The sequence below is a fragment of the Squalius cephalus genome (assembly GCF_949319135.1).
Source record: "Squalius cephalus genome assembly, chromosome: 7".
In the NCBI taxonomy this organism is placed as follows: domain Eukaryota; kingdom Metazoa; phylum Chordata; class Actinopteri; order Cypriniformes; family Leuciscidae; genus Squalius; species Squalius cephalus.
The window spans coordinates 38,812,977-38,956,829 of NC_137128.1; the positions used below are offsets into that span (position 1 = coordinate 38,812,977).

The 143,853-nt window shown below is 36.9% G+C and overlaps 11 protein-coding genes across 18 annotated transcripts; 5 read left to right on the top strand and 6 right to left on the bottom strand.

Annotated features, from left to right (window-relative positions):
- Positions 1 to 1,954: 1,954 nt before the first annotated feature.
- camk2n2a (calcium/calmodulin-dependent protein kinase II inhibitor 2a) lies at positions 1,955 to 4,759 on the bottom strand. The gene is made up of 2 exons (XM_079875494.1): positions 4,176 to 4,759; positions 1,955 to 3,617 (listed from the first exon to the last, which is right to left on the bottom strand). The coding sequence occupies exons 1-2, from the start codon at positions 4,342 to 4,344 to the stop codon at positions 3,547 to 3,549; spliced, it is 240 nt and encodes a 79-aa protein (XP_079731620.1). The 5' UTR covers positions 4,345 to 4,759; the 3' UTR covers positions 1,955 to 3,546.
- A 6,631-nt stretch (positions 4,760 to 11,390) lies between these two features.
- Positions 11,391 to 15,264, bottom strand: mul2 (mitochondrial E3 ubiquitin protein ligase 2). 2 transcript variants are annotated; one of them, XM_079875966.1, is made up of 5 exons: positions 15,144 to 15,264; positions 14,238 to 14,388; positions 13,939 to 14,026; positions 13,517 to 13,637; positions 11,391 to 12,910 (listed from the first exon to the last, which is right to left on the bottom strand). In XM_079875966.1, exons 2-5 carry the CDS (start codon positions 14,352 to 14,354, stop codon positions 12,199 to 12,201), a joined length of 1,038 nt encoding a protein of 345 aa, XP_079732092.1. In that variant the 5' UTR covers positions 14,355 to 14,388; positions 15,144 to 15,264; the 3' UTR covers positions 11,391 to 12,198. The 2 variants fall into 2 exon arrangements, with proteins under 2 accessions (XP_079732092.1, XP_079732093.1); XM_079875967.1 differs by having other exon boundaries at positions 14,238 to 14,385; positions 15,144 to 15,223.
- Positions 15,265 to 15,532: 268 nt separating this feature from the next.
- Positions 15,533 to 24,151, top strand: alg3 (ALG3 alpha-1,3- mannosyltransferase). The gene is made up of 9 exons (XM_079875969.1): positions 15,533 to 15,771; positions 16,180 to 16,279; positions 18,726 to 18,873; positions 19,411 to 19,571; positions 19,798 to 19,918; positions 20,020 to 20,225; positions 20,561 to 20,636; positions 20,775 to 20,920; positions 21,837 to 24,151. The coding sequence occupies exons 1-9, from the start codon at positions 15,588 to 15,590 to the stop codon at positions 22,003 to 22,005; spliced, it is 1,311 nt and encodes a 436-aa protein (XP_079732095.1). The 5' UTR covers positions 15,533 to 15,587; the 3' UTR covers positions 22,006 to 24,151.
- A 7-nt stretch (positions 24,152 to 24,158) lies between these two features.
- On the bottom strand, positions 24,159 to 48,460 carry vwa5b2 (von Willebrand factor A domain containing 5B2). The gene is made up of 22 exons (XM_079875968.1): positions 48,346 to 48,460; positions 45,352 to 45,494; positions 44,802 to 45,008; positions 43,231 to 43,456; positions 41,898 to 42,055; positions 38,790 to 38,921; positions 37,745 to 37,869; positions 37,462 to 37,638; positions 37,073 to 37,183; positions 34,228 to 34,430; positions 31,895 to 32,009; positions 30,724 to 30,909; positions 30,364 to 30,598; positions 28,956 to 29,233; positions 28,222 to 28,459; positions 27,806 to 28,126; positions 27,560 to 27,694; positions 27,281 to 27,409; positions 26,543 to 26,593; positions 26,176 to 26,251; positions 25,979 to 26,096; positions 24,159 to 25,122 (listed from the first exon to the last, which is right to left on the bottom strand). The coding sequence occupies exons 2-22, from the start codon at positions 45,488 to 45,490 to the stop codon at positions 24,553 to 24,555; spliced, it is 3,930 nt and encodes a 1,309-aa protein (XP_079732094.1). The 5' UTR covers positions 45,491 to 45,494; positions 48,346 to 48,460; the 3' UTR covers positions 24,159 to 24,552.
- A 4,646-nt stretch (positions 48,461 to 53,106) lies between these two features.
- On the top strand, positions 53,107 to 73,202 carry prss56 (serine protease 56). Of its 2 annotated transcripts, none has more exons than XM_079877452.1 (15): positions 53,107 to 53,156; positions 64,039 to 64,197; positions 64,286 to 64,540; positions 65,240 to 65,429; positions 65,929 to 66,037; positions 66,846 to 67,002; positions 67,112 to 67,254; positions 68,057 to 68,216; positions 68,359 to 68,547; positions 69,221 to 69,388; positions 69,499 to 69,650; positions 70,238 to 70,685; positions 71,352 to 71,414; positions 71,585 to 71,691; positions 72,615 to 73,026. In XM_079877452.1, the coding sequence occupies exons 1-15, from the start codon at positions 53,111 to 53,113 to the stop codon at positions 72,786 to 72,788; spliced, it is 2,520 nt and encodes an 839-aa protein (XP_079733578.1). In that variant the 5' UTR covers positions 53,107 to 53,110; the 3' UTR covers positions 72,789 to 73,026. The 2 variants fall into 2 exon arrangements, with proteins under 2 accessions (XP_079733578.1, XP_079733577.1); XM_079877451.1 differs by lacking the exon at positions 53,107 to 53,156 and adding an exon at positions 62,082 to 62,567 and having other exon boundaries at positions 72,615 to 73,202.
- Positions 73,203 to 75,470: 2,268 nt separating this feature from the next.
- chrng (cholinergic receptor, nicotinic, gamma) lies at positions 75,471 to 82,752 on the top strand (the record flags this gene model as incomplete). The annotated part of the gene is made up of 12 exons (XM_079876463.1): positions 75,471 to 75,550; positions 76,684 to 76,820; positions 76,903 to 76,947; positions 77,031 to 77,152; positions 77,498 to 77,653; positions 77,744 to 77,841; positions 79,081 to 79,281; positions 79,669 to 79,783; positions 80,572 to 80,686; positions 80,923 to 81,169; positions 82,268 to 82,401; positions 82,561 to 82,752. Exons 1-12 carry the CDS (start codon positions 75,487 to 75,489, stop codon positions 82,750 to 82,752), a joined length of 1,626 nt encoding a protein of 541 aa, XP_079732589.1. The 5' UTR covers positions 75,471 to 75,486.
- A 580-nt stretch (positions 82,753 to 83,332) lies between these two features.
- Positions 83,333 to 88,979, top strand: LOC307162231 (phospholipid scramblase family member 5). Its single transcript, XM_079877440.1, has 8 exons — positions 83,333 to 83,384; positions 84,552 to 84,819; positions 85,128 to 85,202; positions 85,831 to 86,023; positions 87,651 to 87,762; positions 87,851 to 87,950; positions 88,804 to 88,862; positions 88,940 to 88,979. The coding sequence occupies exons 1-8, from the start codon at positions 83,382 to 83,384 to the stop codon at positions 88,964 to 88,966; spliced, it is 837 nt and encodes a 278-aa protein (XP_079733566.1). The 5' UTR covers positions 83,333 to 83,381; the 3' UTR covers positions 88,967 to 88,979.
- Positions 88,980 to 93,903: 4,924 nt separating this feature from the next.
- eif4e2 (eukaryotic translation initiation factor 4E family member 2) lies at positions 93,904 to 98,601 on the bottom strand. Its single transcript, XM_079877105.1, has 8 exons — positions 98,478 to 98,601; positions 97,053 to 97,164; positions 96,850 to 96,984; positions 96,629 to 96,733; positions 96,385 to 96,537; positions 96,082 to 96,218; positions 94,561 to 94,635; positions 93,904 to 94,440 (listed from the first exon to the last, which is right to left on the bottom strand). The coding sequence occupies exons 1-7, from the start codon at positions 98,495 to 98,497 to the stop codon at positions 94,587 to 94,589; spliced, it is 711 nt and encodes a 236-aa protein (XP_079733231.1). The 5' UTR covers positions 98,498 to 98,601; the 3' UTR covers positions 93,904 to 94,440; positions 94,561 to 94,586.
- A 584-nt stretch (positions 98,602 to 99,185) lies between these two features.
- capn10 (calpain 10) lies at positions 99,186 to 108,874 on the bottom strand. 6 transcript variants are annotated; one of them, XM_079877100.1, is made up of 14 exons: positions 108,775 to 108,874; positions 108,115 to 108,268; positions 106,667 to 106,798; positions 105,225 to 105,421; positions 104,898 to 105,124; positions 103,822 to 103,963; positions 102,979 to 103,145; positions 102,617 to 102,849; positions 102,336 to 102,535; positions 101,406 to 101,652; positions 101,005 to 101,201; positions 100,663 to 100,708; positions 99,955 to 100,154; positions 99,186 to 99,308 (listed from the first exon to the last, which is right to left on the bottom strand). In XM_079877100.1, exons 1-13 carry the CDS (start codon positions 108,798 to 108,800, stop codon positions 100,128 to 100,130), a joined length of 1,995 nt encoding a protein of 664 aa, XP_079733226.1. In that variant the 5' UTR covers positions 108,801 to 108,874; the 3' UTR covers positions 99,186 to 99,308; positions 99,955 to 100,127. The 6 variants fall into 6 exon arrangements, with proteins under 6 accessions (XP_079733226.1, XP_079733225.1, XP_079733227.1 ...); XM_079877099.1 differs by having other exon boundaries at positions 99,186 to 99,317; XM_079877101.1 differs by having other exon boundaries at positions 99,186 to 99,317; positions 108,780 to 108,860.
- A 2,906-nt stretch (positions 108,875 to 111,780) lies between these two features.
- On the top strand, positions 111,781 to 114,523 carry LOC307162377 (uncharacterized protein). Its single transcript, XM_079877631.1, has 2 exons — positions 111,781 to 111,815; positions 112,435 to 114,523. The coding sequence occupies exon 2, from the start codon at positions 112,443 to 112,445 to the stop codon at positions 114,240 to 114,242; it is 1,800 nt and encodes a 599-aa protein (XP_079733757.1). The 5' UTR covers positions 111,781 to 111,815; positions 112,435 to 112,442; the 3' UTR covers positions 114,243 to 114,523.
- Positions 114,524 to 136,846: 22,323 nt separating this feature from the next.
- Positions 136,847 to 138,833, bottom strand: ccl20a.4 (chemokine (C-C motif) ligand 20a, duplicate 4). Its single transcript, XM_079877633.1, has 4 exons — positions 138,575 to 138,833; positions 137,340 to 137,448; positions 137,141 to 137,218; positions 136,847 to 136,893 (listed from the first exon to the last, which is right to left on the bottom strand). Exons 1-4 carry the CDS (start codon positions 138,648 to 138,650, stop codon positions 136,869 to 136,871), a joined length of 288 nt encoding a protein of 95 aa, XP_079733759.1. The 5' UTR covers positions 138,651 to 138,833; the 3' UTR covers positions 136,847 to 136,868.
- Between the last annotated feature and the right edge of the window lie 5,020 nt (positions 138,834 to 143,853).

A 143,853-nucleotide genomic window follows, 5' to 3' on the forward strand; every position in this document is an offset into this window, starting at 1 on the left:
TTTATTACAAAAGAAGATATTTTGAAGAATGTTTTGACGATAGCCATTGACTTCCATAGTATTTTTTTCCCTACTATGTACGCTACCGTCAACTCTTTGATTACCAACATTCTTCAAAATATCTTCTTTTGTGTTCCATAGAAGAAAGAAACTCATACAGGTTTGGAACAACATAAGGGTGAGTAAATGACAAAATTTTCATTTTTGGGTGAACTAACCTTTTAAGGTGCCAGATCTTATATTAAAGGGAAAGTCAGATTACTGTAAACAAGTATTCCTGTAGCTCATGGTATAGCATGGTACTAGCAACACCAAGGTCATGGGTTGAAGTTCCAGGGAATGCATGTACTTATAGAATGTTTACCTTGAAAGCAAAGTAAAAGCTAATTGACACTGGACTGACAGACGCCAACCAACAGCAACTGACATGTTCTGCAGGTTTTGTCGGATCAGTCATACCGGTTTGGAATGACATGAGGGTGAGTAAATGATTACTGCATTTTAATTTTGGGGTGTACTATCCCTTTAAAGATTTCAAGGAAACCGTCAGATGATTTACGTCAGTCTGCTTCATCAAGGCCTATAATCCATCTTCCAATGTCGATGTGCAGAAGGTCCTCAAGTAAATGTAGCAGCACAGCTCAAAGCTCTCATAAGGCCTTATGCCACACGAACAGTCTCCCTGTTACCATGACCGTGAGCTTAGCCTGAGATCAGTCTGAGCGTGATTACATCAACACTGGTGCCAAACTTCACTATGTCCTTTAGGAAATACAGGCCTGGAACGCACCAACGCTCTCTCCATATGGTTTCATTCTCATAGACAACGCCAACACTAAAGATGTGAGGAGACAACAGGCTGAAAGAGGATTGCAGTTCTCTGACTGAGCTCCACGGTAAGATACGACCATCCTAACATGAATTATATTGAAGCATTGAGCATTAAAGGTAGGGTAGGCAATTTTCGGAGCTGCTAGCAATAGCAAGTTAGCTTTGAAAGCATGAGATCCCACCCTTCCTTCAGAGCGTCTCCAAAGCCATGCCTTCTTCAAAACACATGAACACACACAGCAGAGTTTAAAAAAGCGTTTCGAGACCGCATTAAACTACCTCATATCTCAAAGGCATAACATTACAATAATAATGAACATAAACAACTTACAGAGCGCTGACCTGTACCACCTGACTGCTGCGGGTTCATTTTGCCGTTGATGATGTTGCCATTGAAACGCATAAATTCGAGTCACGAACCTCTCCGAGTATAACGTCACAGGTTTCCATCTCTTCCAAATAGTTATGACGTGAACGCAGAATAAGCTCGTTGTTTTGGTTCAGGAGGAACTGTAAAAGGTGGCTGCTGTTTTGGTGCGCGGTGACTGACGTCTGTCTAACTCTGCATAGCATGAAAGCGCTGAAGACGAGATGTCTGTGTGAGCAGGGTGTACGGCGATATGGAATTACATATGTTGACAGGCAGATAGGACATCGTATCATTGCATTCGGACCAAATGCAATGATTGGACAAACATTTTATGGTCCTACACCTTCCACAGACGATATAAATATATAACTACAATTAGACCACTTAGTGATTGCTATCAGAATGTGAAGAGAATTTCAGCCAGCATAACAAAAAAAAAACATTTTCTGTAACAAATCACATAGACTGCATTTAATATTTAATTAGACGACAACAGCTTGATCTGGTCATTTAAACCAGCATGTGGATCTTTTAAAGCATGAGACTACTTGTTTCATCATTTTATGGATAGTATTTGTCTTTTTATATATATATATATATATATATATGCTCAGCTGAGATGCAAACATAATCTTGTTTATTACTAGGCCTGTCTCTAAATGCAGATATAGGTTCACCAGCAGACTGTGCATGTGTTGTGGGGCCTCAAAATCAATATGCGTCAGACTTGTTTACCTCTTTGTCATGCAGTCAAATGACGACAAAAATCCATTTATGTATGTTCTTCCACCATTTATTAGTTCACCAAATACAGTGAAAATGGTATTTTAATATGCAATGATTCATTCTTAGAATGTCATGACATTTTTTGTCGCTTTTTTGCTTAATAAAACGATGTTCCATTATTGAAAAGTATTAAGGTTTCATGCACAACAAACCATAGTCAGTTTCCTTAGAATAATGGTACAAAACAAAGCAAAAAAGATAAATAAAATAAAATCAACAAAAGAAACATAATGTCCAAAAACCTGTCAAGTGACAAGTTATCTGAAGATATTCATAAACAGCGCAGTATTTCTAATATCGCCATTTTTCTAACAAATTCAACAAAGCTCAAGTCACAGTTTACGATTTCCATATAACAGTAGTTCAACACAGATGTGTAGGTGTGCAAAAAACCAGAGAAACATTCATTCATCAAATCTTTAAAAAAAAAAACATCCCAACCAAACTGAATTATCCTCTCGTCCCTGTCTAAAGATTTTTTCTCTGAAATATAAACATCCTTGTTGATGAATCTTTAAGACGACATACTAGCATATCATTTTAAATAACAAATATTTAGATATAAAAATACAAATATGACTTTTTTAAAAAGAAGCGTGCCAGGGTACGATTCATGGTGGCACCTCTGTTGGCACCGGAGTGAAAGTTCATGCAAAGAGATGGACACGACAAAAGAAACGAGCTGATGAAAAAATAAATCAATCTAAATACATAAAACATAAAAGGGCTTGGAAGAAACCAAGATGCATTCATGTTGGTTTAATTACATGAGGTGGTGATGCACAATGTTCCTCTGTGCTGTAGTGATGATGTGAATCCGTGGCGCAGGTGCGCAAATCAGCTGCAGTGAAGGGCAAAACAATAGATCAGCAAACGACGCTTCAACACCTGTGGGCATGTGTATGATAATATTCTCAATTTCTGAAAAAGAACATGATGCAAAATATACCCAAAGAAAATATTCACATTGCACCATCCGTAGCCTACATATAGTTCAGTTATCATAATGGGAGCTCAATATATTTGTGTGTGAAGTCTACATTGTCTCTAAAAGCAGCAGTCGGATTGAAGTCGACGCTCAAGGCAGATTCCTGTGTGTGTGTGTGTGTGTGTGTGTGTGTTTGTGAAGGGGAAGGTCTTTGAGCAAAGATACTGTACAGCTATTGTAACAGAGCGTAAGATGCGGTTCAGTCTTCGGTTGAACTTTGTGTTGCTTACAGCGCTTTTGGAAGATGATGGTCGTGGAACAATAATGACAAGTCCATCCATCTTTATTCACAGAGCCGCAGCGCGCGCAGCCACAACAACGTCTCCGACATCTTCCTCAAAGCTTTCATTCGGGTGTCGTTTGTATAGGAGAATTGCCAGCAAACCCCAAAGGAAATTTCCTTCTCTCCCTTCTTTAATTCTCGTTTTCCCTTTTTGTTTTTAGCCTCCTCGTGGTTCGAGCGTCGTGCCACCGTCCCTCCATCTCTTTGCAATCTTCTTCACATGCACAACCGACAAGTGCTTCGAATCGGTGATAAAAAATTGAAATGTCTGCAAGGCATCGCGCGGGTTTAAACGCCTGGTGATGATTTGTCGTTCATGCCTTTCAGCACCTCATCTATTCGGTCGTCCTCGATGACCACTGCGAAGAAGAAGATAGACAGACAGCCGATGTTAAGACCCACGATCGTCCATCTGAGTATTTGCGCGCTTTGAAACTGCGCAACTAGGAGACTCAACACATGCAGCACAAACGAATTCAAATGTTAAAATGCAAATTAGATGCGTTTTCAGATCAACAATATCACCTAAATTACGGCAATTTCTCAGTCGGGTGGCATTAATAATACTGATTAACATCTTTACATTCAAATGTTTTGGAGATCTGTCCTAACGTCACCAAATGTTCCAATCGTATAACATGCATTTAAATTAATAGTTCACTTTAGAATGACAATTCTATCGTTTGCTCGCCTTGATGTTGTTCCAAACATGTAGCCTATGACTTTTTGTGAACTGTTATGGACTGACAGTCTCGGTCACCATTGCTTTTTTTCCCCTCGTGCAATGAAAGTGAATGGTGACCGAGGCTGTCATTCTAACTAACATCTCCTTTTGTTTTACACTGAGTAGCCTAAATTACAGAAGTCTCTGTTCCTTAACTTTAGTAAGTTATCTTCCATCGGCATAACATTCTCACCTCTCTTCGCTCTGCCGATCTGTCCAAGTTTTGGAGGTCTTTTCGCTTGCGACGCTCCGAAGAACGAGTTGGTGTCCTGCAGCCCGCAGCTGAAGGACATCTGACTGACATCGTTGTCCGCTCCGTATCCGCTCATTTTCCCCTCTCCGTACGGCAGAACCTCGGACATGACTGCGGTGAAGGACGGGCTCGCGACGCAGAAGGCGCTAAAGAACTGATGTAGGTAGGCAGCTACGGTGGATATGGCAACTATCCCCGCAAAACAATTGCACTTCTTCTTCTTTTTACGTAGATATCCCCGCGCGTAAATGTCAGACTCCTCGCACCGCCAACTTCCAAGTGACTGGAGTGCTCGGTGCAGAGTGCGTCGTGTTGGGGAGAGCGAGTGAGAGAGAGAGAGAGAGAGCGCGCGAGGCTGAGTGTACGGCTACACCAGCGGTCAGGTGAAGTCTGCTGTAAGATACGGGAGATCCCGCGATCATAAAGGAAACCCGGGCGGAACAGTGAAGTCATCCATCCGGGCGTGTGTGTGTTTAGGAGAAAGAGAGAGAGAGATGGGGACTCCAAGAGGCGCAAGGGTGGCCCCATCAGGCGAAAGCTGAGAATGGCGAGAAGAAACACTGAACTGCGCTCTGCAGTGCATGTGTGCCTATACATGGTGTTCGCAGGGACCATTGGAAAGCCTGCGGTTTGGGAGCTAAAAGATCAAATCGCAATTAATAGCCGATTTATGAATCTCAATAACTTTATACAACAACTTTTATTAGCCTATATCTGCTTTTACATTTGCATTGTTGTCACTGTTTTGTTGCATAGCATATGTGTAATTTTTCAACTTTTTGTTTTAGTTTTTTTTCTTAAATGTTTTTTAATTATTATTATTTTAAATATGGTTCACATTAGTTTTGTCCATGCCTTTATAATTTATTGTTGCTACACTTCAAACGCATTTATAGGCCTACTTTGTTTTGTATACTTTGTACAGTGTTTTTTTTTATACCGTACACGACTCAGACTTTAAATCCTAAACTATGAAAACTCATCAAAATATTAATTGTAACTTTTTTTTGAAAGCAAAAAGTGGAATAAGCATGAGTCATTTCAATTGTGTGAAAATGATTTTGCCCCAGATAAAGTCTTTGCAAAAGTTAGTGTAGCCTACCAAAAGTGACAGTGAAGAACATGCTTGATGTTTGAAGAAAACAGCCAAACCATCCAAAGCAGTGCTTAGGCTACAGTTTTCTCTTCACTTTGCGAATGAACTCGAGTAGCCTGTTTATGTTGTCATCATGTTGCCAATAATGGCCTTTGGCTTATGGTTCCCGATAAATTAAAGTTAAGAAGAATCTGGAAAATGTTTTGTTACTATTGTTTTGGTTCGCTTAGCCCGATTGCATTGTTGTGTACCTGGGAAATGATCACCGTAACACGACAGTGATGCCTGCTGCTGCTGATGGCGTCATCAGCGCACGTCACACACACACGTCGCATGTCCTCGGTCTCCAGATGCCGGATGTTGTTCGTCACCGTGGCTCACCTATTGCCTTTACTTCCTTTCAAGTAAACTTATATAGTGCCGGCCCTGAGGCATATTTCAGCACCATGGATAGAGCTCACAAGGGCCAAAACAATAATGTCAATACAGGAGAAATAAACCTCTAGCCTATATTTTACTGTATCCCCTGCAGCATAACAACAACTATAGGCGTTTTTCCCCTCAACTCATGCATTTGATTGTTGGCATGGCAACAGTCCTCAGAAGACTGCAGTTCTCAAAGCTCATTTTCATATCTTCACTGTCCTCCTGGGCAAAAGGATTTTCATAATCTGTGCTGCTCCACTGCTCAAGTAAATGAATGAATGACAGTAGGCCCATCCACACAGACAGGTAATTTGAAAACCAGTGGTCTGGTCTCCGAAAATAAACCATATCTTAAGGAATCTACGGAAAACTCCAGAGCTCCAGTGTTGTGCAGCAGATGGGTGAATGTCTGTTTTATTTAGACATTTCAATGTCTTACTTAACTGCTAAACTTAAGGTACTACACTGTGTAGCCTAACTTTTTTTTGTTCAAAATTAACAACATTTAAATAATGAGTCAATACACCATCAATCCTTCTTCCAAAATCTGTTTGTGTCTTACCCTGATTCACTATTGTAAGAATATAAGATTATATTTTAGAAATGTCTATCTATCTATCTATCTATCTATCTATCTATCTATCTATCTATCTATCTATCTATCTATCTATCTATCTATCTATCGATCGCCCGTGCATCTCTACTCTTGTCATATCCGCTATAGAGAAAAGTTGCTCCAGCTACTTTGACGCCTGTGTGGTGTGGGATTGGGGTTAGTTGTCACAACGAGCAAAAAAGGTTGACATAAAGCATGTTAAACTCTGTGGAATCACCCGTTTTAAGATAACAGATCAGAGGAGAGACTGCTGGCAAAAAGAGAACGCGACAGAGCTATAGATTAAAACGAGAATCAACATTGACTTGGCTTTTTGGAGATGGCAAGAACTGAGGGGTTTGAACTGTTGTAAAAGCGACGCAGAGACGGTGGTTTTATTACTCAGCTGTGAGTGAGGTATTTTATTGAGCAGATAAACTCTCCAACAGAGTTTATTGTAAAGCATTATGTGAAGGGTCATTTTCATAAGCAGTCAAGCGAGAGCCGAAGTACAAAATTCAAAGTACGAAGTTCTTCAACAAAATGCATGCAGTTTTTTTTTTTTAGAGTTGCATATTGTGCATTTAAAAAGCTTTGAAAACAGTTTAAACTATTAAGTTTAAAGGGCCAGTTCACCCAAAAATGAAAATTCTGTCATCATTTACTCACCCTCATGTCATTCCAGACGATCTCTTTATGAACTTTTTGGAGCATCAAAGTGGTAGTTGCGTAGTGAAGGGGTTGGATCAAAAAACACTGATGTGTAAGTTAATGAAAGTTTATATGTAAATAAAAGCCTGAATTAAATCTATTCATCATATAAAGCAATCGAGTCTCTTCAAAAAATGTGGACTAAACCATTCAATTCATATGGATTAGTATTATGATCTCTTTATAAACTTTCTGAAGCGTCAAAGTGGTAGTTGCGTAGCTGTCAATGGAGGGACAGAAAGCTCTCAGATTTGATCGAAAAGATCTTCATTTGTGTTCTGAAGACGTCTTACGAAAGTCTAAATGACATGAGGGTGAGTAATTAATGACAGAATTTTCATTTTTGGGTGAACTATCCCTTTAAGTTAGTTTGAGGCTGGATCATCATTTTTCTACGGCCTATGGAAGTGTGGAGAGCTTTGTCTTCAGTTAACTCTTTGTCAACTAATTGAACTTCAACTTTGATTCCTGATCTTCATTGAGCAAATTGGTCTCTAGATATGATTTCATTAAAATATCATCATTTGCGTTCCATAGATGAACGAAAGTCTTACGGGTTTGGAATGACACGAGGGTGAGTAATTAATAACAGAATTTTCATTTTTGGATGACTAATCCTTTAATAATGTTCTTCTTCTCACACCACAGCAGTGCATATTAGTGAAATAATTAGAACAGCATAATGTTCTGAATCACTTGATCTATCATTCATTTCTTTCTTTCTTTCTTTCTTTCTTTCTTTCTTTCTTTCTTTCTTTCTTTCTTTCTTTCTTTCTTTCTTTCGTCCTTCTTCAGGTGTTGTGAGCGTTGCGTTTTGAAATCACAGAAGTGGGCTGTGTGTGTAAGTGTGCACTGAGGGAAGTGTCTGTGGTCACACTGGCTTCTGCTGACTCATGCAATGTAACTGCTGACTCACTAGCAGGGGAAAAAACCCAAAATCCTGAGTCAAATGAAAAAGTGAAAGCAAAAATTAGGTTTTAAGGGGTGGGTGATAAAATGTACAGATGCAGTGCATATGTGAGAATGGTAACAGAATATATGCACTTACTTTTCATTTGCTATAGTCAGCAAGCCACTGGTTAAGAATAATACAGTTTCCACCACAATAAATAGTTTTGCCGTGGCAAAGTTTTTCCAAAAGTTAGTGTACTGTAGTTACAAAGGCAACAGCAATGTCAGGAAAGTACATGCCTAAAATGAGACGTGAAGTGTGATCATTGAAGAAAACAAAAGATTTTATTTGAAAATGTTCAGATATTGTATTTAGCATACATAAAATGCTATCTATACAAATATGAAAATAGGCTACATGTTATATTTTAATACAATTTGTCTAATTTTTTTTAAATTGGTCTCGTTTTTAAAAATCAATAATATTTTTACGACTATTTTCATATTTTAAGATTGAATGTCTGGGAAAAGGGTAAAACACTGAAATATACACTACCGTTCAAAAGGCGTCAGTACGATTTTCTTTCTTTTTTTCCTTTTTTTGTGAAAGAAGGACAAATTAAATTGATCAAAAGTAACAGTAAACACATAAACTATTTTTATTTCAAATAATAGCTGTTCTTTTAATTTTCTATTCATCAAAGAATCCTGAAAATAAACTTACCACAGTTTCCACCAAAATATTACGCAGCACAATTTTCAACATCGATAATAATACTAAATATTTCTGAGCACCTAATTTGCATATTAGAATGATTTCTGAAGGATCATGTGACACTAAAAACTGAAGTAATTATTCTGAACATTCAGCTTTGCCATCACAGGAATAAATTACATTTTAATGAAAATAATATTTAAATAGAAAACAGTTATTTTAATTTGTAATAATATTTTACAATATTACTGTATTATTGGTGTGCACAAAACAAATATTACTAACTTTTGAATGGTATTGTATGTGAAAATAATCAGATATTTTTTTGTAAAAGGTTTCCAAGACAAAGAAAAAAAAACCTCTGACATAACAATACCTGTAGTTGAAATAACACCTGTAAACCTAAGTGAGAACAACCCTCTTCTCTGCCAGTTTCGCTCAAATGTGAGAGGGTTGGCTCTTGAAGACAGAGTAGCAATGTAATTGGCACCAGCTGATGAGTGTCTTTGAGAATTTGTTGGCCAGTTCACCGTATATCCACACACACCTACACATTCTTCCCTCTGGAGCTTTTAGTCAAAAACACTAAAGCAGGAGCATGATATACAGACAGCCTGTTTAAGCCTGTGGCACAGGAGGAGGTCACTGGAGACGAGACTGCACACACATGAGATGAGAACAGCTGGCACACAGAGACCCCTCCAGGGTTCCAGGAGTCACACTGAGAAGCATAAGGAGTTACGTGGCTGGGAAAATGCCATCATGTTTTATTTTACTCAATGTGAAATTCTCTCTGAGCTTTTGTGCGCCTGTCACATCATCTTTGAGTGTGCTGTACTTGTCTTGTCAGCTACTTTATTTGGTTTCCACATTATGACTAGATTTCATGATGTTTCATTAACAAAGTTCGGGAGGAGCATGTTCAAATAATCTATCCAATCAACTCGTCATCAGCAATTACCACATCCACGTCTATCCTATCAGCATGAGAGGAAGCATATACATTCCTTGACAGTTTTCAGCATCCCTCCACCACCCCGACTCCAGTCCTCACAGTTGGTTTGTTCCTTCCACAGCCAGGAATAAGGGGGGAGTACTCAGGGTTCGGGCCAAATGCCGAGCACGGAGTCCTCTCCTCGGATAGCATGCCAAATACGCATACTATTTATTCTTACTTATATATCTTATATATACATACTTATATATCTGACTTATATGTAAGTGTGAACTTGTGAAACTTGCTGTGTTTTTTGGACACTTTTATTTGCCATGATATCTTTGAATTAGATTTCTACAGAAATATATAGTGTTTATCATACCCCAATATGGTGTAGGCCTATAAAATACCTTGGCATTACCATCCATCATTCTACCACAGTACCACCACAAACAATTTTCAATAGTTTTAGTTAACAACATCAACACTGGAATGTACCATCCCAGACAGCAACATGTCGGCCCAGATCCGGCCCACATCTGGGCGAGTGGAATCCACATGTACCAGATGTGGGCCGGATTTGGGCCGACACTATGTTGCTGTCTGGGATAGCATGGTATATATTAGAGGCAAAAGCTACCTCATATCTCAAAGCACATAACATTACAATATAATGAACATAAAACAACTTAAAGAACACTGACCTGTAGGCTACCACCTGACTGCTGCAGATTCATTTTGGCGTTGATGATGTTGCTATTGAAACGCACTGAAGAAGTGTGATGTTTGTGTGAGAAGTGTGTGTAGAGGTATGAAAATACATATGTTGACAGGCAGGTAATACATTGTATCATTGCATTTGGACCGAATTCAATGATTGGACGAACATTGTATGATCCTACACCTTCCACAGATGATATACAGATAAATACATTTACAGATAAATAGACAACTTAACTTAATGATTGCTATCAGGATGTGAAGAGACTTTCAACCAGCAAAGAATAAATCACCTACCCTGCCTTTAAAAGTACCATGGTATTATCACCTGTTGCAATAACTATGGTGTCCTCAGGGCTGCCAGGTTTAAGTAGCAAAACAATCCCAATGACCAAATATCAAAACTCTATATGCCACTCCCATACCTGATACATCTTTTACAGTCACTGTTTTGCATACACAATTTCAGTTTGAAAATCACTAGTAGTAAACAGTCTGTTTTCTTTAGAAACTCAAAGGCCCTCCCTCCCAAAACTCATAATCTAGCACAGTTGTATAGCTGGTAAAATGAAAAATACTTCAAGACAAGCATTTCAATCAAATACAGTTTATACAATATGTTAAACCGCGGGAAAAAATCGACCCGCTGCAAAAGTTTAAAAGTAGCTCAATTCCGCGGGAAATCGTGAACTTGGCAACCCTGGTCATCAAAGCACTTCTCCCCAGTCAATTCTGCATGTTTTATTTGTGAAATTGATCAGGTTTTCAAATTCTCTATAAATGAATGAAAAGCTCTTTTAAGATAGAAATGGCAAGGCCAATCGTGCTTTTTAAATTCTTAATTTAATGCAACTTGTTTTGATTCATGCAAATAATTATTCACTTCACTTTTCCAGAGACTCTTTTGCCCACTAGTGGTTGAATGTAAAATGGCAAGCGCAGCTGGTAAATGCAGCATCATCAGAAGTTCAGCTTGACCTTGATGAAGGTTTTCTTTGTTTTTCCAAATATTCATTCTGCATCTCATTTACTTGCATTTAAGAAAGAAGACAGAGGGAGAGGGGGAGGCTGCTGTGGGTGATTTACAGGGGTTACGTGTGTAACAGGATCACAGCAGCTGTTGAAAAAGATTCCTCGCTGGCAAACACACACACCTCTCTCAGACGAGAGAAACTTTCCACGCCACAAGCACTAATAAATCAGCAATATCACTGAGTGTAGCAACAACTGAGTTATTTATGCGTTTGAATCTGTATGTGAAAACTCCAAATAATGCTGGAGCAGAAGGACAACAAGTAAACAAGTGTTTTATTGGTCAAACACAAAGTAGCCCAAAACTTTACACGTTGAGCTGAACATTTAGACTCTGAAAATTACCCAAAACTCTCATTCATAAATTAAGGCACTGAGCTAATCATATTAAATAACTTCTTATTTTAGGTTTATTAATATGAGCCATTCAATACAGTATTTATCAAGAGTAACCATTTGATGAGTGTCAAACATGGATGCACTAAATAATAAACAGCAAGTCAAAGAAATATTCCATTCACATACTTATCAGGATATTCAGTAAAGTAACAAAGCACATTTGCTCTGATATTATGCTATTTTATCTCAAACTGTGTAATGATGAGAACTTAGTGCTCTGAGAATCTTGACATCACTAAAACGGTGAAACTAAAGTGCGTATCAGGAATCTGTGCGGCTGCTTCCATCGCAGGTGTCCTGTTCACAGTATAACACTTTATTTAAGTTTAAGGCTGTTTCAACATGTAAATCCAGCACGACCGTCCATTTATATATAACATTAAACCATGTTTAGTTGTTTGAAATTTGCTCAATGCATTAGATAGCTCTCTTATCAGTCTCTCAGGCCTGGTATAAAGGCACGACTCGTTTGATGTTCTGTCTGCAGATGGGACAGTTGGGTTGCGGCAAGGCCTGATAGCAGCGGAAACAGCAGCACACGTGACCGCAGTCCAGCAGCACGCAGCTTCGTGGATTACTCAGGCATATCACGCACGCATTCTCTGGATTATCCATGCCGTTCTCCTCCTCCCCTCTTTCTCCCATCAGTTCAAAGTCCCTCCTCATGTTCTCTTGCTCCCAGCGCAGCTTCAGTTGCCGGTAGTACCTGCGTCCCGCCCACATCAGCACGGCTACACCCGCCAATGCGCAAATACACGCCAGCACCCTCCACACCTCCGCCTGCCCTTCCTGCTCCAGCAGCAGAGTCTCAAAGTCCGAAGTGCACAGGAAGTACTCGTAGCCGTTGGTGGGTGGGCGGAGTTTAGGGAGGCGGTCCGTGTCCAGGATGAGCTCGCCCACTGCGGTTAAGGATGCGCCCACTTTCAGCATCTCCTCTGTTTCAAGATGACCTTTGGGCTTCTCTCCGCTCAGGTACTGACCTATCATGTCCGTGAAGCCATAACTGGCCTGGTGGAACTTCTCGTGGATGATTTCCATATTGGGACCCGTGGCCTCCAGTGGGCAGAGCACCCGCACAAACGCCTTGTTCACACCCAGCAGGTTAAAGGGCACAGCATTCACGCGCTGGTGAATCACGCGCTCGCTGTCTGTCCTGAAGGATGAGAATTGTGTTTGAGAATTGCAATGTTAGATACACCGTCGTTCATAAGTTTGGGGTCTGGAAGATTTTTTTAGATTTTTGAAAGAAGTCTCTTATGCTCACCAAGGCTGTATTTATTTTATCAAAAAATACAGTAAGACTGTAATATTGTGAAATATTATCATAATCTGAAATAACTGTTTTCTATTTCAATATGTAATAACATGTAATTTATTCCTGTGATGCAAAGCTGAATTTTCAGCATCATTACTCCAGTCTTCGGTGTCACATGATCCTTCACAAATCATACTAATAAGCTGATTCCGTGCTCAAATTTTTTTTTGTATTTTTATTATAAATGTTGAAAACAGTTGTCATACCTAATTTTTTTAATCTTTTTTTTTTTTTTCAGGATTCTTTGATGAATAGAAAGTTCAAAAGAACAACATTTATTTTAAATCATTTGTTAACATTATAAATGTCTTTACTGTCCTTTTGATGCATGCTTCCTGAATAAAAGGATTAATTTGTTTTAATAAAAGATAAATCTAAAATCTTGCTGACCCCAAGCTTTTGACCGGTAATGTATATTTATAAGAGCAAGGGACCAGGTTTTACCAGGTGCGTGCTAAATTGTTCCACACAAGCTTGTGTTCTCGGAGGAGCAGTTTCTGGATGACACCAACACTGCCTTCCTGAAACTGACTCCTTAATGGTTCCCCTACAGGCTGAACTGTACCTAAGGAGAAAGAAAGACAGAAAGCAAATCAGTGGAATTGAAAGAGAGACCAAGTTATATACTTCACATCAGCTGAGACACTATATCAGGGTTCCTCAAACTCGGTCCTGGAGGGCCGCTGTCCTGCAGAGTTTAGCTCCAACACTGATCAAACACACCAAGTTAATCAATGTCTTCAGGATCTCTAGAAACTCACAGCTAGGTGTTTTTGATCAGGGTTGGAGCTAAACTGTGCAGGACAGTGGCCCTCCAGGACCGAGTTTGAGGAACCCTGCACTATATGGTGAAAAATATAGGTTACCCTCGATGACCACATACTGCAGACACTTCCCCGGTGAGGCATTTAAAAGATCCGTTAACTTCTCATCCAGCGGCAGAACTGGAGCTTCCTAACATCAAAAACAAACGAGTTTCTTTTTTAGAAACAATTAGGAACAAAAATGTGTTTCTCTAATTCTCATACTCTTCATGAAGCAGACACTTTTAATCCAAAGCACTAATTCCATATATCTGAGTTCAATACAAATTAAGCTTCATTAACAGTATTGTGATCCTATCCTTTATATCTATCTGTGTTATTTGAGCTATAAAGCTACTCACATTAAGCTTGCCCACAGTTTTGTGTTTCTTCCTGTAGATGTAATAAAACAGACCAGAGAGAGCCACACTTGAACCCAAACACACAATCTCCAGTGTCCGGATGGGGAAATCCTCCATCTTCCACCTCGCCCTCTTCCTCTTCTCTAGACTACTGAACACAGTGTCAAAGAATAGTGAACAGATGTAAGCACCAAGATGAATAAAACAAACTAATGGGGATTTGATTCAGCATTCATTTTCATTCTTTTGTACTACATTTTTTATTTATACATGTATTCATTTGTTGGCTTGGGAAACTCTGGTTTGAAGGAAAGGTTATACAGTTCAGAAAAAAACTCAGACCGAGTACAATATGTTGCTAGGCTATTCATACTAGTCCTGAGGAATTTCTAGGTTTTCTGGTGGTTGTTAGGCATTGACAGGGTGTTCTGGCTGTAATATAATAAAATAATAAAAGAGAGAGAGAGAGAGAGAGAGAGAGAGAGAGAGAGAGAGAGAGAGAGAGAGAGAGAGCAACTTCAAAGAGCCTGAATGTGTGCGTTTACATTTGAATTGATTGCGCCTTATAAACATTCCGACAATGTTAGTCCATGGGATTTTAGGGTGTTTTTTTTTAAATCGTCGATTTAAGGAAAACCGGCATAAAAACACTTCCAACACCTCCACAATAATATATACATAACAATAATAACAGTTCTCCAAAAATGGTGAATAATTGGTCGGCTGTCAAAATGAAATGTGTGAACAGGAGGATATGTGTGAAAAGGTCACCCATAAATGACCTTTAAAGATTTTAATTCAAATGCTTTGACCACTATTACATATGTACATGCTCATAAACAAATATTAAAGTTCTGTGTGAAACAACAGAAATGAACATCGCGTGAATAAGGAGCAGAACATCACCTTTATCACTCACACGATCCTCCTGAATTCATTCCCGGAAACGATGTTGTTTGGGTCACGTGGTACGTCAACGTGGGTAGCTGTGAAAATTGCCTGACTGAATCTGGTGACTCAACCAACTCTATGTAGCCAAACACATTTAAACATATACTTTATGTGATAATTATAAGTTGTTTTTTTGTTTATCAGTTTGTCCTCTGCAGCTTTCCTTTATTAGAAATTGCATTGGAATGTCATTGAAACATTTTAAACGAACATAATGCAAAAATAATTTTAAATAAATATATTTGTATACATATAAATACATATATTGACAATAAAAATAAAAACAACTTATGTAGGCATTTAAATAGCCTTGGTGACTTTTAATTTGCTATTCAGTGTTTCCGGTTTCGACACGCGTTTGTTGAAATCGCTGACGCTGACTTCACCAAGGCGGCCAACATGGCAGCAGGAAAGAAAAAATCATCTAACGTTACTCTACCATCAAGATTTCAGAAAACACTTTCCTCCATATGGCAGGACAAACACATGGTGTTGTTCAAAGCAGAGTACACGTTCTTGATCACGGCCGTACTTTGGCTCCTGGAAATTGTGATTAACATATGGGTGATCCAAAGAGTTGCATGTAAGTGCATTAGAAGTCAATCACTGACATGATCTTTGAATAATTATAATAGTCAACAATTCATGTATGGAACTGCAGCGTAAAGAAACAGAGCATCGTTCAATTCTGCATTATCTATTCAAATAGGATACTGTATTAGTGCATGCTGTTGATGCAATTGTTTATTAATTTATTTCTTACAGACTGAACGGTTGCATTTACGTTCCACTATAAAGTGTATTAAATTAGTGTTCTTTATCTCGGAAGGGAGCACGTGCAGAGACGCACTGCTCGTGTCACGCGCACCATAAAGCCAAAATGACAACATGACACTGAACACTGAATCGCACTCTGCAAAGTGATGCCTATTAAAAGACAAGTGCTATCCTGATTCCTCTGTCTAATGATGTAAATGTTGTGTGTGTGTAGATACAGAGATTGACTGGAAGGCGTACATGGATGAGGTGGAGGGCGTTATTAACGGCACATATGACTACACACAGCTGAAGGGCGACACGGGACCGCTGGTGTAAGTGTCAACTTAAAGGGGTCATATATAATGCCATTTTTGTACAAGCTAATATGATTCTTTAGGGTCTAAATTAAAAGTTTGTAATATACTTTAATTAAAAATTCTCATTAGTATTGTAAGAAAACATAACAGCTCTGTTTTCAGCACGCCGTTTAAGTGCATGTGTCTTTAAATGATAATGAGCTTTGCTCACCCCGCCCCCTCTGTTCTGTGCATACACCGTTTTTAATAATAACACAATAACCATAACGCGTTGTTCATTATAAACGTGGGATTATGAATTATATTGAGAACGTAGTACATAGAAAACATGCCATAATGTACCCTGAGTGTAAACCTTAGAGCATTCATCTTGAAGAGTGCAAGCGATTTGCAAAGATTAATAACACTTACTTCTTGTGGAGGTTCAGCAGGAACCCGTTGGTACCGATCCTTTTTTCAAGAACAGCTTTTAGCAAAACCAGCTTTACTGACCCTCCTTTGTAAAGCTGTCTGGTGTGTGAAATGATTCATGCAAACATGAAAGCATGGACTTGATCGTGGGGAATCCCCGCGAGGGAATCCCCGGGAATATTCCCTTCAAAAACAAAACTCAGCCACTGCATCTTCAGCAGTTCAGATTTAGGAACATCAAAATGACTGCTGTGTTCCTTATTACACCCAAGAACAGAACACCACAATCGCTTAGACGATGCCATTCTGCTCCAGCATATCAACAATGCACCTGAGCAAGGGCGGGTCTGTGTTTGAAACGCTGCTGTCAATCAACCATCATGGGAGGGGCGTCGATTTTGTGACGTCACAAAATCGAACGGCTTGATTTGAGATGGGGTAAAAGCATAGACTGTAAAAAATAGGGTAAAACATATTAGTCCAGGCGTTTTAAGCCAAAATGGGGGTCAACCGTGAACAAATTGCAACAGAATCAAACTCAACTGATTTGAAAAAAAGCCCCGAAGAATCCCATTAGGGGAAGTTCCGAAAAAGACCCAAATATACCCTATTCATACGCCTATTCATTATTTTTCTCACATGAATAGGGTAAAAAAATGTAACCTTTAGATATCACCATGAAAATTACTGAGTTGATTACTTATATCAAGACAAACAAAAAATGTATTACAAGTTTTTTTTTAATTGTTTGTTAACATGGACAAACGGTGCATAATCTAATTACAGATGTGCTAATTTGCATAAATACCACAGCAGATTTAAACATTGGGTATAGCCAGGTGAAAATGTCTTGTTGAATCTTGTTGACATATAACAGTAAAATACTTGATGTTAAGGTCTGAATGGAACCCATTTAGGCTACCCATGAGCATTAATACATAGAGGCAGGAAGAAGTACTTTAGAAACCAGCCTTTATTCATTTTTAAGAGATGGGGTTTGGGGCTGGGTCCATGGGACTGTTTGTGGTATTTATGCAAATTAGCACATCTGTAATTAGATTATAAATTAATATTTACATGCTATTTACATGCTATTTAACACATACCCCTTTTCAAACACCTGCCAAAATCTTCTGGCCCTTGTTCATTCATTACTACTTATTACTAATTTTGTTTTTTGCTACAGGTAATATGGCAAATTACATAAATTCTGCATATTCACAATTGTTCAGAATGTCAATAAAGGGATAGTTCACCCAAAAGTGATCTACTTTTTCCTGAAGTTCTTCCAAACCTGAATGAACATTGTTATTTGTTTCCTCAGTTGAACACAAAAATAAGAAATTTTGAAGAGTTGAAGAGACCAAACAGTTGATGGGCCCCATTGACTTCCATAGTATATATATTTTTTCCAATCTATTCAAGCCAATAGAGCCCATCAATTGTTTGGTTACAGACATTCTTCAAAATATCTTATTTTGTGTTCAGCAGAAGAAAGAATTGCATATAGATTTGGAACATTGTGTGGGTGAGTAAATTATGACATAATTTAAATTTTTGGGTGAACTATCCCTTTAATGAGGCTAGAATACACTACACAACTTTGAAATCTGAACAGATTTTAAAACACTTGATATTAAACTTGCCGAATTTAAATGTTTTAAGAGAAGAACTGGGCATCATACACTAAACAACTGAGAATTACACACTACAAGACTTTCAAGTAGTTCCGAACTCATTGCTCATGCGTGGCAAATGAAAACTATATGTGTTCTAAAATCAGCTCAAAATATTAAACATGTTTGTTATCTTCTGACTGTGCCCATCATAAACTAGATGATTTTCTGACTGATCAAAATCTGCAAGATTGGCTTTGACTTTCAGGAGCTAGCATTGACTCCTCCAGAATGCAAATCGGGGCAAAGATGTCGTTTATTCCAGCCTTTAGATGTCCAGTAGTCTACTTGTTCTTGTACAGCTCTGGGAATGACATATTAAATGGAAACCTGGCCACTGATCATTTGCTGGATTGTATATATTTGTGTTTCAGGTATCCAGCTGGTTTTGTGTATATATTCACAGGGCTGTATTATCTTACTGATCACGGCCAGAATATTCGTTTGGGTCAGTACGTGTTCGCTGTGTTCTACCTCATCACTCTCCTCCTTGTGTTCCGCATTTACCATCACACCAAAAAGGTAAGAAGAACTCCATATTAAACAAATCAATTTATCATTATGCGTAATTCTGTCCAGTCATACATGTACTTTTTTTTTGTCTAAGGTTGTTTTCATTATGTTATACTTATGATATTATGTTGTTAAATGTTTAATATGGATCTGCCTTGTAATAGCCGGTGATGCTGATATGGCAATGAACTCAAAAACTACTACTGTCCAGTCATCTTTTTTTTTTTTTGTACCCAAGAATAGCCAGGATATTTTCACTTTGAATTTGAAGTGTACATGCTACCATTCAAATGTTTGGGGTAACTAAGATTTCTGGTTTGAAAGAAATGAATACAACAGCATAAATAAATAACTTTTGCAAGACTTGAACCTCTGAATTCAAGCATAAGCAACTACTCACTACTTAAAATGATAAAAACCTTTCTAATATTTCAATTAATTGCTGATTTCTAGTTTATTATGGTTTTTAGATATTTACAGAAGATTGCTTTCATTGTTCTGGTTTTGCCTGTCTTATTAAGTGCTTGTCCATTTATTCTTCTCTAGGTTCCTCCATATGTGTTCTTCTTCATCTGCTGTGCTTCATATCGAATTCACTCCATCTTCATCTTGCGTCTCTTTAATGATCCGGTAGCCATGATGCTGTTATTTGGAGCCATCAATCTCTTTCTGGATGGCCACTGGACTCTAGGATGTGCCCTTTACAGGCAAGTAGAAACAACATGCAGTGTATCATCAAAGGAAAGAACAGAGCTTCTGCTTTTTAACAAAACAAAACTAAAAAAAAGCTGAGAAAATTAAGCTGCTGTATATTACAATGCTTGATCTCTTCAAAACTACATAACATGAGAATAATTATTGTTTGATATATGACTGATTTCAGCTGTGTGTGTGCATGTATTTAAAGTAAATATTTCTCTGTTCTATGGACAGTTTAGCTGTGTCTGTGAAGATGAACGTTCTGCTCTTCGCTCCTGGTCTCCTCTTCCTCCTCTTGAGTGAGTTCGGTCTTTGGAAAACTTTACCCAAGCTCACTCTCTGTGCTGTCATTCAGGTTAGACACACATAAGTAAACACATTCACTTGTTTATTAAGTGATTCAAATGTCTTTTTGCTATTTCACACCAACTTTTCTTGTACCACTCTTTCTAACAGCTGTTACTGGGACTGCCGTTCCTCTTAGTGAACCCTCTCGGGTATGTTAACCGGGCCTTTGACCTGGGCAGGCAGTTTCTGTTTAAGTGGACAGTGAACTGGCGTTTTCTTCCCGAGGATGTGTTTTTGAGTCGATACTTCCACCTAGTGCTGCTTCTGGCTCACATTACCACATTGCTTCTGTTCGCACTGAAGAGATGGAAGAGGTACAAAAATCAAGGTCACATTTTACATGAGGTGGCCCTTAAAGGCATAGTTCACCCAAAAATGAAAATTCTGTCATCATTTGCTCACCCTCAAGTTGTTCCAAACCTGTATGAATTTCTTTCTTTTGCTGAACACAAAAGAAGATATATTGAAGAATGCTGGTTACCAAACTGTTGATGGGCCCCATTGGCTTCCATAGTATTTTTTCCCATGATTTGTTGAACAAAATCATTATTAGAAGTTTACTTTTTAGTAAACGAAATATGCTACAGGTCTGGGAATATGGTTTAAATGAACTGACTGCATCGTTATAAAAAATGTGTGTTCATTACAGGTCTGGGAACAGCATTTGGTCTATCCTAAAAGATCCATCTGAGAGAAAAGAGACTGTACAGAAGCTTGATGCTGATCATATCCTTTTTATGGGTGATTAACTCAAACATATGATTGATTTGTTTAAAATAGTTTAAATATCCCAGGTATTCCTGAAACTTGCATTATTAGACCTAGTTGATAAGATGAAAACAGATTCCTTAACTCGGATAATACAGACAGTCCTGGTTTTGTTCACCTCTAACTTTATCGGCATGTGCTTCAGTAGATCTCTGCATTATCAGTTTTATGTCTGGTACTTCCATACGCTCCCCTACCTTCTGTGGAGTGGAGGAGTCAAGAAGCTTGCCCATCTTCTCAGGTACAGCACAGACATGTTCTAATGTGTTATTTTTTCCTCATATTTGTTTGTTCTTGTTGTGTTTGTATATACACGGATGAGCCAATATATGATGACCAGTGACAGTTGAAGCAAATATTGATCTCCTAACAAGGCCACATATCATAGTCTGGGTAAATCAGATGTAAGCAAACACTCAGTTCTTGTAATCAACGTGTTGGATGCTGGAGAAATGGGCAGGAATAAAGATCTGAGTGACTTTGACATTGTTTTGGCAAAGCAACTGGGTCTGAGTATCTCTTTAACGTCAAGGTTTGTGGTGATATGCTGGGAATCCCTGGGTCCAGCCATTCACGTGGACATAAATCTGACGACACGTGCCAACTAGCTAAATATTGTTGCAGACCAAGTAGACCCCTTCATGACAGTAGTGTTCCCTGGTGGAAGTGCTTTCTTTGAGCAGGATAATACACCCTGCCACACATTGTTCAGGAATGGTTTGAGGAACATGATGAAGAGTTCAAGATGTTGCCCTGGTCTCCAAATTCACCAGATCTCAATCCAATTGAGGATCTGTGGGATATACTGGACCAACAAGTTTGATCCACGGCGGCTCCACCTCACAACCTACAGGACTTGACAGATCTGCTGCTAAAGCGGTTAATATGTATTTGTAAATATAGTATTATTCAGTGTTTGCTGATAATACATCAATGAATGTTAATTTATACAACTTAAAATGTTAAAAATGCCTTAGTACATGTAGAAATTTACGTTTTTTAACAATATTTTTTATTGTTAGTTTGTAATACCTCATGCATTAATGAATGTTAACGTATGGAACCTTATTGTAAAGTGTTATCAAGCTTTGTCACACACAACTGTGCACGATTATTGTTGATTAGGAATCATTCCTGTATGTTTCACTCTCTTTTAGGGTGTTGATTCTGGGTCTGATAGAGCTGTCCTGGAACACGTATCCGTCCACCAACTACAGCTCTCTATCGCTGCATGTCTGCCATCTCATCATCCTGCTCTGTTTGTGGCTCAACCCAACCCCAGCTCTTCCGTCTCAGAGGTCAGAGAACAAGGCTAAGCGCCACTGAACCCTGGTGTGACCGGGGCACTTGCTGTACCAGAGTGGCAAACGGGTGGCCATGGACCTGTGCCCTGAGTATGATGCTCAAATCGTAACAAGGGGTTTTGCTAATGGAGGTAGTGTGATGTTAATATATGGGGGTACATATATATGAGAGTTTACAATGCTTCTCAGGATTCTTAAGGACTAATGGAATGCTCTGTCTCGGATGTCGGAGCGGGAAATGTGAATGTTGTGTGGATATTTATTGGAAGGAAATTTGTAAAAAAAAAAAAGAGAGAAAAAAAAGTGTTTGCAGCATATCAGCACTGTTGACCTTTGAGACCTCAAGGATCTCTTGTTGTCACCCTTGGACGCATTATATTCAGGTACAAGAGCCTAAAGATGTTATATATACTATATATAACAAATATATCTGCATTTCAACTGTGACATTAAATTAAATTCAATTATGAAGTTGATTATGAATCAAATATGAATTCAATTAAATTCATAATTATGAATTTATTAAAAGCTATTCATGGATTTATTTCCATGTAAAGGGCTAGTTCACCCAAATAAAAATGAAAAATGTGTTATTTACTCACCCTCATGTAGTTCCAAAAAAAAAAAAAAAAAAAAACTTTGGGCCCATTGGTTTACATTGTATGGACAAAAAAAATCTCAAAATATCTTATTTTGTGTTCTGCAGAAGAAATAAAGGGTGAGGGTGAGTAAATTATGACAGAAGTTGACAGAAGTCATTTTTGGTGAAATATCCCTTTAACTGTTTAGCAACCAGAGAGTTGTGACTAAGCTCAACAGGATCACATCCACTAGTTACATGTATAGGGCACAAAGGAACAGCATAGATCTGCTTTTCCATTTCTTTTTAGTTTAAGGCAACCATAAACCTCCAGTAGTGCCTGTGTTTGGTTACTGTCTTGAGCCTTTTCATTATTTTGTGTTCTTTATGGTTTTTCTTTTTCTAGAGTGAACAGTTAGATGGAGTGCTGAAATGCTTAACATTTTGGGTGTGATTTTAATTTTTTTGTGATGAAGAGTGAATGAGTGTTCTTATAAACGTCTGTTTGCAGTTGGGTTTTTTATTTTCTTTGCATGAAATACATTTGCTTAATCCAACGTTTTATCTCTAATCACAATGCAACTGTAGTCCATGATATTATTCCATTTCCAAGGTTAATGACAGGCTCACAGCTACAAAAGTCTGGGCAAAACCAGGTTGAAGGTACAGTGAACGAATACAGCCCTTACTGTTTGAAATTATACTTATATCTTAACCTGAAGAAGCATCATTTGGTATCATTCAGAGCATTTTATTGTATAGATTTGTAAGTGATACAAAATAAAGTCATAATTTCATAACATACATTGCATCTCTAATATACTACCATAGTTATCATCCCTTTTTTTGCACATGAAAAAATATAGCCCCATGGTTTGCACAGTTTATGTGGTGTTACCAGAAAACTCTTGCATTTATGCAAACTTTAAAGGAACAAACTAAATGCCTAAATCCAAAATATTTCAAGGAGACTAAAAGCAAGCAGTCAAAATAAACAAACAAATGATCCTAAGAAAATGGAATTGACCAATATTTTGCAAAACTGGACTGAGAGAATCAGTCATTGCAAGAAAAAGGTGGTTTGAAATTGTCCAGTTTAGTCTAAAACTTGATTTAAAAAAAACAGATTTATCAGATTCAAGCAGCTGTACACTACCGTTCAAAATTTGGGGTAGGTAAGATTTTTAAAATGTTTATGGAAAAAGTCTCTTGCGTTCACCTAGACTGCATTTATTTGATCAAAAATACAGTAATATTGTGAAATTTTATTACAAATTAAAATAACTTTTATTTTTTTAATATATTTTAAAATGTAGGCTGATTTATTCCTGTGATTAGTAAAGCTGAATTTTCAGCATGATTACATGTTGAATTGGTGCTCGAGAACCAGTTCTTATTATTATCAGTATTGAAAACAGTTGTGCTGCTTCATATTTGTTTGAAAACTGATGCATTTGTTTCAGGATTGATGGATTGAAAGCAAAAGAACAGCATTGATTTGAAATTGAAACTTTTTGTAACGTTGTAAATGTCTTTAACCGTCACTTTTGATCAATTTAATTCATCCTTGCTGAATAAAAGAAAATCTTACTTACTTCTGAATGGTAGTGTAAATTAAGGCAAGAATGTGTCATTTTGGTGAACTGTTTATGTTGGTGATTAGTTTTATTAACCATCCAATACTAGTCATTTTGCTATTGTTAGCATAAAGTGCTGTCAGACCTGCAGTTGATAACAGTGAACTACATTCTACTGCATAATTAAACTGAAGCCCTAGATTAAGGCAAAGCTTGTACAGTATTGTGGTCTGGGCATGAGAGAAACCGAAACACAACCCATAATTCAGCTTTATCTCTGTTCCTTTTTAAAGGACATCTTAGATGAATTCTATTCTGCTATAAAGTTGAATTGCGAGTCTAGCCAACAGGATTAATTTCCTGGTTTAAATTCAATTAAAGACCCAAGAACTTCATCTTTGAGGTCAGCTCCTCACATGTTATTGGGGTTGTAGCAGAGCACGTTCAGTTTAATATTTTCGTCCCAGTGACGCAACAGCAGAAAAAGCTGCCTGGCCGCTGCCCTCAACCCTACCAGGTCAACGCCCTCTGACAGCGATTGACACTTCAGCCAGAAATCCGCCTTGGCAGCCACCAATTCCCACTCCACAAAGAACCCAGCGCAGCGGTGCTCCAGCCAGGCCAGAGCTACCGCCGTGGCCCAACTGGAGCTTTCTACGTCCATCTGCTCCAGTTTCTCTCCATCTGCAGGATCCAACGGAGGACCTTCACACGTGTCAGCCTCAGAGCCACGTCCACTATCAACCTGTGGGACTCCACCCATCATTTTTGGAGAACCCTCCTCCAAAGGGTTGGACCATGACTCTTGCATGTGTCTCGCTGAAGTGGTGGCGGGTGGTGAGGTACAATGGAAAGGAGGGCTCAGACTGCTGCGGTGGCTCAGGTATGGGGACGCTCTTTTTAGGCGGTCCAGAGGGATCTGGATGCACTCGGAGTACGATTCGGACAGCAGAAACGCACCTGACGCCAACTGAAGGCGTACCTGTGGGGACACGAGAGGTAAAGTGGGTGACACTGGCTTTACGTTGTGAGTAGTTCTGTAAATCAGTATTCAGTGCTGGGTAGTAACTGATTACATGTAATCTGGATTACAAAAAAATATGAATAATATGTACTTGTAATTAGATTTACATTTTAAAATGCGCATAATCAGATTACAGTTACTTTTTTATGGATTACATGATTACATGCTCACATAATGGCAGTAAATTATTCATTTACTGACTCTGCCTAATTATTTTTTACATTTATTTTCTAAAAAATAAATCAAAAATATTTAAATCCCGGCAGACTTTGGCCATGTAATTCATCAATCTTCATCTTTATAAATGTTTGTTCATATAATGCCCATATTCCCAAACTTTTTTGTCAGCCGAACCCCTTATACCTAAAATATTTATTTGAAGTCACTTAAAGTTAATATTTTAATAAGTTAACAACACATTTGCATATTTGCATTTCACTTATGTTTGTTATTGGTCACACTAACATGCAGATAAACAAATAAAATATTTCTATTTTTACTATTCAAGTGTTTTATTTTGATTTGTTTTTACATATTTATGATTTAATTATTCAACATATGATTTATTTTTTATTTAATTTTATATGATTTAAATAATTACTATTAATCAAAACGGTATACAATAATCCCATTCAAATCTGTTATAAACGAGTTAGGTCAAAAGTAATCCGAAAGTAGTCTGATTAGATTACCTGAAATCAGTAATCTAATAGATTCCGTTACTAACTACAATTTTCATAATGTAATGTGTAATCATTAATAGATTACAATTTGTAAGTATTCTACCCAGCACACAGTATGCAATAACACCAACCAATGGCAAGTAGTCAGGCGTGTCTCTCTCTATGTGTCTGTCAGTCTCTGCAGAGAAACAGTGAGGTTTGAGAGGAGCTTGTTTTCCATTATTGCCCTTTAGTCTTCCCAGATTGAACCTGGAGAGAATATAATGAAATTCAGTGTTATAAGCATAATAAAGTATAAATCATTAAAATTTGTGATACTCATGCAGACTTGGAGCCGAAGAAGCTCTCCACAGAGCGCTGAGAGCGAGACGACACCGCTGATGGACTGACGCTCCCTCCTGTGCCTGAAAGACACACCATCATTACTCCCACAATTCACCATTCAGATGTTGGTTCATTTTTAAGGTATAAATAATACTATAGGTGCGGTCGCACTTAATTTTGTTCGGTGAAAAAGTTTCCTACTCAAATTCCACTGCATTGACCAGCAGAAAGCTGCTTGGTTTGAAAATGAATTCATGCTTAATGCATCGCTACACTATAGACATTCGATCTTTTTTTTGTCTGCGAAATTTTACCAAAATTTTGCTAATGTGACCGCACCGTAATGCATTCTTTTTTTCTCCTATACTCACTGCTATCCCAGGATGTCATGCTACAAGGGGATGCAGGTGTGTCGTCTCTGTCTGGGTCCAAGAAAACAGAATAGAAATTCAGAGTTGCACTGCACAGAATGCAAAGACATTGTTTTTTATAGTCTCATGGTTTCTTGTCTTGGTATTTCAGATTATTTTCCTTTTCAGGTATCTGAATGGGTGTTTATGGAAGTGCTTGTTGAGCCTTGGGGTCTGTTTATGGACTGTTTAATGCATATTGCGTGCAAAAATGGCAAGAGTTAGCTGAAATCTTAAGCTCCAAACTAAAAAAAAAAAAAAAAAAAAAACTAAAACTATCACATTTAAAATAATGTAATAATAATGAGTTTTAAAATGGAATTTATTCCTGTGATGCAAAGCTGAATTTCCAGCATCATTACTCTAGTCTTCAGTGTCACATGATCCTTTCGGAAATCATTCTAATATGCCGATTGACCACTCAAGAAACATTTCTTATTATCAATGTTGAAAACAGTTGTGCTGCTTCATATTTTTGTGGAAACCATAAGACATTTTTCAGGATTCTTTAATGAATTGAAAGTCCAAAAGAACAGCATTTATTTGAAATGGAAATCTTTTTCACTTTTGATCATTTTAATGTGTCCTTGCTGAATAAGTGTTATTTCTTTTAAAAAAAATACTTTACATAAACTTTGGTATGTGGTATATTACTTAAATGTACTATATGTGGGTGTACATATATAATTGATAAGATACCTGTCGAGGTGTGTGTATCTTCTGTCTCTTCACTGCCTCTGCTGGAGGGGTGGCGTCCAAATCCCACCGAGCACAACTTTTGTCTTCTGCTGCCGGAATGAGAACTGAGTCTGGTAACAAACCGCACACCTGACACACACACACACACACACACACACACACCTGGGAATTTCATTTCATTCTTCAATGAAATATGTACCTGTTAGATTAGCATATCTATTTTGTGTCACAGTCTTTATGTGAGATTGTGTGTGGTGTACATGTGCTGTATGTGTGTACCTGTGTGTCGTGCATCTGTGCCCTGAGGTTGATTTCTTGCATTGGTGTCTGTAGTGTTGAAGCTTGTGTACATGCAGACAATTCCACAGCTTTTGCTGGTCTGGATCGCTTTCATTCTGTACCGCTTGGAAGGTCCTACGTGCACACCCGTACCAGAATACACATTCAAACAAGAGAATATGTTGATGGGTCAGTTTTCAATTTAAAACCCAAACATTTTGTTTTTTACTCTTATTCCTATCAGACCTCTTTCAACTTCAATATCTGTTTCTTTCTCCGCCATGTTTTCAAAGTCTGTGATGACAGATCGTGCGGTCAGCTGGTGGATAATCTCATCCCAGGGCCCGGTGCTGGGTGGCAGGGTTGCTGAGTTCTCCGTGTCCCACAAAAGAGACAGATCCACATGGACCTCCCAGGATACCGCCCGTCCTCCCAGCTTGCCGTGGATTACTGAGCGACACTGGGCCCCTGAAGCCTGGAACTCTCCTGGAGGAGCGGCTGAAAACAGGCATTCAGGATCGGTGAAGGTGTCCCAGTCTAGTGGGGAAGCAGGGAACAGGAGGCCATCTGGTGAAAAGAAAAATATTATTTAATATGTGGACCATATTGTATATGTATCTGTGTATTTATGTTAATGCATAAAGGTATATGTTTTCCCTCACTGGAGTCAGTCAGACTGGGGTGGGATAAACCTCCTCGTGAAGTGCTTTGGGTGTCCGTGTCACTCTCCTCCAGTCGGCCCCCCAAGGCCTGTTCAAATGAGACCCTCTCTAGTGCCCTCCTCAGGCGGTGCATGTCCAGGTCACCCTGCGGAGATGAGAAACTTCGGCCAGCCAGAGCAGAGCGAGCTAGCGCCCTCTGCCTGAGACGAGACTCATCACGGTCTAAGAGCTTGCCAGCCTACAGAAACATGCATAGACTACCAGTTAGGATTATACTTTTGAATTTTTTATTTCTATTTTACCGTATGTTAAAGGTATAGTTCACTTAAAAATTAAAATTCTGTCATCATTTACTCACCCTCAAGTTGTTTCAAACCTGTATGAATTTTTTTCTTCTCCTGAACACAAAAGAAGATGTTTTGAAGAATGTCAGTAACCTGACAGTTGATGGACCCCATTGACTTCCATAGTAGGAAAAAAATACTATGGAAGTCAATGGGATACATCAACTGGGTTTGGTTTCCGACATTCTTCAAAATATCTTCTTTTGTGTTCAGCAGAAGAAAAAAATGAATGCAGGTTTGAAACAACTTGAGGGTGTGTAAATAAGTGAACTTCCTTTAAAGCTGTCTTGTCTTGTTTAGATTTCTGGTATTGCACATGTAAACTGATGCTAAACTCTCTCTACTCAATGTGAAGTGAATTCTTAAATACAAATGTCATGCTGATGTCACCTTCCCTGATGTAGAATCTGTGTCCCCTGAAGAGGTGGCATTCTGAGTCCACGGAGATTCCCAGCGGGAGAGGCCTCGACCCTGTGTTGGCTCCATTCTCTCTAAGCCGTGTGGCAGAGAACCCATGCCCAGCACAGAGCTCTCCGCTTGGGGAGAAACAGACGAGAAGGCCCTCTCGCTGCTCAGAGAACAGTGTGTCAACACGTACTGATCTTGAACATACGAAGCCTGTTGAATACGCCAGCGCACATCGCTGGTGCTGTAGTCAGTGTCACCACCTGTAGATAACACACACGTAAGGTATGATTGGAATGGCTGCTACTGCTTTTTTAAAGGGACAGTCCACCTAAAAATGATCCATCCAGCATGCAGTCATCATTTACTTACCCGCATTGTGTTCAAAACCTGTGTGACTTTTTCTTCTGTGGAACACAAAAGAAGATATTCTGAAGAAAGTTAGTAACCAAACAGTTTCGGTTCCTATTGACCTCCATTGTATGGACAAAAACTACTATGAAAGACAATGGGAACCAAAACTGTTTGGTTACTAACATTATTCAAAATATCTTTTTTTTGTGTGTTCCACAGAGGAAAAGTGCATAAATGTGTCTTTTTTGGGGGGACTATCCCTTTGAGTATGCATTATGTCAAAGACTATAGAATTACACAAGATGCGTCACTCGTATTGTTTTGAATGGGGAAAGGTGCAACGCTCAAGATGGCGGAATAAGTCCCGCCTTCTAAATAAGAGCCAATCGCCGATTGGTAAAGTCATCGCTTGATCCAACCTGAAAAATGTCGTTTTCTGTCATGATTCGAGCGTTAAGAAACAAAATTTATGAGACAGTTGTTGTCAGATTTGATTGGTTATTTTAAATATGAAATTTAATCGTAAGCTTGGCGAACAGTTCTGGAGAATTTGATGTTTCCCCATTCAAAAAGATGGGAGCTGCACTAAGCACTTGCATACCTGAGAGGCGTTTCAAAGATGGCCACCGAGTGAAATGACTTGTCTTAAAAGGACTTTGATTATGTACACTGTGCTCTATTACTACGTCAGTGGTTCTCAACCAGGGGCCTGGGGCCCTCAACAAACTTCCAAGTGGGCCTTAAGATGAGTTAAAATAAGACAAAACAAGCATTAAATTGAGCTAAAACCATTAAAAATCAAGACATTTATTATTATTTGATTATTTTTTATAATGAATATACATTTAATGCCAAGTTCTAAAATATTTTCTCAGGTAGAAATTTTAAGTGAGGGGGGCCTTCAGATATTGTTGTGGACAATGTGGGGGCCCTGAAGTCAAAAAGGTTGAGAACCAATGTAATACATACAACCAGAGCACATTATGTGCTATCCCACAATGCAAAGCACTTAAATCTTAAACAGATCCCATAGTCGTACCCGGGCTGACAGCAATATCGGTGGCATGTGCACAGGAGAATTCCGACGAGATTTCTCGAGAAATTTCCCGCAATGCTTCTTCAAAGTCTCCCTCCACCCCGCACTCTTTTACAGCATCTCTCTCGCGCTCCTCCGGGGGAACCAGAGGCTGAAGGAGCTCGGAAGTGGAGGGTGAGAGCTCGAAAACAGACCCCGATGAACCACGTGGGCGGCTTCTGTATGAACGAGGCTTCACCTGCTTAGAAGAAATTGTGCACACACTAACTAAGACTTTATACAAATCTATGCATTTATTAACATTTCTTCATTTGGCATATATTGAACAGAAGAAACTAAGTGTGGTAATGTACAGTCTCTCACCTCACTTTTCTGGGCCCTGAATCCAGATACGTCATAGAGAGTGCAGTAGCCAATCAGGCAGTTGCCAGGATAGAGCGGAGGAATTTCATTTGGTGAGAGAAGCGCCTCGACATTGTCCGGCACATACCAGTCAATCCGTACATCCGTCAACACGGGTTCCAGAGCTTTCTTTAGACATTTAATCAACTGTAGAGAATAATTGAAACGTTTCAAGGAACTACCATGTTTTTGTACATGGTAACGCAGTACTTTCATGGTATATTGAACAAGTACCATGATAGTACCATGGTATTTTTCTCCAAGTACCTTGGAGTTCAATGTAAATACCGTGGGACAAGAATTTCAGTACCATGGTACCAAAGTTTTACCAAGAAATGCCATTACTTATCATGGTGTCTGTCACCACAGTATGTTTTTGTAATTTAGATGCCCATCATTCACAACATTCTACACATCTATAATTAGTTTATTAAATATTTTGGCTAGATTTAAATTTTCAGCTACTAGTAAGATTTTTTTGTAACCAAAATGAAAGCTTTACAGTAATTAAGAAATTAAGACAGACAATAAATAATAGTATTGAAATTGTACTGTTGTTCTGTAAAATAAAATAATCATTTTTATAGCTATATATATATATATATATATATATATATATATATATATATATATAGCTATATACTAAATATGTTTTTGTTTTATAGTACAATAGTATTATTGCAAATTAATATACTGATATATTGAATATATTTATTGAATTGTTTAATTTTTATAATTTAAGTAATAAAAATATTATTTTGAATAATAATAAATATAATAATTATTATTTCTAAATAATTGTTTTTATTTGATAAAACAATAGTATTATTGCAATAGTCATATACGGATGTATTATTTAAATATTATTGTGAATAATAATAATTATTATATAATATAGTCTTATAGAATGGGGGAAAACAGGTTTCCATTTTTTTTTTGTCCTCAACTGAACACATGTCTGACAATATAAGATATTGTGCTTGTATAACAATATCAAACAATAATTTTTTTTTTTTTTTACTTCCATAAAAGCACATTTTAAATCAAATTGTCCTCAGCATGTCATAAAAGCAGAGTTGATAATAGCGGTTCTGTCTCTGCTCCCTGTAGAGGGCGCTGTGTACTCTCGCACCTTCGGCTGAAGCCTCTCTTCTTCACTGAGAAACTCCACACTGCCTCCCGTAACCTTGGCAACGCCCTGCAGTAGCCTTCGACAGGCCTGAGGACCAAGACCCAGGCCGAAACACCTGTAACACCAAAAATAAGTTATAACATAGGTAGGCATATATACATTATATCATACAAATGTAATATATATATAATGTACTCACTCTCAATCCCTCATAGCACATTGTCAATCCATGTTTTTAATTAATAATTAATAATTCAGTCACAAGCCACTTTATCAGGTACACCTGTCCAACTGCTCATTAACACAAATATCCTAATCAGCCAATCACATGGAAGCAACTTAATGCATTTAGGCATGTGCTGTGCTGCGCTGGAAGGGCTGCCGCTTTTGCATAGTTTGTGCCTGCTGTTTAATAATTAATTAAACGTAGCGAACTGGCAGGTCTAGTAGTAAAGAAAAAATATATCCTGAACTCTGCTATGGAAACTAGCATGTATGATATTACGCTGGACCAGCGCGGATTGGAAAATGGATGGATGATTGATTCAGCTGCGGCGCCATCTCCAGGCGAGACGCGGGAATCCATTCAGCGACAATCTCTGTCACAGTGCATTATGGGTATTCTATAGCCGTTGAGCGTACATCAGTTATACACTCGTTATTGCGGTGCATTGTGGGATTGAATGATTGCACTCAACGTCCACTATGGGTTCAGACACCACTACAAATGGCCGTCCCCTCAAATAGTGCCCTATTAAAGGGTATGGGGGGCGATTTCGGACACAGCCATGGTGAAGACGATCTGCTGAAATTGAAACTGAGCATCAGAATGGGGAAGAATAGTGATTTAAGTGATTTAGAACATGGCATGGTTGTTGGTGCCAGATGGCCTGGACTGAGTATTTCAGAAACTGCTGATCTGGGATAAGAATATTTGTAACAGAAATAACGATACTGTGTGTGGTTGAAAAGCCTGTTTGTGAAGCTGTTTCATATCTATACATCATGACAACTGCTCTCTCTGGCTCAGTGGCAGTGCCAACGCAGATATGAATATTCTGGTGAGATTTTGTCAAAGGTTTAATAGATACAGGCGAATTGCTGTCATTTAGGAATGAGATCATGTGGGTTTGAATAAAGATCGCAATCTTTTAACGATTGATCATGCAGCTCAAATATATATATATATATATATATATATATATATATATATATATATATATATATATATATATATATATATATGTATATGTGTGTATATATATGTATGTGATTCGATTTCTCATGACTCAAGAGTCGAGACATATGTTTGTCTCCGATGGATTGCCAGTGTGCTATGAGGGATTGAAAGTGAGAGAAAATAGAATATGTTTAGTATTCCTCTGACAATAATCTGGACCATTTCACTAATTAAATGTCTGAGTGGAAACAGAATCCAGACGACACACACACAACACAAGCTGTTTTGAATTCAGGTCTGCTCCGTCTGGGTCGAAAGCTTTTAAATGTCTTGACTGAGTATCAATAACGAGTCTGTGTTCCAGTACAGTGAAATCTATATCTGAGCGTGTGTGTCTGTGTTTTGTTCAAGAGCATTTCTCTCTAAACATTAGTCAGTGATTTATGGGAGGGGAATTTTGTGCTGTATAATGTGAACCACGGTACAGTTAAATTATTTCTCTCAGCTTCAGCTTTACAATGTCATGTGGGATATTCATTTTAAGGTGAAATCAACAGATACAAGAGTGTATAGGACATACAGAAAAGACACCAGAAAAATTGTTTAGAAATCGAGTTACAAAGTGTTTTTGATTTAGATATATTGTTGATGCATGGGGTGTTTCCATGGTAATGCCTTGGATAAAATTGATTTGAGTTTAACTGGCCTAAGTGTTTAGCTGGTGACAAAAGTGTTTGCCAGTGTGAAATGTGTTGAGCATCTTTTGCTGTAGTAAAAGGTGTTTAGCTTTTATGTTTGGATGCTGATATGATTTTTTTTTAGATAACTTTAAGGTTAGTTTTGAAAGTATTTATTTACTGATGTTAAAAGGCTATTATTAACATTTTAAAAGGTATTTTCTGCATCCCTTTTGAATAATGTACTACTGACTGACTCTATATATTGATATCAATAATAATCAATTCGATTATCTGATATGGATCATGAGTTTGATCTGGCTTTTCAGATTTTACCTGTAATATTTTTTGTTATTGTTGTTGTTTTTTGCTGAAACAAAGCGTTTCTGTTTAGATTAATTTTTGTATTATTTTATAGCATATGTGTTACCTGGCATAGTGTTTTCAATGCCAATTTAACCTAACGTTAGTTTTACCTGACGTTACATGCGTTCCTCCTGACCAGTTCTAACACACGGCCCACATTGCTAAAGGTTCCGTCGGTGATGATGAAGAGCTGTCGTGGGCAGCTGCGGTGGACGGGCTGCTGATAAACCCAGGACAGTGTCCCCCACAGGTTAGCACCACCTTGGTCAGTGCGCATCTTCTGGATGTACTCCAATGCCTGAGTCACTGTGCTCTGAGAAACGAGAGAGGGAGAGAATGGCAGAATTCCCTTTAACCTTGAAAACAGTAACGTTTTAAAGAAATATTCCAGGTTAAACATAGCTTTATCATAAATAACAGCACTTGAGGCATCTACAAAGTATTTTCAAAGTTAATCAATGTCTACCCACCCCAGTCTTAGTAAAAAAAATTATGTTAAAAAAAGTAAATATGGTTCATAGGGCTTAAGTTGACATGAAAAACTCCTCTAGAGAAGCCTTTCTTGATGTAGATGTGGAGCAGTGGTGCATAATGGAGCAAACAAGTTTGTTTTTGATCACTGCGTGCTGTAAAATGCATGACAGTGCCATATGGCTCTCGCTGTTTTAAAGCACTTTGTCCTGCCAGACCCTGGACCTGCTTGATCCTGATAATGCAGCGTCATGGAAACCAGTAGTAGCGAGTGACCTGGACAGAGATGGTTATCAATTGGCCCCAGGTCCCTCACAGGTAAACAGCAACCATCTCACACACATCCAGAACCCTATGTAGCCTCCATCTGAGATTCTCTTGAAATAAACACAATGATTTGTTTGGCTACTACAGCTAAGATGAGTCTGGAGAAACACTTACAAATCTGACTTGTGATGCAGCTTCAATTAAATGTTTATTCATTTGGCCCGCCAACTTAGCCTGGTTTCTCCCAAGGTTTGTTTTTCCACTGTTGCCTTTGGCTTGCTTAGCTGGGGTTTAGAAGACGCTTAGGGCCAGATTTACTAACAGACTTAAAAGCCTATCTTAACCCATTTTGTGCTTGACATGGCTGCTTCTGTGTTCTTTAATTTGTGCATTGTCAATAGATCACCTGCAGAAATTTCCACTCCCAATGTCCCTTTTATGGGATTGCAGTCTCATGATAATTTGCCCTGTTTAGTAAATCTGACCCCTTAATATTCAGTAAAGGCCTGTTCACACCAAGAACGATAACTATAAAGATAACTATATTAGCGTCCACACCAGAGGATGATATTATTCTTGATATTATAAAAAGTGCGTCTTTGTCTGCCGCTTTAAATGCACAAGCTCGTTACAGCAGGATGGATTCTAATTGGCCTGATTCTGATTGGATAAAATCATTCTGAAAGTGATTCCAACGATATTGTTTCTCTGTGCCGTTATCGCTATAGCTGTGGTGTGAACTCTGCTATTCTTTAATATTGAGAATGCATTTAGATCTATATCTTTATTGTTATCTTTATAGTTATCGTCCTTGGTGTGAACGGGCCTTAATACTGCATTATCGATTTAACTACATTGGCACTATTAGATGAGAACAATGAATTGAGCTGGATGATGACACTACACTCTTCTGTAGAGCTGCTTTATAGCTGAAGCAAACATTTTATAATTAATTAATTTTAATTTTTAATTAATAATAATTTTAATTAATTTTAATTAAATTAATAATTATTTTTGCAACATCAACGCTGTTATTGAACTGAACTGAATCAACACTGAACTGACTCAAAGTGAATAGTGAGGGACACTATTGTCTTCTGTAGAGCTGCTTATAGCTGAATTGAACTCGTTTCGATTAACTTTAGGTTGCTTTCACATTAGCACGTTCTCACTCACTTTCCTGACATGAAATGGATTCCTGCTTTAGAAAATTTGCAGCAGATAGATGCAAGTGCCATTATGTGCTGGCAATTTGGAAACAAAACCAAAGGTTCAAAAGTCAATATATAAAAGGCGAGCAACGCTATGTGTCGTCGTTACCAAGTAACATGGGTAAGCAGCTGCAAACGCAAGGCAGTACAGAATCAAAACTGTGAACTGTGAACACAATCCAGTGGGGGCAGGGGGTGGAAGCAATTGAACTCTCATCTGTTAAGATAGTCACTGTGTCAGATTATGCGATTTTGACTCCTAAATTCTTGTAGTTTTCGGGACAAGAAACATCTCAGGCACATGTTGCTTCCCAACCAATCATTGCTTGCCATCTTTAACGACGTGTGTGATGTCATCGAGAAGGCGGAACTAGCGACTGACTTCTCGAAACAAGAGCGTAAACAAACAATGGCTACCGAAGCGGCGGGTTTTGTACTGTCTTGTTGTCAGAAAAGCCCCAAAAAAGAAAGAGGCACTTACCATTATCAATATCATTGTCTCTTTTGTTTCGCCATGAATGAAAGCTGTGTATGAAAGAGCTTCTGTGCTCATATTGGTCAACATCACAGATGTAATGAAACTCGTCATGGAGGAGCGGGATTTTTTTAACATGCTAGTCTTTCTGTCGGTTGTCGTCCACTATGACACTATATGAGATATAACTCTTTATCAATTCTTGCGTCCCGTTGGCCATTGTTGTTTACAAAATCACAACAACACCATACGTCAAACGGATCTTGCCAAAATCGAGGTGATATCGTGTAGTCTGAACCCGCCATTACAGTTATTGAACTGGACTGAACCAACTCTGAAATGACATGAGTTGAATAATGACACTATTGTATTTGTAAAGCTGCTTTACAGCAGAATTAGAATTTGTCCTATATTTGGTGAAGTTTGCATAATTGATTGTTGTTTTCCTGTTTATTACTGTGAAGCTGATTTGAAACAATCTGTAGTGTGTAAAGCGCTATAAATGTAAAGGTGACTTGACTTTAGACTCACATCTGTGCAGGGCTTGCTGGAGCTGAAAAGAGGCCTGACAGGAGAGCAGATGCCAGCGATGTTCAGCATGGTGCGGCTCGGCAGACTCTTGATGGCCACTAACATCCCCTCCTGTCAAAAATATGAAAGCACAAGGAACATTTATGGTTATTTTCAACTTGCATAATACTGCATATTCAGAGTGGAATCCTTTCAGGGCCATATTTAATTTGCTTAATTTGCTTTTTCGGGCTACTAACTTCTGGTGGTAACACATATTTTAAGAACCAATGATCTATGCTTTATAACAATGACAACATTTTGAGAAAAAAAAGTATGTACTGAAGCAATTAAGACAGAAAAAACTGCACTGTTCACACACAGCTGCTCATACAGAAGGTCGCAAGAACCTTGATCTTGTTGATGTTGTGCTGTGTCATTGTGCTGCTGTTTTCAATGAGGAAGATGAGTTCCCTGCTGGCCTGCTGCAGTTCTGTTGGTTCTGACAGCAGATCTGGGGAGAAGTTAAGCATCAGGACCGGGTTCAAGAGCAGATCCTTATGATAGCGTCTCCGCACGAACTCCAGCTGGGGGAGGCACATGCACACATGTAGTAACAAATATATAATACTGTTCTTAAAAGACAATCACGATGAAGTCAGCAATGCAAGTGTTTAACACCAGTAATCTTACCCTCTTCTCAGACTCTGCCTCCTTTCGGGCACAGCGAATGAAATCACGACGAGCACGGATCTGCTGCTCATATTCACTAAATGTGAGCAGGCCTCTCTCTAGGATGACCAATGGGCTGTGAGGCTCTGCAGGCAACAGTGGCAGTGACTTGCAGGTGATTACATTGATGGAATTGTGCCAAATTCTAACCCCCATCCAAGAAGTAACAGTTTATAAAACCTGATGCCTTATGGTCATATTTTGTTCTAGCTGATCAAAAAGCTTTTCTTGTCAGCCTTCTGCTATATTGCATAGAGTATGATGGGTTAGCAGTCTAACTGACGATTCAAAGTTTAGATTGACCATTTATATTTTAAAAGACCCAGCATCACAGGAATAAATTACATTTTTAGGTATATATTAAGTTGAATTGTATTAATATTTTACTGTATTTTTGATCAAATAAATGCAGCCTTAGTGAACTTCTTTCAAAACCTGACCCCAAACTTTTAAATGGTATAGAATTAAAAGCAATATTGTATGATTTCCCATCAGGCACTGAATAGTCTACTCAAAAAAGTCAGTCATGCTTTGGGGTCCAAGAAGGGTAGGATTTGGCTCAACACTGAAGTTTATGATTTACAGTATTTAGCTGACCATTTTTCACTCATAGAAAAAACGGAAGGGAGAAATTGCAATGCTCAATTTGGTAACTGTAGAAAAGGAAGTCCCACCTTTTGGTTTAAAGTCTATTGTCTTACTAGTAAAGGCATCAGCTGTATTTTTTGCTATAAAGTGTACATTTTCATTAGCTGTATAAAAACATTTTGTAGCATAATTTGAGCTGGAGAAGCTAAATTTATGATGAAATCAGAATTTGTTGCTGCTTTGAAATATCAATGTTACTGAAATGCAATCTAAACACAGTTTTGGAGATTTTGGTCTTTCTGCATTCAAGCAGAAAATGGCTATATGACATGCATAACTAGAAAATAGCTGAGGAGGTGTTACCAGAATGACCAACAAGTTTGTGATTTTAACATTTTAGGCCTACTGTAGCTCTCACCGCTAAGGTGTAGTATTATTTCCAGATGTCGGTCACATGGATGCTCCTCGGCCAGTGTGATGTAGGTTGCAGACGCAGACTGTGCACTGGGGTCAGCATCCGCACGCAGGGCATGGGTGGGGCTTTCCAGACCTGCAAATGCAGAGACGGCATAAAAAGAGGTTACAGAGCCTGTTAACATGACATTTCAGCACTGATTTGATTAGTTGCTGTTAAAGAATATTATTGGTGGGAATCTTTGACATCTAAGCCTCAGGGAACTAAAGCTATAATAAAATTGATCCTGAATCTCTTGAATTACATTTCAGTCAGCCATTTGATATAAACCTTGATATGCATATAAAACATCAATTAAACTAACAAAAACGGTTAGAGATGTTGGCTTTATAATCAGTTCAACCATGTAATCAAAATTATTCAACCCCCATTGCAAATCTTGAAAAAGTGGTTTATTGGCAACATTTACAGACATTCAGCTGTTTGCAATGAACAAATCAAACAAAAGTAATTGAAATTGCTCAACACAATAAATGTCAAGTGGTTTCCACAAATTCGACTGAAAATGCAACTTTTAATGACTTCTGCAGTCTCAAAATTATTCAATCCCCTGAACAGAATCCCTCACAACAACACAAATCTGCAAAAAAGGTGTTGCCTCAAGCACACCTGATGCAACTAATCAAGGGCTTCATTAGTTGCACCAGGTGTGCTTGAGCTAGAACACATGAAATATCTGAACTGGCTAGGTTTGTTGAGTGTCACGTTTGACTGCATTTTAGAAACACGGCTAAGTAAAAAAATGGTCCAAAAAGTTAAGAGAAGATATTGCCCTTAACAAACAAGGAACAAGATACAACAAAATAGTGAAGGAACAAAATGTTCTCAGAAACACTGTTGGAAGCATAGTTCGCAAGTTCAAAATTAAAAGAACAGTGGTTACACTACCTGGACAGGGCAGAAAAAGGAAGCTATCAGCGGCTGCAACCAGATTTCTGAGAAGGCAGGTTCAGAAAAACCCTCGAATGACTGCAAAAGACCTGCAGCAAGTCTTGGTGGCAACATGCCAAAACTCTAAGACGTACACTACTACTGACCCAAAAGCATAAAAAAGTCGGCTCCAGTTTGCTCAAAATCATATAAATAAGCCACAGAAATTTTGGGATTCTGTTCTGTGGAGCGATGAAAACAAAACTGGAACTTTTTGTCCCTATGGATCAGCGTTATGTCTGGAGGAAGAAGAATGAAGCATATGCTGAAAAGAACACTGCCTACAGTTAAGCATGATGGGACTCGGTGATGCTCTGCGGCTGCTTTACATCCTCTGGCACTGGAAACCTGCCGTGTATGGAAGGCAAGATGGATTTATTGAAGTATCAGGAAATCCTAGGAGAAAACGTCATGCCGTCAGTGAGGAAGCTGAAGCTTGGGCGTCATTGGAACTTCCAACAGGACAATGATCCCAAGCATACCTCAAATTCCACCAAGGCTTGGTTGCAGAAGAAGCCCTGGAAGATTCTACAGTAGCCATCAGTCACTTGACTTGAACTCCATAGAAAATCACGATGGGATTTGAAGAAGGAGGTTGCAGCGCGCAAACCCAAGAATAATACTGAACTGGAGGCCATTGCTCATGAAGAATGGGCTAAGATTCCTCAGAAACACTGCCAGAAGCTGATGTCTGGCTATACATTTCGTTTGCATAACAGCAAAAGGGTGTTCTACTAAGTACTAAAGATGCTTGGCATGAAGGGGTTGAATAATTTTGAGTCAGCAGAAGTCATTAAAATGTTCATTTTCAGTTGAATTTGGGGATACCACTTTTTTGATTTGTTCATTGCAAACAGCTGAATGTCAATTTTGCTAATAAACCTGATTTGCAATGGGGGTTGAATAATTTTTATTACAACGATATGTTTTAACTTTAGAATTAGCTTTTTAAAATGGATATTATTTTGGTTTCTTTCTTTAAAAATCTTTAAATATACTATAGCCATTCAAAAGTTTAGGGACAGTAAGAAAGTTTAAAAAAAGAAAAGAATACTTTAGCAAAGTAATGTTACAAAAGATTTCAAATAAATTCTGTTATTTTGAACTTTCTATTCATCAGAGTATCCTGAAATAAATCATGGTTTCCACAAAAATATTAAACAGCACAGCTGTTTTCAGCATTGATAAAATAATACTAATAATACTAATAAATGTTTCTTAAGCACCAAATCATCATATTTGAATGAAATGCATGAAAATATATAAAAATAGGAAAGGGTTATTTTAAATTGTAATAATATTTCACAATATTGCTGTTTTACTATTTTATTGATCAAATAATAGCAGCCTTGGTGAGCATTAGAGACTTCTTTCAGAAACATAAAAAAATCTTACCGACCACAAACTTTTGAACTGAACGAGTACCATATTCATATACTACAGTATACAGTATATACAGTATACTTCATGATATTACCAAGGTAAATGTAAAATTAAAACTATATTACCAAGGTACAAAATTATAATAATCTGATACATGTACAAACAAATATTGTATTAACATGGTAAATTTATATTGTTGGTATTATATATATTATATTTATATAATATAAAAATGTATATTACCATGGTTCAGTTTTCAAAAAATTATTTCTTTGGAGTGTCCAGCTCAATGTCCATTAAAGTCAAGACGGCTGAAACAGAGTGGCCACTTTCCTCTGGAGCGGAACAGTGTCACCACTGTGATTTAGGACTCTATATCACCCTGCCTCAATCTCTTTCCTCTGTTCTAGTGGCCTGGAGCCTGAGCCAAACACTCACACACACACGCTTTGGCTCCTTCTGGCAGGCTCACTGATGTCTATCATAATCACTGATGTCCATGCCAAGTTTTACGCTAACTGGATTATTTCAGAACACAAACTGGACCTGCATGAATGTACAGTGCTCTTAAAAGGGGGCTCTTGTCCTTCTGTGACGGACAAAGACAGGTAAGAGACAAGCCCGCTTTTTGTCTCCTCCTCCAGATATCACAGTTCTAGAACTTTCCTGCTTTTACATTTAAGCTCTTGCTGTAGTGACTTATGTTTTATAGATTGGACAGACAGATATAAATGTTACCGGCCAGCAGACAGGCTCCTCGAACCAGCAGCTGGAAGCTGAGCTGATAAGGCGAGAGGTTGGTGGCAGAGCTGGTGAGCAGAGCATGTGTGCACTGCTGCCTGACTCCTAGCATCCTCTCCTGCTTTCCAGACACATTGCCAAAGCACGTAGTCGGGCTGAAGGAGAGACGTTAAATATGATTCTTGGGAGGGCAAACTCACAATCTGTTATTCAGGTGGTGTAAATTATAAAGCAAAACGTAAGGGTGTTTTATCAAAAAAATACCCTTTACAATGCATTGATAATAATATAATAATAAGAAATGTTTTTTGAGCACCAGATCAGCATATTTGAATGATTTCTGGAGGATCGTTTGACACTGAAGGCTGGAGTAATGATGCTGAAAATTCAGCTTTGCCAACACAGGAATAAAACACATTTTTAAAATACATAAAAATAGAAAATTGTTATTTTAGATTGTAATAATATTTTCACAATATTTCTGCTTGTGTTGTATTTTAATCAAATAAATGCAGCTTCTTTCAAAATAATTTTTACTGACCCCAAACTTTTGAAGGGTAGGGTATATTTTACATATGTTTTATGAATTTGAATTTACAGTGGCCTTAAAATGTAATGGAAATAGACTATATATAAGCTATATGGACGTTACCGGACACTAGTGATTACAGTTTATAAAGTTATAATTATGGATATTTTTCTTACAAAAACGCATTGCTTCGCTTCAGAAGGTCTTTATTGGAGCTGTATGGATTACTTTTATGATGGATGAATGTGCTTTTTTGGGCTTCAAAAAAGAAGGTACCATTCACTCCCATTAAAGCTTGGAAGAGCCAGGATATTTTTTAATATAACTCTGTGTTTGGCTGAAAGAAGAAAGTCGTATACACCTAGGATGGCTTAAGGGCGAGTAAATTATGGGATCATTTTAATTTTTGGCTGAACTAACCCTTTAACTCACCCTCATGTTATTCCAAACCTGTAAGACTTTCATGTGACTAAAAGCCTAAATTAAATATTTTCATAATTGAACTGCTCAATTCATATGGGTTAATTTTACGTTTCTTTGTGAACTTTTTGATGTTAAAGTGGTAGTTGTGTAGACTGTCAATGGAGGGACAAAAATCTCTTAGATTTCATTAAAAAAGATCTTCATTTGTTTCGAAGATGATTGAAAGTCTTACGGGTTTGGAAAGACATGAGGGTGAGTAATTTAATGACATAATTTTTATTTTTGGGTGAACTAACCCTTTAAGTGTGGCTATACTTTTTAGGACCACTGCAATTATTAATAGTAGTAGCAATGAAGAATTAAAGAGGTTAGCTTTACCTGTTCTCCTCTGATTTCCCCCCATTTTCACTTTTTCCTGGTTGGATTCGTGTTCTGACAATAGGTGTGAGCACCGAGGGATAGACCAGGCGGATTGCACCATTTTCAAGTGTAGGAAGTTCAAGGGTGGTACTGATGACAACAGACACAATATCTAGCGGTCCAATCTGTCCTGTGCTCACAATAAAAGTGCTCCTCTCCAGGTCCTCATCCAGGAACAGATGACCTGAAATGAAAAAAAAGTACAACAATCTCTCAAAGACCTGAAAAATAAAACTGTTGTTGGAATGTCAGGATTTAATCTAAAATGTTTCAAAAGACAAAATAATAATGTTCAATTTTCCGAATTTTTACAGAAAGACCCAAATTGGAATATTTGTATATTGATAAAAGGACCATTCAAGTGCAGGCACAGAGCCAACAGAGCTCTAAGCAATAATGAATGTTGCCCTCACACTTCAGACTGTACAAGTACAAAGCACTATAAAGAGAGAACGCAAGATTTATGAGAACACCAATACACTTCTTTAGTGTGTGCTTGTGAATTTAGAAAGAACTGCTTTTTCTTTATCTGGAATCAGTGTTTCAAGAGAACAGCAATAAAGATCAGTGGCGATGGCATGTCTTGTCATGCTTATCTTAGCTTTTTAGCTTATATAACCTTTCAATAACTTCCATTATGAGGCAGTTTTCATAATGAAATGGACCAATATGTTAATGTTGTTAATGTAATATCATGTAAGTGTGTGTGGTTCTGGTAAACCTTACATTGTGGGGACAAAATGTCCCCATAAGAATGGCAATACCAGAAATCTTTGACCTTGTGGGGACATTTTTTGGTCCCAATGTGTAAAACAGCTTCTAAATCATTCAGAATTATGTTTTTTGATAATGTAAAAATGCAGAAGGTTTTCTGTGAGGGTTATGTTTAGGTTTAGGGTAAGGGGATAGATTATACAGTTTGTACAGTATAAAAAAATAATTTTGTCTATAGAAAGTCCCCATAAAACATGGAAACCCAACGTGTGTGTGTGTTCGTGTAAGCTTGCAGATTCCTTGCTGGAAAGTAGTAGTGGTTGTGTGTCAGCTGAAGTGCACATGCAAGTCTACATTTCTTCCTCAACTGAAAATCCTAGAGAGATGATTATTATTACAATTATTTTATTGTAAACAATGGTCCAATATTGAAGTTGGAATCCTAATGACATACAGTTTGTCAAGATTAGAATTTCATGTTAACAGCTTGCAGTGAATGTAAACAACAATGTGTGGGTTAAAGACTTTCTTACACCGTACTAAAGTTTTAATTATTGTTATAATTCTACAATAACTCTTTTTCAGAGAGTTTTTCAGAATCAGAATGATTTTCTCCAGATGATGAAGGATAAAAACATTGACAGCCAATCAGAATCTACCGGGCGTTAAAAAGCTCAAGCATTTAAAGCGGCAGAAGACATAAGCGTGCTTACAATACACAACGTTATCATCAGTTGGTGTGGACGCTCATGTAGTTGTTGTTATAGTTATATTTAGTTATCGTACTTGGTGTGAACTGGCTTTAAAAGGCTCACCGTTGGAGCACTGCATCTCCAGACCTGTTCCTCCACAGCATCCCCACTCCTTGCTGTGACCACACTGTGTGTGCAGCGCTGATCCTGGGCAGCAGTCCAAACAGCAGTCCGCTCGGCTCTGGAGCTCCACACTGACCAGCCTGCCAGACACCACTGCCTCAAAACCCACCACCACCTCCTTCTCCCCCAGAGGATACACAAACACACCTGAGCAGGTGACGAGGACATTGTTTTATTTAAGTCTTTGTTTTCTTACCTTTTACATATTCAGTGTATCTGAACTGTTCTGTAGTACACTGTCAAGGCCAACTACAATTGTACCTTTAGGGATACAACAAAATTTCACTGGGGCAGTACCTTTAAAAGGGCAACTTTGTACCTTATAAACCCCTAAAAGGTGCCGTAATGTTCCCTTGAGGTGCTGTTAGGAACTTGTATGGGTAAATAACGTACAAAGATGTCTCTTTAATGGTCCTGCCCCAGTGACATGCTGTTGTACCCCTAAAGGTACAAGTTTTGTACAAGAGTGTATGTGTGCATGATCTCTTACCCTCCACAGGTTCAGGGTCAGTATTCACATATGTCAGATGAGCGGTAATGCCCAGAGAGCAGCCGTTGGCACAGGAAGTGATGTGGGATGTCTTCAGCAAAAGTGGTGCCCATGTGGTTCGGTTTTTCAATCCTGGCATTTTCCTCAAGAGAACATTATCAGCTTAAGTTAATTATGCTTGTTAAGTGGATGTCAGCAACAAGATCCCTTAAGAATATTAAACATGATAATTAATACACTTCATTTAATTAAAATGTTGACTTTGGTAATCATGACAGAGTAGCACTTTATTTTACAGTCCTGTTCCCCATGTACATACTATGTACTTATTACAGTAATTACAATAACTGGGTAATAACTAGGTACTAACCCTGAACCTACACCTTAACGTAACCTTAACCCCTGTATTTACATGCAAGTACTGTAAAATAAAATGTAACCCATAACAGTATTACAGTGAAGCCACTCATTACTACCTGCCATAGAAAAGAAAGGTCTATAAAAATAGGACCCAATGTACTTTATGTAAAAGTACATGGAATTATGGATATGGAATTTTCCATTGGTGTTTACCCCTATTTTGTTGTGTTTTAAACTTAACAGATACTGTCCTGGCAGAAAATGACCAATACCTTTTACATTTTCATTACCTGAAATACAATAAATATTAACTGAAATAAAATTATAAAAAATAAAAAAGTATAAAGACATAAAATTATTTTCTTTCAGCTACAGCTACAACATTTCTCACTTTTGTTTAATAAAGGTTAAAGTACTAAAATTAATAAAACTAAATTAAAATTTATAGGCATATTTTAAAAAACTATAAGATAATAAAAATGACAAAAACAATTAAATTACTAAAACTTCAAATGAAAACAAAAAATGTAAAAACATCTAATCATTTAATAAAATTATCATTTAATCTAATTCGATCAAAAGTCTAATTATTTATTTAAAAAATAACACAAACTATAAAAGTATTCAGTATAAATGATTGTTAATTCACATAACTCTGTTTACAGCAAAACCACCAGTGTTAGACTATTTCAAACACAGTGGATGTAATGGGTGGTAAATAGAGATAAACTTTAAAACCAAATCTACACAACATATCAGAGGCAGTAGCAGCGAATTTCCATTGGATTATTTGCTTCAGCAACCATGAAACATTTTAAGAGCAGACACAAGCTCTCCTTCACATTACTGGCTGTGTCCATCCCACATGATGCCTGGCAACCGGACGCCTCTCATCCTGTCACAGTGGGAATGTACGTGTCAAACATTAACAGACTGGTCAATAGTGCTCCTGCACATGCATACAAACGTAATGCTCGAGTCAACAGCCTGCTGTCTCTGCACAGGTACAGATGCTAATGTTTAGATGGTGTTTGGTGAATAAGGAGACAGAGGATCTGAAATCTTTCAAAACCATTCCCCCGATGACACCTAAACCCTGACAGATGTCTAATTCAGTCTAATTACTATTATCATGTTCTGCCCAATGATCAATCTAAAGGGGGAGATAAATATTGAGGATGTAGAATCCACATAGTGGTGTTTGTTCAGTGTCTCACAGGTGCTCCTTGAAAACACCTGCCATCTGGACACTGGTCCACTTACTGGGATTTACTGTGCCATGATTAAATGTCAAGCGCAGACGAATACAATCATCACAATAGTGAGTGTTTGTGCGTAAATTGCTCTTATTAACATTGAAGATTCACTTTTGACTTGCTGACTTTAATGTCTTGCAACTAAATACGTTGTATTTTTGACAACATTGTTGCACACAACAATATTTCTAAAAGCATTTAGATAAATTATTTGTATAGTTCTTTTTTTTTTAAAAAAGGAAAACTTTTAAACTGTGATTTACAGTGTCTTATATAGGTATCAAGCACATGGAACAATGCCACCACAATGACAATTATGGAGAGAACCTTAATATGCAAGATGGATTGCTGAGTAAACCATAGGTAGATGCAAAGTGAAAGGCAACAGAGCAAATGAAGGTGGGAAGATTTGATTTTAATGAATTGGGAAGTTTTATAGTGATCATCTTACTAACTGCACAATGCTGTACTATTTTATAGTTACATGGACCTGATGGAGTCAGAGTTTTTTTTTTTTCTAATTACACAAAGTTGACAGTTTAAATCAGAGCAGTTCAGCTCTCTGTAGATATTGCATTTATAAGATGACAGAGAAAATATCATCAGAAAACTAGATAGAATAGGTGTGGTTCACATATAATATCTGAACCACACTGAACTGTACATACATAGCCTACATAAACAGTCTGTTGATGCAACAAAAGTAAACCTGGACAACTATTGTTCAAATTTGCAATTTACAAATAGAATAAAACAAGGAAAGATGCATAAAAATCACATTAGATTGTGAGTAAATTGCTCTTATTAGAATTCAAGATACTCTTTTGTCTTGCTAACTTTGAGTTGTAGCTAAACATATCTTGCAACTAAATGGTATTTTAGAAAACAGAGTTGCACATTCTAGTATTTTTTAATGAGATTAAGTGAAATTTGTACAGAGAAAAAAAAATGTGATTCAAGCTTTAGAGCTTTACCAATACAGTAATAAGGAAAGGGACGTACAATTAAATGATATAAAATAAAAAAATAAATAAAAATAAAAGATTAGCGAAAGTTGATCAAATGAATTTGCAAGTTTGTATCATCTGAGGGAATAGACCACTGAATCATTCAGAATATGTTCAGCCAATATCAAATTGCTGAGAATCATATCGGTAACAAAACATTTCAAATTTTGACGACAAAAGTAAAGTTTACACAAATGTATTTAAAAAAACTATTATAGACATGCACTTATCATTTGAGCGAGTTAATTTCAGAACACCAGAGTCCGTATGACTAATAACAAATAATACAAATTACAGCGACCGAACTGTTTTGGTATGTTTTGAAAAGGATCAAATTATGCACTTTGGGTACACGTCGAGTTTTGACTTACTTGATGAGCTGCTCCCAGATTTTTTCCCGGTTTGCTGTGATTCGGACGGTGACGTGTTACAGGTCTCTCTCCATCTCTCCATCACGCTCTGGGCGGAGGGACTCGAGCGCGAGCACACTTCACTACAGCTCGCGCTCACGCACGCGCAGGGAAACGAGGACTAATGCATCTTAACAGGTCTCTATGATTTACATCTGTCATTTTATAGCGAGCTTTGCGTCGTGTGAAATGAACAGTTCTGCTTCTGCTACATTATGGGCCTCTGACACTCCAAACTTTTTATCTTATCAGTGTATCGGCTGAAAATTAGATCACAACTCACAACGACTAGCCTAATGTATTTTTTTTTACTAGGACAATACCACAGTAAACTAAGGTTTCAGCCAAAAGTCCAAATTCACAAGTATACGTCCAAACAGCCTGCACTTCAAACTGCTCACAACACATACAATATTAGAAATTATGTAGGCTACTCTAAAGCCTATATTCGGATTCATTGTTAAATGGTCACATAATTATCAAGCTCGGAGTGTCCCTTTACACTAAGTGCAAATAGCCCGTCTTGTTTTTATTTTAATTTTTCTTTATCTGTATTTGCAGCTTGAATAGGCATATTTCACTGCATCAGCAAATACTGCTGCATGCTGAATTGTTGTGCATTTAAATAATAAACTTTGATTTGACATATTTATTGATCAGGCTCTATAAAGTGAAATTGCGTGGCTTATTTTGGTTTGAACTTAAAAGATCCACCAGAGGGAGACATGAGAGCTCGTAAAAAAGGAAAAATAAGAGAAAAAGAAATAACAAAAGAAAAGAAAAACTTAAATCTGTTAATAGTAATGTTAAAACATTGCCATCAGAATGACTGGTCTTGACTCACATTAAGACCAGGCACGAGGCATCCAAAACCAGAATATTATATTTAATCATTTAAAATAACCTAACGTTAGTTCGAATGTTCAGCACCATGGACAGTTCTATTATATTTTGTGACACATTTTGCCGTGCGAGTTTTGAGAATTACTATTATAATTATTAATGCTTCAGCAATATAAAACTTATTTTTTACCATGCACATAAAGTACATTTTTGTTATTTCAATAAAATAAAACATCTATTGTGGATGACAGGTCAGACATGATGACTAACAGACAGGATAACGAAAAAAAATCTGTTATATATGTGTATATATATATATATATATAGTGTGTGTGTGTGGTAACACTTTAGAATACTGTTCCTTCATTAATGAATAATTACACAGGAACAAATGAGTAACGAATTATTAACATTCTAGTAACTACTATTAACTAACAAGAAACTCTGATTAACGAATTAGTAAGTAATAGCGCTCAGATGAATGTAGTAGTTCACTATTAGCTAATCAAGAACTAATATTTTTTTCATACCTCCCAGAGAACTACTATCTACAGGTTCATAATTAACATAAATAATAATTAATTCATAATAAAAGGTAATGGTAACCCACTAGTAATGACTCAAGTATTACTACATCATTCTAAAGGAACTACTAATTATTTGGATCAGTATTCTAAAGTGAAAAACATGATAACAACCTAATATTGACTGAAGTCACTGTAAGCTTTTGAGATTTTTGTAAGATTTTGAATAGCAATTCCTTCCAATGGATTTGGTAACACTTTAGTCATTACTAGTGTGTTCCCATGATCTTCACTTTAGAATACTGATCCAAATAATTAGTAGTTCCTTTAGAAAGATGTAGTAACACTTGATTCATTACTATCCAAAACCTTACAAAAGCCTTAAAAGCTTACAGTGACTTCAGTCAATATTAGGTTGTTATCATGTTTTTCACTTTAGAATACTGATCCAAATAATTAGTAGTTCCTTTAGAATGATGTAGTAACACTTGATTCATTACTAATGGGTTACCATTACCTTATATTAAACATTGTGCATTATAAATATTTATTAACCTGTATACAGTAGTTCTTATAGTCTTCAGTGAGGTATGAAAAATAGTAGTTATTGATTAGCTAATAGTGAACTACCACATCCGACTGAGCGCTATTACTTACTAATTCGTTAATCAGAGTTTCTTGTTAGTTAATAGTAGTTACTAGAGTGTTACTAATGCATTACTCATTTGTTCCTGTGTAGTTATTCATTAATGAAGGAACAGTATTCTAAAGTGTTACCGTGTGTGTGAATGCATTTAATAGGTTCGAAATATCAACTATGCAATGTATTAATCCAGATAAGCAATTTAATTTAGGCCACAATACAAACAGCACAAAATTGTCTTCAGGGCCCCCTGGAGTCAAACTTTAAGCCACTTTCTCATACTCTGAACTGAAAGAGAGACTGAGCTCCATAAGATTAGTAGTCCTGTAAGTTGCAATAGCAATAAACAACTTTGTCATCAAGCTTGTTGAATGCTGACAATTTTATTGGACAGTTTTACTGGAGTTTTTATTACACAGAAGAATTTGTGTTTGTGTCTAGAGGAGGCTGTGGTTTGATAGAAGGCAGAGGTTTGTATCTGTTAAGCGTGTGAGGGGCTTCATGAAGAGGAGCTAGAGACTCTGTAATCTCTGATGAAGAAGGTGGAAAATAAGTTTGCTCCTTTTCAGTCATAAAGGTGGCCTGACCTGTCAGGCTGCTGGGTGAACTTTGAATATAGTTTACATCTTGTCTTGGGGTGTCCCTTAGATTTTTTAGGTCTGGCTGGTTTGTTTCTACTGGACTTCTGGGAAGTTTTCTCACTGACACTTCTAAACTGCTGCACGATTGTTCAGAATTTTGCAGGCTTTTAAACAAATGTTTTCTGTGACCTCTTGATGATTTGACCCTCATTGCCTGAGTCCTAATCATTTGATCAACTTGAGCAGACACTCTATTCAAGGTCTCTTGACGATATTCCAAAGATATTTTAGTCTTTGGTGAGAAGGCTGTTTCATTCTTGTTCAGTGTTCTGTGCCAGTCTGTGATACTCTTCTGGTTTGAGTCTTGTGGTAATGCCCGTCGTCTTCCTTTTGCAGATATTGGGCGTGCCAGGGCTGCTCGCTCTGCCCATTCCTCCTGAACACAGGTGGCACTGTAGTCTTGCACACGCTCTAAAAAACTGTCTCCCATTAGCCTGTGTATATAAAATGTAAGATTGATTCTTATAACTCATATGTGGTAAATGGATTAAGGAAATATTTCAGATCAATGAATTTTGCTTTTAACAGCATTTCATTTAAATGAAAATAAACTTTTACAAATAAGAATGATACACACAGGATATTCAAAGACACAAAATAAGGCTGATACAACAATGATTTCAAGAGTGTAGTTTTTCCATATAGCATAAATGCCCTGTGGAGATACGTCTTAAATCAATCTTAAATCATTTAACGTTACTTGAGAAGCAAAATTACACAAGAAGTCTTGTATTTTGTCTACATATCACAATTGAGTGACAAAAAAACAAGAAAAAAAAAATCTGCTAATGGGTAAGAAAAATAAACTTGTTTTCCCATTAAATGAAGTTTATTATTCTAACCAACTGGCAGATATTTTTTTCTTATTTTAAGCATTAAGTCACTTAATTTTGATCGATTTTTCAGAAAACAAGACTTAATAGCTTAAGTAATTTTGAAGAAACTCATATTTACATAAGCCTAACAGCTGACCAATATATTATAGTGTAGCCTACAACAACAAGAAGAAGAAGAAAACACTTATGGTAGGCTATAATACAAATTCATAAGAGAAAACAAAATATATCTGAATGAATCACGAGAATGTTCTCACCTCTAATGTGTAACGTTATCCTTACCCAAATATCTTCAGTTGGAAAGATGATTAACGTTACTTTACACTGTTGAATCACAAAATGTAGTCTACCCTGGAGATAGCTAACGTTAACGTTAGGCCTAACGTTACTCTGTTGTAGATATTTGTGTATATTTGTATGTAATTTGGCGTGTTTTTACAGTTTATGGTCCGAACTGATAAGCATGAACTGAACTTTCTGGATTGCCTAGCAACATAAACTGCTCCGACCTATTTTTCTTTTGACGTCTTTCTGACGTTTCTCTCATAACAGCTAATGGTAGCCTAACTATTTATAACTTATCTTATAAGGGCTGTGTAACATCAGTGAGTAATAAATAATATTAAACAATTTACCTTTCTGAAAATCTTTCACACGAATATTAAACAATAATATAACACCACTTTCATTTAAATCATGGTTTGGCTAAATAAATCGCGAGCTCTCGTCTCTGTGGAAACTGATATTACAACGCGCGTGCGCTTATAGATGATCTTGTGAAGTCACGAAATTAAGCCTTTTATTCCCTCAAACATGGTCTAAAATATTGAATTCGATCAGGACTAACATTGTAGTAGCATTTACTTTAAAGAGTATCCTATGTTTTTACAGTTTCACTTTCCACTGCCATTTTGGTGCTGTTCAAAGGGAATGTGTAGATGGCCTGATTTATTGATTCGAGAAAGTGAAATCAGGTGTAAACCTAAATTAATTGGTTGATTTTATTTTATTTTTATTTTTTATTTATTTTATTTTTTTAGAAATAGGAGGTTCCTGGAGTTTACATGTTACTCTGCTAGAAGGTAAAATCACTTAAAAACAGATTATACGAAATCAAATCAAACTTATGGTTTGGCAATATATCGTCATAGTCCGGTAGAGGGCGCTGTTGACATATCCTAACCTCTGAGCCCAAGGAACTCTCCCCTTCAAAGTTGGCGATGGCGGATGGTCCCACATATGGATTGTCAGCGTATTGCCTATGCCACCTATCATGATTATAAAGGTAATACTCTGCTTTCTCATAGGTTGTGTGATGTTTACTCTTTTTTTCTCCTTTGCATATCATACCAATTTGTTTGTGCTGTCACTGTCAGCACTTCACATATTCTCTGTCAAGCTCAGAAAAACAGATCAATGGCAATTTGAAATTACAAAAATAAGTTACAGGAGTTGGACAATGAAACTGGAACACTTGGTTTAGGACCACAATAATTTTGGTAATAAATGTAGGTAGGGCCTACCTTTGCGGGCAATACAGCAACAATTGGTCTTGACTTTTGGGAATGACAGATACAAGTCCTTCACAGTGGCCAGAGGGATTTTGAGCCATTCCTCTTCGAGAACAGTGGACAGGTCACTATGTGATGCTGGTGGATGATAAGTTTTCTGACTTGCTCCTTCAGTGGTTTTAAAATATTTAGATCTGGTGAATGTGCAGGCCATGGGAGGTGTTCAACTTCACTTTCATGTTCATCGAATCATTCTGTCACAAGTCTTGCTGTGTGTATTGGTGCATTATCATTCTGATACACAGCACCCCCTTCAGGGTGCAATTTTTGAACCATTAGGTGCACATGATCCTCCAAAATGGTTCGGTAGTCCTTTGCCCATAGTCCTGTGCTCATCAAGCAGTAAGGGATGCCATGATATTGCAGCACTGATCCACCCCGTGCTTCACTCTGGGCAGTAACAGTCTGGCTGATAAGCCTCTTTGGGGCTTCTCCACACCGTAACTCCCACAGATGAGGGAAAGACCGTGAAGGTGGACTCATCAGAGCACAATAAATGTATCACAGCCCCAGATTTGCACTGTTGGCACCAATGAAACTGACATTTGGCATTGGCACGAGTGATGATAGGTTTGGCTATAGAAGCCCGACCATGACTATTGACTTCGTGGAGCTCCCGACGAACAGTTTTGGTGGAAACAGGAGAGTCGAGGTGCGCATTTAATTCTGCAGTGAGTTGGGCAGCTGTGGTTTTATGTTTTTTGGATAGAATCCGGGTTAGCACCTGGACATATCCTTTCAGACATCTTCCTCTTGCATCAACAGTTACTCTTGTTTGATGTGATTCGTCCTGTGCGGTAGCATAAGGCCACTCTGTACCATTTTTAGGAAACACTTTCTTAAATTGTTGTAACATCATCGCTTCAGCCTGACCATACAACTTTGGCATTTTAGCACAAATGTATCAAATTTACATTATTATTTACTGATAAATGGATCAAGTTCAAGTTCAAGTCTTTTATTGTCAGATGCACAGAACAACACAAGGTTAAACTGGCACTGAAATTCTTATGACAAGACACCGCATAGTAACCTGACATTACATAATATATAATATACTAGGTGCAAACAGTTAACTAAAGTGACAGTGTATAAATGACTAAAGAAAAAGTGGAGAGAGATGGTCATTGTCTATTTAGGAGCCTGATGGCCCTTGGGAAAAAGCTGTTATCCAGTCTTTGTGTGTGGGCCCGGATTCTTCGGTATCGCCTACCTGAAGGCAGCAGGGTAAAAAGACTGAAAGATGGATGGTAACAGTCTCTTAGAATCCTGCCCGCTTTCTTGAGGCATCGTGTGTGGTAGATGTCCTGCAGGGCTGGGAGCTTCCTGCCGATGATGAACTCTGCAGACCTAACCACACTGAGTAGGATTTTTCGGTCCCTGTCAATGCAGCTCCCATACCACACTGTGATACAGCCAGTCAGTGTGTTCTCAATTGTACATCTATAGAAGTTAGTGAGGATGACTGGGTCCATGCCAAACTTCTTCAGTCTCCTCAAGAAGAATAGGCGTTTCCAGGCCGCTTTGACCATCTTCAATGCAAACCCAACATATTAGATATAATAGACCTACCACCAAACTGTCTTGAATTAAGTCTCAAAGGCACAAAAAGGTTTAAGAGACTTAAGGTGTGTTCACACTTTGCAGGTTTGGTTTGATTAAAACAAACCCTGGTCCGAGTCCGAGCATGAATGTTCCCGGTGCCCCCCGTTGGTGCGGTTTCACACTCAACTTGATTTTATCGAACCCTGGGTAGGGTTTCACCAGCCGTTCGTAACTCCTTTCTTAAATTGGAACGTAAAGTCCACACTATAGAGGCTTAGTAACTACTAGCTAGTTTGTAACTAAATCTGTAATTTATTCCGTTGCACCATTTGTTCTTAAGGCCGAACGTAGCTAGTAGGTCGTAAGCACTCCGTAAAATAATTCACAGTCGCACAATGTGACGTTTACCCTCAATGATCCAATAGCAGTCTTCAAATATGTGAGCAGAAGTTGTTGAAATGCCGTCAATTTCAGTTTATCCTTCATTCTAACTTATTTTGCCTCATGTAACTAATGGTAATGGTGTTTTTATATGTAAATAACATTCAGAAACTGTGTTTGAAACTAAATTAATGAGGTTAAATAAAAGCAGATTTCCATAAATGCGATTTGAAAAGGATAATAAACGTATTTGTAAAAATCGAATTTCATGTGACTTTTTTTTTTTGCTGTTCACACTAGCTAAATCTGATCGGATTTCAAGCGGATATGCACAAATATCGGATTTGGACTGACAGTCTGAATGTAGCCTTAGACCACCTCCTCCAGGTAGTCTTGGGTTCGGTTCCTCGGTCCACATGACAGCTTTCACATTAACAATTTTTCATGCAAACCGTGCCCCGTTTCGAACTAAACTTCCAGTGTGAAAACACCCTCAGTGCGGTTCATTTGAGTGTGAATGCTGCCATCTGAACCCTGGTGTGGTTAGAATGAAACATGAACGCAACACGGACCAAAGACTTGTAACAAACCAAAAACAGGAAATGATGTCACAAGACGTGACCCTTAAAAGGACAGAATGCTCTAGCATACCTGTTGTTTCTTGTCATAGTTGCGATGTTGCCCATTACAGTTCTGTACAGGCATCAGAACCTCCTTGTAGCAGATCTTCTTTTGTTGGTGACAGAGGGATTCCTGCCGCTGTTTTGACTCCTTTACATATTTTATGAGCTCTTCACGAGTTCTCAGCTCCATCATATACCATCATATGTACGCATATGCAGCGAGCGCATTTAGCCCAGCACACAGCATTGTTTTCCGTCGCCAAATATATGTCATAAAATGAGGGTTTCTTTGTTTTGTATCTTTAGGTTCGGTGTTAAAAATCACAGTGTGAATGCTAAGCAAATCTAAGCAACTAAATTCTGCATTTTCTTTTTTGGTCCAGACCAAAAGAACCAAGAAAACTGAACCACAAGTGTGAGCACCCTTAAAGATTATTGTGAAAATTATTATTATTATTATTATTATTTGCACAAAACAACTTGACTAACATTATAACCTTAGTGGGAAAATCAACTAATACAGACAGATGTCTTCCTCACTGAGGTTGTGTTCTGAAAGAGCTTGGTAAGTGAGCTAATGGGGTCGTGCATGTCACGCAGAAAACGCTCTCTGGGAAAAAAATGCTCAAACTGAAATGTTAGGAGCTGATTTTTTTTCAGCCCACTGACCCACTTTTCAATTGTTCTCTGCACCAGACAATAGAGACAAATGGTTTCATAAGTAGTACACAATACCTGTGTGTTATTCAACATTACGGTTGTTCAGGACTGTGAAGGGATTGTTTGGGTGTATTTTATGTGTGTGTGTGTGTGCGTGCGCCATGTCTTTATGTAACCTCCCTGTATTGCCTCCTGTACTATTGAAAAGGCCGACAACTTCTCACACACACACACACACAAACTCAAGTTGCCCTCTCATTGGCTCCAATTGTGCGTCAGACCCCAAGGCTGTGACGACATGAGTGGTTTCACTGATCCATGGCTCAACCAACGACACACGCGAAGCTCATCCTTACAGCAGAATGAGAGAATGAGTACCAGTCTGTGAAAGATTCAACTCACACCCCAACTAGAGCTTAATTGCATAAGGACAGTGTTGTGACAACAGCAGAAGATTGTCCCACAGATGATTTCTTTCAAAGAAATGTTCTGGGTTAAATGCAAGTAAATCTTTTACATGCTGTCAGTTACCACAGAAAACAACTTCAATTTGTCCCTCAGTCTGTTAAGACAATGAAAATCTGTTTACACTCATGTTCTTGCAATATACCACTCAAAAGTCGTCTGAAGTTTTTAATGCTCACCAAGGCTGCATTCATTTGATCTAAAATGCAACCTGAACAGTAACATTGTGAGATATTAGTTTATTATTGTTATCCATTTTAATATATTTTAAAATGTAATTTATTTCTGTGGTAGCACAATTACATTTTCAGAAGCCATTACTCCTGGCTTGATCCTTAAGAAATCATTCTTAATATTTAAATTCAAATTTTAGTTTGTTTTCAGGATTATTTGGTGAATAAAAGGTTCAAAAGAACAGCATTTACAGTTTTTTTTTAACAATCATCACGACACATTTCTTAATACTTCGGTCACTTTTTCAAAACTCTTCAGCTTGACACAGACGTTGATTTTACATTCAAAATGCATGTCTCAAATCAAGTCAATTTCAATCTCAAATTAACTGCTGTGCCAGACTGTAAGTTGGTAAAGAGAAACTGTTTAAATTAATTTTTCCTTGCTGAATAAATGTATATATTTGGGGTAAATCACTGTACCAGAGTGTTAAAATTCACTTTATTCTGCATCTTAAAGGTTATACCTTTTAAGACTACACTATTGCGATAAAATGTCTCAATAACTTTGTGCTTTTTTAATCCGATATTTTGACTCCTACCATGTAAAGCCAGTAAACATCTGCACTGAATCAGGCAAGGAAACCAGAACAGGACATAACAATCCATAAAAGGCTGTTTACAACTAGCAAATTTCACCCAGAATCTGCTTTTCACATACTATAACCGATAAAATAATGTGTTTAGAGACCTTTACAATTCAAATACACATTTTCTGTTAGAAATAATATTACTGTGTTAACAAAATTTGAGCTTCACATTTGTGTTTGTAAACCTAATGCGTTGACCTCCACTATATATAAGTGCATTACTTTAGACATGACTTTTGTGTTTTTCACACACTAAGGGAAAATTCTAAACTATTTTCAGTGGTAATCAATGGCATGCCATGTATCTTGAAAAGCTTAACCCAGAACTTTGCTTTGAAATCTTTAGTCTTTGTAATCACACTGTTTCTTTCTAACCGAACACTGTATGGATCCTCACATGCTCTCTCCCGAACTTTTCCTTGAATCCCTCTTTTGCCTTTAGCGCTGTGATCAGCATCTTGTTCGTGGAGGAGATTGGCGGAGCACCACAAAGTGGACAACAGAAACTGGAGGGAGCGGAGGGCAGATTAATCAGGGAACATCAAAGAGAGCGACAGGGCGAAGGGAGGGAATGGGGCAAAAGATGAATGGAGACCAGCCGCCTGTTTGTTTTTTTTTCTTCCATGCCATCCCTCAGTGCTTCAGTTGGCAGTAGGATGACAAAACCATTGTGCTGGGGCCACATAGAACGCCTGGAACACACTGTCGGCTCCTGTTTTTATTCTGCGTGCCAAAAGAGGAGGAGAACGTGAGATGGGGAGACTCTTGCTCTGGAAGTCCATCTTTGCTTTTGATATTTTAATCTCTGTTCTTTTATCTGTTTACTTTTTGTCTTTTTTTATTTTAAAACATTGTTCAACAGCACAACTCTTAAATATTGCTCACCCTCTGATGCCCGTTTTCTTCTTGTCTTGTTCTTCTGACCAACATCCATACATTCTCTTTCTCTCTTGGTCACTCTCTTTCACACACACACACACATACATACTGTGTAGGCCTTGTGTGAAGCACTTTGAAAGTGGCCTGCCGCTCCGCCTGCCCTCTCTGTGTTCAGTTGCTAAGTTGGCTCAAAGATGACTCCAATTTGGGTCTCTCATCCTGACTGCAGACTCAGCACACGTACGTTACACAGTGTTCCTGTCTTGTCCTTTAGTTGGACTCACTAATCTCTCCACACTTATTTACAAAGCCTGTCAAGAGTCCACATCAAAGAGATGTTACCAACCTGATACCATGTGACAGCTTAAAAGTGATCATTCATTAGTGCTGATGAATTGAAGTGGATATCTGTCTGTGCATTCGCTCCTTTATGTTTAGCTTTGTTCTGATTGTCATGTCCTGCCTTATTTGAGGGGAGAACAGTCATTCAATTGTCATGTGCCATTACTTCATGAATCAGGCCACTAATCATCACTTGCCTCATCTCACACTTAACACACTTAAATGTGTTGTAATGTCATTGCATTCATTTTAAAATTATTATTAAAAATGGCTCAAATACAAATTGAAAAAAACACATGAATTGGCACCTCTTCAGCCCTTAAATTCATTGAAAGTCTTTGGAATGTGCTGGAGTAGAATTTACCTCTTGATAGAAATATCATCACAACAATTTTTTCCATTAAGATGTGCATCAATTTTTGGTCAAGATCTTGTATTGACGATGACGATTGACGACTTGTATTGAAAGTAGAGCACTCTGTAAAGTCTCCTCCAGCACATCCCAAAGACTTTCAATGAACAATCAGAGGTGCCAATTCATGTGTGAAAATTATTGCTTACATGCTTATATTATATATTAGATTCGAATAAAAAAAGATATACTGTTGAAATTTCAACTTGGTGTAGCAGTAGTGTGCATTATTAGGGTTAATATGATTATCTATACTTGTGGTTACTCTGCTAGAACAATAGGGGAACTGACATTATACATCCACTATAAGCACCTTGGAAAGTGGTATTAAACAGAGTACAGCAATTAACAGAGTCAATCCCTCATATTTTCAAAGCAATAATGCAGAAAATTTCAGATGAACATTCTTTGAAGAGCTAGGATTCTCACTTTCTTGAAAAATCTGGATAAACCCTCACCGGCCACTTTATTACCTTGCAAGTACCGGGTTGGACCCCCTTTTGCCTTCAGTACTGTACTAATTCTTCATGGCATAGTTTCAACAAGGTGCTGGAAACATTCCTCAGAGATTTTGCTCCATATTAATTTTTCAGCTGTACATCCATGATGCGAATCTCCCGTTCCACCACATCCCAAAGGTGCTGTATTGGATTGAGATCTGGTGACTGTGGAGGACATTTGAGTACTCATTGTCATGTCCAAGAAACCAGTTTGAGATGATTTGAGCTTTGTGACATGGCGTGTTATCATGCTGGACCAAGTTCCAGTGGCCTTTTACAATGTTAAAAGGAAAAAGTGATATAAAGTCATGGGATAGCTTTAATGTTGTTTTTTTGTGACTGGGTAAGTTCATGCATAAGTCATAATAAAAAAATTATCATAAATTCAATATCTCTGTTGCTTACTGAGTGGAGAAGAGAAGATGAGTATCCTTAACTGAACAGAGTTGGTCACACTTACATGTTCAGTTAAACTAAAAAGAAAACGATGCATGATTGGTAGGAATCCAGTTACTATTTGAAAGTTAAAGTTTATAGACGTTTTAAGAAAGTAAGAAAGAAAAAATGTACCTGTAGAGACTAGAGAGTGTGTTGACAGTCTGTAGTTGTATAGCTGAGCTACGGAAAATCAGTAATAAGGTGGTTTTGACAGTTCGGCGAGAATAAAGATCTCCAAACTCAAGTTCAGCCTATAAATGGTTCTTCAGGACGATACAGTTCTAAATAGAAAGGTAAAGAACCATCTTTGCTTATTAGAGTGAATCTGAATGTCAAAGCAAAAACCGAGACTCATCAGAATGTTTTTCAAATGTTCTATTGTCCAATTTTGGTGACTCATGGCTGACTAGAGTGGCACCTGGTGTGGTGTTCTGCTGCTGTAGCACATCGGATTCAAAGTTCGACATTTTGTGCGTTCAGAGATGCTCTTCTGCATACCTCGGTGGTAGAGGAGAATGGTCAGACTGGTTCTAGCTGATAGAAAGGCAACCAGGTTATTTGAGTTACTGTTGCCTTTTTACCAGCTTAAACCAGTCTGGCCATTCGCCCAAAGAATTGGAGTAAATCATGTAATACTGGTAAAGTAATGGGGCCTTCGAATATTGCTTTGGATTGGTGGGCCTTGGAGTCAAAAAGGTTGAGAACCACTGCTAAGAACTATTGTTGATTGTTTACATTTATAACGTAAAAATAATTTGTAATGATTCATCTATTAGTTATTATAAAGGAGCAGTTTATTGTACCATTAACACGTAGTATGATTATTTTATTTGCATTTATTTTATTTAGATGCAGCCCAACCAAACGTATTCGGTTTCTTCCAAATATGATTTATTTTATTTATTATTATTTCTATTATTTTATTAACTAAAGTTATGAAGCAAATCCCGTGAAACAAAAATAGCAGTTAGACATTCCGATAAATTATTTATTCATAGCGTTATATATGCAGAGCTCAAATTTGATTTTTTTTTGTCTATTAACTATTTTAAAAAAAAGACAAATATGGCCTTAACATTGAACTTTATTTTGGTTTTTGAAATGTCACTGAAATTGTTTTCGGAAAAGTTTTGGAAAGCAGCTTCTGAGACTGCCCAACAAATTGGGAAGCAAAACACAAACTTTTCTACGAATCTTCAATCAGTAATGAGTAAACAAATGATGAGCTGTTGTTTTTTAATGTTGTATGTATTTATGCAATGAGGCTATGCTGAGCTGAGAAAGATGCAATAATCTGAACTGACAATATTTTAATGGAGCACATAAAAGCGTGAAAGTGATCAAGGAGGTCGGCGTGCCTGTGATCGCCACATTCGCTGGCTTTGAACTCTCAGGGAGGAGCACAATGCTCTCATTCAGAGATTGGCTGAATGACAGATGCTCCCTCTCTCTGTCTCTCTCCCTCACTCTCTCACCCCCTCCTCTCTGTCTCTCTCTAATGTTAATGAATTCAAACAACCCGCCCCCCTACCCATCCAGCTCTCTTTCTCTTTCGCTCTTTTTCTCTCACCACAGAACTAAGCCATTTCCAGCCTTGGCAAGTTCCTCGTGATTTGCTCTCATCGTCTTAATGAATTCAACTGGGAGTGCATTGGCCCTGATGCCCACCCCCTTAGAGAGTGGTCCAGTGATCTTGCATATATCTGCAGGGCTGCTCCATGCTCTTCCATTGTTCCATCAGCTTCTGTCACTAACAGATACTCCGACAGGGAGTGTGGGAGAAAGCTAAGCCAGTCAGGACGTGGGAGACGCTCGTACTGCACAGACACTCCTCACCCTTGATGCGAAAGGAGTTGAGTCCATGCGCCTGTGCTTTTGAAAAGTGGAACTTCTTAAGCCTGTTAGAAAGTACGCTTTTCTCTTGGAAGACTCACCTGTGGACAGGTGAAGTGAAGTCATGGGTGTGATGTCACTGCTGCTGTTGACGGTGATTGGCTGGTGTGGTGGAGCGCCACCGGTGAGAGAGGTGTACAGAATGCCACAGAGCGCGCTCAAAGGTAGGCTAGATATCCGGACATTTTTGTTGTTTCTCACTGTGGCATCTAACCAATCTAACGGTTAAGCGTAGTCGTTGCAATTTCTCTAAAAAAATAAGTACTCTTAACCAAAAGATGAACAGCCTAACTGTTAATGTAATATTGTTAGCAGAGGTGCCGGAGCTCCAGCTTGCTTTGACTTTTGACATTGAGTTTCTCTAAGTATAAACTTTTTGACATGCGTAATATTCAAAAGACATTTACACTCATGCATCTGACAGATTCTTCCATCTAAATGAGAGTCATGCCTACTTCTCTGTACTAGCTTGTACTTTCTGGCCAACTAGAAAATGTATCACTGTCTATTGAGGATGAATCGCGTGTTTTGTCTTTTGTATTCTTTACCTATGTTTCTTTGAATAAAATCATCTGCTAAATATGATTTGCATGTCAAAATGATTATCTTTTGATATTGCTTTAAATGTTATATCCTTTCTTTGAGATATAAGATCCCAGATCTGTATCTACAAATCTCATACTCTGAGATTGTCATATTGATTGAACACTACTACTCTTAATGAAGACATGGAGTACATATATTTTGTTCACGGTGTAAAAGTCAACATAGTCTCCATATGCTGTTCAATAAAACATTATTTTTGTTGGTAAGGATCTTGTGTGTTGTCACAGTGAGACTGTGTTCAGGAGTTTAGCGTAGTCACTATAGAGGCCAGAGTTCAGGCCGTTAATTAAGGTCTCAATCAGCTTTGAAGTCTCTCTCTCTCTCTGGGATATAGAGAAGAGGGGACGGCTGAATGATGTTCGGTGTGTTTGAACTTTGTGTTTGGTGTCTTCGGCACTGCTTTGAGCATGAGTTTGCGTACTTGTCCTGATGGCAAAACCATGACTGATAAAATACAGCACACATCACAGCCAGTAATGTGTTGAGAGATTCCCAATGGATTTATTTTTACTGAAGAAATCAATTTCACTTATTGTTTTTTGTGCAAATGTTTCATGTTCTCTCTGCCTTTTAATTTTGTAAGAGTTTTTTTTTTTTGAACCAAATATGATTCACTCTTAAAAAGCAATTTTCCAAAAGGGGGATTTTGCAGCAATGCCACAGAACAACCATTTTTGATTCCCCAAAGATCTTTTCAGTGAACAGGTCATAAAATAACATTTTTTTTCCATGTAAAGAACATTTAAAAAATCTAAACAACCTTTTTCCACTATGAAGACCTTCTGTGGAATGGAAAGGTTCCGTGGAAGATAAAGGTTCTCCATGGAACCATCAATGCCAATAAAGAAACTTTTAGTGTGTGTCTTCTCTGACTCATAAAGTCTCACTGAACTCACTGAAGATAAATGTCTCATATTTCTTGTTTTGAACCTGCTTTTAAATGTTTTTAATAGTGCATACTCTACTGATGTGCTTTATTTGTTGGTTGTTTTGAGGCATAAACTCACCTTTGCCTACATATCTTTCTAGCGCTGTCTGACAGAGGAACAGTAGTGATGGAGGCCGCTCTGTCCCGCGCTCTGTCCGCCGTAGATGCTGCAGTGTCGGACCGTGGCAAGGCCGAGGCAGGCTGCAGAGGGTGTGTGCCCTGTCTGTTTCAGGACTGTGGACAGCGAAAAGGCGCCTGTGGTAAGCTTGAATACAAGCATGCTTCATCACAAGGACTCTTTGACTGTAAGTGCTGCTGATGATAATGATGGTGCTGGTAATTCCGTAGCATCTCCAGAGGACATGCAGTCGGAGCCGAGGTGCGAGGTCATCTCTCGCGCTCAGCAGGAAGCGGATGAAGGCGAGAGGGGCTGGCTGCTGAGTCAGGCCTGTGGCTTCTACAGACGGCGGTGCACAACTGCACAGGTGAACAAAGACATGTGCGTCAGAGTCATGGGAGAGAGCTGCAGTGCTCGTGTCCTGCAGTGCAGTCTGCTCAACACCATGCAGAATCTGGAGCCGGCCACACAGACCACGACACAGGGTAAAGACAAATGTCTTTTGAAATACAAAAAAGTTTCATTGTATTATGTAAGCATACTGCGAACATTCAAAATATTATTCCTAAAAACAGACGTTTATTGTGTAGATTATGTAAAACTACACTACCAGACAAATTTTGCTGCTTAATATTTTTATGGAAACCGTGATAGCCTAACTGAATACTTTCATTCAGGAAGGATGCATTAACTTGGTCTAAAATGACAGTAAAGACTTCTATTTCTATTTCAAATAAATGATTCATAAATGAATAAATAATTCATCAAAGAATCTTGATTTTTTTTATAATTTATTCAACAAAAACATTAAGCAGTGATAGCTGTTTTCAACATTAATAATAATAAATGTTTCTTGAGTAATATTTATTTTGATAATAATGTTTCTGAATTTTCAGCTTAACTATCACAGGAATAAATTACACTATATTAAGTATATTAAAATAGAAAATATAATAATATTTCATAGTTTTACTGTTTTACTGTATTTTGATTGGATAAATGCAACCTTGGTGTGCAAAAGAGACTTCTTTCAAAAACATTAAAAAAATCTTAATGATTCTTTGGACTGGTAGTGTATATTTTTAATAAATGAATATAATTATTTTAAAAAAACTGAACTGACACTATATAACCAATTAATGTTATGTTATATTCTAATCATCTTTGATGTGTCTTTGATGTAGCTGTGTGTGGCCAACGTTTCTCCGTCACACAAAACCTGACACAGCCTCGTCCTCGTATCATTGGGGGATCTCCTGCCCCTCTGGGCAGCTGGCCGTGGCTGGTGAACCTGCGGCTGGATGGGGCTCTGATGTGTGGAGGCGTGCTGGTAGACAGCTCTTGGGTCCTCACTGCCGCCCACTGCTTTGCTGGGTAAGAGCACAAATTACATATCTCATGTGAGGTGAGATAGTGTGTTGCCTTTCCACTTCAAAATCTTGGCAATCATTAAAGGAATAGTTCACCCAAAAATTTTAATTCTATCATCATTTACTCTCCGTCACGTTGTTCCAAACCCGTAAGAATTTCTTTCATCTGCTGAACACAAAAGAAGATATTTTGTAGAATATGGGTAACCAAACTATGGGAAAAAAATACTATGAAAGTCGGTGGGGCCCATCAACTGAACTATTCCTTTAATGTCTTTTTTGATTGTAGAATTGATATCAGTTTTTTGTAATGTAGATAATTTTTTTTTTTTTAATTCTTCTGAGAACATGAAATTGTTTTGCACTTTTATAAAAACAGATGGATGAGCAACATTTGAAGCTGTTGTAAAATATCAGAAATACACACACTTGTAACAGTAATCGAATGCGCCATATCATTAAAAACAATGAACCAAATAATAATGTATCTCTCCCCCGAATAGGAGCCGCAGTGAGAGTTACTGGACAGCTGTAGTGGGAGAGTTTGATCTCACAAAATCTGACCCTGATGAGCAGATTATGAAAGTCAATCGCATCATCACTCATCCGAAGGTAAATGCATCAAAAAATGCAACCAGTCAAATATTTGACTTATTAATTTATCCTTGCTGTATATGCAGTATATGATGAGCCAAAACATTGTGACTAGTCAAAGGTGAAGGGAATATCATTGATCATCTCCTAACAAGGCCACATATCATGGTCTGGGTAAATAAGATGGTAAGCAAACACTCAGTTCTCGTTTGTTCGTTGGCCAGAGGAGAACTGGCCCCCGACTGAACCTGGTTTCTCCCAAGGTTTTTTTCTCCATCCTGCCACCTGATGGAGTTTTGGTTCCTTGCCACTGTTGCCTTTTTCACTTTTTTTTCCACATTTGTTGCCATTGGCTTTTGGCTTGCTTAGTTGGAGACATTAAATTTAACATTTAATTTAACATTCAACAATTAATATTGATCTGCCTGTATTGACACCACTATATGAGAACTGAACTGAGCTGGACGATGACATCACGGTTTTCTCCAGAGCGGCTATATATAAAAATGAACTAAAAAATTAATAACTTTTTTACACCAAAAATTAAACATCACTGAACTTACTTAAGCTGGACTGTGACGCCAATTTCTTCTGGAAACAAACTTTGTTGCATTATTTTCCTGTTATCTTTGAAACAATCTATATTGTAAAAAGCGCTATATAAATAAATGTGACTTGACTTGACTATTAGGCAGGTGGTCATAATGTTTTGGCTCATCTGTCTATATATGCATTGTTTTTTACTTTTTTTAAATAAATAAATTCATAAAGACTTTTATTATTTTTAAATGTCTATTCTGTGTCCAATTCTTATCTCCTGTTGTAGTTTAACCCAAAGACTTTCAATAACGACATTGCTCTGGTGGAGCTGAGTTCTCCAGTAATTCTGTCTGAACGGGTCACACCTGTCTGCTTGCCCTCTGACCTCGACCCACCGGCTGGCACACCCTGTCTGGTCGCCGGCTGGGGCTCTCTGTATGAGGGTAAGAGAATATGATGCTGAACTCATGAACTCATGTATTAGCAAAAGAGCACACAATGTTGGCTTCTATTTTCTATTTATGTTTGTCTTGATTCTCTGTACGTGTGTAGACGGCCCCTCTGCGGATGTGGTGATGGAGGCGAAGGTTCCCCTCCTCTCTCAGACCGTCTGTCGCAGTGCTCTGGGGAAGGAGCTGCTCACTAACACCATGTTCTGCGCTGGGTACTTGTCTGGGGGCATTGACTCATGCCAGGTTTGTCCACATTATTATACAAGCCTGAATTATGAACACCACGCCTGATAAAGAAACATAATATCGTCACTGTCGGGTGGAAAACTTGTTTGTCCAAAACCTCTAATTTTCAGGAAATAGAAAAAACACTGTAATTTTAAAATAAACACTGTTTTGTCATAGTTGATATTGTGGATTTATATATGGTTGGATACTTGCATGTGTCATTATATTATTAACATTTACCAAAATCATGTTACGTTTTCATCAACTTACAGGCTATAAAGTTTATTGTAGATGTGTGGGCCAAACATTGGCCAAAATCTCATGTTAGAAAAGATGAAGTGTTACACACAAGCTATTTAAGACAGCATTGGCTATGACTCAATGGCAAATGCTAGACTAAGACACTCTTCTCTGCTCCTCAAATACATAAAACATTAGCCTTATATAGTGTTTCTTGATTAAAGAAAATGCTGTACTTGTTCAAACAACCAGTTCTTTCTTTACCTTTGAAATGCAAACAAGCAGAGACTCCAAAATGTGTTGAGCACTTCATTCACGATGGAAGCTTATGGAGTTTGCATAAGCGTAAGTCCCTTATGGTTTGAGGAAGCTCTTAATACATTTTATTGGCTACATATTTTCAGAACCCACAGATAGATGTAAAGGGTGATCTCTATTAATGATTTATGAAAAAAAAAAATGGACAAAATATAATAAGATACAAGGTTTCTGCCCGACAGCAGTGATATCCCCTTTATAAACACTGCATCTGCTTTACCAAAATCTGACTTGAATTTGTCTCTTTGCATGTGTACAGGGTGATTCTGGAGGACCGTTGATCTTCCAGGACCGTTTATCAGGGCGGTTTCAGCTGTTTGGCATCACCTCTTGGGGTGATGGCTGTGGAGAGAGGGGAAAGCCCGGCGTTTACACACGGGTCACCGCCTTCTCTGATTGGGTCATGACAGAGATACAGAGTGAGTTGCTCAACATGTTGCACACACTACTGAAACAAAGAATATCTCCACCACCAAGGGTTTAAACCCACCCACACTTTCTGCTCAGTGAAAAGCCACGAAGCCTGCAAAAGCCATTTACATTTCATTCTTCAAATTCCAGAGTCCTTCGGGAGTCGAGAGCCCACATGTCCTGAGCTGCTCAAGACAAGTGATCTGTCTGAGGAACAGCAGATGTCAGAGTTCAACACTCTCTGCCACTACTACACACTATCCTGCTCTTCGACCCTCGACCCCTCTGCTTGCCAGCGTCTCGCTCAGGACAAATGCCAAAGCCGATTTAAGAAGTGCCGTAAGTTATCCAGACATCTTAATTTAAAAAATGTACATATTTTAACAACATTTGCCGTAAATGAAGTGCTAGTTTGGATGTGCATACTCATTTTTTATTATTACTATTTTCCGTGTTTTTGATCACATAAAATGCAGCCTTGGTGAGCGTAAGAGACTTCATTCAAAGTTAAGCCTTTGAATCAAATTAAAGGACATTTTAAGATCATAAATTAAGTCATGTCCAAACTTTGACTTGCAGTGTATTTTACCATTCAGAAGTTTGGGGTTGGTAAGATTTTTTTAGATGTTTTTTTAAAGTATCTTTGGCTCACCAAGGCTACTTTTTGTTTTGTGATTAAAAATTAAAAATTATGGTTGTTTATTTTATTCTATTTTAAAATGAAATTTCACCAGGCATTACTTTTAGACTTTTACAGTTTTCAGTGTCACATGATCCTTCAGAAATTATTTTAATATGCTGATTTGGTGCTCAAGAAACATTTCTTATAATCAGTGTTGAAAACTGTTTTGCTGCTTAATATTTTTGTGGATTTTCAGGATTTTTTAATGGATAGAAAGTTCAAAAGAACAGCATCTATTTGAAATGTGATTTTTCAGTAACAATTTAAAAGCCTTTGATCAATTTAATGCATCCCTTCTGAATAAAAGTATGAATGTCTTTCTCTCTACAGAGTTGCATTCCTTTCTGCAGACTCTGCTGGACTTGCTTCAGAGGGCAGATGACTACATCAGAGATAAAGTCGATCTGACCTTCTTCACTCAGACTCTTCCTCAGTTGGTGGAGAATGTGTACAGTTCTGCTCATATGCCACGAAGACGCAGAAATGCACTTGTAACAGGTAGAGCCATTAAAACTTTCTAACTTTCTAAACTTTCTAACTTCTCCATATTGTTATTCATATACATCTGTCTCCATATTGTTATTCTAACCAACATATTATTCTCAAAGAGCAGGAAGGCCCGCCAGCACTATTCCAGCAAGTGGGCCCCCTGGTGGACGACTGGGAAAGCTATCTCAGAGGCATTGCTGAAGATCTGGATCAACACAAAGAACTAAAGAACTCAAATAACCTGTCTCAGGAGCAACAACTCTTCACACCGGTAATCTTGTCTAATTTCAGATTAAATCTGTGATACAGCAACATGTTTACCAGATTTATTTTGTTTTGTTTACATTAGTTAACAATAAACTAAGATTACACTACAAGTCAAAAATGTTGGTCAGTAAAATTGGGGTGCATTAAATTTACTAAAAAGGACAGTAAAGACCTTTATAATTTTACAAAAGTAAAAAACAACAACTTTCTATTCATCCAAGAATCCTGATAATAAGAAATGTTACAATCAGCATATTAGAATGATTTCTGAAGGATCATATGACACTGAAGACTGGAGTAATGATGCTGAAAATTCAGCTTTGCCATCACAGGAATAAAATATGTTTTTAAAATATATTCAAATAGAAAACATTTATTTTACATTGTATTAATATTTCACAATATTTCTGTTTTTACTGTATATTTAGTCAAATAAATACAGTCTTGGTGAGCATAAGAGACTTCTAAGCAAAATAGTAAAGAACATTACTGGCCCCAAACTTTTGAACGGTAGTGTAAGTCTGGCTTAATTATTTTTATATTACAGATGAAGAACAATCATTTTACTAAATTAGTTTTTTTTAATGAAAGTTTCAGGATGAGGACAGTGAAAAAGCACCTCTTCAGCAGCTCGATGGAGCGCTGCGCTCGTCCATCACTGCCCTGCGTTCCAAACTAGAATCACTGCGCATTCCTGTCATACCAGAATTGGACCACCAACTGTTTCAGAGGGATTTCACCATTCCCACCACTGGAAAACAACAACAGGATAATAGTGCCCATTCAAGGGAGCCTATATTGTCAGCTGACATTTGGACTTCTCTGATATATAAAGCTCTCAGAGGAAGTGTCACGGGAAGTGTCACAGTACATCCGGTGATGACAGAATCCCCTCGGGATGATATGGATACGACATCCAGATCCACAGAACCTTCGGCACAACCAATGAAGCTCAAGACCCTGGAACCTTCTGACTCACTCCTCGAAAAAAGCTCTGTGCCTACCCAGATGCCCCAGCTTCAACAGCCACTCTTCAAAAGTAAGAGGAAAACAGGAAAGATAAACAGGAAACCTTGAAAAAGATTTTCAAGAAAAGATTTTTCTGAAATAACTACAATTTTATTCACCTACATCAGTCACCCTACCACAACAACGACTTTTTAGACCGATGTACAACTCAAATAAAACATATTTTAAACAAAGAATTTATGCAAGTGATTTGACAAAAATACAAGCCTCAGACTGAGTTTAACCTCAAATGGCCCCGTTTATTGTACTCTTTTTTAAAAAAACAGATGACAATTCTTTTCTGTGGTAATTTACATTATATGGGATATGATTTTTCTGTATTTATACAGAATTTGTTTTTCAAATACATTAAAAAACTTTAATTTCATGCTTGTAGACTGTAGCTCAGCAATGCACAATCTAGCTTTAAGGTTTCTTTGCGGTTTTAGAACAAAATAAAAGCTTTAATGTTTGAAAGTTTACTGTAATGTAAAAAAAAATAGTATTGTGATGATTATTATTACTATTCAAAATTTTTTTTTTTTTACAGTGCAGTAGTAAAGTTGAAATAATAAAATACATTTTTTTTTTAATAATAACAGCAAAATATCAACAAAGTAGTAGTATTGCAGAATGATGTTAAACCATGAATGTCCGTTCTAATAAAAACCCAAATCCGCTTGTGTTGTTGTTTCAGAGCTCCTGCAGAGGAGAAAGAGAGATCTGCTCAAGCGACTGATACGAGGAGCCAATGACAAAGGTACGGTTTCTCGTTTAACTAACGTTTAGCAGTTTTTTAGATTCTCAAAGTTCTATCTGGCTTATTGTGTTATGGAACACTTCAGCTGCGATTTAAAAAGGAATATTTGGTTAATATTCATATTAAGGAATATGAGTTTTAAAACTGTGTTTGTTCTTTGTGTTTTGTAGTTTGCTCAGGAGTAACTGAATCAGCTCAGCTGGTCAGCACCACCAAAGAGATGTACAACTGGATCCTGGCTGTTCCATCTAACAACATAAACATGATCTTCCAGGAGGTGTGTGTGTGTGTGTGGTTCAGGTATACCCTATGTTATGGGGACAAAATATCCCAACAAAGATGGCAATATCCAAAATCTTTGACCTTGAGGGGACATTTTTTGGTCCCCATGAGGAAAACAGCTTATAAATCATGCTAAGTGAAGTTTTTTTGAAAATCTATATATGCAGAAAGTTTTTGTGATAGAATATACAGTTTGTACAGTATATCACTACAGAATGTTCCCATAAAACATGAAAACCTAACATGTGTGTAATTGTAATGTATGTGTGTATATCGTAGAAGTTGCTTGACTTCATTTACAAAAAAAAAAAGTTTTTCCTACAAACAGAAGACATATTTTCGTACAGCTTTACAAGAGTAGTATTAGATTATAGATTGTACAAAAGTTTGGGGTTGGTAAGATTTTGTAATGTTGAAAGAAGTCTCTTCTGCTCACTAAGGCTGCATTTATTTTATAAAGAATACAGGAAAATAATATGAAATATTATGAAAGTTTAAAATAACTATTTTCTATTTTAATATAGTTTAATGTAATTTATTCTTGTGATGGCAAAGCTGAATTTTCAGCATCATTGCTCCAGTCTTCAGTGTCACATGATCCTTCAGAAATCATTCTCATATGCTGATTTGGTGCTTAAGAAAAAAATTCTTATTATAATCAATGTTGAAAACAGTTGTGCTGCTTAATATTTTTGTGGAAACCATGATACATTTTTTCAGGATTCTTTGGAAATAGAACTTCAAAATAACAGCATTTATTAGATATAAATCTTTTGTCACTTTTGATCAATTTAATGAATCCTTGCAAAAAAACAAAAAAACAATTTCTTTCTGTTTGTGTGATCTATCCATGTTGTTTATGTTTAGTGTTGTGTTTTAATTCTTTATGTATATCTCTGTGTGTGTTCTTCATCTCAGGTGCTGGTCGACCTGAATACTAAGAATGAACGTGGTTTGTACCAGTCACGGATCAAGGCCACTGTTGGTGGACGACCTTTGACCTTTTACAGCTTGGTGGGTTTGGAGAATGAGGCGTTTTACCGCAGCATGCCACGCATCATTGCCATTGCCATTGATGCTCTCAAAACATAAAACACACTCATAAATGACACTTGAAATGACACTTGAGCTGAATCCCCGATGCGGAGCATTGTTACATCCTGAACTCTAATGTGACATCATGTGCTGCTATGGAAATGACTGCATGGGACCTCCACTGTAGAGTCCTCCCAGGACAGCTGACACTTTCCTGAAGAATGAAGAGTCTCAGTTGGTCACTCTCTTCACTCTGAGACTGGACTGGCGCTAACAGTCTATTAACTTATTTCGCAGGGACAGAGGTTGATCCTCCTGTCTGACCTGCAAACTGTACAGATATTATATTTGATGTTTGTTATATATTTATTTGTGTTACTTTGTATTTTTTTATATTAAAACAAATCATTAAAAATGAACTGGAGCTAAAGATTTAACTATATTTAAATAAATGTTGTCTTTTTATTATTTATGTGCTTGTCAGGCATGCATTTCACACCTTTCCAGCCTGCACCAAATACTTTGTTGTATTTGTTATCCCTTTTTTTATTTACTATTGTAATATTTCTCCTTGCACCAACTTTCACATAACATTTATATTTCAGATTAGCTGGGGAAGGGAAGTAATTGCTGTGAGAAATCGCCCTGTTTAGAGGCTTGTTTACTTCCACTGAACTGGCAAACAGTTCATGATCATGACAGCTGAACATCGCTGTCAACTGTGCTAATCGTGCTGCTCTGCGACAGGTGTCTGAATTACTGACATGAAAGTCATGCCGATTCTTTATTTGGAGCCGATGACAATCCTGTGGGCCTTTAGAATGAGCACTAAAGACTCAGTCTAAAGGATCTTAAAGGAACACTGAAAAATGGCACAGTTGCAACTCCTTGTCTGTTCCATAAAGTCGTAATCGCACCTAGAAGGATGCTTAAGAAGTTTATTCAGAGCGATGTAAATTTACTTTCAGTGCAAATGAACTGCAGTTTCATGAGTTTGCATGTTTAATAATCCTTGAGTGTATAATCTGAGCACTAAAAGCCCCCCTGGATTTATGAATGAATAGAAATAATGCATTAGATGAGATAATGGAGGGATGCCAGAAGAACTGTCACAATGGAAACAGCTGTTTATTTATTCTTGTGTGATGATTGACAAATTAGATGAACTTGCTCCTCCCACACTTTTTCCCATTTTAATCCATATCTTGGCAATCTCAGTCAACAGTAGTATCAGATGGTACAAATGACTCACTCTACTCTACTCTACTCTACTCTACTCTACTCTTACCTGCTTTACTCCTCTCTCATCCTCAAACAACCAGTCTAGAATCCATCATTCCAGAATTCCAAAGTGTTAAAAATAAACCTCAACACTTAACGGTGAAGGATTGTAGTGCAGGGTGGCAACACATGATATTCCTGAGCTCGCTCTCTATTTATGAGCAGATATGATGGTCCCTTGTTACATTTACTCATCCGTCCGTCCGTCTGTCATCTATCTATCTATCTATCTATCTATCTATCTATCTATCTATCTATCTATCTATCTATCTATCTATCTATCTATCTGTCTGTCTGTCTATCTGTCTGTATGTCTGTCTGTCTGTCTGTCTGTCTGTCTGTCTGTCTGTCTGTCTGTCTGTCTGTATCTAATCTATCTATCATCTAATCTACTTTATCTATCTGTTGCTTATGAGGCAATTACGACCATTCTGATTTTCACACCAGCAGCTCATAATATTGCCAGTTACTTTTACTTTTGTGCTCTGACAACTAAAATAGTAAAAAAAAAAAAAAATTCCGAAGAAGTTTCTTTCCTGAATGAATCAGTGTTTTTTAACAAATCAGTTGAGTGAAAGATTGAATGAATCGCTCATGTATATTTTTAATTTCTGAATGAATCTTTTTTTAACAAAGTTGAGTGAATAATTAAAAGACTCAAAAAAGATTGTATCCCTCTAAAAAAGACAGCGACCGCATCTTTAACCTTTTTTTGTTGTCAGAACTCATTGGAAAAAATGGACAGGAATCCCATCTTAAACCATACATTAGACTAAGTGCAGCTGTCATACATTTATGTCATTAGAGATGCGATGCCATTAGGTTTAAAATAATACACTAGAGGACGTGATCCCCATTAGCACCCCATAACCCACAGTACAACTCCTGCTCACACACTCAAACATTCCAGAAAACAGAAGATTGTTAGTTTTCTAACATGAATAATATCTTCACTAAAACATCTAAAGATCGTGATTGGAAATAAAACCAACTTCCAACTGTAAATTGATGAATTTATGGTGTTGTGACCCGGTTTGTCTCCGGTCATTAGACAATAATGAACACAGGGCAGCTGATGACGTGTGTCACTTCACAAATCATGCCCGAGATACCAACTGTGCACTGACCTACGGGAAATACTGTAACCCTACCTTATCTTTCTGCTATTCATCAGAGACAGACAGACGGAGAGAATACAACCAGTTCATGTGACCTCGCTTTGAGGTCTTTGGTGTGTGTATGTGTGTGTGTGTGTGTGTGCGTGTGGATGTGTGTACAGAGACAGCTGAGAATGTGAGGAACTATATGGGCACAGACTCTGGGCATTCTGAAAATAACAATGAGCTTTGGAAGTTTGGAACCACACCTATTTTTCCCGTAACCCTGTTCCTGTTCCTAAACAACTGTTTCCCTCACACACTGACCAGGTGCTTGAGAACCATCCTTTACTAACGCTTCTCTGAGGATATCAGACATGGATCAGATCTCTCCATCCACAACCGTCTGGTTATGGACCCTGCTATCTCTCTTCATCTCAGGTAAGACTATGTGTTTGAGTTAATGGGTTTGTTCTAAAGCTTTGTTTTGAAATCCAGCTAATGAGTGAAATCCAGTTCAGCACATGCAGATTGTCACAAAAAAATATGTTGTAGAAAGTAAGTCTTTTATGGCACCACTGGTCTCTATGATAATTTTTCTGCTATAATGTGTTAAGTGTTAAAGTTACTGAGTGTCAGCTTGACAAACAGGCTGTTAAATAGGGTGTCAAATCCTTGTTGATTTACACAAGTATTACATGTCTCTAAGTGTGTATCTACTTTGGGATTGTTTTAATTGTGAAGGTGTAAAGCGTACATACACAGATCAACCAAGACTAAAGTTCAATAAGAATACTTTTCTGAAAATAGAATAAATCGAAAAACTGAAAATTTGGAACCCATAGGATTAAATACAGCCATTAAATACATGACCCATTAATGGTGTTTGGACTCAATTCACTCTTAATACATATACGTATGAATGTCATTGCATTACATACTTAAATATCAAAGTAAGTTGCATCAGCATATACTGTAAGTGCAAGAACTCAGGAACTAACTTAAGTTTTCTGATACATTTTTTATTTTAAAGTGCTCTCAAGATTTTTTGCGGATGCATGATCTCATTTGCAGGTGTAGATTTTCATAGTTTAATCCAAATAATTATGCATGAATTTTTTTTGATAATTTACAATCTTGAAATTGTGCTTGAGCTATCCTGAATGCAAAGGCATTCCGGGATTATTAAGTGTGCTTTAAGTGTAAATAATAGTTGGCACTGTAAAGTTCAAAAGGCATGTTTTGCTTTATGAAATTATTAGCAATTTTACATTAAAAATCATGTTTTAAAAAACATTAACATTAGACCATTTCGCTGTACTTCAGCTTTACAGAATGAAAACACTCAAAGTTGTAGTTGTTTAATGTAAGTATCGGACACAGGAACCTACATTTATTTAGTTTATTCAACAAAACATATTTTTTTGCAAATGTCCTTAACCAATTATGTGGAAAAGTTTTCCTTAATTTAATCAAACTAACATAACTTTTTTTTAAACAAAGGTAGCCTACAATCACTTTTTTGACAAATAATAAAATGATGGATTAGATTGACAGTCGTTTGTCTGTTTTAGATGTGGTTTGTAACCTGGAAGGATCTCTGCACAGAGATCTAATGGTGGGATACAACAAGAACATACGACATATGGATCACCACGGTGACATCACCGATGTAAAGATCAAGATGACCCTCACCAACCTCATTTCTCTGGTAAAACTCTGCATGTGTTTACACAAGGTAAATATATGTGCAATTTGTGACTCTATGGTTTATCATCTTTTTTTATGTTCAGAATGAGAAAGGGGAGACTCTCACCACTTGCGTTTGGATTGAAATGGTAAGACAAATCGCATCTGTGTATATGCCCAGTCTGAAACAGTGGTTTCAGAGCAAAATATCTTTCTTTCTCTCTCTGTCTAGAAATGGCGTGATTATCGCCTCCGCTGGGCTAACAGGACAGGGTTTGAGGTCTATGAGAACATCACCCGTATGCGTCTTCCTTCTAAAACCATCTGGCTGCCCGATGTCGGCCTGGAGAACAAGTGAGTGATTGAAGATTTTCCCAAGACATATTTTGTTGATCCTGGAACAACATTTCTGTCTGAAAATTTGGTCCTAATCCTACCCCTAAACCTAACCCTACCCATTATCCCTAAAATCAGAGGGAAATGATGGTGAATAACACTGATGTAGAAGCACCTAACCCTGGTTGTAAGTCTAAACTTGACATAAACTGTAAACTTGTCCCTCAAATCTGATTGGTTGATTGAAATGTTGTTCCAGGATCAACAAAGACACAAAAACAAACCTTTTCACAAATCTGAGTATTTTAGCCCATCAAATATGACACATACCTTTTTGTGTGTGTGTGTGTACTATGTGTAAAGTGTGGATGGGCGTTTTGAGGTGGCGCTCTACGTTAACGCTCTGATAGATCCTGACGGTAGTGTGGTCTGGTTGCCCCCTGCCATCTACCGAAGCTCCTGTGCCATCAAAGTCAACTACTTCCCCTTCGACTGGCAGAACTGCAGCATGGTGTTCAGGTACGGCTGATCCGTCTGTCCCACAGTGAGGACTGCTGGAAATACATGAAAACAGGATGATGCTGGGTTTCACTCTGATTGCTTTGGCAGGTCTCAGACGTACAATTCCAATGAAATTCGACTGATGCTGTCAGACGAGGACAATATCACTATGGAATGGATTGAGATCGATCCAGAAGCTTTCACTGGTACTAAACATTCTGTTGGGCATTATTTTTCATCATAAAGACTTTGCTCTTTCTGTAAAATTCAGTTGGTCTTTGTTATTTGACTTGTAAAACCATGGTTAACTGCTGTGAGTTAAAGTCAGTAATTTCAAAGTCCTTTTCAGGGAAAGTCTGTTCACTCAGCGGCCATATAATGGGACTGCGCATTAGCTTGGTCTAGCCTGAAAAAATACAGTTCTTTATCATGATTTGAGCGTTTCGAAACAAAATTGTTACAGTTGTTCAGGTTTCTTTGGTGATTTCAAGTATGAAATTTAATCGTAGGCTTGGCCAACAATTTTAGAGAATTTCCCCATTCAAAGAGATGGGAGCTGTTGCATGCCTGAGAGGCGTTTCAAAGATGGCCGCTGAGTGAAATTACTTGCCTTTAAGGGACTTTGTTCTAACAGCAGCTGCAACATTTTTTTTTTTCACAATTAAAAAGGTCCATTGTCAATAGTGCAGCTATGAGTGAAGCACAGCTCAAACACAAGTCACTTTCAAATCAAGCAACTTTCTGATAATAAACGCAGCAATTTCGAGTGCAATTCTGCATTAGGAAATCTTTCACCCTCACGCGATATCCTAGATCGCGTGGATTCCTATTAAAATGGATTTTTGCCGTGAAAATTCGCAGAACATTGGTAAATGGGACCAGACTTCAGTTGTTTTTTAGCATATTGCTATGACGTTTTTGTTTGACAATTTTTGCGTAAATACAATTAGGCTTTTTAGAAAAGTAATATCAAACTCTAACCCAGAAAAAACTTGTTGACATCTGATTGTCTAACCAAGCCTCACAACAACAAAAGATACAGAACAATTTACACACCAAAGTTTAATGGTGAGATAGGGGTTTTAGATCTCTGTCTCTCAATTAAAATTTTCAATTCACATTTATTTATATACCGCTTTTCACGATACGCATCCTTTCAAAGCAGCTTTACAGAAGATGCATGTTTTTACGGTACAATTAATCTGTTATCAGAGGGGTGACTGTGTCCAAGTAATGTCCATATGTCTAGAATTGTACAGTCATTAAAGCAAGGATTACTGCTGTGATCATAATGATTACAATATATGGAAAATCTGGCAGTTTTGTATGTTGATTCAGAGTTGATTATAAGTTTGAGGAATAGTAGCGTTTGCCTCAGCAAACTACACTAAAACTTATAATTTTGCTCATTAACATGTATTTTGTCCTGTGCCCTGATTGGCCAGAGAATGGGGAATGGATTATTAAGCACCGCCCTGCTAAGAACATTGTGAATAAGCGATACAGCCCAGATGAGTTGGAGCGCCAGGAGATCATCTTCTTCCTCATCATCCAGAGGAAACCACTGTTCTACGTCATCAATATCATCGTGCCCTGTGTCCTCTTCTCGTCTCTTGGGCTACTCGTCTACTTCCTGCCGGCCAAAGGTCAGACAGGCTCCATAACGAATGCTAACAGATGTTACAGTGGTCGCTATCCAACAGTTCTTAGGGATACAGAGGATTCTCTGGAGGAAAAACAAACTAAACACGAAGTGGGTCTGGTAATGTCAATCAGGGCCATTGACCAGGGGGGATAACAGGAGAAACTTGTGAATAAATGTTTTTTATCCATTTGATGATAAACATTATGATAATAAAAAAAAGTGAATTAGTAACTTTTTCAATAAGAGATCTATTTAATCTAACAAATCAGGAGACAATGTCATTCAGTGAAATAGATCCCTCTTTCTCCATGACTGTTGATAGTGGCAGCTGACTGACTGGGTTATGATCAGTGTGATTATTGATGATTTAATTGTTTGTTTTTATTAGCTGGAGGACAGAAATGCACTATGACCATTGCTATACTGCTCGGTCAGACTGTCTTCCTGTTTCTTATCGCCAAGAAAGTGCCAGAAACCTCCCAGGCTGTTCCTCTCATTGGAAAGTGAGTCTCATCACACCTTTTCAGCCGTTTCAGATAAACTTGTATTAATTGTGTTTAATAGAAGATAAAACATACACTATCGTTCAAAAGTTTGGGGTCAGTAAGGTTTCTTGTCTTTAAAGAAATGAATACATTTATTTAGCCAGAGCCATAGACTGTAAAAAAATAGCGCATTAAATTGACATTAAGTTGCGCATAAGTGACATTTACATTGTGAAATAAATAAATGCTGTTCTTTTGAAATTGATAGTTTTCAAAGAATCCTGAAAAATAGTATTTTAAGCAGCACAACTGTTTTCAACATTAACGATAATAAGAAATGTTTTTTAAACACCAAATCAGCATGTAAGAATGATTTCTGAAGGATCATGTGACACTGAAGACTGGAATACTTTGCCATCACAGGAATAAATTATATTTTAAAATATATATTAACAATGAGCCAGTTATTTTCAATTTTAATCAAATAAATGGAGCCTTGGTGAGCATAAGAGATTTTTTTCAAATACATTAAAAAATCTTACCAACCCCAAACTTTTGAACGGTGGTGTACATTGGAAAAGTACTGTAGTGTCTGTAGATAGTTTGCACATATTTCAAACCAGCCAATCAGATTAAAGCTTGGCAGCTTGAGAAAGTTGCCATTTTTAATGAGCAATATATGTCAGATAGTGAACAGATTGTGGGAGATCTGTGTCTTTGTGGTCTAATGTTAGCATAAGAGCTAATTCAGGTAGTGAAATGGTGCTGTTCTAGCCCCCCTTGAGAAATGTGTGTTTTTCTGGCAGGTATCTGATGTTTGTGATGTCCGTGACCACAATAACTGTGATGAACTGTGTGGTGGTGTTGAACGTCTCTCTGCGAACTCCAAACACCCACCCCATGAGCAACACCATCAGAAAGGTAGCCTACAACAGAACTGTCTAACCACCTTTTGTCCAATCCATAATTAAAGAATGAGTATGTTATTATTATATATGATGCTAGCAATGTGAAGGACTCGGATTTTATTCTCAGAAAACGTACTATGTATATCTTGAATGCAATGGTAGTCACTTTGTGCCAAAAGCATTTGCCAAAAGCATTTATGTAGTGCTAAGGTCTATAATGTCTTTCCCCTCCATTTTGGGGTGACCCAGGTCTTGCTGAACATCCTCCCTCGTCTGCTGAGGATGACGATGCGGCTCTGGACACCTGAGCAGGAGGAAGGGGATTTTAAAATGTTTGCCCTGGGTAACGGCACCCCGCTTCGCCGCAGGAGACGCAGCTCTTTGGGATTAATAGCAAAGGCTGATGAATATATGTTCAGAACTGCTCGCTCTGAGCTGATGTTCAGTCGACTGAAGGAGAGGAAGGGGCTGCTGAAGAACACTTTGGAGAAAATACGTGAGTCAACAGTTATGAACAAACTATACATTACCATTAAAAAGTTTTGCGTAGGTAAGATTTGCACATTTGAAAGAAATTAATACTTTTATTCTGAGTAAATGCGTTAAAATTGATTAAAAGCGACAGTAAAGACATTTGTAAAGTTACGGTTCTTTTGACCTTTATATTTATCATAGAATCTTGAATTTATCATTTATCCACAAAAATATTAAGCAGCATAACTGATAATTTCATCTTGATAATAATAAGGAATGTTTCTTGAGCAGCAAATCAGCACATTAGAATGATTTCTGAAGGATCATGTGACACTGAAGATTGGACGATGCTGAAAATTCAGCTTTGCTATCACAGGAATAAATTACATTTTATAATGTATTAAAATTGAAAACAGTTATTTTAAATTGTAGTATTGTTGTATTGTTATAGTTTTGATCAAATAAATGCAGCCTTAGTGAGCATAAGATACTTTTTTCCAAAAAAATTTTATTTAATATTAATATAATTTTAAATAATTACTGTATTCAACAGGGTTATTATCGTTAACAAACTAAAACCATTAAAACATTTCTGCTAACTGAAATAAAGCTGAAATAAAATAAAACATAATTATTAGTTAAAAAACTTTAAATGAAAATTAGAAATGTTGCCTTTGCAATATACTGAAAAAAGTTGAAGCACTAAAATTATTAACTGGAAATAAATAAAAACTAAAACTAACTAAACAAACTGAAACAAAAATCAGTTAAACCTAAATAGCATAAAAAAAGCAGACAACGCATATTAAAAACATGAAATGAAAAATAACATGAAAACTAAAAATGTAAAAAAAAAAAGAATAATCTAAATAATAATTAACTGTAATAAAGCTAAAATAAAAACTAAAACAACACTGGCATTTAATAGTGTATAAATAATTATAATAAATCTTATATAATATAAATACTAAATAATGTTGCTGGTTATATGTTATCAGTTATTTTACTGGTATTAATTAAAATGTTTCCTATTCAATACAACTAAATAATATTTTCTGCTATGTTTACGCTAAATGGTTGCTGGGCTGGCATTAATTTGCTGTTTGTGGTTTGACCTCAGAAAATGGTCAAGGAGGAAACACGGCACAGGATCTGGAATCCAGTCTGGCTTCGGCTTCAGCAGAAGTGCAGCAGTGTGTGTCTTCCTGTAAACACATCGCAGAAAGTGTCAAGCATCAAAATGACTTTCAAAGCGTGAGTCACTGTTCCAGAATTCTCCAATCATGAGGCTGAATGTGTCTTTCATTTACAAAATAAACACATTAGCAGCAAATGTTTGTGTTAGGGTTTAACTTTCCAAGAAAAAACACTTGTGTTGACGTCTGGATTCTGTTGCCTTTTCTCGTTCTGCAGGAAAATGAAGAATGGTTTCTGGTTGCCAGGGTGATTGACAGGATGTGCTTTATCGTCATGGCGCTGCTGTTTATACTGGGCACCATCGGAATCTTCCTCATGGGACATTTTAACCAGGCGCCATCTCAGCCCTTCCCAGGAGACCCCAAAAAATACCTGCCTGAAATCTCACCTGGAGACATCACCGGATGAACACGAGTTCAAAACAAAACGATAGACTCAGAGAAACTGCAGCAGAAGACTGGAGGACTTTGTTGAAGATACTCTGGAGATAAAGACCAACAGTTTTGCTGTACTGTGGGAAGGGAACTCTCAGCGCTCCAGTTTAGTTGTGCTGTAACTGAAAGTGATTCAAGGTCTCCAGAGAAGAGAGCTGGTTGGATCTGAAGCCATATGAGACATAAAATGGCTTTGATCAGTTGTTCATAATCATGAATGTCATATTATTTGCTTGTCAATCAGCTTTAATGTTGTCTAGTGATTCAGTTGATGCTTTTCTGAAAATAAAAAAAAACTGTAACCTTTTCTACTTAGAGGACAAAGATGATGTTCTGCATGCAATCGTGTGAATTGTTTCAGTTTAGGTAATATCACTCCACTACCCCCCACTAGCTTGAGGAGGATCTTCATTACATGGCTGACTGGTACTTTTCTGCCTGACAAAGAGCAGATCCGGGAAGGAGAGAGCAGGGCAGAGAGGGGGGTGTTTGGTGTAGTAGCATCACAACTGCTAACACACAGTTTCTGAAGCTGTTTCTCAGTAAAGGAAAGCCTCATTCCATCACTACTGCACCTGACCAACTAAAACCTCAGGGTCTGAAATGGTAAGAATTCATTTTGATGTGTCCATTTAGCAGCTGAATTCATATTGGTTAATGTCTTAAGGTGTCTTAAAGGGATAGTTCACCCAAAAATGAAATATCTGTCATTATTTACTCACCCTCAAGTTGTTTCAAACCTGTATGAATGGATTACAGGGTAACTGTTTTGTTACCGACAAAACTGTGTTCAGCAAAAGAAAGATATTCATACAGGTTTAGAACAACTTGAGGGTGAGTAAATGATGACTGAATTAAAATTTTTGGGTGAAATATTCCTTTAATAAGCAATGTCTCAGCGTAGTTACACAACAAACGCTTTATTATGGCTTAATCACAAACTTTTATATCAAAAGGAAAATCCATTGTCTGATTGAATATTACCCGTTATTATTTCATTTTCCCTCTTTTCTTAAATTTGTTGCTATTTTTATGGTTTCCTAAAAAAAGCTGTTTGCAAAGAGAATTTAAAAAAATCTAAAAATAACTTTGACCTTATTTATTTTCTGGTCTTTTACTGTGAAATCAGTCTTAATTTTAATATTAATTTGATCATTAAGCAATGTTATTAAACAATATAAATAATGTTGGATATATTTTAAGTAATACTAATAAAAATATGTTATTAAATAAAATGTTTCCTCTCAAAATACATTTAAATAAAGTTTTTATTATTATGTTTAGTTATTTTTATATTTAGTAGTTAATTTACCCTCTTTTCTTAAATTTGTTGCAATTTTTTTAAATAGTTTCCTAAAAAACTGGTCGCAAGTATTATGAAATGAATATGGTTATGAAATGCATAAACAATTTGTCAATACTATTTGATAATGTTCATAGTATACAATGCCAGATTTATTAGAAAGCTAGATTGGGAAACAAGCTGCATCAGGGGTGAAATGCAGAAAAGAAGAGAAAGACTTAAAAAAAATTATATATATATATATATATATATATATATATATAGTTATTAACACACTGTTTTAGTGAACACCTTTGTCTGGTGGCATTCTGATGTCCTGTTTCACACGGAAATGCATTGTATTATAAAAATAAAAGTGGTTGCAAATGGCAATTCTCACTGATTTTCATTGCCATTTGACAAATATTTGCTTTGAATTTCAATTGCAGTGTCTCTCTCTCTCTCTCTCTCTCTCTCTCTCTCTCTCTCAGGCCTTCTCATCTGTGACCGCTCAGCCTCTTCCCTTTGGTCTGGAAAGGGAGAGACACATTGACATGCTCTTCAGAGCTTTCCACAGGCAGATTAGACCTGTTGCAGACAGCCAGGACCTCACCGCTGAGCTCGGGTCTACAGACAGGAGAGGAGAGGACGAGGGAACCGGGGGGAAAGAGACGGACAGTCAGGGGAAAACACTGGGAAAACTGTCTGTTCTGAGAACAGTCACTAGACTCCACATTAATGCCAGACCTGAACTACAAGGTGTTCATTTTTGAATGCATAGTAAAATAAAACTTGTAGCTGTAGTTTGCTTTTTTGCCAAATAATTTTGTAAGATAAATACCTCAACCATGAAGTTTCGTGTTTTGTTTTTCCTTTCATTTGAAAAAATGAAATATTTCCCTTGAATTTTGATAAACAAATATGTACATCACTTTTGGCCACTACTAGAGTTTTTTTTCCTGAAATGTGGAAAAGCTTGGACATGGTTTGAAATACTCACAGAATAACAATTTCCTGTGTAAATATAAAAAGGTTTAATGGAGGTTTATCTTTGTGTAATGTCTCAGGTCCACAGTGTGTCTCCCGAAGAACATACAGCATCTCCACAGAAACCAGTGACCAGCTCTTTGTGGCTGTGGAAGGTAAATATGATACACAGGATATGTGCAGTTCTCTAATTCTCATATTGAGTGTCATTCTGTAAAGTGCTCATACAGTATTATGCTATTTTAATAGTTTTTCATTTTGTTTTGATCGACGGGTTTACATGCATTCAGGGTAAAAAAACACTTTAATTTTCATCATGTTCACTGCAGCATCACCTCTTTTCTCACAGTGTCTAAAACTGTAAAGGATTCGGTCTCTCTAATTCCCTTCTTTCCGAGAGCCTGCTCTGCTCTGATTGGTCAGATGGCCCAGTCAATGTTTGAGGGTCAAAGTAGACCATGTTCACGGGCAAATAGACTGGTATTATGCAAATGTGTGACAAACCTACACAGGTTTGTGCAGGAACTAAGGATGTTGTTTCAGGCAGTTCAGAAATGGTTCTTTCTTTTGGGAACAATTTGATTTTTTAAAACTTTGCAGACCATTTAAACAGCTATATTACACATTACATGAAAGGTAATATCCAAAAAAGAATAATTCGGGCACTTTACGATGATTTTACTCTTATTTACAGTGTTGAAGCCACCAAAACAGCCACGTCTAAACTTTGAACACAACTAATTTACACCATGAAACCTCTTTTTGTGTTCCCATCTCTGTTAGAGAGCTCATGCGTTTGTATGCAATGCTGTGGTCCAGCTCGATCCTGTTCACTACAAGGCTTTGATAAGAACGCAGATTGCGTCTTCCGGTTCGAAAGGCCCCTGAGAGCGGAGATGTGCTGGCTCGGCTGCTGCCTGATGGAAATAAGGGCCTATACACCAGAGAGAGAGTTTATTGGGACAGTTCACCAAAGGTAGTCATCAACAGAAAACCAGATCTTTGTCTCATGTATAGTTAGACAAAAAAAGCAAAAAAATTATTTAAAATCATAAAAATGTCAAATTAAAAGAAATCATTAGGACTGCACATTTCATCGAAATAATATTTGGCTTAATAGTGCAAATATCAAATCACAAAAGGCAGTGGTTTGATCTGATGCGCTGCTTGTTTCAGATTGAAGCATGACACTGTTACTTATGTGTCAGTTTCTGTGTCTCAGAGCAGCTCAGTTCACATGTAAATACTGCTCCATATCTTATAACGTGTGTCTTGAAACACAACGTTTGCAAGGATTACTTTATTTTCCCATTCGTATAACATCCAACATTTTTGTGGACATAGTTTTTCCACATTTTACTAGATTTGTAACAAGCGTCAACTGAACAAAAACATAAAGGTCTCCTTTTATTTGTTACACAAAAATAAAAGCTCAAGGGTTTAACACGGTTATTTTGCTCAACTACATCCATAAAAAAACATGTTTGTTAATTGTTAACTCAAAATGAAACCTAAAAACCTAAAACATGTATTGTTTTCATTTAGTTTAACTTATTTTAGTTTTACTTTAAAAATAACTAACACTAACACTGAAGTAAAAACTATACACATATTTAAAAAAAACCAATAACTATTAAAATTAGAAAAACAAACAATAAAATTAATAAAACTAACTAAAATAAAAAAATAACTAAAAAAAGTCTCAATCATACTAAAATAACACTGATTTAATGTTTGAAAGTGAAGAATAGTCATTTAACTAGTGTAAAATTAAATAATTATTATAATTATTAAAAATGAATTTTTAATTTAAAAGTGCTATAGCATTATTACAATAGTAGTATATTTTAATCTTCGTTCTTATACACTAATTAGAGTAAAAAATAATAATATACATTATATTATTATTATTATTATTAATTTAACATGCAAATGTGCTGTTATTGAAAATTATTGAAACATTAACTTAAAATTTAAGGGGGTACTTCAAGAAAAGATTTTATGTCAAAGGGGTTCAGTTAAAAAAATATATTTTTTTAACAAAAACCAGAATCTACACTGCATGAATCGGCTACTTAGACAGAAAAAAGTCACCCGATCGACATGTAAAACAGCTAACTGCAGTTTTTCTGTGATGTTCAGGGGTGGATTACCATGAGAGCAAAGTTGAATATTCAGATATGAACGTCCCAGTGTTTGTTAACACTCTTGGAATTCCGCTTGTTCAGTTAACTTAGTCGACCGTATCTAACTGTTGTGTAATGGATGAGGAAAACTCCTGTACTGTAAATCTATTATGCAGACAAAGCCATCCACATCATGTTTCATCATGATGCCAGCTATCCTGCAGGGTTAGATAAGGTCACCATTGTGAATCAACTAATTGTGTCAGAGTAAAAACCCTCAGTAACCTCTCTCGGATTGAATAGGGAGAGATGTGCTGAACTTTGTGGTACGAAACCAACAATATGACCTCATCCCCAGGACAGCCATGAACAAAGACCATCAGGTCATATCAGGCTATAATATCACACAACTGAACATTCACAGTCCAGAGAATCCCCTGCATTAAGAGTGTGTGTAATCCCTGAGGTGTTTGTCAGGTGGAGTATGTTCACGCCGTATTTCGAGGTGTGTGACTCTGAGGGCATCTCGGCCGTGAGGATCCAGGGCTCCTGCTGTAACACACGATGTCTTTCTGAGCAAGAGCTTCAGGTCAGAAACCCTCCAGCAGCTCATTTGCATCGCCCACCTTTTACATACTGTGCCCATTATACTCTTTTCTCATTTATTGGGGCATCAGGTGGTCTCCACTATTGGTGAGAGTGTCGGGCGCATATGGAAGAGGTGGCCTGGATATAATGAAGGATGTAACATGGATCATGAGTATTTTGGACTGGATGGTAAGATGGTAATATCCACAATCATATCATGTGGTGTACTTGTGAAAATTCTTCTCTTTTTTTACATTTAAAAATTATTTCATCACACATTATGTTATCAGCATGACAATTAGTGACCTAAAATAGTGCAGAATCTTAAACATTTCTTTATTTTATATCATCATGTTTCTATATTCACTACTGTTAAAAAGTTTGGCGTTGGTAAGAATTTCAATGTTTTTGAGTCTCTTATGCTCGCCAATGCTGCATTTATCTGATCAAATAATACAGTAAAAACAGTAATATTGTGAAATATTATCAATGTTGAAAACAGTTGTGCTGTTTGATATATTATTTAATATTACCATGCTACTTTTTTCAGGATTAGTTGATGAATAGAAAAGTTAAAAAAAATAAGAATTTATTATTTTGATAGTCAACTTTAGACATTCTTATAACTAACTTTGCAACTAATTGTCATCAAGCAGTCATCTATCTATCTATCTATCTATCTATCTATCTATCTATCTATCTATCTATCTATCTATCTATCTATCTATCTATCGATCTATCGATCTATCTATCTATCTATCTATCTATCTATCTATCTATCCATATATCCATCCGTCTATCTGTACATAGCTATCTAGCAAGCCAGCTATCTGTATAGTTTTACTAATATAGACCAGCATTCTCACTCAGAGAAGCATACAGTACAGGTTATAGGCCTGCCACCCAGATACATAGCTAATAGACTAGACTAATGACGGTTTATTTTACAACTAAAATTTATTTTTGATAATAGTGTGACTATTTTGAACTCAGCAGCTACAGCTTCAGGAGTGACTATTAAGAACATCTCTTTCTCCCTCAGTGCCTCAAGGAATGAATTTGAACACCAAAGTGCTGTTACTAGCTGCTACCTTCCTGCTGGTGAGCTGCCAAACACACAGATGCTGGTATATCATTAATATGTAACAGCTTTATTGTTTATCTTTTTCTGTTTGCAGAATCATATGTTTTTTGAGATGAGCTAAGTGGAAATGGCAACATGACAAATCTTCTGGGACATAAAAGATCTGCTTCACCTCTGAAGTGGAGTGTAAACCCAAACTATGGTAGAACTATGGTAAAACTATGGTGACACTTAACAAGATGGAGCAGTTTTCTGAGCTAATCGCATCTGAACTGGACAGTGTAGTGCACATCAAGAATCCCTGTACAGAGCCTCTCTACACCTCTATAAACTAAACACACTGAAATAGGATTTAAATGTTGAGTATTAAATTGCACAGAACATAATATTAACCCTATAGTTTCATATTTAAAGGGGTAGTATAATGCCCTTTTCACAAGATGTAAAATAAGTCTCTGATGTCCCCAGAGTGAGTATGTGAAGTTTTAGCTCAAAATACCCCACAGATATTTGTATATAGCATGTTAAATTTGTCACTTTTTGAGGGTGAGCAAAAACGCACCGTTTTTGTGTCTGTCCCTTTAAATGCAAATGAGCTGCTGCTCCCAGCACAGGGGGCGGAGCTACAACAGCTTGTGTCCTTTTACCACACACAGACATGCACTGAAAATTGTTTAAACCGAAGTCAGAAAGATGGAGAGACTCAAGAAGAAGTGAAAACATGTAGGCATCATTTCTGAATGGTTAGTTGGTGAATTTATGTAGCTTTTGTGTAGTTATCTTCTCAAGGTTCAAGGTTCAAGGTAGTTTATTTGTCATTACAATAACAGGTTATGTAATGAAATGCTTAGATCCCACCCCCACCCAACGTTTGCCATACAAATAATACAATTAAAAACCTATCTAGAATAAAAACATCCTATCACATCCACATGAATAAATAAATATACTAACAGTAAGATAAATATAATAATAGAATAAACAAAAAAACAAGTAGCCAACTATGTACAGTGTTAATAAGTGCCAGTGACCATACAAATAACATGCTAGGTCCAGTTAGCTAAGTAGCAATTGTAAAGTGAAATGACAGTATAAAAGACAGTCTATAAAGATTAGCATAGTCTAGTCATTGATTAGCATATTCTGTCTAGATAATCTATAAATCGTGTTCCAGGGGCAGGGTTTATGTAAATTTTAGGATCAGTGATGTCACTAACCTGGGAGGAATGTTGTGTAGTCCCTACCAGCCGTTTGTTGTAGTCCTTAAAAAGCAATTTCTTTAAAAGAAAATATCTCCCTTTGCTTTGAACTTTGAGTGTCATAACTTTGCAGATGTTGTTTATGCTCAAACAGCAATATTACATACCAGCTAAAGTTAGAAAAGTGAAATTATATTCAACCACCCCTTTAATACACACATTTCTACAGCCTCTAAATTATCAACATGATCAAAACTTTGCTGAAAAACCTGTTGTACTGTACGTGATCTACTACATGCCTTCAGTCGTCTGATAGTTCATACTCTTCTAGCAACTTTTTCTAAAATAAAAATTATGTTAAATGTGAGTATCAAATATGATGCATTTGGCTTTTGAGGAATGTTTATTTGTATATCTTTCAATTACCATTGTATTGCATTGCATTGCATTACAGTATATGTTTTGCCCCCACAATAAAAACTACAGATCTTTGATCATAAAACTAAGCATTTAAATAATGCTAAATATTTGACTAAGATATATTGTTGAGAGATATAGTGTGACTGACATCTATACTGTAAGTAGTCTGTTATATTGTTATAAAGATTTCATTAATTTACCTAAAGCTATCAGAATTGTATCTTACTTTTTGGCCATATAAATAATAACTGTAACAAATTGCATATGTTGGCTCAGTTTGGGCCTCTGAATAAATTTGAGGTGTTTTTTCCATCTTAAGTATGAGCTCCATATTTAACTGTGATACTCACAAATTGTTTTACATATTGGGCCCTATTTTAACGATCTGAAACGCAAGTGTCGCAAGTGTCAAGCGCAAAGCGCAAGTACTTTGTGGGTGGGTCTTGGGCGCTGTTGCTATTTTCCCGGCGGGATAAATGACTCTTGCGCCCGGCGCAAATCTAAAAGGGGTTGGTCTGAAGTAGCTTCATTATTCATAGGTGTAGTTTGGGGCGTAACGTGAAATAAACCAATCAGAGAGTCATCTCACATTCCCTTTAAGAGCAGACGCGCTTTTTCCATGGCGGATTGCTATTATAACGGCGGATTTGCCAGGCGCGAGCCAGGAGCGGTTCACAGCCAAGGAGAGCAACGCTCTCGTCACGGCCGTAAAAGAGAGAAGTTACATTGAAATGGAGAAACCCACCCAAATTAACATTGGTTAAACAGGCGTATGATAATTTGGTAAATGTGTAAGCTATAGATGTATGCTTTTATAATAAATTGTCTGTCTGTCTATCTATCTATCTATCTATCTATCTATCTATCTATCTATCTATCTATCTATCTATCGTAATAATGTATGATTTGCAAAAATGAAAACTGCTGCTTCTGTGTAGATGAGAGAATCAAAGTGTATGCGCGTTGTGCACACGCTACATTGATTATGGCCAAGCATATGTGCCCTTAAAATAGCATATGAATAACATGCGCAACGCGCCACTGACTTTAAAGGACAAGTTCGGTATTTTACACTTAAAGCCCTGTTTACAGATCATTTCTGATGAAATAGAACGGTTAAGATTAAATTTTGGACAAATGCTGCTGTCCCGAGAATTTTAGGTTTCTTTCGCTTCTCCCCCCTACCAGTAGACTGGGTTTATAGGTGCACTCAAACACTTCTTCCTAAAACACATTAAACTTCCGTTTACAAAGACGTGAAACTCACCGAGTGGTCAGGGGTGTTCACTGATATGCTCACACAAAAATCGCTGCAAAAGATGCTTTCCAACAGGTTTTATCGTAGTTTTTGTCCAACTCCATTGACTTGCATTGGATGTGCTGTGAGGTACGGTATTACCAGAGACAATTTAATATATGCAAGTGGAAGTGTTTTGTTGTTTAAACACCTTTATAACGATCGCGTTAGTTGAGCTGGATGCGCGATGGGCGCCGCCATCTTAGTTTGTGCCGCAGACGCAGTTCAGAGAATCGGATCTGTTGGATTGTTTACATTTACATTTACATTTATTCATTTAGCTGACGCTTTTATCCAAAGCGACTTACAATTGCTATATATGTCAGAGGTCGCACGCCTCTGGAGCAACTAGGGGTTAAGTGTCTTGCTCAGGGACACATTGGTGTCTCACAGTGGATTCGAACCCGGGTCTCTCACACCAAAGGCATGTGTCTTATCCATTGCGCCACACCACCATCCATTTACAACACGTGAATTCATCCACGACTCCCGAAATACATAAAAGTAAGTGGCTGGTGAACTGGGAGAAGAATAGAGTAAACTTTAAAGTTACTTACACAATGTGTATCTGATATGAATAAAAATTATAATGGAAAGGATTATTATTGCCTCTTCCTTTGACATCAGTGTGTATTTTACAAACTCTAAATGTATTGTTTTTTTAGTACTTATATGTCTGAAACCTAAAATAAACATTATGTGGTTGAAAACACTGAAAAGTTGTGATATATGACAGCTCTGAGTGCGTCTGTCTCTGGCTCAGCGCCAGCCAACGCGCGAACGCACATTTGAATTTAGCAGTTGATCACGTGATGCGCTGACCGTTCTAATCACACCGGTGTGATCGTACGCTCCAGGGACCAGCCTAGACTGATCACACCGGTGTGATCGTACGTGCGAATTTTTTCCTGGTCAGTGGCGCAATTGTTTTCTAAACCTGCAAGATAGCATGAAGGAACGTTTGCGCCGGAACACGCCTCCTCTTTGCGCTGAACCGCCCTGGGGAGCGCAAGTGTATTTCTTAGTTAACCGACGTGCATCTGTGGAGGGAAAAGTCCGCTTTGCGCGGGTGCAAAATAGGAATGATACATGCGTCGGTGTACAAAGTCAATTGCGCTGGGTGCAAGATAGGGCCCATTATCTAAATTTTCACTAAACCCATTTAAAAATAAAAAGAATCAGGCTTTATAGGGTTAAATGTTCAATGCACTATTTTGTAAGATATATTTGTTTGTTTATAATTTAACACCATGCCATCTTCCATGGCTATTTTCATGATGGGAAATAGGTTAAAATATGAACAGAAAAAAAAAAACTTTATTTTTCTTCAAAAGGTTTGTAAAAGTTGATCTTTGATAATAAAAAACAATCTACTACTAAACCAGGCCTCAATTAAAACCTTTTCAAATGAATCAACAAAATAGTAGAGTCCTAGAGAAATGAAAAGCATGAAATGATGCCAAAATATTGGACCTTCACCCTTTAACAGACTTTTTAGTTTGGAGTGGCCTATTGGTAAGAAAATATTTTGGATGGTTAAGGACCTGGGCTAAAAAAAAAAGTCCAAAATTCAATCCCCAGTAAGTGGAAACTTTCTGAAATCAAAGTCCATGTAGCATCAGTAGGGCTGTACATCTAACTAATGTTCTTTGAATTATATTAGATGCAAAAACTAACAGAGTCACACCACAGCTGAAAATTAGCAGCAGATGCATAATCAACATTTATTGCTATGATCAATCATACTTAAAAACAACCTTTCCTTTCCACTTTTTTTTTTAATGTACCTCAAATACAACTGTCCAGCACCAGCACTGAATTTCAGGCAGTATAAAGCAGGTGTTGATACACAGCCCCCGTTATCCCCCACATCAGTGCTTGTTAGTTAGCATGCCTGAATGATTTCTAAAACAGGGCTTGAAGTCCTATGAATAGAGTCGTTTCTCCAGTGTCGACTCCTCCAGCGATGTTGAGCGATCTTGGAAATCAGTGTTTTGCAGGAGGCGAAGGCCAGGCACAGTGAATCAGGCAGCATGGCACCCATCCCTGGTAGGGCACTGTCCTTTGGGTTTACACTCACAAACTCAAGAGAAATAAAACGTTTGCCATTATAGATCTCTCCAAATACGCTTAGAAATATAATTCTTTTTTTTTTGTACAACAGTTCTATGTTAAAACAACTCAACACTGTAGCTAAAATACTGCACTATAGTAAAATATCCCCAACATTGGTAAATAATGTGACCTAAATGATTCTGTCTTCCTGCTCGGGCCATCTTCACGAGACTTTATTATTAAGATGATGATTCAGGTAAACGTGACTGTACTACACAAAGGCGTGCTGTTTTTCTTTTTGGAGAACGGTGGCAGTTTCCAGCCATTAGTTCACGTCACAGTGGCTGAACTATTCGGTCCCGCTCTGATAGCTCAGCCTAATGGCCGACTGGAAAACATTCGTTCGTATGTTGATGATTTGGCTCCGTCTTCTTCTGTGAGAGTTTTCAGGTGATGTGGTGTTTGGATGATTATAAAAACACAAGCCAGAAGTCTTCAATAGTAAAAATGTCTCATGCTGACTCTTTTCATGACGTCCCTTTCGTTTTTCCTTTTAAAAACAGATCAATTTCAGGTTATCCTCCTTGGAAATGTCCTCTTCCGTGGGAAAATGAACTTGATGATCTAGATGAGGAGAAAAAAGTAACACTTTTACACAGTGATGAACATGATGGGAGTGAATGTAAAACCTCCTAATGAGAACTGAGCAGTTCCAGTGAGTGATTATGTGTCGTGAGATTATACCCGTCACACACTCTCCAGATGAAAAACTAGCGGCCTCCACTTGCGTTCACTAGACCATGGAAATCCTCCCAAGCTCTAAAAGATCACACACACAACATATAAATTAATAATATCAAGTATCGATACTACAAATAAAAACAATTAAAAAAAACAAGAATTTTTTTTTTTAACTAATGCATAATTTGATTTTTACACTCATATTTTCTGCCATGTAGTAAATTTATGCATCTCAAAGATATATGGTATGATGGTCACATGACAAGCTTTATGCACAGTTTACTTCAGTTGCACCACCTCTACTGCCTTGACTACGATACAGCCATTTATTTTTTCAAGTTGCGCGTGACGGTCGTTTATATCAAGTCATTAAAAAAAAGTTGTGCGAACAAATGATCCTGCAGTGGCTGTTGCTGACTATTTAAATCTAGTGGTTTTGGTGTCTCGTGTCGCAAATCCAATGACGCTGGTAGTGACGATTCTCTCTGACCAATCAGTGACCTGCACTGTTTACACGTCACATTTCAGTATCGGTACGGCTTGCTTGGAACCTCAACCGAGGTGGTACTAAAAAAAGTACCAGGTATTACCCTATACAACTCTATATTTATTGTAATTGATAATAAGACTTATAACAGTTTTTACTATATACTTTATGCACATACACTACCAATACACTACCATTCAAAAGTCTGTGGTTGGTATTACTTGGTAAGATTTTTTTTTTAATGCTTTTGAAAAAAGTCTTATGCTCACCCAGGCTGTATTATATATATATATATATATATATATATATATATATATATATATATATATATATATATATATATATATAAAACAGTAATATTGTGAAATATTATTACAATTTAAAATAACTGTTTTCTATTTTAATATATTTTAAATGTAAAATGTATTAAATGTAATTTATTCCTGTGATGCAAAGCTGAATTTTCAGCATCATTACTCCAGTCTTCAGTGTCACATGATCCTTCAGAAATCATTCTAATATGCTGATTTAATGCTCAAGAAGCATTTCTTATTATTATCAATGTTGAAAACAGTCGTGCTGCTTCATATTTTTATGGAAGCCATGATATAAAAATGTTTTTCTGGATTCTTTGATGAATTTAATTTTTAAAAGAACAGCATTTATTTAAAATAGAAATCTTTGGTAACATTATACATTTCGGTAACACTTTATTTTATAGTGTCATTGATACATATGTTACATGTACTTACCATAGTAATAACAGTAATTTATGCATAATTACATGCAACTAACCCTCAACCAAACCCTAACCCTATAGTAAGTACATGTAGTTAATTAATATTACTCAGAACTTAAATATATAATTACACTATAACAATGACACCTTAAAATAAATTGTAATCTACATTTCTTTACTATCGCTTTTAACCAATTTATCCTTGCTGAATAAAAGCATTACATTTTTTCAAAAAAAAAAAAAACACTTACTGAGCCCACATTGTTAAACTGTAGTGTATAATGTGTGTGTGACTCACTTGATGCTGTCCGTGTGTGTTTTGTACTCCATAATGGTGTTAGGAGGCAGGTTGAGGACTCTGCGTAAAGTGTCTCTAATGCGAGCAGTGGTGGCCTGATCACTGGCTGTCTTATTCCAGATAGAAATGATATCCTCCTTCAAACAAACACAAATATTTATTCAATACAGAACATTGTTATTATGATGTGTTTACTGGCGCGAGGGCGGGACAACCTGTCACTCATGTGAGATCACAGCAATAGCAAACCACAATGATCCAAGCATACAATCAATTCCCTTCCTACAAAGTAAACCGCAGTACCTGGAAGCGAACAGACACCACGGCCCCACAGATCTCCTCGCCCACCATGAACTGCTCACCCAGCATGGCCAAAATCAGATTCTCCCAGCAGCGTGACGCCAGGCCTTTACGAAGCCGAATGATCCATTTACCTCCACTCTTATTGGCATCATCCTATACAATACAATACAATACAATACAATAGAAATTCTTTTATCTGTCATTAGAAAAGCTGCGTGCGTGCATGTAATCGGACAAAACTCACCTCCCACATGGGTTTGATTCCTTCCTTAAAAAGGTGGAAATCGCTGTGACCAGTCATATCACTCGGTCGGATCATGTGACTATAAAAACGCCAGAACTGCTCCACCTACAAACACAAAACAGCTGTTGAACTGTCAGTCATGTGACCTACAGTAAAGCAGTCTAACTGTGCCTGTGTCTGAATGTTCAGTACATGTTCATGTGAGTTTGCATGCATGTTACCGAAGCAAAGCTGCCGATCTGTTTAATGTTCTGTTCGTAGCTCTGTGTGCTGGCCGGCCGTCCCGGTGTGCGGCGAGAATACCAGAACGAGTAGTTGTACTGAAGGGGGTGTTCGCCGGCCCCTGGGACCACCGCCTGCAGAAGCAGAGCACAGTTATCTACTGTTAATTCCTGCTCTGTCTGTCTGCCATCCATATACATACCTTTCTCTTGGTAGTGTTTGAGTCTTTCTCCTCTTCGTCATTTTTTTCCTTCTCCCCGTCTTTCGGTGAGCAGTTGTCCTGGTCGTGATCTCCACTGTCATCATCTTTCAGGCTTAAATGGAGACAAAACTCTCAATTTCACTCAAACACAATGTGTTATTTATTACTGTGGCTTCAATCAGAACAATAATACATAATTCAATCAGGAACTAAAGCACATGCAGTGGCTTCCAACTGAAAAAACGACAACTCAAAACTATATATATATATAAATAAATAAATAAATATACATACATATATATTTACTAACTAATTTAGTACATTTATGTTCTAGTGCCATTTATATAAAGCTAGTAAATAAAGTGACATCTATCAGAAAAAGTGTTATAAAGGATATAAGATAAATATGTATACAAGCTTACATTTTCATATATATATATATATATATATATATATATATATATATATATATATATATATAGATAGATAGATAGATAGATAGATAGATATATGAGTATATACAATTCTTTTTTCTTTATTTACATGTACAGTAGTCAATATTTGAAGTTAATCAAAAAAAGTTCATCAAAGTTGTCCTAAGACAAGAACGGGTATTGTTCAAAATGCATGTATAACTTTGATGAAAGGTTTTGATCCACTTTAAATGTTGACTACTGTATAATAATCACATTTACATTTCATGTTAATATACATGCATTTCAGTGCCATGGTACTGCCACTGTACATTTTGTAACATCCTATAATATCCACTGTACTTTCCTGAGGATGTTATAATCTTTATCTTTATTACACAGAGGACAGGGGCGATTGGCTGAGTTTTCAGAAACAGACTAAACTATATCTTATTTGAACCTGCGCTTATAATGCTCAGTGGTTGAGCATGGAAAGTTTGCATACATAATAAAGTACGCTGGTTTTGTAACATGATTATCTACTGTAGTTTTTTGTTCACGTGTCATGTATAGCGTGTTTCGCGTATGCACAACGCCTCGCATGTTTATAAGCAGCCTAAAGCCCCACACATGTCATTCCAGCAGGCTGAAGAGTTTGAGCCCGGGTCGCAGAGCACCTGCCCCCGCTGCTCACACACACACGCCTAACCCGGTGATCCGTCCTCGGCCTGGAGGCCCTGACTGTGCGCGCAGAACTGCCTCGTTAAGAGGAGATTTGCATGCAGCATTCACCGCGTGCATTAAAACACAATCCATCTGGACACAAAAGCGTAGGAGTCCAATCATGCAACTAAACATAGTGACCTCCCAGCCCATGCCAAAGCTTCTAGACACACCTCTTTTTCCCCTCTCCCTTTTCTCTCTCTACGTTAAAGAGACTCTCGAAACGCATGCGTTTGCATTCACGCACAACTAACCCCCGCAAACGTGCTGCGTTGTTTTTATTACTCACGCGTCAAATTTGTTGTTCATTATTTTCTAGGTGAGTGTCTATATCCGCTCTCGCGACGGCAGCCCCGTCAATTCCGCAGCAACGGCGGCGCGCACTAGTGGTGGTGGCGGGCGCGCGCATAGTACCGTGGTGGGTGACGCGCACGCTGTTCACTTGGTGGATATCTGTATTTTGTTGCAGAGTGGGACTGTGAATCTGTAAACTTATAAACTATTAAACTAATAGTGGATATGTTGGTGGATAAACATGTTGGTGGATAGTTAATGTAAAAACAAAAAAAGTTGCCTAAAGTTTATCCATGAATTATTAAATGAAGCATTTTCACCACAATGACAGTTAGGCCTATATATTAAAAAAAGTAAAACCTTTTTTTTGCTTATATTATACATTGTTATATATATATATATATATATATATATATATATATATATATTTATTAAGAATTTAATAATGGTCAAGTAATGCCGTGTACTGTAATGTTGAGCATGCGGAGTCATTGGGGGATACTAAATTTTCTTTTGACATAAAATATGAATAAAAATTAGTTGTTTATTCAAGAAAGTTGTATAGACGTCTCATTTATGTGTAAGTAAAATAATTCTATTTGTTTTAAGAATGATTTGCAAAGCATTCAAATAAAGTAGGATTCAAGTATTTAGATTCAAAATAATTTAATGAATATTTCTATACATATAATAGACACGCACAGGAGGAGGAAAGGGTCACAACAGTATTTGAGTCACATAGCGAGTCATTGTGCAGCGTGTTCCAAGGGCTGGATCAGGGCGGCAGTGACGCCGCAAGTTCATCACTAGTGCGGCACTAACAGGCCTGCGGACCCTCTCACACACACACACACAATTAGCGCTCACAAAGGCCGACGGGGCAGCGCCTGTGTGAGGGGCTCCAACTCTGCGGCACACTTCAGAGAGAGCTGGAGCTTCAGTAGAGCCGCACACCCTTTATCCAATCAATGTCTACCCTTCTTTTGCCAATAATACCCCCATATTTATTCATCCTCTGCATCCTTGTTTTTCTAACGATCCCTGGTTCTTTTTGCTTTTCTCTCTTTCTGATGTATCTATCACAGTAACCTTAAATATCAAGTAATACAAATTTTAGCTGTAAATCCAACAGTGTTTATACTGAATAACCACATGGTAATGGCTGTTTTTAGATAATCTAGTAAACGAAACACTCAAAAATAAAAGGTACTTCTAATTTGATTATTTTCACCTTTGCTTTGGACAAAAACCAAAAGATAAGATCATTAATCATAAATCTGTGATCATTCACAATAAATAAATACATTACATTACAGTTTTACTATAAAAAAGATATTACAATAATTTTATAAAATGTATCGTTCCAACACAAAATTCTGGCCACATTCGAAGCCGTCACACATCAGCGAATGCTATATTAATAGGCCAAGAATCCTTGCGAACATTGTGACAAATCCCTACATGTTATATACCATGATTTATCCACTGCCGATGGCTTTTGGTAGTTGTTTGAGGGGAGTGATGTGCACCAGTGGCTCCCATTAGAGATCAGCCCAGTGGACGAGGCTATGCTCGGGCTTCATGCCACACACCCTCTCGTGAGATTTCATCTCATCATGGGCATCTGATCCGCTTCCCCAGACTGTCATCTCATCACAGAGATACAGGAGACCTGTGAGAAGAGGGATATTACAAAACTAATGGTACATTAGCTTTCATGAAACTACTTGTGGACAGCAGTGTAAAACAAAATACAGAACTGTCATTACAGAAACGGTACAAACAATTAAGCAAATAAGTAGTTATTTAGCAGACTGGGGGGGGGGGGGTATAAATACATGTTAATATTATTCATATTAAATAATACATTACAAGTAAACATATGAAAAAAAATGTATCTATATCTCAAGTGAATTTTTAACTAAAGTGGGTTTTATTTATTTTTCAAATTGAGGAACCATTGTTTCAAAGTAAATTCTAAATGTTTTATGCAAGACATAAAAGTGTAAATCTAGTTTAAAATAATTGTCATTCATTAATGTTATTTATGATGATCTTCTGAAAAATCATTGCTAATGCATTATATATTGATTTATATTTTGCACTATTCCTAGTAGCTAAAATCTCATGGCTTGAACGTCATCTGAACATGAGTGTTAAATGAGCTGAAAGATTGTTACCTCCTGCACAGCTTGGCCCAGAAGCTCTTCACTCTGCACTGCTTTCCTGAGGAGGTCGACAACATTAGTATTTCACCAAATCAGAGCCAAAGATTTACATCTCAATGTCAACCAGCAACACTTTCTTAAAATAAAGAATATAAACAGTGTTTCTCAGAAATCGCTTACTGCACCTTTAAGGGACATGGTTCTTGAAAAAATATGAGATGGGAAGAAAAAATAAATGTCAATGCTTTTGCATTCTTGATGTGTTCAAGAAAAAGCATTGATTTTTCCACCAATCTCATTTTTTTTTTCATTGCCATGTCTCTCTGTACTATAGAGTGTAGGCAGAGCGCTTACCGGTGTATCCTGCGTAGAAGAGTAAGTGTGAAGTGAGCACTGAGATCCGGCTGGTAGGTGGAGGGAATTACGACATACTCGCCCGGGTGAAGATGGCAAAACACACTGACCTCCTGGGAGTGGGCATGAGGTACACAACTAACCACAGGACACATGGAACCAGGGGTTAACAGGGAGCCAGAACCACCGGCAGGGACCTGGACACCAAAGGCATACCAAAAAAGGAATTACTATTAAATGTTAGACACCTACACCTTACTAATACTAAATTACTATATCATTACTAAAACAATTATGATTAGAACTGAACACTTTTAGCACAATAAACACACTTTAGCTTTTAAGCAGTTTAGTCATATCATAAATGCCTTAAAACTTATTAGAAAAGAATAATTTCTGACCTTATAAATATGAAAGCCGATGGCATGGAGAGCATTCTCTGGCCTGTTTTGGTGAAGAGTGACCCTTACGTTGTTACCTCCAGGGTCATAGGTCACAGTAAGGGGTATACGGGGGTTGTGTCCATGTGTGGCGAAGTTGCGACTTCCTCCAGCAGTAAAACCAACAGACCAAGAGCCAGGAGAGCTGATGGTTTCCCACTCGCCCTCTGAACAGTGCTGAAGAGGAGGAGGAGCTGATTTCATCACACTGGAGAGAAAAACACAGACATTTTAAACCAATAAGATGGCTTTACTGCATCATATATGTAGATGCAGTGTGAATATGACCACTAATAATTGGTGTTATTTTTATACAGTATATTTACACAATACTGTTCAAAAGCTTTGGGGTCAGTAAGATTTTTTTTAAAGAAATTAAAAAATGTATTCATCAAGGATGCATTAAATTGATCAATAGAGACAGTAAAGACATTTATATTGTTACAAAAGACTTCTATTTCAAATAAATGCTGTTCTTTTGAATATTATATTCAAAGAATCCTGAAAAAAAAAACCCACTGTTTCCACTAAACACTACACAGCACGACTGTTTTCAACACTGATAATAAGAAGAAATGTTTCTTAAACACCAAATCAGAATATTAGAATGATTTCTGAAGGATCATGTGACACTGAAGACTAGAGTAGTGATGATGAAAATTCAGCTTTGCATCGCAGGAATAAATCACATTCTATAATCTATTAAAATAGAAAACACAAAACAGTGATTTAGAATTGTAATAATACTTCATATCTTTTTACAGCTTTTCTGATGAAAAAATGCAAGCTCGGTGACCATAAGAAACTTCTTTTAAAACAAAAAAAATCTTACAGACGCCAAACTTTTGAACTATACAAGGAGTTCAATCCAGTGTGTCTTTGAGCAGTGACCTGAGAGAGGTAGAGCAGGAAGAGTGAACTCTCAAGAGGAAGCGGCCCTCGGCTCCCTGCAGGAAGGTACTGGGCACCAGCAGGTAAAAACCAGGATTAAGGTGAGTGTCTACAACCACTTCCCGATCATACGCATGTGTGTGTGACACAAGCGGAGGCTTGTTCAGTGTCCGCACCAGGTTAAAGTGTTTCTTCTCCACCTAAAACATATTATATATCACATATGACATAGTGTAATATGTTCAAGCACTCAAAAAAAGATTGTTTTGTGAATCTCTAACCTTCCACACATGCATTGCAATGGCCTGGAGGTGTGGATGCTGCTGAGTGCCGCCCTCTGCTGGCGGTTCAGGACGTCCGTACTGAAGCAAAGACAGCAACACTTCTCCTCTCTCACACACTTTCAACCAGAACTTAGGGTTGCTGATGAAAGTGCTGTTGTTACGGCAACCGCCTGCAGAGTGACCTTTGACCCAGCGACCTCCAATCTGGTGGCTGTGGATTAGAAAGTTTCCTACATGAAGGGAAATGGCACATTATTATAAATATTAAATAAATATCTACCTATTCAGTAGATAAATAATTCATAAGACAGCAAAGGTCTGGTGACGTAAATGCTCTCAAGAACGTATATAGCCCATACCTGTGTAGATGCTTTGGAGGTGTCCAGCAACACTGATGGGATAGCCCACCGTGACCTCATCAAATTCCTGCTGGAATTCGGTCACGTCCATCCAGAATTCCCCCTCTGCTGTGCGGCGCAGTAAAGCCTGAGCGCAGGAGGCCTCCAGAGAAGCCCATCCTGATCCGCTGTCGAGAGAGACCGACAGAACCCGTCAGACAGAAGCAGCCTTTCCAATATCGCCAACATATGAGTATGATTGTTCCAAACAAATGACCACCAATATGTTTAAAAAAAAAAAAAAAAAAAAACCATAGTAGGTTTTGTACAGACAATCTAAGTAAATACTTTTTAATAAATTAACAACTCTAAAATAATTATTTCAGACCCGATTATTCATTAACCACTAATTTTAAAGAAATAGTGTTTAAAAAAAATTAAATTTTAGTGGAAAAATATTGTTAATTCTCACTTTGTTCTTCAATAATATCATAGTTTTGATTAGGTCCGGTTGCATTCAGTCTAATCACAAAAGTTTAAATAGTTCAATGCATCCGAAGCTCAAATAGGCACAACATATGATCGTTATTGCTCTCCATTGGAAATCAATGACTTTCAGCCTGTCCGTCAATGACCCACACAGCACTGCAGTTACTAATGAAAGTAAAATAAATGCACATTTCTATGAAGAACTTTATCATCTTGTTAGTTAAGTATGTTAAATCAATCCACACAGATATGAGATATTTACAATTATAATAACAAATCTATTTATTACACATATGGAATATAAGGTATTTAGCACACAAAATCAACGTAAAAATGGACTAGTATGTGATCATTCAGATTTTTTTCCCTCCACACCTCTTCCTCCACACCCCGGCCCAGCTCCTCCTCCCCCAGGGGTTTCTTATCCTGATCAGCTCCACTTGTTCTCCTGTAGTCGTTGTCACATTTGTCCACTCCACCACACTCATGGCGTGGAACTGGCCAAGCTCTGGGACTCCTGCAGAGAGACAGAGAACAGACCCATTACTAGAGCTAATACTGTACATCATACTGAACTGGGCAAATTGAGACTCATGTACATTATACCTCCTTATAATACATCTTATAATGTACCTGGCTCGCAGATCATTTTTTCCATTGTTATTGCATAAACGAATACTGCAATATTTCTCACCTCTTTTCTCATTGAAAAACAGCGAGGAATGCTATAGTATCAACAATACTTCTATGTGAAACTTCTATAAGGAAGAAACACCTTCCTCTAAATATTTCCCGTGGTATTTTGTGAAAGATTTTCTGCCTATTGTAAAATTGCCAGCAAAAAATTCAAGGTATGAATTAGGAACACTGTAAAGTCTGTAACTATTAACTATTGCTGCTATAGTCTACAATCACTCAGTTCGGTAACTAAAACTATTAAAAAACTTGTTTTGTTAATTGAAATAAAATAAACATTAACTGAAATTAAAATAAACTATTAAAAAAAAAGAATAAAATTAGAAATGTTGCCTTGGCAACTAACTGAAATAAAATAAGCTCAAGTTTAATTATTAAAATTGAAGATTTTTTTTAATGAATAAAAATGGCAAAAACACACAACAAAATTACTAAAACTTAAACCAACATTAAAATGAAAACTGAAAATATAAAAATAAAAACTAATTCAAAATATTTATAATACTATATTTACATATTACAGTAATAATACTAAAACAACACTGCCTGACTGTATATATATATATATAAAATAATCATTTATTAAATGAATTAAATTTAAGCTGCAAAGAATCTCTACAGAAGGCAATTGCATCATTATTCAGCTCATTTTAGTTCAATGTTGTTTCAGGTTGGTTCAATAACTGTCAGTTGCAAGTTAGTGTCAACATCCAGCTCAATTAAATTCAGATTCAGTGGTTACTTTTCTGTCTCACCTGTGGAGGCGCTGTGAACACAGCAGCTGATGGCACATCGCTCCTTCAGCTCCAGTGAGAGTTGAGATAGACTTGTCCCGTTAGCGGTGTGTTGAATCTGGGTGTCGTTGGACTGTTGTGATGACTCTGCCCCTTTTAGACTCCATCGTACCACAATGGTTCCGCTCAGGTCCACCATTGCCTCACATACTTGGCCTGCCCACAAACGCTCATATGAACCATGTAGCCTAGTATGAACAACAGTTGCCAACACTTATTATGATTTGGTCAAACATCAAAACAAAATGATATTTTATACTTCACAGACATCTTTTTACCAGCACATACTTGGCATATGCTTTCTCCAAAAGTGCTACCCAGAATGCCCTAGGGCTCTGGCATCGTGAGAAGCACAGGGTGTCATTGATACAGGGCAGCCGGTCATCCACTCGTACCTCTATCCAGTGCCCGTTCCTCCAGAACCGAAACCGGAACTCACCGTGATAAGCACAGTCACCCCACAAAGGCTGTTCTGGTGGAAATACCTGATAACAAACACAAACACACATAAAAATACACCTAGAGCACATTCAGTTGAAGTTTGTGGATGAAACTGTGAAAGAAACAACCCTCAGCAGTGTTGTTATAATGTTTTAGAATAAGTTTAATGTGTGAAATATGATGGAAGTTACATGCGATGTAACACTCTGGCTTGGAATATTTAACCTTTGATTATTTGTTTGTGTGCTGTGGAGAAGACGTGGATGAGCTGGTGTATATAAAATAACTGAATAATAGAGTGCAACAGTGCCCATCCACTTCTTTTAGCAGCCATGGTTCCATAAGTATATTTTCCATTTATTTTTCCAATAATGATTTAAATAAAAGTCTCAGTTAAAGAGTTAAAAGCCATGAACCAAACCAGCCAGCTAAGAGGTGAATCACAACATGACAAACTTAGATTTGAAGCAAAAAAGTATTTGAAAATTGGACAAAAAAGACATGAGACATTTAATGAAATGACATTTAATGGGGGGAGATCCCATGAAGCAAATGACATAATTGCATAAAAAATTATGGATAAATATAAAACTGTCGAAGAAGTTGATAATATAAAAAAAGCAATATATTTTGTTTAATGCACAATATCCATATATATATATAAATATATAAATAAATATATATTATATATATATATATATATATATATATATATATATATATATATACACATACAAAAATATTTAAGTAGTTTCAGAGGGAGACTCAGTTACATTATTCACAGTGCTTCATGGGAGTGGGTGGATCTTTTGGTGTGATTTGCTTGTTGTGATTCTCTGATTGGAGAATCATGGCTTCACCGTGTCTACACGGAACGTGACAAAGCGATCGTGCAAATACATTTGTTCCTCATGCCAGAAATAGCACGAGCACTTGAAGTACGTCAGAAATAGAACAGGGCATCAGACTACTGTCAGGAATTTGCTGACCCCTATTTGATTTTGTCACATCACTTGCGATTTATGTAGATGCGGTGTAATATAGTTTTTCTTCAGGAATTCCACTGTTAAACACAATTATTAAAAAAATAAGTTGAAATAATGCTGGCTGATTGCTTCAACAAAAGCATATACCATAATTTAACAACCTCATAGGTTGTTTAACATTTATAAGTTATCATTAAATATCAATTCCTCTATGGAGAAATCAGAGAAAATTAATGAGAATTCTCCGACTCTTGCACTCTCTTATGGTAAAACGTCTCACACATTAAACCTGACAGTGTTCACCTTGTTCAGAAGATGATGGTTCTTGAGTAACATGGAGCAGGCACAGAGCAACCAGCAGTCTCCCAGAATGCCTTGCTTTGGGTGGGCCAGCACAGGGTCATCGGGGAAGAGTTGAGGCTGCTTGCAGATGTCCTGGGAAATATGCAAAGAAAGCCAGTTTCTGACAGTTTGTATTGTTATAGACCCAGTGAATTCACTTAACGAGTGCAGCATTTTTTCCATATGCAGTATTTCCTGCATATTTTCCAATAAAATGTTTGGGACTTATCGAAGGGCTCATCTCCCTTCTTTATTCTTTATTAAATGCATGCAATATGCTACAGTATATGCTAAATTTAATTGTGTCAATATTTAGGAGTACTAATAGCACAGTACCCTTATGAAAAAGAAGTTTATTCAAGTGTGCTATTAGTTTACTTCTTTTAAACTAAAAATAAGAAATAATACTTTCAGTCTACTTTTTATGTACTTCTCAGAAATATACTTAAAATTGTACTTAAGTATATTTGACGTACTGACAGAAAGGTTTAAGTATATTTGGCCTTTACTTGTACTCAATCTTTTGATTGAGATATACTTAAAAGTATAATTAAGTATTCTAAGTATACTTAGTATAAAAATGCTATTTTCTCAGCTTTATGTTTAAAATGTTTTTGTTTTTTTTAATCAAACGTACCCACATTCAAGTGTTGATAAAAAAAAGAATGCATGAAGCTGGAATAAAAGTTTTTTAAATGGAAAGCGTTAAAGTACAGTTAAAGGATTTCAGGTATAAAAAATTGATACCTAAATGGGAACATCGTGGTATACTTAAAAATATAAAATATATATAAAAATATAATTTATATAATTAGGAAACTATAAGTATGATGCTATGTTCACTTAAAGAAAACTTAAGAATACTTGCAGTATAAAACTACTAAACTACAGTTTAGCTACATGTATTTGACTAGTAAACTATCAGTAAGCTATACATATAAGTTCACTAGTAGTATAGTTGCAGTACAAAAGCAAAACTTAGTTGTAAACTAGTTGTGTACGCAAAGTTTACTAATGTTACACTTCATAAAGTATACTTTCATATACAAAAAACAAACAAACAATTTAGTCCCAAGTAGTATTGAAACAGTACACTAACAAGAATACTTCTAGTACATTGATCTTAGTATACTATCTACATAAAGAATACTTAAAAATATACTTAAACTTTACTTAAGTATACTAAATAAAATAAACTTGAAGTATACCTATTGTTTCTAAGTCTTAAAGCTAACCCACTAAAAGCCAAAAAACTTTCATTCTGATGTCAAGGAGTATTTAAAATAGTGATAGACAACAAACTAAATGAAAATCATTTATTATATGTGTTCCTTCATGTGTGCTCATTTGAAATATGTCTGTTTGCTATATAATATCAAGGGTGTGAAAGAGTGACTATAGAATGTTACCTGTGGGCGGAGCCATGTGACATCACCCAACAATTTGGAGAGAGGTGTGGTGTAGTCACAGAAGACTGAGGAATCATCAGCTGGAAAGTCCGGGTCCACAAACATTGCATGGTGCTCAGTCTCCGTCTCCATGGCAACCAGAGCAGCTTCACTTCTGATAGACGAAAGGCCAGAAGTAACAATCACACACCTGTGATAATCTGAACATGATTTGAGTTTTAAGACTAAACGTCTTCTAAAAGACATAATCATAGCTTCATTGCCTTTGCTCGTTCCTGCACATATGTGTTAGTCAAAGCAATATATCAAAACAAGGCATTAACCTGAAAACTAATTTGTCCTGGTGAATGTTTTCCAGTTTAAAGTTTAAGCTATATACAGTGGCGTTAAATGCGGCTTTTAATGGGAATTTTGGCTCTTCAACACCGTTTTAGTGACAAACATGTTCAGATATCAAGCATCAGAGTCAGCATTAATCATCCAGAAGTACCGTCATGTCAGCTGAGGTGATAACCCGTTAGACATGCTGCTGGCGGCTTTGAATGACACGATAGAGGCAAAGAAAAGCATATAAAATTAAATTAAATCAACCTTGAAATCGCATGCCATCACACTGAGGTAGTTGAAACACACTCAATAGGTTCAAAGAAACAAAAACACTGCACCTGAACACCAAGGCGATTCATCCCATAACCGGAAGGACGCGCGCGCCGTGGACAGCGCTGTCATGATCCGGGGCGGAGGCGGGAGCTGGAGCAGGCGCGCCCCCAGCGGAGCTCCTCAGAACAGCTTTTACACATAGACTGTAAAAAAATAGGCTTTGCCTTTTTTTACAGTTAAATCGCACTGGTGCTACAAATGACTTTGCTTTGATTTAGCTTTTTTTTTTTTTTCCATTTCTTTGTATTTTAGCATTCTTATACGACTTATATTTCGTGGTAAAAAAAACAACAAAAAAAACATATTGACAGCCTATTAGGCTAATATGAGATAATAAACAAAACAGTAAAAGAAAACAATTAGTTTTGATAATATATGATGAATCAAAGTAAGTATATGTACAATGTATATAATGTACAGGAATTATCAATAGCGGAGTTTTCTCTTTTAAAGAAATACCCCTCAGCAAATGTGCAGTTGACAATGTAATTGTTTTTTATTTTATATTTTTGAATGTCATGTCATGTGTGTCAGTCCACTAGGTGGCAGTAGTGGTCGTTTTTCTGTCTCCAGGCCTTGCACTCAGAAATTAAATGACCTGGCTTGAGACAGTAAAAGCATACAGCTTGTCTCCCTTTGGTTTAGCAAAAGGCTTACAACCACTAGCAACCGGCATGTCATTCTTGTTAACATGAGACAAAGTTTTAGACATGTCTCTTTCCCTAGTCTCTTATCCAAAAGACCTAGTTTTTCCTAGTCTGACGTGGTGAAGAAAACACATTTTTGTGTGTCAACACAAATTCATCAGAGATAACTGCCTGATCCAGCCGAAAAGTTCATACTGTATGTTCGGAGTACTGTAGATTTAACAATGTCATAGTCTAAAGACTGCTCAATGGGCAAAGCTGCGGAAACTTCCTGAGCCTTCCCTACTAAACTGCATTGCAGTCAGTGGCAGATTAACTGTTTTAGTGTCTTTGGTGCCCCTGGGCACTGACACCTATGAAATGAAATTGAAATTGAATTGAAATTAAATACGCATACTCACGCGGTGTGAATCTGGTGGTAGATCGCACATCCACAAAAAAATTGCCCAATAGCCCATATAGGTTAATCTGCCTATGATTGCAGTAACAAGCCATATAACTGTGGCCACTTCAGTTTAGCAGCCACTCGTTCAAATGTAGTGAAATAGGAGTCAACTTCACTCTCACAGAATTTTGCCACTAACACAATGTGTTTACTCACATCAAAGCATAAGTGTGAATCTGACATTGAATGAGCAGGACTTTTAAGAGCTCTACATCACAGCAATGGAACAGGCTTAACCTGCATTTGCTGAGCCTGCAAATCAATAACATCACGATCAGCTTACTTCTATAGCCTGAAGCCGGATTCTTTGAGCCTCACTCTTATTGCCTGATTAATAGCTCTAATTCATTTATAGTAGTTTAAGTGCCATCATAGGATCATCACAAGATTCAACACTTATGGAGTCAGGAAGAAGCTCCTGATTTACAGTTTTCCCAGCAACCTCTGGTTCTTCTTCAATCTCCTCCTTAGACTCATCTCATCTCAAATTCAAGGCACTGATGTTTGCCTACAAAAAAAACACTGGCTCTGCAACCCTATATTACTAACTCATTACTTCAGACCTGCGTGCCATTCAGAAGCTTGCATTCTGCAAGTAAACAACGCCTTGTGGTACCATCCCAAAGAGGCACAAAATCACTTTCACACACCTTTACCTTGACTCTTCCAAGCTGGTGGAATGACCTCTAACTCAACCCAAGTCTTTACCCATTTTCAAGAATCTACCAAAGACTCTTAATAATAACAAAGACTCAAAGATAATTACTTTAAATCATTCTTCATGTAAAAGCAGCAGTACTTCTAATGCATATACTTTACTGGCAACAAAGAACTTGTTTTCACTATTTGCCTTTGCTTCCGTAGATCTCTGCATGGTCTACTGCGAGATGGGAGAGTTGTTCGACTTGACAGCTTTTTCACTTGTCCCCTTGACTGCAAGTAGCCTATGTAGAGCATGCTAGCTACTCTCGTCTACATTTAAGGAGAGGTGTTTGGCATCTTAAACCAGACTGCTACATAGTATTTACAGTCGTTCATGGCAACGTTGGACCGCTCATCCAGGTGGAACTTACATGTCATTCAGTGTAGAAGATTTTTACATGCTCAATGAAAAAGGAACTTCTTCTTTCATAAAAATGAGGAATTATTTTAGATTTTTTTTTATTTTTAAATGCTGACCACAGCTGCTACAGAAACTTTGCTTGCAGATTCACCAGTGAAAAATAATAATATTGTAATAAAACAGAGGAAATAAAATAAGAGGTTAAAATATCAGCAAGTGGCTTTGAGGAAACCACATGGGAACATTCCCGCTATACTAAAAGAATATGACTATATAGTCCTCATGGCTGTTTGCAAAAAAACAATGACTTCAGCCTTTTCAGAGGCCACTAATGTCAACAGTGAAATATAGTACAAGTCACTCTGAAGTCAATAAAGCATGCTCAGTCCACACCAGATCTTCAGAAGACTAATCTATAACTCAGATTTTACAGATTGTCCACATTAAGGTGACTTTCTTGTGTTCCTGAAAGAGAAAAAAACTCTTATCAATAGAGACTCTTCCTCCAGGTTTCACAGACAAGTCTTAGTAGCCCCAGAATAAAATGCACGTTAGAGCTGTTTTAACTGAAACCAACTTGCACTAGCAAATCTTAAAACATGTCAGTGTCAGTGCTTCGTCTCAAAATGCTCACCAGTAATGTTTTTTTTTTTCTTTTCTATTCTAAACAACGTCATGCGAATGTTCATTAAACATTAAACTGATCACAGAGTGTGGGGTATGAAGTGTGGGCACCCACTGGCAGAAATATAAATCGGCGCCTATGGTGACAATGAGTACAACTGAGGGACACACCTCGTCTGTAAAGTACAGCCTCCTCTGTATAAATAAACACCCGAGATGTGTACGATGCAGAGGCTCTTCCACTGAGGACCTTCACTCTGAGGTAGGATGAGTTTAAATTGAAGTCTGTTGAATATAAATGTCTTCAAGTATAATATAAATTGCATTTACAGAATTGACTAAATATTAATTTTACGTTTTATACAAAATATTACATTTAATATTTACATTTATTAGACTTTATATTGCCAATGATAGGATCAGGATCATGTGCTCTTAACATTTACAATGAACAAAGTTAAATGTTATGCGTGCAATTTTTTTGACAATAAAATATTTTCTCCTTTCGCATCTTAATGTGGATATAACTGAGCAGATTTCCACAAAAAGTGTACACTAAGTAGCTCTGTGGCACTGTCAAAACATTACTGTATTTTTTGATGATTCTCCCAACTGTCGCTCCACAGAAACTCTATCCCTCTAAGAACCTTCATAAAAACATAATACTGTAATAAAGTTCTATATTGTTAATATTGTTTAGTAAGCATTAAAATAGCAGAAAATCTTCCTGTTCAGTTTTTTTAAAACGTTAATATTAAAATCTTTAATTCTATATAAAAATTGACATTTTTATATAGAAAATTATTAAGTTGCCTGCTTATGTCACAATTGTATTTACAGCTTATATATGTTTGATTTACAATGTTTTGTTTTTGATTAAGATTTTGCCATGGGTGCCATGAGACTCTGCTTCCTGCTCTTCTGCCTCTTCTTGGTGAGCGTCTCTTCTGTGAAAAAACTTAGCAATATCGATGACTTGAAAAGCATTGACTATGGCAAGTCTGCTCCACGTCATGGACTCCAAATATTGTTCTGGTTTGCTCAAAAAGTCCTGAATGTTGATCAGAACAACATTCTCATCCTTGAACCCAATTTTGATCCTCATAGAGGCGACTTTGGATTCCATCGGTATTTAAATAAAGAGGGCGTTCTCCCCTCATTGGGCTCTTTGCAGAATTACTATATGGTTGGCAATTTAAAACCTCCTGGAGCCAAAGCATTGCCAGCCTATGTGGGGAAATATTACAGAAACACCAACGTGCCACAAAGAAACATGGACAGGCTCATTGTCTCTATGGAACAAAACAGGCCACAAAGGATACTCAGAGTGTTTATTACATCACATAACCTTCACAAGAATGACTTTAATCCTTCTGACACTTATGAGATCGATCCTGCACTGATCTTGCAGGTCGGAGACCCTCATAACTGCACTCTGGATCAGAACAATAATTATGGTATTTACACAATGCCACGTACTTCACAAGACAAAATATATGACAGACTCAATACGTTTTTGACAGAGACAGGATATAGCAGCACTGACTGTACACACAGTCATTCCAGCCGCAGAAAGAAACGCTCACCCTATTTGCAATGTAAGACATATGAGGGGATTAAACTAGAGATGAAGGCAACTACACAAGGTTTCTCAAAACTCATTTGGGAGATCCCTGCTGAAATGATAGATAATTCCAAATATGTACACATTGAAATTTGCCAAAACACTTATTCCAGTGATACTAATGACGTTGATACACAGGTCAGGAAACAGTTGACTATTTATGAATCATCTGGGGATTTAGAAACTGATGTCTATTTGAAAGCTGGTCTCCAACCACGACTGCGACTGTACCCATCACTTTTTGATTTTCATTTTACTAATCCATACATTTGGTATGGACCAGAGTTTGATGGAGCTAATGGAATGATCCCCACTAGAATAAAGGGATTTGATGCTAGTATACAGCTCTACGCTGAAGACGGCAAAGCCTGTGCTCGACTCTACATCAAAAAAACCTTCAGTAAATGGAAGGATGTTCTCGCCAACTCATGGGTGGGGTTCTACAAAAGCTCACAAGATAAAAATGATGACTATTACACATATCAGTATGCCTATAAGTTTGCAAAAACCGAAAACTATATCACACACAATTATGACATTTACCAGTATGATTCCAGTTTGGCTATTGCTCCTGGAGTTCAAATCCGTTTTCTGCAGGATAAAAAATATAACAAGGTTTTAGCACAAACTGCACCCTGGGAGGGTGTTGAAGAAGTGACAATATTACCATCAGATTGTGGTAAACAGGATCTTCAGTCTGAACCCTCATCAAATGGTCCAGAATTCTTTTATGGACCAGAGCTTGACCAGGCTGGTCTGCAGATCTTCACTATGGATGGTAAAGCTTGTGCTCGGTTTTACATCAAGAAGACCTTCACAGACTGGAAAGAAACTTTCTACTACTCATGGGTGGGGTTTTACACTAGTTCGAAAAATAAGAATGATGACTATTACACATATCACTATGTTGTGAAATTTGAAAAGATTGAGGATGATAATGAGAACTATGATATTTATCAGTACAAATCCAAATTGGACATTGCGCCTGGAGTACAGATCCGTTTCATGATAGACAAAAGTGCTGATAAAGCATCAGTGCAAACTGAGCCCTGGAAGAGTGATTAATGAATTATGAAAAGCTTTAAAGTATATGATAATTTCACATTAACAGTAAAACAATCATTTTTACTTTGACTTTAGTGAGACTGTATGTATTACATTTGTAATCTACTATAACTTCTGTACTACATGTCCTGATAAGAATGACAATTAACACATTGTTCTAACATAACGCACTGTTAATCACAGATCTCGCTTATCTTAATTTGTTGTTAACACATCTTGGAAAAAAAAAAACAGTTTTATGCAGTTGTTTTTTACAGCTTCTATTAAAATGCTTTATATGGAAATGAGTCTGTGTCCTTTTTTGATATTTCACTGGACAGAACAAGCAAACCAAAAGTGAAAAACCATATGCTATTTTCTCAGCAGTGGTTTGAAAAAATAAAGTTCAAATTTATATCTATTTATTTATTGTGAATTCTGTTTTTCAACATTTTGGGAAATGTTGTCACATGCGTTTTATAACAGTGATAACATTTTAGGCAAATTCCAAATGGAAGGAGCATCCCTATGCCATATACTCCCTTCTAAGGGCAGAGCACTTGAAGTGGAGTGAGCAGGGCACTTGGTTGCCATTATGTAGCCGTTTGGAATGCACTTGGTGAAGGGAGCAATGAAAGACCGGCCTAATTTCCTTATTATCTTCACCTGGGATGTTCCCATGACAACGCAGCACGTCCATCATAGTGATCACCTGATAGCTGTTCTTACGACAACAATTTCTTATTATTACTGTTAACATATAACTTTTGCAAAATAAAAAGTTTTTTAAATATGGGTTACATGTGTGTGTGTGTGTGTGTGTATGTGTGCCCTTGTTTATATTACATTGTGGGGACCAAATGTCCCCATAAGAATAGTAAAACCTGAGATCACCTACATTGTGGGGACCAGCCAGCGGTCCCCACTTTTCAAAAGGCTTATAAATCACACAGGATGAGTTGTTTTGAGAAAGTAAAAATGCAGAATGTTTCCTGTGATGGGTAGGTTTAGGGGCAGGGGCAGTGTAAGGGGATAGAATGTACAGTTTGTACGGTATAAAAAACATTACGTCTATGGAGAGTCCCCACAAAGATAGAGAACCAGACATATGTGTGTGTGTGTGTGTGTGTGTGTGTGTGTGTGTGTGTGTGTGTGTGTGTGTGTGTGAGTGTATTTCTCTGCTCTCAACTTTAAAACTTGCCATCTCGTCTTTTGGACACCGCATTACCTAACACATCTCTTACCTTATTTAAACAACATGACAAAAATGTGTGAAATATCATGAACAAAACAAAACTGTAATTGCTCTGTTTGTAAGTGAACTCGAACTCTCCCGCCTTCTAGCTTTAAAATTAATCACGAGTATTCGCTGGGTCACATTATGACCATTAAGGATAAAATGACTTCCTTGAAGTGACCATTGCAAGTACCCTTCGCCAATGGCCTTGTGGAAGAGTCCTTCGTGAAGGGATCCAGTTGTTCACTTTTGTTTGGAACACAAATGGCGTCCCTTTCCCGAAGTGCCCTTCAACGGCGCAAAAATGCCGTTTGGAATTTGCTCATTATTAATTACCAAATTTGTTGGCCAAAACAATTACTTGATTTATTTATTTTTATTCATTACTGTCATTACCCTATCCTGCTGTGCTGGTTATAAATATTGTAAGAAATATTGCCATTGCACATTTGGTTAAGCATTTGAAAAGTAGAATGACCTTGACAGATGTTCATTAATTTACTAAACATATGAGAATAGTCTTACATGTCAAGAGAAAACCTGAGACAGGTAGTTGCAAACAATGTAAGTAAGTCATCTAATTTTTTTCTTTAAGAATGGTCATAACTTCTTTTTAAGTCAGTTACATAAAAACGTAGATCGGTCTGATTTGAATCCAAAAAGACTGATTAAAAAGACTTCATTAACTGCTAGCTGAGGAAAACAAGCTCCCAAACTCAGGACATTAACTATAGCCTACTCATTTATTGTTCCTTATCGTAGCCTGTCACATGGCAAAAGTACGAAGAACTCTTTTAATTTGCTATTAATTATTTTATTAATAACAAATTAACAGTGCTTATTTGGACACAAACAGTGTTAAACTTGTTAATAATCGGATTTATGGGGAATTTTTAAACACTCTTCTAGAGCTCTGTTTGCACTAATGTAGGCCTATTATCATAAACTTTGTCTAGGAAACAGATGTGGTGCAAAGGCCAAAATGGACTTGTGCTGATATTAAGATTTTGGTTCCCATCCTCCATCTTTTTTACAGCATATGTAATTATGTGTTATTTTTGACCTTTTTTAGAGAGTTTAAAAAACGCTTTTAGTTGGAACATCTCACAGATATTTATTTAATTCTTAATAGTTTCAACTAAACATAACCTGCATAACCTCAGTGCTGACTGGACATATCGCTTATCATTCGGTGCAGAGTTTTTTGACATGCTCATCCATGTAAGTTCCTCTTTCATAAAACAAGGATGTTGGATATTTTTTATGAAAATGCTGACAACAGTTCTCCAGTTTGGACCTGTTACCCTGCAGGTCATATAGGTCATGACAGACCTGTATTCTCTTTTAAGGCCATTGCCCTTTTTGACATTAAAAACACTGACATGGGCTACTGTTGTAGAATCTTTAATTCACTGTTTCCCAATCCCCAACGAACAATAATAATATAAAAAAAAAAATTAAAAAAAAAAAACTGAGGAAATGAAATGAAAGGTTATGGCTGTTTGCAAACATGATGACTTTGGCAGTTCTCAATGCCCCAAGTTCAGGGAAAAGAGTTAATCGTCAGTCAGTCCCAACTTAGATAGCATTGAGATACTTTAGAGGCCAATAAAACCAGCAGTGGAATACAAGCCTGTAGCTCTGAAGTTTGTGCTCAGCTTTACATTAAGACAGGCATTCAGTAATTGGAACAGGCTTTCTAGGGTGGGTTTTTACAGTTCACAAGATGTCAACAGTAAGCTATTTCAAATCTGTTAGTCAGATTTAGTAACAGCTTGCACAAGCACAAACCCTCTTTTGGCATTAAAAAAACTATTTCAGGATTTACTAAGACACGCAGTGAGAAAACACTGGCGATGCACAGGTGTGGACACCTTATTGCATATACATTTGTAGGAGTTTCCCTTTTAGACACAAATGAATGGGAGGAGAGTCAAATGAATCATGCAATTCACTCGTCAATTTACTGTTTGCCAAGCCACGTTATTTTTTATTAGTGCTGCTCTTGGTAGACTGCGTTGGGCATTAAGGAAATTTGCATTATGGAAATTATCTTAAAAACCCAAGCACATCACAATCAAATTATGATGACATGTTGAATCTTGGTTCTAATCACATTTGACTGGGGGGAAGTCGTGCCCTAATAGTTAGAGAGTCAGACTGGTAACCCATGAAAATGGCTGCCACAGCTCCGTGTGTGTGTCCATGGTTTGCAGTGTGTGTGTGTATGTGTTCACTACTTACTGCTCCTAATGTGTGTGCACTAACTTAGATGGGTTAAATGCAGAGGACAAATTCCGAGTATGGGTTACCATACTTGGCCTTCACATGTCCCTTTCACATTTCACATAATCATTTAATGGACTAGAGCCAAAAAAATTATTCTAACCAGAATACAGAGGTTTGATGCAAGTCTGGAGATTTAAACTATAGACAGGAAAGTAAAAAAAAAAAAACAGTATCTACTAGTTGCTATACTTTTCATTGTAATAATTTGAATAATATACAATTTTAATGGCAACTGCATACTGTGATTTCAGAGTGAACATGATCAGGAAAAGACTGTTAGATAGTGTTGTGGCAAATTCTAAGTCCTCAACTCAGGTCTCGAAGAAATCTCTCAAGAGTCGAAGTTCCAGGTTTCAGAAGAAGTAACTTTATTGACAAGCAACAAAGTGAGATGCAGCTGTTCATCTGATTTGCAATGGTTGGAACCTCAGGTCTTATACCTTTTCTTATTACTAGGTAGCCAATCAGCTATCTTTCTCTTCTTGCTCCACCTCAAGATTTCGCTACCATTAGCATCATCTCTCCCGGAGACATTATTCTATTGGTGGAAAAATCTTTGGCCATACCTATTTTTAAAGAATATCTTTGGTCACATGATTCTCTGCACCTGCAGTGTTCTAATGCCATCCATCATTTTTAATTAAACTTTTTAGTACCATCTTATCAACTACCTATACACATCTTCTGTCTGAGCTTGTTAGGTACTTTTCCATCCTCACAGACCCCTTGACCTGATTATACCTGATTTATCCTGATTTAACCTGGGTTCTGATTGAGACACAGCAGTACAGACTTTTACATGAGGCAAAGGAAAATCTCCAACAATAGCAGCATTTTACTGTAGAATCTCAATGATTGTCTGTTTACATTAATCACTTATATCTGCACATATTAACTGTAAAAGTATAATAATGCCCACATTTCGATTCAATACCAAATTATCACCCCCTTGTTGAAGTCTCCTTGATTGCCTAATCCTAACCCCACACCTAATCCTTAACATAACCATGCAGGGGAATCAGGAATAATCTGGCAGGCAGTCATTTTTCGGCACTACACCGGCCCTGTGCCCACTGTGGCCTGAATAAATAATATGGTTGCTATGTGATGTAATTCTGTTGTAAGCTCATGACAAGAGAATTGCAAAACTCCCCCCTACTTAATGTAAAAGGAGGATGCATTGGATTAATTACTGCTAAAGTTAAAGACTTTATTGTCTTTATACTGCTATGCAAAACAACATTCTGTCCTCAATTAGTACAGTAAAAAGTAGGGATGCAAGATATTTCTGCCACCATATCGGTATCGGCCGATATATGATCATTTTAATGTTATCGTTATCGGACTGATAAGAGCATTTGGCATAGTTTAAAGCAGGGGTGTCCAAACTCAGTCCTGGAGGGCCACTGTCCTGCAGAGTTTAGCTCTAGCCTGCCTCAACACACCTACCTGGAAGTTTCTAGAATGCCTATAGTAAGACCTTGATTATCTGGTTCAGGTGTGTTTAATTGGGGTTGGAGCTAAACTCTGCTGGACAGTGGCCCTCCAGGAACAGGATTGGACATCCCTGGTTTAAAGCCTTTAGCTGAGACACTTCAGATGCGCACTGTTTGCCATGATGGTTTTGAATTGCTTGAAATATGATTGAGATCACTTCAAAAAAGGAAAATATAGTTAAGTGCAACATGTGCAGCGCAAGTCTGTTATATAGACTACATAATTGTGTGCTTGGGACATGTCTTTTAATAGTGAGACTTATGTTTTTGCAATCAGGCTCTCAAAATGTATATAAAAACTTATTTTTACTTAAATTTAGATTTGTCGGCCAATATATCGTTATCAGCTTTCAAATTTTCATATCAGTGCATCCCTAAAAAGCAACAGACTGTTTAAAGTGTAATTTGCAGTGCAATTACAAATATAATTTATAGATGGGAAACCACTCAGGAAGTGTTCAATAGTTGCATAAAAAGGTATTTTTCAGTCTTGTACTACGAGAGTAATTGTCCTGTATCTCCTACCAGAAGGAGGGAGATTAACGAGGTAGTGTGCAGGGTGAGTGGGATGTTGATCTCAAATCAATTTGGAGGTTCTGCTCTGACATGAGTTACATTGGTAACTGTGTGCCAATGATATTTTGTGGCATTTTGATAACTTGTTGCACAGCCCTCTGTTCCTCTCTTGTACAACTACCGTACCAGGATGTGATGTCAGTTCACTCTCCACAGCACATCGATAAAAGTTCTGAGGCAATCTTACTTTCTTTAATCTTCTCAGAAAATAAAGACGTTGTTGTGCTTTTCCAATGACAGTTGAGGTGTGTATGTATAAGAAAAAATCCTCTGTAATGTTCAACCCCAATCTAAAACGGGGAACTCTCTCCACAGCAACTCCATTTATTTCTCTCTCTCTTTTTTCTTGGTATTCAGAATGAGATTATTGTTGGAGCACCAGGCTGTCAGATTTTGTAGTTCGTGCCTATGCATACTCATCATTGTTCATGATAAAGCCAATATCATCTACAAATTTTGTTTGTTACATGGGCAGGTAGACCGTCATGAGTGAAGAGTGCATATAGCAGGGGACTCAACACACATCCACCAGTATTCAGGGTAAGACCTGAAGAAGTGAATTTTCCTAGTCTGACATTCTGGGAACGGTTGGTTAAAAAGTCCAAAGTAATTACTACTAAGCTGGACATTGATGCTTTTGCTAGCACCAAACTTCAATGATTCATTTTAGGCTGCTGGCAAGTGGACACATACTGCCACCTACTGTCTACCTTGTGTCCTCCACTTAAACAACCCCCCCCCCCCCCCCCACACACACACACTTTTGCCATAAAGTTTAAACATATTTCTATCTTGCCCAGGTTTACTGCTGTAAAGATTTATTTAGAGTGTTGAAATCCCAGAGCAACCTTGTGAGCATATTGTGAAAATACTTCAAACTAAGTCAACCTTATTAGAAATATTGCAGATGAAACAAAAAGACACATTGTTGCTGTCAAAACAACTTATTTATTAATTATTTATAAAAATAAATTGTAATCAATGTGTTTCATGTTGCTGATGATTTGTTCAATTTAAGGCAACTTTAGACTGATTTGATGGTGTCCACGCTATGTTGACATCCTTTTTTTCTCCCTGTGAGAAACAAAATAAAACAGTTAAGAGAGGCTTCTCAAGTTTTAACTTCAGCTCATTTACCAGTACATCAAAAAATACATCAAAAAATTACATTTGCACATTACAAAACCTTGACCTGGTTCAGGACTACGTTTGCCAGTTTAGTCATATTCACAGCTAAGGTTACATTTTGTGCTCAATACCATTCAATATATACACTGTTTTTAAGAAACATAAATGTAAGTGTGTGTAATGCTGAACTCACTGGATATGTGCGATGCCTTTCTGAACCCATAGATCATCAGGGTTAGCACAGATCAGTCTGTCCTTTACCGTAGTAAAACTGCAGGAAAGAGAATGTTCAAGATTAAGTAGATATCACAGATTATTCTTTCACATTGTTATGTAAGAACATTAATATCAGAGACATGTAATTTTAAGACAGAACCAGCGTTGTGACTCACATGACAGCCTCTATGTTGCAGGTCGTGGTAACGTCCTGTCGAGTGAAGTCTTGCAGCCGGTGAACAGGTAAAGGATGCGGTGAATACTTGGTACAGCACCTCATCGGACCTTAACACAAGACACACTCTCAGTTCATGTGGTATCATGATACCTCACCAACTAACCTGTCCCACAGGTTTATTCAAAGATTCATTAATCCACATTAATCCACTTTCCTGGTAAACTTGGCATTGTATATTATGAATATTGTTGGCTCTGTGACAAATTGCTTGTGCTACCCTATTCAAAGTCACTTTGGGTAAAAACATCTGTTTAGACAAAGTGAATAGGATAAAAAAAAAACTAATATATATCACCATGCAGGGAAACCAGACGCTTATCGGTGAAAAATTAAATAAAAAGTGATCAAAAGTATTTGAAAGTGTTAGTTAGTGGATAGTAGCAGCAATGTTGAGGATGGTGATGATGAAGGGCACCCCCAAAATCAACATTATATAGCTGTTCATCAGGGGAATTTGAAGACCACATCATAGGGGGTGGAAGACAGGGGAAAATTACGGTGTTAAATATTAGTAGGTCGGCTAAATTCATATGCCATAAAGTGGGATGTTCCATCCCTCTAAATATATCAATTTGTGACATAATCACTGTCTTTTTTTTCTTTCTGTCTTTTTTTAAAGTTATCATTGTGTCATCAACGAAATTGCCAATTTAGACACTAATCATGATTAGAGCTGGTATATAATGAATTGAATGCAAAAAGTATTATCATAGTCACTGACTGCTACAAATATTACAAAAGGCAGTTGCCTCATTTTAATATTGAACATTTGAAATACTATTTTAAGAATAGACTTTCTTTATTATAATTCTTTAAATAACTGGAAATTTAAAAAGTTAGATTAGTTAAAAAAAACTGTACCTAGGTAAACATGTAGACGGACCGTTTCCCTCAGCATGTAGATTTTAGGTAAAATTTTTAAATGCTTAAAAAAATTAAACATCAAAAAGATCAAAGACCAATGATAAAACGTAATTATACAGTACAAAAATTGAACAAATGTACAGCTCATGATGTATATTAATGTTTATTTAGTGCAAAAAAAGTAACCAAATTAAAATTGTGCAAAAAACTAAATACATACGTTCAGTGGAAATTAGAGCAATATTTTTAAAATTCAATTCTGATTATTTTAAATAATTTATACTTGGCCTGCAGAAAGACAGCACTTTAAAAATATATATGATGTACTGTTTTTATTTGTAATGATATATATTTTTATATATACTAATAAAATAAACAAATATGGTAACACTTTATTTAAAGTGTCCTTGTTATACATGTTACATTTTTTTACCATTAGTAATAACTATAAATTAGGCATGATTACATGCAACTTACCCTAAACCAACCCTTATTCCTAACTCGAACCCTATAGCAAGTACATAAGGTAACACTTTATTTTACAGTGTCCTTGAAATACCCCTCAGTAAATGTGCAGTTGCTCCCCTGGTTGTGTTACGTCCTACTACGATGTAATTATCTTTTTATTTTATATTTTTGAATGTGATGTCATGTGTGTCAGTCCACTAGGTGGCAGTAGTGATCGTTTTTCTGTCTCCAGGCCTTGCACTCAGAAATTAAATGACCTGGCTCGAGACAGTAAAAGCATACATTTGTCTCCCTTTGGTTTAGCAAAAGGCTTACAACCACTAGCAACCGGCATGTCATTCTTGTTAACATCATACAATGTATTGGAATCATACAAGCGTTTGCTTCGTCCACCTTCTTTTCAAACCATGCATTTGTATAAGTTGTTTGTTATGTTGCCTGTTATGTTGATTGTAAGAAAATTAGAATGCAGGTTTGAAATAAACATCATCATAAACATGAGACAAAGTCAAATGTCTCTTTCCCTAGTCTCTTATCCAAAAGACCTAGTTTTTCCTAGTCTGACGTGGTGAAGAAAACACATTTTTGTGTGTCAACACAAATTCATCAGAGATAACTGCCTGATCCAGCAGAAAAGTTCATACTGTATGTTCGGAGTACTGTAGATTTAACAATGTCATAGTCTAAAGACTGCTCAATGGGCAAAGCTGCGGAAACTTCCTGAGCCTTTCCTACTAAACTGCATTGCAGTCAGTGGCAGATTAACTGTTTTAGTGTCTTTGGTGCCCCTGGGCACTGACACCTAGAATGAAATTAAATTGAAATTGAATTGAAATTAAATGCGCATGCTCACGCAGTGTGAATCTGGTGATTCAAGGTATTCAAGGCACTGATGTTTGCCTACAAAACAACCACTGGCTCTGCAACCCTATATAACTCATTTCTTCAGGCCTGCGTGCCATTCAGAAGCTTGCGTTCTACAAGTAAACAATGCCTTGTGGTACCATCCCAAAGAGGCACAAAATCACTTTCACACACCTTTACCTGGACTCTTCCAAGCTGGTGGAAGACCTCTAACTCAACCCAAGTCTTTACCCATTTTCAAGAATCTACCAAAGACTCTTTCGCCAAACTTTGACTCAATAATACTAACACTTATAGACATATATATTTACTTTAAATCATTCTTCATGTAAAAACAGCAGTACTTCTAATGCATGAGGAATTAAATTTTGTATGTGTATAAGAGGTATTGGGTCTATGGGTGTTTTTGTGCAATTGTGTCCCTGTGAACTAAATTCTTTTAAAAGACAAAATTACCTGTGATAAACAACTTGAGAATTGACACACTAAATATATTCTGTTCACAAGTGATTTAGATTTTTCTGTTTTCTCCACACATCACGTCTCATATTTTAAGCATATTCTTCATTGACATGTAAAGTACAGTTTTTTTTTAGCAGAATTTATAGTGAAAATGGCTCTACAACTGAGGGACAGTATTACAGGCTCCAGGTCCGTTGCAGACACATCCTACTGTAAAGTACAGCCTCCTCCATACTGTATAATAAACACCCAAGAGATGTGAAGGATGCAGAGGCTCTTCTTCAATCTGAGGTAGGATGAGTTTAAATTGAAGTTTGCTGAATATTGCAAATATCTTTAAACCCATTCAGATTAAAAAATAAGATTATGATACTGAAATATTACAGAATTTATTGAAATATTAAATTTATATTTTAAAATATTAAATGGACGTAAAAAAAAACTTAAACTATTGACTTTATCCTGTCAATGATAGGATACCAGTGTTAATGTGTTTACAACATTTTGAAAATAAAGTGTATGTGTGTAGTTGTAAGTTGATTGTCTTAAATTGCTCTCCACAGAAATGCCACATACACCTTTGCACCATCATAAAAATGTACTGTAAAAGTTATATTGTTAATATTGTTTAGCATTAGAATTTTTTTAATGTTAATATAAAAATCTTAAATTAAATATAAAAATACATCATTGAATTGTCACTTTATGATCCAATTATATTAAAGCTTATATGTCTGATTTACAATGTTTTGTTTCTGATTAAGATTTTGCCATGGGTGCCACGAGACTCTGCTTCCTGCTCTTCTGTGTCTTTCTGGCGAGCGTCTCTTCTGTGGAAAAACTTAACAATATTGATGACTTGAGAAAAACTGGCTATGGAAAGCCTCATCCACGTCATGGACTCCAGTTATTGTTCTGGTTTGCCCAAAACGCGTTTGTTGATCAAAACAACAATCGTATCCAATTGAATTTTAATCCTAGAAGAGACTATGGATCCCATCGGTTTAGAAACAGAGAGGGCTTTCTTCCCATCGGGCTAAGTTACTATTCTGTTGGTAATCTAAATGATCCTCGTGCTCGTGCTCGTGCTTTGCCGGAGTATGTACGGAGGTTTTACAGAAACAGCAATCTACCAGAAAGAAACATGGACAGGCTTATCATCTCTTTGGACAGAAACAGACCAGACACAAACAGAATATCCAATGTGTTTATTACAGCACATTACCTTAACAGCAATGACTTTAATCCTTCTGAGACTTATGAGATTGATCCTGCACTAATCTCGAGCATCAGACAAACTAATTGCCAAGATGTTATTTCCAGTACATCACAACATGATAATGAAGATGATGACAGATGCAATCAGTTTCTGGAACAGACAGGATATAATGGCAAATACTGGCCTAAAGACAACCGAAAGAAACGCTCACCCCCTTCCCAGTGGAACACATTTGACGGAATTAAACTAGAGATTAAAACAACTACACAAGGTTACTCAAAACTTATATGGGAGATACCTGCTGACATAATGAAAAACTATATGTATGTGTACATTGATATTTGCCAAAACACTACTTCCTGTGATCCTAATAAAGATCCTACGCAGGTCAGCAAACATATTTTTAACATTGATACAGCATCTGGGTCTTTAGATACTTCTGTCTCCCTGAATGCTGGTCTCCAACCCCAACTGCACATGTCAAATATATGGTATGGACCAGAGTTTGATGGAGCTAACAGAGTGATCCCCATCAGAATAAAGGGGATTGATGCTAGTCTGCAGCTCTACGCTGAAGACGGCAAAGCCTGTGCTCGACTCTACATCAAGAAAACCTTCAGTGACTGGATGGACGTTCTCAACAACTCATGGGTGGGCTTCTACAAAAGTTCACAAGATAAAAATAATGACTATTCCACATATCAGTATGCTAAGAAGTTTGCAAAAATTGAAGACGATAGCACAAAGGATTATGATATATACAAATACAAGTCAGGTTTGGTTATTGCCCCTGGAGTTCAAATCCGCTTCTTTCTGGACAAAAAATATAACAATGTTTTAGCACGAACTACACCCTGGGAGAGTGATGAAAAAGTGACATCAACATGGGACAAAGGGAATCCTAAACTCTCTTCATCCTGGTCTTATCCAGAATTCTTTTACGAACCAGAGTTCTATGATGCTAACAATGTCCTCCCTACTAAAATACAGACGTATGATGCTGGTCTGCAGCTCTTCACCAAAGACGGTAAAGCTTGTGCTCGGCTTTATATCAAGAAGACTTTCACAGACTGGAAAAATACCTTTGAAAACTCATGGGTGGGGTTTTACATTAGTTCACAAAAAACAAACAAACAGTATGACACATATCAATATGCTGTGAAATTTGAAAAGATGGAGGATGAAACCAAAAATTTTGATGTTTATCAGTACAAATCTGAAATAGCTATTGCACCCGGAGTACAGATCCGTTTCATGAAGGACAAGGGCTATGATAATAAATTAGTGGAAACGGAGGCCTGGAAGAGTGGTTAAAATTCACTATAAATGAATAAGATTATGAAAAATAAATAAAAGCTTTAAAGCAAGATATCATTCTAACAGTCTGAGCTCATACAATATATGATTTGTAAGAATCTGCTGTCTGTGTCCGGATAAGTATACTGTTAATCACAGATCTCTCTAATATACTGTATCTTCATTTGATATTAACAAAATAATTATTCTAAATGATATAAAATAATGTTAACAATAATCTTGGCATTTCTATCATAAATATTATAAAATACAACATTTTATTGCAATGTATTAATGTGAAATAACCTTACTCTGCTTGTTTTGCACAACTGATCTATAGAATGCATATATCTAATGAAAATGAGTTGAGTCTGTGTCCTTGTTTTGATATTCCAAAAAAAAAAAAAAAAAAAAAAAAATTCAGAAGAGAAGAGAATAATTGTATTTTTCGCTTGCAGTGGTTATGTTGTTTTCAAAAACAGTTTTAAGTGTTTTTTAAATTAATTAATTACTTAATTTTTTATTCCATCATTCTAAAAATTGGGAAATTCTGTCACATAACTAGACACACAATAAAGGGGATACATTTACTGTAATTGCAATATTTATTCATCAAACAAATGACTTTGAAATGATATTTTTGTACTTACCATCATTATTTTTCTGATAATCCTGTGTTCATTTTGTTAATCACTTGCAGTTGCTTGTAATATTCTGACACTTTTAGTTTTAAGTATTTTATGTTTACTTAATTCTATAATGTTCCTAATTAAAGAGATCACTAGTTTTTCGAATCACTAGGTTTTTTTATTATTATTTCTCCAGTAGTCTTTGGTGACAAAACAACTTTTTAGCAGCTTTCTGTTTTGGTAAGAATGAATATTCTTTGTTGCAGCGATTCAGTTTCATTTTGATGCTGTTGATTCTAAGAAAATAAACTTGAGCTTTACACACATCTTCACACAAATGTTCAAAGCAAATTAGAATGATCTTGACAAATATATATTAATTGAATTCATTTTGAACAAAACAACAACAAGCTGCACGCCAGCCCATGTGAACACTGACCCTTCACTCCTCAGGTTGTTTAGTTTAACCCATTAAAAACTAAATGAATATCTTGACAAAAACAATGATCACGTGTTAGCACAACCTGCCAATGACAGTTATTACACAGCAATATGCTGTGCATTTTAAAATGATGGAGGATGGTGACAAGAATTTTGATATTGTAACAAGTCCAATTTGCTACCCAGAGTAAAGATCTGTGCACTGATAGACAAATATGATAATACATTAGAGCAAACAAAGCCCTAAAATTATGTCATTTGTTCTTTAAAAACGTAACAGCCACATGGGCTATGGTAAAGAAAATTACATTTACATTTACATTTATTCATTTAGCAGACGCTTTTGTCCAAAGCGACTTACAAATTGGGACTAAATTAAGCGAGTCATCGTGAAGAGGCAAAAACAACGCAAGAAGTGCTCAAAATACTTTTTACAAATACAAAATATTTTTTATGAGGTTAAGTGCTCACGGAAGAGATGAGTTTTCATTCTGCATTCCGGATGCGGGTGGGGAGATAATTCCACCAGCATGGAACTGTGAATGAGAATGTTCTGGAAAGCGATTTTTTGGCTCTTTGTGATGGAACCACGAGATGTCGCTCGTTGGCCGATCGTAGGCTTCTGGTAGGGGTGTAGGCTCGTAGGAGCGAGTGAAAGTAGGAGGGAGCTGAGCCTAATTAATTGACTTCCAGAGTCCGAGAGGTCACTTACTTTGATTCATTATATAATCTATGTTTAAATTTCTGTTGAGATAGGCATCTTTAGGCTATAAAACCAAACTATTATTAAAATAACAAATCAATGCTGTTCATCTCGGGAGGTGAATTTGTTTCTATATGTTGTACATATGTGGCTGTCACTTCAAGAAAGAGCGAATGATTCGGATAAGAAAAAAAAGAAACGCATAGGTTTGTGATCGACCCATCTCAATTCACATGTTTAGGCATTTTTGTATGCGCTCCGAATTATTGGTTTGATTCTAAACAAAACATTTGCATATTACCCAGGGGGCAAAGGGAGTTTAGCAGATATGGGCTGCTGTAAAAGGTTGTCATATAAAAATGAAATCTATGATGTCTGAGGATCACAACCTGGGTGGACAACCCGGTCAACAAGCTGCTGGAAACTTGTAATTAGGGTCAAAACAATTCTACCTCAAATTCTGCTTTAACTCCCCGAATTACCCAAACATGTTAAAAAGGTTTAATTATATGCATGAATGAGCCATATCTCCCTGATACTTTATGCTAGAAACAAACTGAGCACACCTTTCAAAAGAGTGGAAGATTGTACATGTAATTAGAATGTAAGAGTTAACAATGCCTCTTAATTAGGCAAAAAAAAAAAAAAAAAAAAAAAAAAAAATTAACATTCCATTTGTAATCGGTAGCATTCTTTTCCCTTTGTTGTTGTTAAAATAAACAAATTACCATGTGAAGTTACTAGATGAAATCATATTTTGATCATATTCACTAACCAGACAGTCCTCATCCATAACACATTTAGAGGGGATTCAATTTCAAGCCTATAATAGCCTGTCAATTCAAACAAGATCCAAGAAAGAAGTTTACCATTAACTGGTGTTAATTGTATACTGCTATGTACAGTATATCATTTGCATATTTATGCAATATCTATTATTTGTATTGCAATGTCTAGTTGCCTATTTCTAATATTCTTTCACAAATGGGATAGCTTTATTTATTCTATCAAAAAAAAAAAAAAAAAAAAAAGGATTTGAGGATTTTGGGTTAGTTACTGTTCAATCCTGGTGTTTGGAGTGTGAGACAAAGGTACTGACAACTAAATGTTGAAAGACTAAAACACACAGGGGCCGGTTTCACAAAGATAGACTTTGACTATGGCTTAGTAGGTAGTCAGACTTCAGATAGACATCTAAATCAGACCGTTGCACAAAGCACTTAAGACTCTGACTATCTTAAGTAGGACTACACTGCAATGCATTCTGGGTAAAATAAGACACTTTTCAAAACAAAAAACATGGCGGATCGAGTAAGCCCATTCAACCGCTCAGTGCAGTTTACCACAGCGGAAAATGTGTTTGTTGGAGGAGTATAAATGACACAGTATGTTTTTATGTTTCTGTTCGATCGCGCCCGTGCCTCTCTCTCTCTCTCTGACACACACACATTCCAGCATTGCAATCTTGACATCGCAGCCTGTTATTATGCAGCGTTCACACCAAACGCGTCTATCGCGTCTAATTCGACGCTTGAACATTTAAAATCCATTCGCGTGTCCAAGTTGAATAGGACGCGCGTATAAAGCGAGCGTTTGAAGCGAAATAGACGGGCATTCAGAGCTATGACTCCACTACCCCCTGTTTGAGCAGTCACGGTGTATTGCATTTCACGCATCGCCCGTTAAAGCCTTGTTTATACTCGACGTAGCCGCAAGATCGCGAGGCGCGCGCGGCAAAAATGACGTCATTGCGGAGTGGGCGGTCTCGCGCGTTGGGTTCGCAAGACCCAATTTCGCCTGGCGGTGTGCACGGCACTTTTTGTAACATCGCGCGCGGCGCCGCATCCGAAGATGAACGATGTCGAGGCGAATCTGGCCGAGCTTGAATTTCTCACCACACCGGCACCCAGTTTGCACGTCTAAATGAGTTGCTTACATTTAAAAAATGAGCATACAATAGCATAAAAAGTATTTTTAATGAACATAAAGGTCCATGTTTAATAAAAATGTTCACGAAACTTAAATGTTTAGTGAAATTAGAAAATATGTAAGAGATTGTTAATTTATTTATGTATACACATTCTCATATCCATATATTTTGTTTTATTGTCACTAGTAATAATCTCAGGGTTTAGCCTACTGGGGTTTACACTATTCTTTTTGTAGTGTGGTATTGGTGGCGGTGTACTAAAATAAACATTGTCACGTGTGTATAGCTTCTTCTTCTAACCGCTGATTCCTGATGGTTTAGAGGATAATTACTTGAGTCGCCCCCTATCGTTTCAAAGAATAGTACACCGGCGAGCGCGTCTCGCGTTGACTATGTAACGGCCCTAACAGTTACAAGGACATTTTACTTGGGAATGTAGTAACAAGAAGAAATGTTTAAATTATGAGCCATTTTCCCTTTTCTTTTGGCAGTTTGTAATGTAACTGATTGTTACTGCTGGTTGCCAAGGTAACATAGAGTCTTAAGCCGGCCGCACACCGGACGCGCAGCTCAGCGCCGCGCTGCGCCACGTCTAGGACAACTGTCACCTGAAAATCCGATAACATCAGCAATTTTCTGATTTCTGTAAATAAATATAAAACTAAATGTATATTGCAGCACGGGGTTAAGTCCGTATATATATTAACTACGATTTGAGACACATAAATGTACATTTAATATAAAACTATGTAAATGGCGCTCTGTGGCGCGGCAGGTTTTTGAACACGGTCCTGAGCCGTTGCGGACAGACGCCGAAAGGCGCCGCCGGTGTGTGTACTCTCATAGAGAATAATGTGTTCGAATTTAAAAGACGTGGCGCTGCGCGGCGCGGCGCTGAGCTGCGCGTCCGGTGTGCGACCCCCTTTAGACCTAAGTTAGCCTGGGGGTAAGGTGTCTAATTTTTTTGGTCTAAATTAAGTCAGTCTTTATTTTTGTGAAACAGTCTAACTTGCATTAGACTAGTCTATGAGCACATTTTAGACTTGTCTAACACTATAGACCGGTCTAAAATAGCTTTGTGAAACCGGCCCCAGGAGTCAATTGTGGAGTAGGTTTAAAAGTATTTACTGATTAAAACTGTTACATTAAGTAGCAATTTGTACCCCCCCAAAAAAAAAAAAAACGATTAATGAAACAGACAAACAGATTACAATTCAGGGTGATAACTAATTTCTGTAGTAATGTTTATACAATTTGTTTAGCTGTTTTCGGAGTCACTGCTGCTGTCGCTGCTCTCTAGTGTTTCAGCATGCTGTATCCTACTACATTTGGTTGCCAACCCCTGGCAACGGCTCCTATGTAGCATGGAATTCCCCTTGTTGCACAGGAGCAGTTCTTCTGACAACCTTTAACCAGAGATGGGCACAAATACATCAAAAAGTATTTAATTACAAATAACAAATACTTACTCATCAAATGTATTTAAATAAAATACAAAATACTGCTGTGAAAAAAGTATTTAATTAAAATACAAGTAATTTGTCATTTGAAAATAAAAAAATAAAAAATTACAGTCTTCTGTAGTGTAAGTGTGGCGTTAGATACATGTAAGAGTCTAGAATATTGCAATATCATTGTTTAGTGCAGAAGATGTGCTTTTAACGTACATGTTGCCACATACTGTCATAATAAAAGATAATTACGCATATAACACTATTTGTATTATATTACACAAAAAGTAGTTAACGCTGCTGTGAGGGTGTTTCTAATAGCTCGGCTGTGACAAAGTTGACAGCTTTCTCTCTTCCGACTGCCATTATCTATTTTTTTACTCTTTTTGAAAGTTGTGAAAACGCTGTTGTGGCGTTTTTCTTTTGCTATGTGAGCAAATTGGAGTCAGCAATCAGAGTTATAATAAAAAGTGTCCTGGCTCTTCCAAGCTTTATAATGAAAGTCAATGGGTATATTTTTCATCAAAGTGCATCTATCCATCATAAAAGTGCATTTATCCATCATAAAAGTGCATCTATCCATCATTAAAGTGCGTCTATCCATCATAAAAGTGCGTCTATCCACCATAAAAGTGCATCTATCATCATAAAAGTGTGTCTATCCATCATAAAGTGCATCTATCCATCATAAAGTGCATCTATCCATCATAAAAGTGCATCTATCCATCATAAAAGTGCATTTATCCATCATAAAAGTGCATCTATCATCATTAAAGTGCGTCTATCCATCATAAAAGTGCATCTATCCATCATAAAAGTGTGTCTATCCATCATAAAAGTGCACCTATCCATCATAAAAGTGTGTCTATCCATCATAAAAGTGCATCTATCATCATTAAAGTGCGTCTATCCATCATAAAAGTGCATTTATCCATCATAAAAGTGCATCTATCATCATTAAAGTGTGTCTATCCATCATAAAAGTGCATCTATCCATCATAAAAGTGTGTCTATCCATCATAAAAGTGTGTCTATCCATCATAAAGTGCATCTATCCATCATAAAGTGCATCTATCCATCATAAAAGTGCATCTATCCATCATAAAAGTGCGTCTATCCATCATAAAAGTGCATCTATCCATCATAAAAGTGCGTCTATCCATCATAAAAGTGCGTCTATCCATCATAAAAGTGCATCTATCCATCATAAAAGTGCATCAAGAATGGTCATAACTTATTTTTCTTTAAGTCAGTTAGGCTTACATAAAAACGTAGATCTGTCTGATTCCAAAAAGACTGATTAAAAAGACTTCACTAACTGCTAGCTGAGGAAAACAAGCTCCCAAACTCAGGACATTAACTAGCCTACTCATTTATGGTTCCTTATCGTAGCCTGTCACATGGCAAAAGTACGCAGAACTCTTTTTAAATTTGCTATTAATTATTTTATTAATAACAAATTAACAGTGCTTATCTGGACACAAACAGTGTTAAACTTGTTAATAATTTGTATAATCGGATTTATGGGGAATTTTTAAACACTCTTCTAGACTAGAGCTCTGTTTGCACTAATGTAGGCCTATTATCATAAACTTTGTCTATCAGGAAACAGATGTGGTGCAATGGCCAAAATGGATTTTGGTTCCCACATCCTCCATCTTTTTCACAGCATATATGTAATTATGTGTTATTTTTGTCCTTTTTTAAAGAGTTTAAAAAACGCTTTTAGTTGGAACACCTCACAGATATTTATTTAATTCTTAATAGTTTAAACTAAACTGCTGACTGGACATATCTCTTACAAATCATTCGGTGCAGAGTTTTTTGACATGCTCATCCATGTAAGTTCCTCTTTCATAAAACAAGGATGTTGGATATTTTTTATGAAAATGCTGACAACAGTTCTCCAGTTTGGACCTGTTACCCTGCAGGTCATGTTCAGCCCCACTGTGGGAAGAGTAAGACCCGTATCTGTTTTAAGGCCATTGCCCTTTTTGACATTAAAAACACTGACATGGGCTACTCTTTAATTCACTGTTTCCCAGTCACCAACGAACAATAATGAGGTAAAAAAAATACCTCAATACTGAGGAAATGAAATGAAAGGTTATGACTGTTTGCAAACATGATGACTTTGGCAGTTCTCAATGCCCCAAGTTCAGGGAAAAGAGTTAATCGTCAGTCCGTCCCAACTTAGATAGCGGGTGGGTTTTTACAGTTCACAAGATGTCAACAGTAAGCTATTTTAAATCTATTTGTCAGCTTGCGCAAGCACAAACCCTCTTTTGGCATTAAAAAAACTATTTCATGATTTACTAAGAAACGCAGTGAGAAAAAACTGGTGATGCACAGGTGTGGCTGACCTTATTGCATATACATTTGTAGGAGTTTCCCTTTTAGACACAAATGAATGGGAGGAGAGTCAAATGAATCATGCAATTCACTCGTCAATTTACTGTTTGCCAAGCCACGTTATTTTTTATTAGTGCTGCTCTTGGTAGACTGCGTTGGGCATTAAGGAAATTTGCATTATGGAAATTAGCTTAAAAACCCAAGCACATCACAATCAAATTATGATGACATGTTGAATCTTGGTTCTAATCACATTTGACTGGGGGGAAGTCGTGCCCTAATGGTTAGAGAGTCAGACTGGTAACCCATGAAAATGGCTGCCACAGCTCCGTGTGTGTGTACATGGTTTGCAGTGTGTGTGCATGTGTGTGTTCAATACTTACTGCTCCTAATGTGTGCGCACTAACTTAGATGCAGGGTTAAATGCAGAGGGCAAATTCCGAGTATTACCATACTTGGCCTTCACATGTCCCTTTCACATAATCATTTAATGGACTAGAGCCAAAAAAATTATTCTAACCAGAATACAGAGGTTTGATGCAAGTCTGGAGATTTAAACTATAGACAGGAAAGTAAAAAAAACAAAACAGTATCTACTAGTTGCTATACTTTTCATTGTAATAATTTGAATAATATACAATTTTAATGGCAACTGCATACTGTGATTTCAGAGTGAACATGATCAGGAAAAGACTGTTAGATAGCAGCATTTTACTGTAGAATCTCAATGATTCTCTGTTTACATTAATCACTTATATTTGCACAGATTAACTGTAAAAGTATAATAATGCCCACATTTCGATTCAATACCAAATTATCACCCCCTTGTTGAAGTCTCCTTGATTGCCTAATCCTAACCCCACACCTAATCCTTAACATAAGGGGAACCATGTCATTTTTCGGCACTACACCGGCCCTGTGCCCACTGTGGCCTAAATAAATAATATGGTTGCTATGTGATGTAATTCTGTTGTAAGCTCATGACAAGAGAATTGCAAAACTCCCCCCTACTTAATGTAAAAGGAGGATGCATTGGATTAATTACTGCTAAAGTTAAAGACTTCATTGTCATTATACTGCTGTGCAAAACAACATTCTGTCCTCAATTAGTACAGTAAAAAGTAGGGATGCAAGATATTTCTGCCACCATATCGGTATCGGCCGATATATGATCATTTTAATGTTATCGTTATCGGACCGATAAGAAAATTTGCCATATAGTTTAAAGCCTTTAGCTGCGACACTTCAGATGCGCACTGTTTGCCATGATGGTTTTGAATTGCTTGAAATATGACTGAAATCACTTCAAAAAAGGAAAATAGTTTAGTGCAACATGTGCAGTGCAAGTCTGTTATAGACTACATAAAATGACACTGAGAATATTAAAATTGTGTGCTTGGGACATGGCTTTTAATAGTGAGACTTATGTTTTTGCAATCATGCTCTCAAAATGTATATAAAAACGTATTTTTACTTAAATTTAGAGCTTTCAAATATGAAGAATTATCGTATCGGCCAAATTTTCATATCAGTGCATCCCTAGTAAAAAGCAACAGGCTGTTTAAAGTGTAATTTGCAGTGCAATTACAAATATAATTTATAGATGGGAAACCAGTCAGAAAGTTCAATAGTTGCTATTTTCAAGCAAAAAAAGCTATTTTTCAGTCTTGTACTACGAGAGTAATTGTCCTGTATCTCCTAGAAGGAGGGAGATTAACGAGGTAGTGTGCAGGGTGAGTGGGATGATGATCTCAAATCAATTTGGAGGTTCTGCTCTGACATGAGTTGTAACTGTGTGCCAATGATATTTTGTGGCATTTTGGTAACTCGTTGCACAGCCCTCTGTTCCTCTCTTGTACAACTACCGTACCAGGATGTGATGTCAGTTCACTCTCCACTGCACATCGATAAAAGTTCTGAGGCAATCTTACTTTCTTTAATCTTCTCAGAAAATAAAGATGTTGTTGTGCTTTTCCAATGACAGTTGAGGTGTGTATGTATAGGAAAAAATCCTCTGTAATGTTCAACCCCAATCATTTAAAACGGGGAACTCTCTCCACAGCAACTCCATTTATTTCTCTCTCTCTTTTTTCTTGGTATTCAGAATGAGATTATTGTTGGAGCACCAGGCTGTCAGATTTTGTAGTTCGTGCCTATGCATACTCATCATTGTTCATGATAAAGCCAATATCATCTACAAATTTTGTTTGTTACATGGGCAGGTAGACCGTCATGAGTGAAGAGTGCATATAGCAGGGGACTCAACACACATCCACCAGTATTCAGGGTAAGACCTGACGAAGTGAATTTTCCTAGTCTGACATTCTGGGAACGGTTGGTTAAAAAGTCCAAAGTAATTACTACTAAGCTGGACATTGATGCTTTTGCTAGCACCAAACTTCAATGATTCATTTTAGGCTGCTGGCAAGTGGACACATACTGCCACCTACTGTCTACTTTGTGTCCTTCCAAACATTCACGTGTAACCCATAAAGTTTAAACATATTTCTATCTTGCCCAGCCCAGGTGTACTGCTGTAAAGATTTATTGAATGTTGAAATCCCAGAGCAACCTTGTGAGCATATTGTGAAAATACTTCAAACTAAGTCAACCTTATCAGAAATATTGCAGATGAAACAATAGCAGACAAAACAAAAAGACACATTGTTGCTGTCAAAACAACTTTTTTATTAATTAATTATAAAAATAAATTGTAATCAATGTGTTTCATGTTACTGTTGATTTGTTCAATTTAAGGTAACTTTAGACCGATTTGATGGAGTCCACGTTATGCTGAGTTCCTTTTTTTCTCCCTGCGAGAAACAAAATAAAACCGTTAAGAGAGGCTTCTCAAGATTTAACTTCAGCTAATTTACCAGTACATCAAAAAATACATCAAAAAATTACATTTGCACATTACAAAACCTTGACCTGGGTCAGGACTACGTTTGCCAGTTTAGTCATATTCACAGCTAAGGTTACATTTTGTGCTCAATACCATTCAATATATACACTGTTTTTAAGAAACATAAATGTAAGTGTGTGTAATGCTGAACTCACTGGATATGTGCGATGCCTTTCTGAACCCATAGATCATCAGGGTTAGCACAGATCAGTCTGTCCTTTACCGTAGTAAAACTGCAGGAAAGAGAATGTTCAAGATTAAGTAGATATCACAGATTATTCTTTCACATTGTTATGTAAGAACATTAATATCAGAGACATGTAATTTTAAGACAGAACCAGCGTTGGGACTCACATGACAGCCTCTATGTTGCAGGTCGTGGTAACGTCCTGTCGAGTGAAGTCTTGCAGCCGGTGAACAGGTAAAGGATGCGGTGAATACTTGGTACAGCACCTCATCGGACCTTAACACAAGACACACTCTCAGTTCATGTGGTATCATGATACCTCACCAACTAACCTGTCCCACAGGTTTATTCAAAGATTCATTAATCCACATTAATCCACTTTCCTGGTAAACTTGGCATTGTATATTGTGAATATTGTTGGCTCTGTGACATATTGCTTATGTTACCCTATTCAAAGTCACTTTGGGTAAAAACATCTGTTTAGGCAAGGTGAATAAGTAAAAAAAAAAAAAAACTAATAGATATCACCATACTTCACCAGTTGATTGATTAGTTTTTTTTTAATTTTATGTTTAAATATGCTAATGAGGTGTTATCTAATTAAATATGCACTAATTTGCATACATTTCTAGAACAAAAATCTGAACGTTGGATTAAGTCAGGTTCAAAATTCTTGTTTAATTTTTTTAAGAGTCAAGAGTCAAAGGTTTTTACAGAGGGGATTTTGGATATCTCTATTTATCACTCCACAAATAAAAAAATGCCAACAGCCAAAAAATAAATACATTTTCACCATTTCTTTAGGAATAAAATGTTGTATAAAATCAGGAAAATTATATATGAACAAACCCCTCAGTAAAAAAAAACCTTTAGAATATAGATAAGAATAAAACGGCCTTTAAAGATATATACTGTAATTGAAATCTACAGACGCAAAAAGATAAAGTGCTCTAAAAGATACAATTAAAAGTGTATTTTGGATATTTTCTTTCCACAAGTCTGAAAAAAAAAAAACTTTATGAAAAGCCAAAAAAGCCAAAATCTCAAAATTGATGCATGTGTCTCGTCTTAAACCCATACATGTAAATTTTAAATTAACTATAAAATAATGCATTTGAATCTGTATATGCACAGTAACATATTTGTGAAACCCATTTAACAATGCTAGAACCCATGGCATCTTGGAGTCATATGAAAAAGTATTCTTATTAAGTATTCTTTACTATTTCTAATTTTTTGTTCCACAGGCAGTGTCTCAGCTGTGGTAAACGTGTTCATCCTAAATGTGTAAAATATCTAAAAATGCAGATGGCTACATTTCAAGAACAGCCTTGTGAATTCAAAGCCCTGAAAAAACACTTGAAATGGAAGAGAATGTCTGATAGAAGTCAGTTTTACTCACTGCTTTGACTCAAAGTGACCCAGAAACACAGCAGCAGCAGCAGCGTCGATGACGTCAGGACCAGTCTGCTCATCATGCAGGGAAACAAGACGCTTATCGGTGAAAAATTAAATAAAAAGTGATCAAAAGTATTTGAAAGTGTTAGTTAGTGGATAGCAGCAGCAATGTTGAGGATGGTGATGATGAAGGGCACCCCCAAAATCAACATTATATAGCTGTTCATCAGGGGAATTTGAAGACCACATCATAGGGGGTGGAAGACAGGGGAAAATTACGGTGTTAAATATTAGTAGGTCGGCTAAATTCATATGCCATAAAGTGGGATGTTCCATCCCTCTAAATATATCAATTTGTGACATAATCACTGTCCTTTTTTTCTTTCTTTCTTTTTTAAAGTTATCATCAACGAAATTGCCAATTTAGACACTAATCATGATTAGAGCTGGTATATAATAAATTGAATGCAAAAAGTATGATCATAGTCACTGACTGCTACAAATATTAAAAAAGGCAGTTGCCTCATTTTAATATTGAACATTTGAAATACTATTTTAAGAATAGACTTTCTTTATTATAATTCTTTAAATAACTTGAAATTTAAAAAGTTAGATTAGGAAAAAAAAAAACGGTACCTAGGTAAACATGTAGATGGACTTTTTCCCTCAACATAAATGCTTAGAAAAAAAATTAAACATCAAAAAGATCAGAGACCAATGATAAAATGTAATTATACAGTACAAAAATGTAACAAATGTACAGCTCATGATGTATATAAATGTTTATTTAGCACAAAAAAAACCCTAAAATAAATTGTGCAAAAAACTAAATATGTTCAATGGAAATTAGAGCAATGTGGGGAAAAAAGGGGTAATTTTTAAATTCAATTCTGATTATTTTAAATATTTTATACTTGGCCTGCAGAAAGACAGCACTTTAAAAATATGTGATGTACTGTTTTTATTTGTAATGATATATATTTTTATATATACTAATAAAATAAACAAATATGGTAACACTTTATTTAACGTGTCCTTCATGTTACATTTATTTACTATCTATAGTAATAACTATAAATTAGGCATAATTACATGCAACTTACCCTAAACCAACCCTTATTCCTAACTCGAACCCTATAGCAAGTAAGGTAACACTTTATTTTACAGTGTCCTTGTTACATATGTTACATGTTACCATAAATTATGCATAATTACATGCAACTGACCCTCAAACAAATCCTAATCCTACCATAACCATTCATTTTAAGGTGTAATTATACAGTGTTACAGTGTAATTATACATTTAAGTACTAATTTTAAGCAACTACATGTACTTATATCTCAGAAAAAAAGGTACAAAAGCTGTCTCTGGGACAGTACCCTTCAAAAGGGTTCTAATATGTACCATTTAGGTACTAATATGTACACTTTTGGTACCAATATGTACCTTTGAGGGACTAATATGCACTCTTTAGGTACAAAGGTGTACCTTTTGAAAAGGTACCGCCACAGTGACAGCTTTTGTACCTTTTTTCTGAGAGTGTATAGTAAGTACATGTAGTTGCTTAAAATTAATCAGTACTTAAATGTATAATTACACTGTAACAATTACACCTTAAAATTAAGTGTAACCGTATATAATTACTATTACTCAGTATTTAAATGTCTAATTACACTGTAATGGGGACACATTAATTTCCTTCCCAATATATTCTAAACAAAGTCATGCAAATGTTCATTAAACATTAAACGGGGAACACACCAAAGAATCATTAGCTCAGTTTTTCATGAATTATTCTCTATTTCAATTGAAACTTTCTGAGGAAGGAAACAGTCATTCTTTGAAGGCAGCTGAGTTAATCGAGTTAAAATTTCCAAAATCAAATGAGACTTTCAAGATCAAATGAGGTCATGCTTTATATTAGGTGTCTTTAACTACTAAAAATACGTACTTGCATAAAAAAGAAATCTTGAGGTGAGATAAGGGTAAGGTTAGGGCCAGGTTTCATGGTGTGGTTTAAGGGTGGGTTAAGGGGTTGGTGTATTGCAGGGTTATTATCTTTAACCAAAACTAAACCCACCTGATTAAACCAGAAATAAAATAAATATAAATATTAGTTAAATTGAACTAAATTTAGAAAATTTGAAATGTTGCCTTAGCAATAAACTGAAAGAAATTTAAGTTGAAGCACTAAAATTAATAAAAAAAAATAAAAAATAAAAATAAAACTTACTTTTTGAAATAAAAATTAAACCTAAATAGCAATATTTAAAAATCAAAAACAATAAAAAATTACAAAAGCAATTAACAAAAGTACTCAAATTTAAACTAAAATTAACATGAGAGCTAAAAATATAAAAATAAAAGCCATTTCAAAATATTAATAAAACTATAATAAAACTCAAATAAAAACTCAAATAACACTGGTGTAGGGTCAACAATGCAATTATTTATGTATAAAAAAAAATGACAGATGTAATTAATTATAATTGCTTATAAAAATATAAGCACAATGTGAAAACATGTACCTACACAATAAGTGCGTTGGATCAATTGATTAATTTAAATCTTACATAGCATCTAAAGACACTTAATATAATGTGTGAGCCAAAACAATATAAATAACACATATAATTTAAACATTTAGACTAACATTGAGTGGTAACATTGAGTCCAGGAAATCTAACACTCATCACATTCTCTTATCGCAGCTTTAGATCAGTTCACAGCAATTGATGAGAAGAAACAGTAGGATCTAATGATCTAACTAATTTTTCTCCCCTGTTTTATAACATCATAAGTGTCTTTCATAGAATTTAAAGTCAAAATGTCAAGCAGCATGACACTTCTCTAAACCTGGAGGTGTAAATAAAAGAATCTAAGAATGTTTTAGTAAAATCGCTATGGAGAGCTTTTAAGTGACATTAAAATTGTTGTTTAAAGTCGTGCAACAGGACGGCTGTGGGTTTGAAGGGAAGTGATTCATTGCTAAAGGAGCCACTGTAAGGCTTTGTTCTCACTCTTATGACCTATTTCACTTTCTGATTTTAGGACAAGTTACATAAAACATTATGACCTAGAAAAAACATGAAAGTCAGCAACACCCGCATAAGAAACCACACGTTTAGCATGTGGAAATGAGGACGCCGCTGAATGTACGTAGTTCAGAGCGATCCATATGTGTGCATGTGTGTGGTTTTATCTAGTTATAAAATCACAAGACACAATACAATGATAAATCCATAATGCATTCACTCTATAACCAAAAGGTTAAGGTTTGAGTCCCTGTCCTGGTGGATATTCCCAGCTGCTAAAAGGTTCTTTGTTTCAAAAGTCCCAGGTCAAAGGGACCGTGACACTCTTTAGCCAATCATTATCGCTCCATCTGATCTGGCGTTTCCAAGCGGTTTGACAGTATGTAAAATATTCCATGCGCTGCTGTCTTCGAGAACAAATACAAATGTTGGTCAATAACACTTTAAATAGTAAAAATGTTTTAATTCAGGGGACCTTTTACCACAAGTTACATAAATGCATGGTAGCCAAGTAAAAAATTCTAATTTATCGACTTAATTAAAACTTTAAAATGGCAAACATTATTTCTGTTGACATAATAAAGTTGATGATTACATTAACTTAATATTGTAAGTAATTTAAACTCAAAATTCTGCATTAATTGATGAAAAAACTAAACAAGTTGCAGTAGTCCTAACTTAATGAAACTTTAGAGTCTTGATAACTTTAGTAATTGAACAGTGGATTTCTAGTTCCCAGCAAACGTTGCATAGGACTGGATAAGGCGAATAAAGATTGAAATTAAGTTTTTTAGTGAAAAAGTGTGTGTGTGTGTGTGTGTGTGTGTGTGTGTGTGTATGTGTGTGTGTGTGTGTGTGTGTGTGTGTGTGTGGTGGGGGCTTCACTCGTAATATGAAGTAGGGTTCTTGACTCAATTTTAAAGAACCCATACCAAAAAGGTTCTATAAGTAGAAATGTCTCAAATTATTGTATAATAGGTGTACTTTAATGTTCAATGGCTATTTCAATTTTGTTCTAGTGATGAAGTTTACAAGCTGTTAATTCATGAAACTAAATCAAAATCAAAAATAATAATTAAAACAAAATTATTTATTTAAAACTAAATCCATGATGGGCACCCCTAAAAGGTTGTCTATATGCACCTGAAAGAACCTTCTTCTATACAACCTTTTCTTCTAAGAGTGTATGAATACCAGCTTAATTTCTAAATATTATTATGAATTTCATTAACTCTCATCGGGGCAAGAACAATTCAATAGCTCCACAAAGGATTCTTTATTTTTTTAGTACTTTAAATTGCACGACCTATGGGCAACAACTGGAAATCAGATCGTAATGTGTGGTCATCAGTACAAAGAATAGTCCTAAGCCTTTCTAAAAAATAATTCCCCCACCACTTTTACAAGATTACTTAATAACCGTTAGTCAAATTTAAAGTGCCATGCACTGTAAAAAGTGCTAACATGCTATTTAACTTGATTTAACCCATAACTACTCATTTTTTAGGTATAAGTGAATGTATTTGTGTATAATATTGTAGTAGACTGAGTGCAATTCTATCCGTTCCAGTTGTTATCACTAGGGGTGTATGCTTGTGTTGGGTGGGAATTACCCGTTGCTGTAGAATGTTCTGTCCCGTTAGATAGTCAGGTCATGCTGGTGTAATCCTGTATAAGCTCAGTTATTAGTTAACCGACCCCCCTGCATTCCTCTCTTGTGTGTTTTTTTATATCAAGTTACCACAGATATATTAATACGTATTTACTTTATATTTCCAAAAGAAAACGCATCAAATTGTCACTGTAAATATTCAAGGGCTGGATATTGAAATTGTGGATTCTAATAAAAATTTGGAATCTACTTAAACTATAAGCTGGACTGTTGTGATCACATGATTTACTTATAAAGAGGGTCAGAGCCATATACATTTGCTGAGTCGACTGAGATCGTTTTGTGTGTTCCAGACTTTTAAAGTCTTTTTATGAGACTGTGGTATCATCTGTTCTTTAACGCTGTGTAGTATGTTGGGGTGGTGGGATTTCTGAGAGGGTATGGGGGAAAAAAAGACTTCACTAACTGATTAGGAGGGCTAGTTCAGTACTAGGGTGCCCACTGCCTTCTGCAGATGAAATTGGGCCAGAAAGGATGGTAAGGAAGCTGTCTTCCATTATTTCATAATCCCCCCCTCCTCTATGAAACCGTGTGGGATATGTGTAGCTCGTTGCTCAAAAGTGAGATATAGTAAG

Coding starts and splice junctions, on each gene's coding strand:
- eif4e2 (XM_079877105.1), bottom strand. CDS start 98,497: ATGAACAACAAATTTGACGC. Junction 97,165..98,477: donor ATGAACAACAAATTTGACGC/GTGAGTAATAAA, acceptor TCTCCATTTAAG/CCTGAAAGATGATGACAGTG. Junction 96,538..96,628: donor GAATCAAACCCATGTGGGAG/GTGAGTTTTGTC, acceptor TGTATTGTATAG/GATGATGCCAATAAGAGTGG.
- LOC307162231 (XM_079877440.1), top strand. Junction 87,763..87,850: donor TTTCTGAGCAAGAGCTTCAG/GTCAGAAACCCT, acceptor TTGGGGCATCAG/GTGGTCTCCACTATTGGTGA. Junction 88,863..88,939: donor TAGCTGCTACCTTCCTGCTG/GTGAGCTGCCAA, acceptor TTCTGTTTGCAG/AATCATATGTTTTTTGAGAT.
- alg3 (XM_079875969.1), top strand. CDS start 15,588: ATGGCAGCAGGAAAGAAAAAATCATCTAACGTTACTCTACCATCAAGA. Junction 16,280..18,725: donor GGCGACACGGGACCGCTGGT/GTAAGTGTCAAC, acceptor TTTGTGTTTCAG/GTATCCAGCTGGTTTTGTGT. Junction 20,921..21,836: donor AAGCTTGCCCATCTTCTCAG/GTACAGCACAGA, acceptor ACTCTCTTTTAG/GGTGTTGATTCTGGGTCTGA.
- camk2n2a (XM_079875494.1), bottom strand. CDS start 4,344: ATGTCCGAGGTTCTGCCGTACGGAGAGGGGAAAATGAGCGGATACGGA. Junction 3,618..4,175: donor GATCGGCAGAGCGAAGAGAG/GTGAGAATGTTA, acceptor TCTTCTTCGCAG/TGGTCATCGAGGACGACCGA.
- ccl20a.4 (XM_079877633.1), bottom strand. CDS start 138,650: ATGATGAGCAGACTGGTCCTGACGTCATCGACGCTGCTGCTGCTGCTG. Junction 137,449..138,574: donor GGTCACTTTGAGTCAAAGCA/GTGAGTAAAACT, acceptor TCTTGTGTTAAG/GTCCGATGAGGTGCTGTACC. Junction 136,894..137,140: donor AAAGGCATCGCACATATCCA/GTGAGTTCAGCA, acceptor TGTTTCTCGCAG/GGAGAAAAAAAGGAACTCAG.
- LOC307162377 (XM_079877631.1), top strand. CDS start 112,443: ATGGGTGCCATGAGACTCTGCTTCCTGCTCTTCTGCCTCTTCTTGGTG.
- vwa5b2 (XM_079875968.1), bottom strand. CDS start 45,490: ATGCCAGGATTGAAAAACCGAACCACATGGGCACCACTTTTGCTGAAG. Junction 38,922..41,897: donor AGGAGCCTGTCTGCTGGCCG/GTAACATTTATA, acceptor CTGCATTTGCAG/GTCTGGAAAGCCCCACCCAT. Junction 26,097..26,175: donor GAGAGCTTCTTCGGCTCCAA/GTCTGCATGAGT, acceptor TATTCTCTCCAG/GTTCAATCTGGGAAGACTAA.
- capn10 (XM_079877100.1), bottom strand. CDS start 108,800: ATGAATCGCCTTGGTGTTCAGGTGCA. Junction 103,146..103,821: donor GCCGGGGTGTGGAGGAAGAG/GTGTGGAGGGAA, acceptor CTCTCTCGACAG/CGGATCAGGATGGGCTTCTC. Junction 101,202..101,405: donor TCGGCTTTCATATTTATAAG/GTCAGAAATTAT, acceptor TTTGGTGTCCAG/GTCCCTGCCGGTGGTTCTGG.
- prss56 (XM_079877451.1), top strand. CDS start 62,468: ATGGGTGTGATGTCACTGCTGCTGTTGACGGTGATTGGCTGGTGTGGT. Junction 69,651..70,237: donor AGCAACAACTCTTCACACCG/GTAATCTTGTCT, acceptor TTTTAATGAAAG/TTTCAGGATGAGGACAGTGA. Junction 71,692..72,614: donor TAAACATGATCTTCCAGGAG/GTGTGTGTGTGT, acceptor TCTTCATCTCAG/GTGCTGGTCGACCTGAATAC.
- mul2 (XM_079875966.1), bottom strand. CDS start 14,354: ATGGAGGATTTCCCCATCCGGACACTGGAGATTGTGTGTTTGGGTTCA. Junction 13,638..13,938: donor GCAGTATGTGGTCATCGAGG/GTAACCTATATT, acceptor CTTTCTCCTTAG/GTACAGTTCAGCCTGTAGGG. Junction 12,911..13,516: donor AACAATTTAGCACGCACCTG/GTAAAACCTGGT, acceptor CTCATCCTTCAG/GACAGACAGCGAGCGCGTGA.